The sequence below is a fragment of the Bubalus bubalis genome, chromosome 2 (assembly GCF_019923935.1).
Source record: "Bubalus bubalis isolate 160015118507 breed Murrah chromosome 2, NDDB_SH_1, whole genome shotgun sequence".
Classification (NCBI taxonomy): Eukaryota; Metazoa; Chordata; class Mammalia; order Artiodactyla; family Bovidae; genus Bubalus; species Bubalus bubalis.
In genome coordinates this window covers 171,681,202-171,824,553 of record NC_059158.1, presented here as the reverse complement: position 1 = coordinate 171,824,553, position 143,352 = coordinate 171,681,202, and the positions used below count along the sequence as shown (strand labels likewise).

Below are 143,352 nucleotides of genomic sequence, written 5' to 3'. Positions count from 1 at the left end.
GAGTGCCCAACACAGCACCTGGCCCAGAGCAGGAGCCCAGCACACATACCACACAGAGGTCAACCAGGACCAGCTCCAGAGTATCCACTGGGAGGAACATGCAATGATCTTACTGAGATAAGCAAGAGCCTTATTGACCTAGGGAAGGGCAGGTGCATTTGTCAGGAGAAAATGGCACCCCACTCCAGTACTCTTGCCTGGAAAATCCCATGGACGGAGGAGCCTGGTAGACTGCAGTCCATGGGGTTGCTAAAAGTCGGACACAACTGAGCGACTTCACTTTCACTTTTCTCTTTCCTGCATTGGAGAAGGAAATGGCAACCCACTCCAGTATTCTTGCCTGGAGAATCCCAGGGACAGCGGAGCCTGGTGGGCTGCCGTCTATGGGGTCGCACAGAGTCGGACGCGACTGAAGCGACTTAGCATAGCATAGCATAGCATAGCAAAGCATCTTCCCCAGGTGCTAGATGCCTCAAAGGGACCACTGTGCCTCCTGAAAGACCAACGTGCTCTGGATTTTGCACGGCCCGTTTCTCCAGACCCCGTGGCGGTTACCTGGTGTCTCGCTGTTGCTCACTGTGCGCATGGTTCCTGAACCCGGGGTAGGCAAGGCGCAGGCGGGGAAGCTGGAAGAAAGTGCCGCAGGAACTGCGGTCACGTTTATTCTCTGCAGGCCGGCACAGCAGCTGTAGCGTGAGACACGCTGTATTCTCACCTCTCATGGTTGATACAGCCGAAACACAGCCACAAGGGCTTCTCAGGTGGTGTTTATATAGATCAAAAGTGGCCGGTGGTCAAGCAGGTCCATCATGATATGCATGCACAGTAGTATAAGTGACCTCAGCTGTTACATGACCTTGTATTTACAAAATGCAGGGCAAGAGAGCCTGACCACTGCCATCTTGGTTAATTTGCTCTTACCCCTTCAGGGTCTCTCGCCTCACAACCTACGCACAGTCCGTCTTTTGCAATATTCTCTTGGTGAAACACCGACCTTTGAACCCACCTTCTGCAACAGCGGTAGATGCTACAACAACAGCCACACCCCCAACACATAGCAAAACCCAAGGCCAGGTATCACCTGGCACTCCCGTGGCAGTCCTTGCCCTCATGGGGCTAGAACAGCCCCAGCAGGACTGGAGTGCCTTTATCTTCCATGGGCAAGGCCAGTCCACCATGTGTCCTTGTGAGATTGCAGGAAAGCCCCCACAAGGGCAACTCCACCTTTCATTTTTTCCCCCCCAAGGACTGAAAAACCCCCCACAGGCATGAGGCCCACCCCTTCAAGGAGGGGATTTTTGTGGCGTTCACAGCCTACCACGTGATTCCAAATGCTTTCACACTGTCCTAAATCTGCAAGAGAAACAGATGTTAGTAACACACTATACACAACCTTTACAGCACATTGTCTACTAAATCTACATCATCTGGCCACGACAGCCAGCAATGTAGGCTCTAGGGCCAGGAAACTGCTGCGGCTTGCCGAAAGCACGGCCACGTTCAGCACCGGCGTCAACCAGGGCTGTTACTCTCTGTACATTAGCCGGTGACCAGTGAATTGCAAGTTCTACGTGGGGCCTCCAGTCCCTGGCCTGGGCTCTTTGGGTGGGCACCATGGTCTGAGCCCTATTCAAAGCGGAAAAGGACATCTAAAGGAACATCCTTGGGAGCCACGTGATCTTCTAACTGAACTGCCTGTATCTCTTGCTGTGGGTGCTTCCCAAACTTGGTAAACTGCTGCTCCGGTCTCAGTTGCTTCCATAGCTCCAGGAGCAGAGCATTGGGCTGTCTATCAATTTTATTCCTGTCAACTCCCGCTGCCAGAAAATCGGTCCACATTTGCGATACCTGGATTGGGCCTTTACTACCTCAGCCCCCTTCGGGGTGTATCTCACTCCTTATCCCCTTTGCCTGCTGCGGTCCCTCAACCTCTCCCCAAGCTTGCCACTATTGAGGTAGCAGTTAGGGAACCAAAAAGAGGTGGACGGGGCATCGTTCAAAATGACATCTCGTGTGATGTCTGTAAAACGCCTGCCATCTGCTGGAGGCTCCTCCGCCTGCCCAGCCAGTGTAGAAACTGAGAGGGTGGACCTCCAGCCAGCTCCAAGCATTGCAATAGTTTCCCCCATTGTCGTCCACCACCCTGAAGTCCAGGTCCTCATTGTATTTTCTGAACTTCATTTGCCTTCCTGAGTGATGTTTCTGTCTGCAGACCCAGTGGACTCCTCTGGGCTCTGCAGGGATGGGCTTGGTAGGCCCTGATCCAGCTCTAAACTCTCCCCTGTGGTTTCCCTTCCCTTTTTCCTTTCTTCTCTCTCTCCAGTGGGATTAGTCCTTGCTCCTTGTTGGCCTTCCTGGACTTCCTCGTGGCTGCAGAGTTGATGCTAATCCCCTCTGGCCTCCTCAGTGCCCAAGGCCTCCCGGGGCTTCCATGCCTTCTTGGCCCCATCCTGCTGCAGAACAGGCCTCGCTAACCAGTGGGGACCCACAGTCTCAAAACGTTCCATAATGTTTATCATCACTGTCCTTTACCGCCTCACTCTCAGAGACGCTGGGTTCTTCAGGGCCACAGGGTTCTTGCTCTAATGTCAGCGTACGTTTCTCTAGTTCTTCAAGCATCTCTGCACATCACACGCCTGCTTGGTTTCACATAGGGCACTGTCCATATTCACTTTCAGAGAAGTCTGGAAAATCTGCCCCACAGTGCCAGCAGCAGTCCATGCCACTTTGTCCGGCAAATGGGAACTCACTGCCCGTAACACCTTTTCAATGTTCTCCAGTGACCCGTCCACTACCTCCCAGTCTTCCACTGGGCCCATGCCGAGAGGGCCACAGCCACTGGTACCACATGCCATGTGGTGGCCCCTGGCTTCCTCCATCCATTGGCGCCTCAGGCTTCTCTACCTGCTGGGAATCCTGCCGACCTATGCCAACTGTCTTGCTGTTCCTCACTGTGTCCACCATTCACTGAACCGAGGGTAGACAGGGGATGAGCAGGGAAGTTGGAAGAAAACTCGAGGAGCCATAGGAACTGCAGACATGTTTATTCTCTCCTGGCTGGTGTGGCAGCCTTAGCAGCAGACATGCTGTATTCTCTCCTCTTGTGCATAACCCAGTGGACACAGCTGTAACGCAGCCACAAGGGCTTCTCAGGTGATGCTTATACAGAACACAGTGGCCCATGGTCAAGCAGGTCCACCATGATGCATGCACAGTAATATAAGTGATCTCAGCTGTTACATCATCTTGTATTTACAAAACGTGGGGCAAGAGAACCTGACCACCATCATCTTAGCTAATTTACTCTTTCCCTATATCTGTATTCTGGGGGAATAACCCCCATCTACTCCCAAGAATGCTCCCCTTTGCAAAGTTCCCTGCAGGCATGCTCTAGGAACCCCTGGAGGTTACATAGGAGCTCCTGGGGTGTGTGACAGCCACCCCATCTGTTCTAGGCAGGCACAGATGTCTCCCTTCAGCACAGCCTGCAATACTCTGGATGCCTCAAAGGGCCAGAGCTGCATCAGTGTCCCCTGGGCAGATGGCACTCAAAGGGCTATGAGGCATGCCCAGAACAACGGTTCAGATGTAACTCTTAAAGAATGTGTCATTCTAGGGACTTCCCTAATAGTCCAGAGGTAAAGACTTTTTCTCCAATGCAGGGGGTGTGGGTTCAATCCCTTGTCAGGGAACAAAGATCCCACAAGCCACATGGTGAGGTCAAAACAAAAAGAAGAATGTCATTCTGCTCCTTGACCCAAGCTGTCAGAACCACCAACTGAAAAGGTACTCAAGCCAGCTTCAACACCACAAGCGAGTTGCCTCCAGGGTCTCGGTCATCAGCTGGTTCCTCTACAGAGCAATGGCTCACTTATTCATCCAACATACCTGTTCCAAGGGCTCCGCCAGATTTACACTGAACCTGGCATTTCCAGTCCAGATTCTGTGAGGGGTGCTCTGGATGTCTTGTGATAATCAGTGTGCCATCTGGGGCACAAACTGTGATCTGTTCACCAAACAGCGTTCCCTTCCTCCTAGGCATCTCTCGTTGTCTCTGCCCAGTCTCCTCGTGGTGAGGTGTAGCCCTGCAGCTGAGTTCCAGTCTGTAGGTTGTGGGCAGAAATGACATGTCTTGCTCCCAGGCCTGGCCTGTGGAAAGCTCCCATGTGTGGGTCTCCATACTCCTCACCCTCGGGACAAGCATGATGACCCCAGAAGCGACATGCTGCAGAGATCAGAATCCTGGGTGCAGGCATCAGTGCTTGGAAGAGAGCCAGCGAGCCAAGCACAATACCCACGTGGACTTCCTAGATGTTTCAGCCCTAGGTATTTTGATGTCTGTTTGTTATAGCCACTAGCATTATTTTAAAGTAAAAGCTGGAAGGAAAGCCAGCTGGAAGATATATTTGACCATTAGAGAAAATGTGGTTCTATTCTAAACTTTGAAACTTAAATGTGTTTGTGGTAAACATCTGCTTCCTTCCTAAAAGCTGCTCAAACTAATTCGATTTTGCAAAATACTTAAAATTAGTCTATGGTGCTAAGTGTATGGGCTTCCCTCATGGCTCAGACAGTAAAGAATCCACCTGCAAGGTGGGAGACCTGGGTTTGATCCCTGGGTTGGGAAGATCCCCTGGAGGAGGGCATGGCAACCCACTCTAGTATTCTTGCCTGGAGAATCCCCATGGACAGAGGAGCCTGGAGGGCTACAATGGCATGGGGTCACACAGAGTCAGACACGACTGAAGCAACTAAGTGTACCGAGAGGAACAGTGGGACTTCACTCCACCAGCTTAGCATACAAAAAGGAGTCACATCTCTCTGAATTTCCAATCTCACGTCTACAGGCTTCTATTAGCAGGAAACTCAGTGCTTCCACCTGAGGCCTCTCTAACACGCACCAGATGAGGGCAGCCAGATGCTGTCTCTGCCACCGATGCTATCACCCAGCGTCACTGCTGAAAACTGGTCCCAAAGTCTGCAGGATGCTGAGGGCCACTGTAGTGATGCCGCTGCAGGTTCTGACCCAACAGTACCCCTCTTTGGGGCTCCAAAGCCTCAGTTTCCTTAGGCCATCTTCACAAACCTCAACACCAGCAGGGTGGCTGGACTTCCCGGCTCAGCCCACATTGTGCCAGGAACTGCATAGCCCTGTCAGTCAAGCAACTTTGGCCAGAGTCCGTTAGATGACTCTACAGGCCTCCTTAACTTCAAAATCTCAGGGAGAAGGGGCTGAGGTCTCAGGACGCCCTTGGTTTGCTTGTGCCAGATCTCTGCACACAGGGGAAGCCAGCACCTGCTAAGCCTGTTCTTCACTGACCCCCACCTGGAAAATGAGAGATCACTCTCCTTCCATCATAAAACAAAGGGGCCACCCAGTGACTCTCCACAGACCCAGCTCCAACATGTCCTTCTGTCTTGGCTTCTTCAAAAAAAAAAAAAAAAAAGCTAGCAGCTTTTTCTTCTCTATTAAAAAAAAAATTCTGCATATTACACTGAGCCGAGGGAATGGATGATGAGCCCCTGGGAAGAGATTAATTTCCATTTTGCTACAAAAACATGCAAGCAGGCTGCTGAGAATCTGATCCCCTCATTTTGTTTGTAAAACATGTTTTATATTAGTTCCTTCCTTTTTCCAGAGTATATTAATTTGCATTTGCTCCTATTTAGAGTTTGGCTAATGACTTATTAATTTTTTTAAGGCTGACTGTAAGGGGAATGGCCCCTTCAGATAAACATAACGTTAAATCCTCAAAAGAACCAGTCCCCAAAGAACCTGTGAGCCCAGCATAACCACTCTCCCCTCTCTGAGCCCACACTGGCTGACCTGTGCCCCAACTACACCCAGCACAGAGTATCTGACCCCCACCTGCTCTGGTTGGGGAGCAGGCAAAACCTTTTCTTCATCAGGGTGAAATTTTTTAAACTGTTACTAAAACCAAGTGAGACAGAGGGAAAGGAAGACACAACAAGCAGCGTGAGGCTAGAGGGGGTTACACAGGGCACACACCCTGCTCACCGCAAGCTCTGCACCTCGCTCTCCCTGGATACTGGGTCCACCGGGTGCTGTCCTAACTGTGAGCATTCTCTACCCCGCCCCACGAACTTCCAGGCTGGCTGGGGCAAGAACTCCAGTCAAGAGTTCATGGCCAGTGGGTGGCCACAAGGTCAACAGAACCCCCTGGCTCAAGCCCACCTGCCTCCCCACCACTCCCCCCCAACCCCCGGCATCTGAGTAGAAGGAAGAGCCAGGCTGCCTGGTGGGACCCAAGTCTCTTCCTCCATCCTATCCCTCTTTGCCCCACTCGGCTGAAGGGCCATTTCTTCCCATGTGCTATTGATTAAATTTATCAATTCTCTCTCTTCTTCCCCCATTTTGCCTAAATTTATTACTTCCTTTTTCTCCTTTCTCTTGGTTTCTAACTTAAAGGGAACAAAGTTCATCAGGTATCGACTTGATTTATTGTTTCGCTCTTTTTTTTCCCCTCCCTAATATAAGCCCTGGGAACAATAAATCTCCCCTAAGTACTGCATTGGCAGTTTCCCAGAAATCGAGATATGTCACTTGCATGCTTTTATTCTTTAAATATTCTGTGGAGTCCTAAATGTCTTCCCTAATGAAAGGTTTATTTAAGAAAGGATCTGCTTTGCCAAACGCAATAAAAAACAGCTGAAAAAGAGGTTCAACTAGAGGAAGGGAAGGAAGGAGATAAAATTGTCATTTGTTGATAATGTGATTTTATTCCTAAGATAATCAAATGAAAAATTCTTAGGATTGATAAAACTTTAGTTAAAGTGAATGGATACAAAGTAAACATTCACAAATCAATTCCTTTCCTCCATACGAACAATTAGAAAATAAGAGTCGGATGGAAGGGGGGCAGATACCTCCATGATAGCAACTGTGAGAGTAAAGTACCCTGAAAATGACTTTAACAGTAAATATGCAGGAACTATATGAAAACTGAGAGTCATAAAAGAAGACAAGGAAATACAGAGACTTGTGGTAAGACTCAACATTGTAACGATGTCATTTTTTTTTTTTAATTGATGTATATATTTAAACAATGTCCATCACAATCTCAGTGGAAGCTTTTGGGAACCATACCCAAATGATTCTGAAGCTCATCTGGAAAAATAAAGAGACAAGAGACTTACCTTTACCTACCTCTCCTCCTGGGCTGCGTGAGGGGGCCTAATGGTAGGAGTGGGAGGGGCAAATGGGGACAGAGGACTAGCTGTCACTTGAGGTCTCGCTGTGCCTGAGCTTTCAAAGGAGACTTTGGGTTTTTCCCACTGAGGAGGGTGTGAGTTTATTTTAGTTGTTCAGCAAATATTCACTGAGCTTCAGGTATGACTGTAGGAACCAGGGATGGAGTGCTGAACAAGACAAAACCCTGCCCTGAGGAGTTGATGTTAGCTGGGGAGGCCGACCACAGACCAGGAACTTGTGTTAGCACATCAAGGTGCTGTAAGGACCTGAGTCAGAGCCAGTGGGCAGGAAGGCACCCTTGGGGGGTGGGATCATTGCTGCACAGTCATGCAGGGTGAGGGCGTCGCCAGAACTGGACCCGTGAGAGCAAGGGGCAGGAGCCGGGCAGGGGAGGGCTGGGTTGGCCATCCCCTCCCTCCTGCTTCACTCCCTTTTCACAGAAGCCTCGCTGCCTTGGAAGGTGTGGCCATGCCCAGTTAGAGAGACACCGGACCTGAGACAGCCAGGCAGTCTCTCTCAGGGAATTTTAAATCAGACACATTGACTGAACAGAATCCTTGAGTAAAGGGGTGCTGCGCAGTGCGGGGTGGGGAGTGAGGGGCCGTGGACAGGCTGGACCACCTGCCAGCTGAGGAGTGGAAGCTGAAGGCAGCTGAAGCTGTTTAAAGGAAAGCAGGGACTTGGCTGTCCCCAGAAGAAAGAGACAGAGAAAAACACAGAGGGACAGAGAGAGAGGGGGGGACAGAGAAAGAAAGAAAGATGCAGATGGAGACAGAGGGACAAAAGAGAGACAGAAACAAGGAAACAGGAAAACCACCCATGACCTTCCAGGGCCCCCTGACTCTCAGTTTTGTGGGTCTCACAATTCTTTTTTATCACTTGGTCCCCAAGTGATCACTTCACCAAACTTAGCTTGTACATTGATTTTCAAAGCACTGTTTTAGGGAATATGCTTTTTAAATGTTTAATATTCTTTTTTTAATATTTTACCATCATTTTAAGAAATGTTCAAATTGTTGAAAACTCCCAATTTAGCCTTTTGACTTCACTCTTATATATTAAGATACTCCAAATTTAAAACAATTCATATAGAAATTTTCAGTTTACACCGATTTCTCTTGAATTCTTTTGCGTTATCTTCTGTTTTGTCAATATTTAGCACCGTTAGAATTCTCATACCAATTTCTCTGAGTGACCAATCTGATAAGTTTAGCTGATGTACGGATGTACAGACTCGTGGCTTCTCACTGTGTATAAAGCTGACAATTTGTATTTCATGGAACATTTTACAAGATGCAAAAGCAGTTTTTATTTTGTCTTCTATGGTATGCTAAGGAATGTTCAGTGTGCCTCCACCTCAGAGCAACAGAGAGGAGAGAAAATAGAAAGGAGATCTGGGAGGCTGGGGCAGAGGGAGGGAGGAGAATTCGTAAGCACGGGGGAAAGGGGTGATGGATCTTAGGTGCACGTGAAGGCTGTCAAAAGCAGCTGGGGGGTTAGGGCAGACACACAAGGAAAGTGGAGCAGGCCGCAGGAAGCCCCGGAGGAAGGATGAGAGCCTGTCCCGGGCCCCTGGCCGCCTTGCAACAAACCCCATATGAGTCTCTTCCTTGCAGCTGGAAAAACCAAAGTAAAGTACAAGTAGATGAAATATTTACCTAACCCCATGCATATGTATAATGAGGCTGTTTCTGCTTTTTTCTATTATAATAATGTTATACTAGATATAGTTGGACATTGAGCTTTCACCGTGTATAGAATTATTGTCTTAGGATTGAATGCCTGGAAATTAGTGGGTCAGAAAGTTAAAACACCAACGTTCATGCCAAAGGACTTCCCCACTGGAGGGAAGAAGGTTTTGCCAGTTGATACCAGCAGTGTCTAACAGAGCCTATTGGCCTGCACCCTCTATGCCCAGTATGTGCTCCTTAAAATAGCCTATGGTTTCTTGATCTACAGCTGCAAGGGGCTTCCCAGGTGGCGTTAATGGTAAAGAACTCACCTGCAATCCCTGGGTTGGGAAGATCCCCTGGAGAAGGAAATGGCCACCCGCTCCAGTATTCTTACCTGGAAAATCCCATGGACAGAGGAGCCTGGGGGGGTAAGTCCATGGGGTCCCAAAGGGACAAACACAACTGAGCGACTAACACACACAGCTGTGAACCATGAAAGGGTAACTTCGGTTTTGCTTCTGAAACATAAATCAAGCCCGACTGCCAGCTCCTCGTCTCTCCTGTCATGCAAATCAGATTCTGAAGGAGTGAAGCAGTGGTGTCTTCTGGCTGTGTTACTGCATTCGAGGTGCCTCTCCTTCATGTTGAGTCCTGCCCCAAGGCCGCAGGTGCGAGGCCTTGCACCAAGGCCACAGAGGCAGAGCCCAGAACCAAGGACACCTCCGAAGCTGACTGAGCCCCTTTGCCAAAACCTCCTGATCATCACTAACAAGCTTCCTGACTCCCCATTTGGCAAAGATGCCCACTCCAGTAAACACCCTATAGCACCCCAACCAATCACCTAACGCCAACCTCCAGCAGAAATTTTCTTTGTTTTGAGGCTATAAAAATTGACTACTAACCCACAAAAACTGTCAACTCTCCCTGGTTTGTCAGGAGGTTGGCCCACTGCGCTCACAATGCCCACATTATCTCTGTTCTTTGTTCTTAATAAACTCCCTCCATTCTGAAATGCTCTGTGTCTGGAAATTCTTTTCCAATCCGTGCTTGGGCTGCCTCAACACTTCACATCCAATCTGCAAATGCTGAACCTGGAGCTCTGCATTCCCCAAACAAAGGCAGTGACTTTCATCACTGCACACTGTTAACATTCTCGAGAAGCTGAATGACCTGCAGAGGGAGTCCTGTCATGGAGGGAAAAGAAGTGGTGGAAAAAGTCCTTGGTAGAGCTCCAAAAGCAGAAAGTCTGGCAGGAACAACAACAAAATCTCATGCTCGCTTATTCTGAGAGTGAACAGAGTGGAGAGAGGAACTTCAAGTCAGCTGCCCGCACTGTTCTCTCTCCTGCAGGTAAAAGGGCTGATGACGGCAGAATGGTCAAGAGAGGGGCAAGGAGGGGGCCTCCATGTGGACCCTGATGTCTCAGTACAAGTGATTGTCCTCAGCAAACAATGGACAAGTTCAGAAATCATGCTACATCTCAATTTAAAACCTTACATTTGTTTCTGCTTTGAAATGCTCTTCATTTAGTGATCAGATGTGTGTGTGCTAAGTCACTTCAGTCATGTCCAACTCTGCAACCCCATGGACTGTAGCCCACCCCGCTCCTCTGTCCATGGGGATTCTCCAGGCAAGAATACTGGAGTGGGTCACCATGCCCTTCTCCCAACTCAGGGGATCTTCCCAACCCAGGGGTTGAAGCTGCATGTCCTGCAGCTCCTGCATTGCAGGTGGATTCTTTACTGCTGAGCTACTGGGGAAGCCCTAGTGATCTCATATGAAGAGGCAGATTCTTGCAGAAAAAAAATTTTTGTCTGGGTGTGTGTTAAGTCATTTCAGTCGTGTCCGACTCTTTGCAGCCCTGTGGACTGTAGCCCACCAGGTTCCTCTGTCCACAGGATTCTCCAGGAAGAACACTCGAGTAGGTTGCCATGCCCTCCTCCAGGGGATCTTCCCAACCCAGGGATCAAACCCTTGTCTCTTATGTCTTCTGCATCGGCAGGCAGAGTTTTTACCACTAGCACCACCTGGGAAGCCCTTTGTGTGGGAAAAGTATTAAAATGGTAGGTTTTTAATGGTTTCTAGGAGAACTGCTGCCTCAAAATCCTGGATTTCACACCCACTGCCCCCTCTCAACAGATGAAGAAAATGCCCAGGGAACAGCTATGGACTTTGTACTGGTCCAAAGGGAGAAACCAGTGTCAGTGCCTGTGTGGAGACCCCCAGCACCCTCCAGTTCCAAGCTAGTCCCTGTTGGAATCCTCGGGCTGGGGGCCATGGACTTTGTTCCTGGATCTGACCGGGCTGCCCACACACTGACAGCTACCTATTTGGATTCCCTTAGGCACCCATCCAGGAGACTCCAAGTGACTAGCAGGAGGACTCTCAGAAGCCAAGGACCTCAAAGAGGGGGTGACAGATTCTCTCGACTGGGCCCAGACCTAAGCTCCCAGATTTCACCAGGGTTCCCAGACCACTGCAGAGGCTTCATCACCCAACCCAGACTCCCCACCCCAACGGTTCTGTCTCTCCTGGTCTCACCTGCTTTCTGAGTCCTGGGGGAAAAGTCAGGAACAGTAGGTGGGGAGACAAGAGCTCTGGAGGCCAGGGGATTATCACCTTCCCCTGGAGAAGGATAACACCCAGAGCCAGAGCCAGAGCCAGGACTTCATTCCTGGAACCTGGAAAGCTCGGGACAAGTCTCACTCTCCAAAAGGAAACAGTAGATCGTGTATTTATGCATTCATTGAGCACCTACTGTGTGCCATGTACTCTGCTGAGTGCTTCTGTAAGGGTAGATACAAATCTAATTTAAAATTAATTTTGATTTCCCTTGGTGCCAGTTGTGTCTGACTCTTTTTCAGACCCCATGGACTGCAGCCCACCAGGCTCTTCTGTCCATGGGATTCTCCAGGCCAGAATACTGGAGTGGGTAGCCATCCCCTTCTCCAGGGGATCTTCCCAACCCAGGGATCAAACTCAGGTTTCCTGCATTGCAGGCAGATTCTTTACCATCTGAGCCACCAGGAAAGGGAATGTCCCTCCTCTTTAGCATCCCCTTTAGAAATGTGAAATTGGAATGCTTTCTATGTCTCTGAGATGTATGTAAATCTTTTTAAAAGCCAAATGAGTCTTGTTTTGCAGCCGCTGGAATGCCTTTCTTGGAGGTCTTGAAGCCGTCTCTGAAATGTGACCATCAATAAAGGAGACCCCCTTCTGTTTGTCTCTATGGGAGTTTTAGCCTAGGTGCTTGACTCCAGATGCAACTTCCTGCTGATTGAGAAGATCTGAGCTGTTTTACATAGAGAACAAACATATAGATACTAAGGGGAGAAGTGGGGGTGGGGTGGATTGGGATTGTCAATTATACACTACTATGTATAAAATAAATAACTAATAAGAACCAACTGTACCAGTTCAGTTCAGTTCAGTTCAGTTGCTCAGTCGTGTCCAACTCTTTGCGACCCCATGAATTACAGCACGCCAGGCCTCCCTGTCCATCACCAACTCCCGGAGTTCACTCAAACTCACGTCCATCGAGTCGGTGATGGCATCCAGCCACCTCATCCTCTGTCGTCCCCTTCTCCTCCTGCCCCCAGTCCTTCCCAGCATCAGAGTCTTTTCCAATGAGTCAACTCTTCGCATGAGGTGGCCAAAGTACTGGTGTTTCAGCTTTAGCATCATTCCTTCCAAAGAAATCCCAGGGCTGATCTCCTTCAGAATGGACTGGTTGGATCTCCTTGCAGTCCAAGGGACTCTCAAGAGTCTTCTCCAACACCACAGTTCAAAAGCATCAATTCTTCGGTGCTCAGCTTTCTTTGCCAACTGTATAGCACAGGGAATTCTAATTAGCGCTTTGTGTTGACCTAAATGGGAAGGAAATCCACAGAAGAGGGGATATATGTGTATGTATAGCAGATTCACTTTGCTGTACAGCAGAAACTAACACAACACTGGAAAGAAACTATACTCCCATTAAAAAAAAAAAAATAAGAAGAAAGAAAGTAAAGGATCTGAGCTGTTTTACCTTTCCTTCAGATAAAGACCGTTAACATGTATGGGCTGGCTCTGCCTGGCTATATGAAAGGCTGAGATTTCTTTCTGTCTTTCCAATCTCTTTGGTGGATACCTGTAATGTTCATGCAGTCTTGTTCAATGTTTAATCAATAGTAAAACTGTTTTCTTTCTCTTCCACCTTTGTGGAGAGTTTTTCTGGGTTGGCAGGTATCTTAGTCCATTTGGGCTATGATAACAAAATAACATAAATTTATAACATTTCTCACAATTCTGGAGGAAAAATAGTTCAGAGTTCAGCGTGGTCAGGTTCTAGTGAGAACCATTTTGCAGGTGGCAGACTGACGATTTCTGTGTCCCCACTGGTGGAAGGGATTAGCTAGCTCTGTGGGGTCTCACAAGGGCACTTACTCCAATCCTGAGGGCTCCACCTTCATGACCTAATCACTTCCCAAAGGCCTCATGTCCTATTACTATTACCTGGGGGGGTTAGGTTTCAATGTAGACCTGAGTTTGAGCAAACTCCAGGAGACTGTGAAGGATAGAGAAGCCTGGTGTGCCATAGTCCATGGGGTCACAAAGAGTCGGACACAACTTAGCAACTGAACAACAATAGGTTTCAACATATGAATTTTTTTTTTTTGGAAGGGACACAGACATTAAAACCATATAGCAGCAGGAGCATTTATTTTTAGTTACTTTCCTAACAATTGGGATATAGCAGTGAACAAGGCAAAAATGGTCCTTGCTTTTAGGAGTCTCCAATCTATTGGTTTGAGGCAAGATACAGATGGCACCCCACTCCAGTACTCTTGCCTGGAAAATCCCATGGATGAAGGAGCCTGGTAGGCTGCAGTCCATGGGGTCGCTAAGAGTCGGACACGACTAAGCGACTTCACTTTTACTTTTCACTTTCCTGCATTGGAGGAGGAAATGGCAACCCACTCCAGTGTTCTTGCCTGGAGAATCCCAGGGACGGAGGAGCCTGGTGGGCTGCCATCTATGGGGTCACACAGAGTCGGACACGACTGAAGTGACTTAGCAGCAGTAGCACAGAAACCTTTAAACACTGAGGAAGTAAAGACAAAGGGTTAGGAACAACCCTGAACAATAGGAGAGTCCCTCTTCTCAGGACCATCCAGGCCCCTTTTCCTGGGGGAGGACAGGGAGGCCTGTTACCCCCAGTTTCTCCTGGGTTATTAGCACATCAGCACTGGAAGTGTTACCCAGAATACAACTAGAACGAAGACCAAAAGAACCTGATCAACTGTCAAATTAAACTCTGCTGGCAGAAGGAATATACTGTACTCAGATGCAAAGGAAGAAATCACAAAGGAAAACATGAACAGATGTGATTATATAGGAATTTATAACTTCTGTATTTTTCCTCTTTTACCTTACCATAATCATAAGGCTTATCCAAGTACAGAAAATATTTACAGCAAAATTATATAAAGAGTTCATAAAGGCTGATAAAAACACTAAGCCCTTAAAAACAGATGGGCAAGGGGTGAAAACTGGTCCTTCTCAAAAAAGAAAACACAGCATAGGAAATACATTCCAGCTGGAAATAAAAACATCCACAACTTAAACCAGCAACAAGAGACCATTTCTCACGTCTTGTAAATAGAGCACCTGGTGGCTCAGTAGTGAAGAATCTGCCTGCCGATGCAGGAGATACGGATTCAGTCCCTGATCTGGGAAGATCCCACGTGCCACGGAACAACTAAGCCTGCGCAACACAACTCCTGAGCCCGGGCTCTGCCATGAGACGCCCACGCAGCACAGCTAGAGAGAAGCCCCCGCTCGCCGCAACTAGAGTAAAGCCCTGCAGCAGCGAAGACCCAGCACAGCCAAAACATTTAAAAATTAACTAATTCAGTTTTTAAAAAAAGAATTAAAAACGGAGCACCCACTAAGGGCAGGGCTAGAGGTAACACAAAGAGGAACAGAGTCCAGTGAGCCTTGGGGAGCCTCGCACCCACAGGTGGGTGAAGAAGGGATGAGGTAAGTGCTTTAAGAGAGGCCCTGTGATGAGGTACAGAAGGAGAGAGGTGCTGGGTGGAGGCTATGTTTGGGGAGAAGTTTTCAGGGAGGACTTAGCCTTGAAGGAAGGTGATTCGTGGACAGGGACGACTAGCAGCAGGAGGGAGAACTAGATGACAGAAGAATATTCATGTGGGCTAAAGTGTTGTGAGAGAGAAAGCAGGAGAGAGAGGGGTGGCCATCCTGCAGCACATACATTCACACAGCGGGTGGGGCAGAGCATATGGGAGGGGGCGTCAAACTCACAACCAGGCCCCAATTCCCTAAGAAACAATCCTGCCCTGTCCTGCAAAGGCACTTATGGGCCTCATACCAGCCACATGCCCGCTGCCCCAAAGTAAGTCCCACTCCACCAAGGCCTCCACCTGGGGGGTCTGAGCACCAGGCCTCGGGGGACAGCTGATAAGAATCATGGTTTTGGAAGTGTATCATTTACAAAGGAATTTCGCTACGATGGGAGCTCATTCTTGGTGAAAGTTCGGCTGGTTTGTTTAACTCTCCTGTGTGTGTCGAAGGACCATACATCTTCAAAGAGCTATAAAAAGAAAGCTTCCAAGCCAGATAATAAACTTCCATTGTGCCATTTACTGACAAAGATAAGGAAGTTTTCAATGACAGTGTTAAAGTATAAGTGGGGTGTTAAATGCCCATATAAATTATGGCTGAGGCCAGGTTAATTTTTTTCTAGGGTTACATATGGATGAGAAAAAGAGTGTTCGCGTTTTATGAGGTCACAGAATGTCAGAGCTGACTAATGTCTCTGGTGAACTATATCATGGATAGAATTTAATCTCCCAGATGCCTCTGAGGGGAAAGCCCAGATAGGGGGACAGCCACCTAGCGTCTGCCATTCTTGTGTTAGAGTACTTACTTTCCAATGTGGAGGCCCATGGACTCACTCTTCGTGGCAGAAAAGCACCGATGACCACCCTCCTGTGCCTTTGGGTCGCTGGACCAAACAATAAGACGTGCATGTGCCTGTCACCATACCCACTGTCTTCACGGTTTGGAAGTCACATTTCAGGCCCCATACCCAGAGGCCCTGCGATAGTGCCTGATTAGTTATGGATGAGTGCTTGACAGCACTCCTCGGGGCTTACAATAAGGCTTTTCCCACCTCCCCAGTAATGTAGAAGACAGAGGGGAAAGACTGTCCTCTAAGTGGTATCAAAAACAGCCTGGAAAGAACACTCAACCAGGAGTCCACCTGATCCATCTTTGATCACCACCTTTCAACTGAAAGAAGGGCTAACATTCGTGTACAGATTTCTGTGCAGACGTGTATTTTCAGTTTTCTTGGGTATATACCTAAGAGTGGAATTGCCATATCAAATGAGAGCTCTGGGTTAAACTTTTTGAGTGTTGCCATATTGTCCAGAGTGGTTGCACCATTTCACATCACCACCAGCAGTGTATGAAGCCTCCCATATCGCCACATTCTCACCAACACTTGCTATTAACTGCCTTTTTGATGATAGCTTATTCTAGTAAGTGTGGCATGCATGCTAAGTCGCTTCAGTTGTGTCCAACTCTTCACGATGCCATGGACTGTAGCCCACAAGGCTCTTCTGTTCATGGGATTTTCTGGACAAGAATACTGGGGTGGGTTGCCATGCCCTCCTCCAAGTAAGTGTAGCTGCTGCTAAGTCACTTCAGTCGTGTCCGACTCTATGCGACCCCATAGACGGCAGCCTACCAGGCTCCCCCGTCCCTGGGATTCTCCAGGCAAGAACACTGGAGTGGGTTGCCATTTCCTTCTCCAATGAGTGAAAGTGAAGTCGTTCAGTTGTGTCTGACTCTCAGCGATCCCATGGACTGCAGCCTTCCAGGCTCCTCCATCCATGGGATTTTCCAGACAAGAGTACTGGAGTGGGGTGCCATTGCCTTCTCCTAAGTAAGTGTAGAGTGGTATCTATTTGTGGTTGGTATCTATTTGTGGTTTTCATTTGCATTTCCCCAATAAAATATGTTGGGCACATTTTCCAGAGAAGGCGATGACACCCCACTCCAGTACTCTTGCCTGGAAAATCCCATGGGCGGGGGAGCCTGGTAGACTGCAGTCCATGGGGTCGCTAAGAGTTGGACACGACTGAGCGACTTCCCTTTCACTTTTCACTTTCATGCATTGGAAAAGGCAATGGCAACCCACTCCAATATTCTTGCCCGGAGAATCCCAGGGACGGGGAAGCCTGGTGGGCTGCTGTCTATGGGGTCGCACAGAGTCGGACACGACTGACGCGACTTAGCAGCAGCAGCAGCAGGGCACCTTTTCATGTGCTTATTGGCCATTCGTAGATCTTCTCTGAAGAAATGTCTATTCAGATCCTTTGCCCATTTTTCAATTGGTGAGTGGTTTTTTTTTTCCTGACACAAACACACGGTATCTTTTCCAATCTCACTTTTCCAACTTTCCAACACCAACTGAAGGGGGTCCTACAATTTAATCCTACACTGACACTACCTGGAGTGAGCATCAGATTCCACAGGTTTAAGAACTCAGTCCTCTAAGACTGGCCCATTTCAGACACCAGCCACAAGGATCAAGTCCCCAGGTTACCTGTAATTCTGTCCAACTTGGCTACAGTCAGAGGCTCCCACCTGCCCCAGGTTCAACAGTTTGCTAGAACAACTCACAGAACTCGGGAGAATGCCAGCGAATCCTGAGCACAGGGGCCGCTGTCCCTGTAGAGTCCCTGTGTGCACCCTTCTGGCATATGGATATGTTCACCTACAAATCCGCTCTCCAAACAGCATCATTTAGGGATTCTTATGAAAACTTAATGTGCCCATTGGTGGCTCTTTTTTTTTTAATACTTTCATTTTTTATTTTTGGGTCTTTTTTGCTGCTTGCAGGGTACTCTCTAGTTGCGGTGTGTGAGCTTGTCACTGCATCAGCTTCTCTTGTTGAGAAGCAGGGGCTCTAGACACTTAGGCTTCAGTAGTTGTAGCTCTCGGGCTCAGTAGTTGTGGCACACTGGCTTAGTTGCTCCATGGCATGTGGGATCTTCCTGGACTAGGGATTGAACCCATGTCTCCTGCATTGGCAGGCAGATTCTTAACCACCTGGCCACTACGGAAGTCTCGACCATTGGTGATTAACTCTATCTCCAGCTCTTCTCTCCTCCCTGAAGGTTGGGGTGTGGACCTGAAAGTTCCAAGCTTACAATTAAGGCTTGGTCTGTCTGGGAACCAGTTCCCATCCTGAGCTACCTAGGGGTACACCCAAAATCACCTCAGTAGTAACAAAAAATGTTCCTATTACCCTTATCACTTGGGAAATTTCAAAGGTTTTAGGAGCTCTGTGCCAGGAACTAGGACCAAACATCTTTCTTACTATACCGCAGTTGCACTGTCTTTTAATTATTGAGCTATAAGAGTTCTTTATATAGTCCCCTAGCAGACATATAGAGAAAGCAATGGCACCCAGTACTCTTGCCTGGAAAATCCCATGGACAGAGGAGCCTGGTAGGCTACAGTCTATGGGGTCACTAAGAGTTGGACACGACTGAGCGACTTCACTTTCACTTTTTACTTTCATGCATTGGAGAAGGAAATGGCAACCCACTCCAGTGTTCTTGCCTGGAGAATCCCAGGGATGGGGGAGCCTAGAGGGCTGCCGTCTATGGGGTCGCACAGAGTCGGACATGACTGAAGCGACTTAGCAGCAGCAGCAGCAGATATGTAATTTGTAAACCTTTTCTCTCATTCAGTGGATTGTCTTTTAATTTTCTTGTTGGTATCTTTTGAAGCACAAAAGCTTTTGCAGAAGTCCAATTTACCTTTTTTTTTTCTTGGTTTCTTATGCTTTTGGTGTCATATCTAAGAAGCCATTACCAATAAAGGTGATGAAATTTTATTCCTATGGATTTTTTCCTAAGAATTTTATAGTTTTAGCTCATATTTAAGCCCATGATTCATTTGGGGCTAGTTTTGTATCTGGTGTGCTGAGGGTTTACAACTTTAACTTTTTTGTACTTCAATTTCCAGTTGTCCCAGCACCACTGGTTAAAGACACTGACTTGTCTTGGCAACCTTGTAAAAAATCAATTGACTGAAAATATGAGGTTTATCTGTGGACTTTAAATTCTCTTCCATTGATCTACATGTCTATTCCTAAGCTACTACCACACCATCTTAATCATTGTTCTTTTTATTAAATTTTGAAATTGATAAACCCCCCAACTTTCTTCTTTTTGAAGATTGTTTTGATGTTCTTGAGTTTTCATATGAATTTTAAGATAAGTTTGTCAGTTCCTGCAAAGAAGCCAGCTGGGATTATGACAGTATTGCATTGACTCTTTCATTGACTAGAGGGCTACTCCATTTCTTCAAAGGAATTCTTGCCCACAGTAGTAGATGTAATGGTCATCTGAATGAAATTCACCCATTCAGGTCCATTTTAGTTCACTGATTTCTAAAATGTCGATGTTCACTCTTGCCATCTCCTGTTTGACCACTTCCAATTTACCATGATTCATGGACCTAACATGAATCTTGACAGCATCGGACTTTACTTCCATCACCAGTCACGTCCACAACTGGGCGTTGTTTTCACTTTGACTCAGCCCCTTTGTTCCTTCTGGAGCTATTTCTCTGCTTCTCCAGTAGCATATTGGGCTCCTCCTGACCTAGGGAGTTCATCTTTCACTGTCATATCTTAGTAAATTTACTGTATATTAAAGGGGAAAACTCCTTTAGACAACTATGGAGAAAGGAATAAGTGACTTATGAGAAAATGAAAATTAGATTATCATCAGACTTTTCAACAACTCTGCTTTGCACCAGAAGAAAAGGGTGTGACCTATCTAAGGGGGTGAAAGAGTAAGCCAAGGAAAACTGACTTTACATCCAGGAAAACTATCAAGTATAAAAGGTACAAACTGTTATCAGCATACAAGAACTCAGGGAACATTGTTCCTAAGACCCCTTCCTGAAGAATTTACTGGAAAACAAGCCTCAGGCTGCCAAAATTACTAGACACATCAGCATAAGAAAGCATAAAAACTAGTAGAGAGCATTAAATACATTACTTGGAGTACCAAAACAATATGAGAAGTAAAAGGAAGAGAATATAAATGTGGACTCTAAAAAACAAAACAAGAAAAAACAAAAACAGACTCTTGGACACAGAGAACAGGTGGTTGCCAGAAGGGAGAGGTGGGGTGAAAATAGACAACAGGGATTAAGAGACACAAACCTCCAATTAAACAATAAGTCAGTCAGTAAGTCACGGGGACGCAGTACACAGCATAAGGAATATGGTCAGTAATACTGTAAGGACTGTATGGGGACAGATGGTTACCAGATTTACTGTGGTGATCATTTCAAAATGTATGCAAATGTCAAATCGTTATGTAGCACACCTGACCTAACGCAATATTGTACGTCAGCTATGCGTGCATGTCTGCTAAGTTGCTTCAGTCATGTCTAACTCTTTGTGACCTCATGGACTATAGCTCTGGAGAAGGCCCTGGCACCCCACTCCAGTACTCTTGCCTGGAAAATCCCATGGATGGAGGAGCCTGGTGGGCTACAGTCCATGGGCTTGCTAAGAGTCGGACACAACCGAGCAACTTCACTTTCACTTTTCACTTTCATGCATTGGAGAAGGAAATGGCAACCCACTCCAGTGTTCTTGCCTGAAGAATCCCAGGGATGGCGGAGCCTAGTGGGCTGCCGTCTATGGGGTCGCACAGAGTCGGACACAACTGAAGTGACTTAGCAGTAGCAGCAGCAGGACTATAGCCCACTAGGATCCTCTGTCCATGGGATTCTCCGAGCATGAATACTGGAGTGGGTCGCCATGCCCTCCTCCAGGGGATCTTCCCGACCCAGGGATCGAACCCTTGTCTCTTATGTCTCCTGCATTGGCAGGTGGGTTCTTTACCTACCTGTGTCACCTGGGAACCCCATACACCAACTATGTTTCAATAAAAGACATAAGCTAAAAATAAGAGAATATGGTATAAGAGGCTATAGGCTCAATTGATGTAGATATTTAATAGCTATAATGGGAGTGAGAACTTTTCACTTATCATTCTGGTGGTGGTAGCATTAGTATTCCCTGTTGTGTGTGTAATGTTGCCTGAAACAAATGAGTAATTATGGGATATTTTAAGTGTTATCCCCTGTGTCCTAAAACTCAGGATTCTCAGTATGGAAGAAAAGAGATACAGCAGTAATTTTTTTTAAAGATTAAATATAAAATCTGTAGTCCTGAAATTTAATTGAAAATAACAGCATGACCTTAAAAGGTATTTGATCTATCATTCTATCTGTATCTATTAGCTCTAACCACTGAAACGACCTAGGAACCATGACCTGCTGAGTAGCACTGAGAATACCCAGAGTCCACACTGTGGTCAGGAAACACCATTTCCCACTAAAAGTCAGGGCTGTGTGGAGAAGTGACTGATTGCTGGTCTGAGGAAAAAATGTACAAAAGCAGCCTGGAGTATATTGACATAAATGACAGCACACAAGCCACCACAGATAAGCCACATGCAAACTGGAGCAGTGCCAAAAGAACACAGGAGGGCCTTTCTCTGTCTGTCCAGTGATTACAACTTCACCTTCCAATGCAGGGGGTGTGGGCTTGACCCCTGGTTGGGGAGCTAAGATCCCACATGCCTCGTGGCCAAAAATCCAAAACATAAAACAGAAGCAATATTATAACAAATTCAATAAAGACTTTTAAAATGGTCCACATTAAAAAAAAAAAAAAAAAAAAAACACAAGCACCCACCAAGAATCTGCCTGACAAACAAGAGACGTGGTTCAATCCCTGAGTTGAGAATATCCCTTGGAGGAGGGCATGGCAACCCATTCCAGTATTCATGCATGGAGAATCCCAGGGACAGAGGAGCTTGGCATGTGACAATCCACAGGGTCGCAAAGAATCGAACATGACTGATTTGACAACAACAAAAAAAACTCACCAAATTTATTTAAATCCATGAGTTCATGACGATATTGAAAAAATGAAATGGTCTCCACCAGAGGATAATAAGGAACCAGTTTATTATTTTGCAAACTGGCAAATACAGGAAAAGAAGGGAGCATTTATCTTGCCTCTCTTTTGTGAGCTATACCACTGGGTAACCTCATGATAGACGAAAGAAAGCATCTGTTTATGAAGAATTCCAGCAAATAAATGAAAAAGAAATGATGGAATTAGAATAGCATCATCATTTTGCAGGGGTGGCAGCTGTAGTGCTTTTCATTACCTTACGTAAAACAGGGGACGGTCTCATCAACATTGCCATCATCTGTTGAACTCAAGTATATTTTTCTCAAAGCCTATTTACTTACAAATTGTGTGCAATGACAAAATTAATAAGCAATAAAATGTGAACCACAGCACAGTGAAAAGAATGTATGTCACCATGTTGGCCCCCCAGTGAAGTAATGGATCCAGGGCCTGAGCCTCCACGGCTAAGAACATCCAGCAGAGAGGCAGCTGGTGCAGGAACCCATAGAGCCTTGTCAAAAGGACAGAAGCTGGCTCTGGTGGAGCCTCTAGATCCAGCTGACCATGGGCAGCGAACACAGAGGGCAGAGGAACGCACTGAACTGTCCCAAGAGTGGGCAGCCAGCAAAATCCAGACTGTGGGAAAAACTGCAGTCAGATGGCCTGGTTTCCTCAAGCAGTAAAATGAAAGGAAAAGAAAGCAATGAAGGAAGAACTTGTGCATTATGAGAGGTAAAATGTTGGCTTTTTTTAAAGGGGGCAAGACTGAACCATAGTTGAAAGATGCACACTTGGATGATGAAACTGTCAAGAAACATGAGGAAGTGACTACAATAAAAGTCAAATGGGGATGGTGGAGGAGTAGGTGGACGTGGAGTACGTCTCTCTCCATGGATACGTCAGGAATACACCTTCAGACACAGAAGAGCTTGCAGAACACCAGGGGAGAGCAGACAGGAGTACCTGACCACGGGGAAAAAGCCAGGTGGCGGTTCCTCCGGCTGTGGCAGAGAGGGTCTACCACTGGAACAGGTAACATGGAGGAGCTGCTGGGGTGGCTGCAATGTTCCATCTCTTGGGTTACAAGAGCACTGCAGGTATTTGCCTTATTAAACTTTATTAAACTCTATGTTTATCTCATAGCTTTTTCTGTATTTTATTTCACAAAAAGATGTTCAAAATAAGGACTGTTTACAAATTAATGTGTATCTATTAAAAATAAGTCACAAACTAGAATGGTATGAACAGCATGCCTGGAGAAATGCTGACCTTTTCCATACACCTGAGTGACTCGGACCCTAGAAGACACCTTGCCCACCTTCCCATGGCCTTGGGAATGGATGGACTTCATGGTGGGGAGTAGGGAGGAGCAGAGCAGAAAACTGATGTCTACACTGGACAGCAGGAAAGTACAAAGGGCAGCCAGTGGGCATGGTGCGCTGTTGGGGAGTCCTACCTAAATACATCCCAAGCCCAACATATACAGTTGAAACCCAGGATCCTGCTTCAAACACAGCATCTCCTCTGCTGTGCCCCCGAAGACCTACAGCAGGCCAGCGGGAGTGGCTAGAAATGCCATGACCAAGTTAACATCCTGAGGCGAGGGGAGATGGGCAGCAACACTGTTTTAGACACATAAACCCTGACTGTGGTAGAGACCTCCTGGGGCACCTGTCCAACAATCACTCCCCGGAAGCAAGAACTGACCCCTATCCCAGGAGACATGTCTGTACCACATGGTCCGGTCCTCCCGGTCACAGCTGATTTGATCAGGGAGGGACAGACTCCATGCCAAAGATAGGGGACACCTATGGTTTACTGCCAGCATCTATTCCCACTCTCTAGTAACATCACCCAAATTTCTTTTCAGACACTTCCCCTGTCCCATGTGGTCAGGGTGGAATAAACCAACCTTCCGTCTGAGATTAGAGTAAACCAATAAATTATCCCAATCACCAGGTGTTCATGGAGGGGTAAGGAGTCCAGGCAAGAGCCAACTAATGTAGCTCATTCTCCTGGCCCTGTGATTGGTTGAGGTGTGGGCACTGGATCCAAGCTAGTCCAATCAGAATGAATCCTACAACTTCTATAGGAATGATGAGACTCACCACCCCCCACCCCGCCCCACCAACCCCGCTTCCTCTGTGGTATGGGATGACGATGAAAGGTCTAGAATCATCACAGCCACAGCCACTATTGGGACCTTGAGGGAGGATGTCTGAGAATAAAACCAGAACTTAGACGTGTACAGAGAGGGGTCACTGCAGAAAAAAGGAGTGAGCTCTTGCATGACCTCCTGAACCACTGGCACCAGTTAGGTCATTCCTCTGGATTTCATTACATGAACCAATATTCCTCCCCCTTTCTTTTTTTTCTTTTTAAATTGAGCCAGTTTACATGAGGTTTTCTGTACCTTATAATTAGATGTTATGGTTAGGAATGTTAAGGCTTCAAGTACAGAAAGCTCTACTAACGATAAGTTAAACAAATACGGGTACCCTTTTACACAAAGCCCAAAAGATGGAGATCCAGAGCTTCTCACACAGCCCAGCAATATCACGTGTGCGCACACGCGCACACACACACACACACACACACACATGTGCATGAATCGGAATAAGGCCTGAATTGAACCAAAGTCAATTTCCTGGTTAAAGTTACATGAGATGTTATCATTGTGGATAAGTGGGTGAAAGGTACACAGAGCCTCTCTACTGTTTTTGCAACTGTGTCTGAATCTAAAATTATTTTAAAATTAAATGTTTTTTACCAGGGCTTCCCTGGTGGTTCAGACAGTAAAGAACCCACCTGTGGTGCAACAGACTCGGGTTCCATCCCTGGGTCAGGAATATCCCCTGGAGAGGGAATGGCTACCCTCTCCAATATTCTTGGCTGGAGAATTCCATGGACAGAGGAGCCTGATAGGCTACAGTCCATGGGGTCACAGAGAGTCCGACACGATTAAGCAACAAGCACACAAATATAAGTACATAGACAATTCTGCATATGATTTCAGGGGTTTTGCATCTCCCTGAGGCTCATCCAGCTTCCTCCAGGGAGAAGCAAAGAAGCACCCACTGGCTGGCCCCCTTCTAGGACCCACCCCCCCACGCCTACATGACCACCCAGGCCCTGCCTATCAAGCTGCTTCAATTTCTCAATGAGACAGAGGAGGAGCCAGCTCAGAGAGAGGATGGTATATGTGAAGCTTATTCAGCTATCTTTCTGGAGGGTGGGTGTACATTTTTATTCACACACATATCCCATTATTCTGGCGACAACCTGAGTCTCCCATCAGACACTCTGGGACCTACCGGTTTATCCTCTTCTTGTTCCTAGCCCACCTATAGACTTTCAGACAAATAATTCAGCTTGGAGAGGAAATTAACCACATTATTTGTTCTAAGTTTCCCTAGTCCACTGATGCCAAGGCCCCAGGGGCTAGGCTGTGTTTTTGTCCAAAATATACTGTTAAGCTTCAGGTTCCAGCACCATCCCCTTGGTATCCTGATGCACTGCTGCCCTCTGCTGGTGACTTCTAGGTATTACTTAGAAATTCTTGGTCTTCCTGGTGGTTCAGAGGGTAAAGAAATCTGCCTGCAATGCAGAAAACCTGGATTCGATCCCTGGGTCAGGAAGATTCCCTGGAGAAAGGGATGGCAACCTGCTCCAGTATTCTTGCCTGGAGAATTCCATGGACAGATGAGCCTGGTGGGCTACAGTCTGTGGGGTTGCAGAGCTGGACACAACTGAGACTAACACTTTCCTTTTCTTTTCATGATCCTGACCCCATGGGAATGCAAACATCTACAATCAAAATATGAAAGTCAGTTAACCAGCACTAACACCTGTGCTCATAGCAATCTGGCTTTGCTTTCTGTAATTCTCACGACTCTTTACAGAGGAAGGAAGAAGCCAGAGGGGCCAGCCACACTGCCTGCTGCAGAGTTTCTTCCCCAACCAGCAGGCCATATTGCCTCTCCATGGCCCTGTCCCACTCAAGACCTCAGGTGTTCGAGAAACTTGTGAGGTGAGTGAAGGTGCTCTTCCCGCCAGAACCATCAGCACCCGCCAGAGCACTCCGATTCACAACTCATTCTCAATGGCCAGCAGCACAGAAAGACCAGTGGTTTAGTGGGAACATCCTGGCATATTTACTGAAATGACAATGTGGCCCCTGGACTTAATATATATGGTTCCTTAACATGTTAAGGAAGCATCCTTCTCTTAGATTCCTAAAAGGTTGTTTAGGATTATATATCTAATTTTATAAAATTCTTTTCATCTACATTCATAAATGAAATGAGACCAAGAAAAAAAAAAAGCTATCTTTGTTAGATTTTGGTTAATAGGACTAACCTAGAAACTTTTGTTTTCAGTTCCTTTTTTTTAAACAAAAACCTGTTCAGCCTATAATGATGAAGGGAATCACTGAATCATTTAATAACAAGAATTCACCCAGTAAATAATATGAACCCAGAGCCTTGTGAAGCCTTGTTAGGGGCTTCCCTGATAGCTCAGTTGGTAAAGAATCCACCTGCAATGCAGGAGACCTCAGTTCAATTCCTGGGTCAGGAAGATCCACTGGAGAAAGGATAAGCTACCCACTCCAGTATTCTTGGGCTTCCCTGGTGGCTCAGCTGGTAAAGAATCCACCTGCAATGTGGGAGACCTGGGTCTGATCCCTGGGTTGGGGGATCCTCTGGAGAAGGGAAAGGCTACCCACTCCACTATTCTGGCCTGGAGAATTCCTAAATCCATGGGGTCACAAAGAGTCAGATACAACTGAGAAACTTTCACTTTCAGAGCCTTGTTAAAGATACATCTTCAGTAGCATTTAAGTTTCATTTCTTGGTTTTTAGCCAGTTCTAGCATTTTATTTCTTGAGTGAATTATGGTCAATTTTCCAGAAAATTCTCTTTATCACTGAGTTTCAAATAGATTGATGTAACATCTTAGTTTTAAAATACTGTTCTCTTTATTCATTTATTGCCTTTTATTAATAAGATTTGCCAGGTATATATCTTTTTCATTATTTAAAACGCCCTTTTAAACTAACTTTTGATCTGGCCAATTAATTTATTTTTGCATTTATCTTTATAGTTTCCTTTCATATACTTTTCTTAATTTCATATTTTTTAACTTTTCTTTGGCTGCCTTCCTACTATTAACATATAGTGGATATCCACAGAGTACACTGAATGAATGAATTTTCCAAGAGGCAGAAAAATGGGAAAAAGATGGGTTCAAAAAACAATAAAAATAGAATAGTGAGGATGTGGTATATCAGATGTGAGGTAGGGAGGAATTAAGGATGAACCCCCAAGTTCTGGCTCAGGTAACTGTGTTATCGGACTGAATTACGTTCTCCCCAAATTTATATATATTAAAGGTTTAACCCCAATATGACTGTACTAGGCCTTTAAAATAATTAAGGTTAAATGAAGTCATAAAGGTGGAGCCCTAATCTAATATGACCGATGTCTTTATGAGAAGAGGAAGAGACACCGGGGATGCACAGGCTCAGAAGAAAGGCCGTGTGAGGACACAGGGCAGGGTGGCTGTCTGCACGTCAAGGAGAGAAGCCTCAGGAGACACCAAACCTGCCAACACCTTGATTCCCTCCAGAACTGTGAGGGAATAAATTTCTGTTGTTTAAGCCAGCTAGTCTGTGCGCTTCATTATGACAGCCCTGTAAAACAATACATTTGATGAACTGTGGGCATCATTTACTGTCTATGAGAGTAGACCTGGGAAGAAAACCACCAGCAGATGGATGGCAATAGGAGCCACGTGGCCAAGGATTTAGGTGTGGATGAGGGAGGAAGTAGAAACAAGATGTACACACAACTCTCAAGAAACTTACTTGTTAAAGAGAAAGAGCAGTGGTGGTCAGAAAGAGACATCAGGCTCAGAGAGGGTCTCCATCACATACAGCCACTAGGAGAGGCCAAAGACACAAGTGAAAACTCTTGGGAGAAGAGGTGAGGCGGATCCCTACCACACAGGTGGACAAAGTACACTCCTGTGGAAGGAGGCTGCGTGTAAAGGGTGGATGTAGGCGATTCTGTAGATGAAAGACAAGAAACTGGGCATTTCCCCATCTGGTGAGATTTTTACTCTGAAGTAGAATACAGTCTTCTGCTCAAAGTGAGGGGTAAGATGGAGTAAATGACTTTAAAAGAACAGTGAATCAACACAATACTGTAAAGCAATTATCCTTCAATTAAAAAAAAAATGAAACTTAGCTCTAGGCAATGAGTGAGAGCTGACAAGAGGCGTGTGATGGGACGGCCCCACAGCTCTGAGGAGCCCGTTTAGAGACAAGAGGCACCACCCCGCAGCTGTGTGCCTTCTCCAGTGCCTGTATGAGATACTGTATGAGGCCCCATTCTCCTTAGATTCCATGGGCTCTCTGTTGTAACATTTCTTCAGGGATAGCACTTCCTTTAGAACCCACCAAAGCATCTTCTATGGTTCCACTGTGACTTCTTTTACTTGTATACATTCTCCACAGCTTATATGATCCACGCCCATGGTGACACCCCATTTCTTGTGACTCAAAAATTTGGAAAGGTAACCAACTGGATGAGACCTTAATAAGGTTTTGCTAGGAAAAAACAATGTAAGACAGGAACAAGTGACCCCAAAATTTGGGCTGCCTCTGATCTTTGCTCTCCCAGTTAACTTCATTATGGGTTTCATCCTTAACCAAAGGATAAAGTTCTCAACCCTAACAGACCAACCAGTCTGTTGTTCCATGTCGTTCTAACTGTTGCTTCCTGACCTGCATACAGATTTCTCAAGAGGCAGGTCAAGTGATCTGGTATTCCCATCTTTAACAATTTTCCAGTTTGCTGTGATCCACACAGACTGGCTCCAAATATGGAGAGGAGTCCATCAAGGCTGTATATTGTCACCCTGCTTATTTAACTTATATGCAGAGTACATGATGAGAAACGCTGGGCTGGATGAAGCACAAGCTGGAATCAAGATCGCCAAGAGAAATATCAATAACCTCAGATATGCAGATGACACCATCCTTATGGCAGAAAGTGAAGAACTAAAGAGCCTCTTGATGAAAGTGAAAGAGAGTGAAAAAGCTGGCTTGAAACTCAACATTCAGAAAACTAAGATCATGGCATCCAGTCCCATCACTTCATGGCAAATAGATGGGGAAACAGTGGCTGACTTTACTTTTGGGGGCTCCAAAATCACTGCAGATGGTAACTGAGACCATGAAATTAAAAGACACTTGCTCCTTGGAAGAAAAGTTATGACCAACCTAGACAGCATATTAAAAAGCAGAGACATTACTTTGCCAACAAAGGTCTGTCTAGTCAAGGCTATGGTTTTTCCAGTAGTCATGTATGGATGTGAGAGTTGGACTATAAGAAAGCTGAATGCTGAAGAAATCAATGTTTTTGAACTGTGGTGTTGGAGAAGACTCTTGAGAGTCCCTTGGACAGCAAGGAATCCAACCAGTCCATCCTAAAGGAAATCAGTCCTGAATACTCATTGGAAGGACTGATGCTGAAGCTGAAACTCCAATACTTTGGCCACCTGATGTGAACACGCACTGGAAGACCCTGATGTTAGGGAAGATTGAAGGTGGGAAGAGAAGGGGACGACAGAGAATGAGATGGTTGGATGGCATTACAGAATCGATGGACATGAGTTTGAACAAGCACTGGGAGTTGGTGATGGACAGGGAGGCCTGGCGTGCTGTAGTCCATAGGGTCGCAGAGTCGGACACAACTGAGCAACTGAACGGAACTGAATAGATCAACACTCCCTTCTTGTAATGACCATGTATTGTACCCACTTTTACAGTCCTAAGGTCATTCTAAATAATCTAAGTTCATTTTTTGGCTGCACGGGTGTTCCCGGCTATGCACAGGCTTTCTCTAGTTGCAGTGAGCAGGGGCTACTCTTTTCAGTGCGCGGGCTTCTTGCTGCAGTGGCTTCTCCTGTTGTGGAGCACAGGCTCCAGGTACACGTGCTTCAGTAGTCTCAGCAAGAGGGCTCAGCAGCTGAGGCTCGCAGGCCCTAGAACACGGGCTCAGTTGTAGCACATGGACTTAATTGCCTTGCAGCTTATGGAATCTTCCTGGAGCATGGATTAAACCAGTGTCCCCTGCACTGGCAGGCAGATTTTCAACCACTGGACCACCAGGGAAGTTCCAGACATAAGTTTAAAGGATCTACTTAATTCCCTCTAGGTAATGTAAAGGAGATGTAAAATGAAATTTATAATAAAAAATTTACCTTAATCTGTAAATCTCAAGTGTAACTATAAGAATAAAGACTTAATGAAGCAGTCAGATGCTCATGGCTGTATACAGATCCCCAGGAAGACAGGATCACAGAATGAAAAGGGTATAATACACTTGGAAGCCAAACACATGAGTACTGAGACACTCCATCAGGTCCAGTAAAAATGAACCAACTGCTGCACTTAAAACAAATGTTTGGAGACTCAATCTGTTAATGACTTTAAGTACAAAAACTTAAATGTGGTTTGGTTTCAGGCACCCCAGCACATGAGATACAGAAAACCGCCTTTATGTGAAACATCACAGGTTGTCATATCAGCTTCTTTGATGACCACCCTTTCCCATTACTCTCAAGTTTGGGGACGGAAATACTATCAGTGGTGGCCATCTGGATCTGGGGGACTTTGACCGCCTCCCTCATGTTATCCAAGAACATAATGCCTCTCATCCAGACAGAAAGTAAAGACGACCAATGAGGCCTCGAGGAAGTGGATGGCTTAGGGGTCAAAGACGGGCGCTACTACCAAGCTAACTGCTTCATACTGCAGTGTCTCCTTCCCGAACTCAGAGGGTTCCCTGCTGCTGAGGACACCTCTTCTAAACATTCATTGTTTTGATATGGAAAATACTCAAGCAGATTTCAGACCCAAGCCTGGCTGACATAGCAGGCCAGGTGGGAAACTGCAGAGCTCGGAGGGCAGGCCTCCTAGAGTCCAGCAGAGCCAAGAACTTCCAGCTGTTCCCACGATGCCTGCTGCCCCACCCCACCTTCTGCTTCCTTACGAAGTGGCTGCATGGGTCTGGGAAACAGGCTGTGATGCGTTGGGTGTCAGTTAAGAGCAAGAGGGGCCCTCAGAGGAATAAGCAAGCAGAGGGGTACTGAGGGTGAGTTTGGGGACCACCTAGAGAAGACAGCTGGGCACTCAAGTCCAGAGATCCAGGAGTCTTCGTTTCACCCCTGAACACCAGCGGACTCTGAATTTCTGAGCTTCCATTTTCTCACATGTAAAGTGAGGATGGCTCTAGCAATACTTACCTTACCAATCTCAGGAGACTGTTTAGTGGGAGGGATTCGATGACTTATTGTAGATGAAGCCATTCTGTAGAGCACCTTGTGAGTGTTGTCCTTATGACTGTCACTACTATTTGTAAGAACAGCAGACCCATGGAGAAGGTGAACCTCGAGCCCCTGAGGGCCTGGGACAGTCAAACAACAAGCGGGTGCACACTTCTTACAGATGAGTCACGTTTCCTAACCTGCTCCCTGGCAGGAAACATAAGGATCGATGACCACTTGCAAGAGCAAGTGACTGTTTTGGATCTAGAAGGAATAGGTGGAAAAACCTGTAAGGCTGGGAGGTGTTTTTGAGAAATACTATATTTCCAAAAATATCCCCAAAATGTGTTCCACTAAAAATTACCAAAAAGGACTGGATGCTGAGATGAGTGTGGGAACCGACTTCCTCCCCCAGGCCTTCTCTTAACAATGAACTTCCAGTGAGGATATGGGATGCAGGATGTGCCAGATTTATTTAACAACAGAACCTCCTTTCCACAGAGCATCTACCAAAGGGTTTCATGAAACATACTTTGGGAATTAAACCCTCCAGCTGAGCATGTAATATGGGGACATGGATTATAAGAAAGGAAACAAGAACACTTTGTTAACATTCAGTCAATGGTAGGCAGCTGCTGGACATTTTGGAAAAAGGAGAAATCTGTTTTTTACCATGGCACTGACACAGTATCACCTGTTCCCTGAACCCCCTAATTCCAGCCCCTCGAGATCCACCAGCTATGCAACCCCACATTTTACAGTCACATACATTAAATCTACGTTTATTTTTTGTTCTAAAATGTGCTTTTTCTCTCTTTAATATTAGCCCAGGACCTCCACCTCCCCTTAAAAAAAAAGCCAACAAACACCACCACACGCACACATACACACACACCACCCTCCAACCAGGTGAAAATCCCCGGCGATTAGTCTATAACAAATATTGACACGAGGGGGAAAAAAGGCATGTTGAAATGTATTAGAATCAGAACCTGTACAAAAAAAAAAAAAAATTAAAATATAACCTGAAACTGTTCAAGTTCAGAAAGGCTACTAGTCAAGTCCTTTTCTCTTGCCAGGAGAATGCCATCATCAGAGGGCTCTGGGTCACCAGCCAGGGAGGGCGGGAAGAAAGAAACAGAAGCAGCAACAAATCCTTCACCAGAGGGGCCACGACACACCATCCCCACCACGGATGCAGCCGGGAGGAATTAAAGACCTCGGGAGAGCGAATGTTGGCAGACAGCCTCCGTGGGCAGCCGGGGCCTTCACACCAAAGGCCAGTCTGAGTAGTCAAAAGGCAGCAGGGAGCGAAGCCAGCAGAGAACACCAAGCCAGAAGAGACTTCTGCCACCCAGCAGACCCATGGTAACCCAGCACTGGTGCTCAGATACCAGGGGTAAAGACAGCCCAGTGCTCCCAGCTAATTAGAGATTGGAGCTGGGCATTAAGAGGCTGAAAACCCGCAGGTTTAGTAAACACAGCCCAGCGTCGGCATCCCTCCATGGCCTGAATGGAGCTGCCAACAAGGGGTAAGGCAGGAGAGGGAAAAAGAAGCATTTTGATACCTGGCTACTAGAGAGCGCCCACACCTCTGTGGGTACTGTGTACAAGGGGCTGGAGAAGGCAGGCACCCCCCTCACTCAGAGAGCACCCATCCCTGTGGGCCGGTTAAAGCTGCTTCCGGCTTATGAACAGCCTGACAAAATGACACGAAGCAAAAGGAAAACTGGGAGACAAGCCCTTAGACAGAGAAGAGAACCTCCTGGAGGGAAGCTGGGCAGTGTCGGCCCTGTTGGGATGGCATCCGTGGAGCCCCTGAGTCTGAAGGGAGCAACTGGGGACAGGGGCGGTGGGTTGGTGGGGAGGGACTTAACGGTTCTTCTGGAACAGTACCAACGAGGGGGGAGGCGCTGGTGAGGGGACGGGCAGGTCTGGAACTCACAGAAGGTGGAGAGGGGAGGAAGCAGGCCCTCGGTGTCCCCTCCCCACCTGACCCAGGCCTGGTGAGTGCCAGCTGCCCCAGCCTGCCCTAGTGGCGGCTGGAGACCAGACCTTTCACTTTGGACATCTTCTTAGTGGGCTGCCTCTGCTCGGCGTGAGGGGGACACTCTCGTTCCGCCAACTGCTGTTCCATCTCCTGAGCCGAGGAGGACGCAGTAGCTTTGAGGGTCTTCTTAATGTTGGTAACCTGGAGGGAGACAGAGAATTGGCGTGCTCAGCCCGTACGTGCCAGAAACTCACAAGTTGCTCCTGCAACAACGGGGGCCACTCAGCGAAGAAACCAGAGCCCTCTGCAAGACCTGAGATTATCTTCAGAAACCCACGCAAGGGGAGAATGAGCAGGGGCTACTCAGAGAAGATATGTGGAAGTGAGTCGAGCAGAAAAGCGGAATGAATGATGCTTTCTTGGTTGAAAACGGGAAACAAGCCAAGTGGTAGTGGACCATTTGGCAAAAAGGTACAACAGAGCAGGTGAAAGAAAGCACTAACTAAAATGGCCACAGAAAAAGAAAGGGTGACACGAGATGCTTTACTCAGCTGACTGCTGTTCAGGTATGAAACCGCAGACTACTTTCACAAGAACTTTGGAATACAATTGCATGAGCCTTTATTTCGGCTTTCCTGGTGGCTCTGATGGTAAAGAATCAGCCTGCAATGCAGGAGACCTGGGTTCAATTCCTGGGTTGGGAAGATCCCCTGGAGAAGGGAATGGCAACCCACTCCAGTATTCTTGCCTGGAGAATTCCATGGACACAGCAGCCTGGTGTGCTGCATTCCGTGGGGTCACAAAGAACACGACTGAGCAACTAATATTTTCTTTCTTGAATAAGCAACTAGAAGGTAAACTTCAGCCAACTAAATGACCAATGACAAAAAATGTAGTCAAAGAAAAATGAAATCACAGTACTGTTTTCAGACCTTTCTTAACGGATATTTAAGCACCTCCTCCTGAACATATCCTATACAGTAACATGGATGTACTGTTCTATGAATGTTCTGCTAAGTTGCTTCGGTCGTGTCCAACTCTGTGCGACCCCGTAGACAGCAGCCCACCAGGCTCCCCTGTCCCTGGGATTCTCCAGGCAAGAACACTGGAGTGGGTTGCCATTTCCTTCTCCAATGAATGTTCTACCATTTCTTAATTAGTTCCTAGCTTGCTTTCCACTTACATATGGTGCTTCAATGAACAGCCTTTGCATACCTTTGTGAACACCTGTGGAGCTTTCCAGATCAAAGGGTTTACACATTTTACTTTAGTAACTACTGCTATACTGCCTTCTGAAACATGACTGTACCAACTTGTCCTACAAACTATGTGCTCCTATGCCCATATCATACACATTTCCCAACGCCAGTTCTAAAGGATCATTCACACCTTTGCCCTTCAGCTAGCTGAGAATAATAATAAAGGGAAGAAAAACAGAAGAGGAAATATCAACTTTTCCCCCCAATCATTAGAAGGAAGAAAGAGAAGAAGGCTGGTGCAGAGAAAGGTGTATGCTTGTTGGTAAGAGAGTAAGCAGCTTCCCCTGTTTGGTGGCTTCTGTGTTCTCTGGGAAGAAGCCCTGGTTTCTTATAGAACAAGAAGGGAGCTATTACTGTCAACACTTCTCAACAGGCAGAGTATCAGGAGCTTGAGTAAGAGACAGTCCAAATGCAGAAAGGAAAGCAACATAAAAATTAGCTTCCTGGAGGAGAGCTGTCATGTGCAGAATGGGCCTGGACTAGACTGCAGGTCATTTTGTTTTTTGTTGTTCTGAGATGTAGGAACAGCCACGCCTCAACACTGCTGTCCCCTCAGTCATCTCAATGGCATTGCTAAGAGGAGCATCAACAGAGGACTGTGGACGGGGACAGTGGACACGGAGGGCCACCGAATCCAAGGCTGGGTGCATCCGGTGTCGGCCAGGCCCAGACATGCCATCTCAGGACCCCAGGCATCCCACCTTCCCGGGCTCACTGCTGCTCTGTTATCTCCTGTTCAGGAGAGTTACCTGGTGAGGTAGTGAGCGAAGAATGTGAAGCAAGTGGACAGCCTGCCACTCTTTCTCTCACTTCAAGGAGTATTTGATGGCCATGGAGGAGAGATTAAGAAATGTGACTTCTCAGTTATCACTGCTTTATAAAACAACACTCCAAGTGCCTATTTAATACCACTTCAGTTTCTTATAGAAACTATCTCCCAATAAGCTGATATTTTGGGTGCTCAGTGACACTGGCATGCCACATGAAGAAATGAGACCTACCTCAAGGACAAATCTGGCTTGTTCTCCATTTCTGACATGCCACTCAAGACCTTGTACCATCCTTCCCTTCGCAACACATGCCCCCCATTCGAGCCACAGCAAGTCCCCAGCCGCACACACGGGAGCAGTCATTTCCCTCTACCTGGCTACCTGTCCTGCACACCCTGTCATTCCAGCCTGGGCAAGCCCCCTCCTTCACTAGCCCCCTCCAACCCCACCTCTTCCACAAACCCACCCTGACCACTCGCCCAGGCTGTCTCCCCTCAATCACACTGCCTGGCAGCGCCGCTCACTGTCAGATGGCGGCCTCCTACGTGCTATGTCTCCTCTGTTTCAGGGGTTCACATCTAGCTTCCTACAGTGAGACTACACGCTGACAAAGCTGAGCCCTCCACAGTCGGGTAAACAAACCTAGGTGAAAAGAGGACTTCCTGAAGAAACGAGGCCCTTTATCCTCACAAGGCCTCAGTTGGATGGGGTGGGGGTGGGGGTGGGGTCATGACATGGTTCACAGTGGGTCGTTATGCATATACCATGCTCAATCAGTTTGACTGTTGGCATTTAAAACACACGGAACTTACAAAGGAGACTGCTGAGCCAGTTACAGACTCTCAGAGTTGAAGGGGAGAGTCAACCAGCTTTCTGTAATAACTCCCCAGGTCTAACCATAGACACCTCCTTTTAGAACCCAAGACTGGCCACTCAGGCAGGTCCGTCAATTAAGCCTGTCTCAGCTCCATGGAATAATCCTGAGAAGTCTAACTCTGCCTTCACAGAGCCACTCTTGAAACAATGATTGATATCCTGCAGGCTGGTCCTCTTTGGCCTCAATGTCGTGCTGCCTTCTAATTTTCTTCCTTGAGCAGTCTGGCTTGCAGGCCAGAACCATCCCATTACCCCAGATGACCTAGAGTTTGTCAGGTCCCTCAGATTATGAGCGCCAGGAATTCTCACATGGGACTGCACCTGCTGACACAATCACAGCCTAATTCTACTAGAGACTTTAGATACTCAGGTGAAAGGGGAATCGAGACAGCTCCAGGGCAGGAAAACACCTTTGAGCTGTGGGGCCGAGCAAAGGCAGACAATATGAGTAGAGCTCATAGTGGGGAAAGGGCCACACAGAAAAAGGAGACCAGGGAGACAGCAAGAAGCCTCTCAGGAGGCACGGGAAGCACACACTAACAGCCAACGTGCTCAAGGTCTGTCACTAACTCAGCTTCTGGAGGATTTTCCATATTGAAAGAAAAGAGTGTACTTTGTCCAGTTATGCTGTATTACCTACCTGACTGGAAAATGGCTTATCTTGTAAACGCAGCAGGAGCTATATATTGACGTTCCACAGAACATCAGACTTATAAGCACATTCAAATATGAAGAATACATTCCAAAATCAAGTATAAGTGATGAGGTACTTTGTGGAGGTGACCAATACCTCCCTCCAGAGCATTTGCTCGGAGATGACAAACAGTTCGTGACATCACTGCTTTATCTCCTGCAGGTATGCTGGCATTGTGACTAATTAGTTTGTGTTATTTCTGTGAAAGACTAAAACGAGAGAATATTCTTAGGCAGTTTGCATGGGGCTGACTTCACTAAGAGGGAAAGCTCTTAAAGCTAACAGCCACCAGAAGTTTGCTGTTATAAGATTTGAGGGGAAAAAAAACATGGAAGTTTTCCCCTCTGAGAACACCAATCTAACTTAAAAATAAATAAAGATCAACTTAGCTGAGAAGATGACTAAAAAAGTTAAGAGTAACAGAAGCATAAATACAAGCAGAATAGAACAAAATTACAACTTGGTGGTAGATCTGTTTTCAAGTCAACAAATACTTAGTGAGCTACATGTAGCAGCCAGGTCATGCATTTAGAAAAACTGACAAGGCTCTGGGCTTTGATCACGCTCCCACTCTTTTCAGAGTTGTCTGCTCTACATTTCCTAGAAGAGTATCAAATTAGTGAAAAGTGAAAGTGTTAGTTGCTCCGTCATGTCCAACTCTTTGCGACCCCATGGACTGTGGCCCGCCAGGCTCCTCTGTCCATAGGATATTTCCCAAGCAAGAATACTAGAGAGGGCTTCCATGCCCTTTTCCACGGTATCCTCTCGGCCCAGGGATCAAACCCAGGTCTCCTGCATTACAAGCAGATTCTTCACTGTCTGAGCCACCAGGAAAGACCAAATTAGAAGGCTGCCTTAATTGGTAGTGGAGGTGACCTTGGTTATTGTTGTCGCTGTTCAATTGCTAAGTTGTGTCTAATTCTTTGTGACCCCATGGACTGCAGCACACCAGGCTTCCCTGTCCTCTGCTGCTGCTGCTGCTAAGTTGCTAAAATTGTGTCCGACTCTGTGCGACCCCATAGACGGCAGCCCACCAGGCTCTGCTGTCCCTGGGATTCTCCAGGCAAGAACACTGGAATGGATTGCCTTTTCCTTCTCCAAAGCGTGAAAGGTGAAAGGGAAGTCGCTCAGTCGTGTCCAACTCTTAGCGACCCCATGGACTGCAGCCCACCAGGCTCCTCCGTCCATGGGATTTTCCAGGCAAGAGTCCTCTGCTGCTACTGTTAAGTCACTTCAGTCGTGTCCGACTCTGTGCGACCCCATAGACGGCAGCCCACTAGGCTCCTCTGTCCCTGGAATTCTCCAGGCAAGAATCCAGGCAAGTGGGTTGCCATTTCCTTCTCCCAAGAGTCCTCTAGTTGGCTCAAATTTCTTTCTCTTGCACTTAAGCAAGCCCTTACTGCCACCTGGTGGCAGCATCAGGCCCTGCCAGCTGGAGCAGCTGTGTTTCCAGTAGCGGACTGCTGACAGCCAAGTCCACACGTGCTGGCTCTCTCGTTTAATAACCGTACTTTAAGGAGTCCACACTGTTGTCTAAGAACTGGTCGGGCTTCCACATTAGGCAATCAGTGCCTTCTTTCATGAGATGCCATTTATTATGGAAATAAACTGGAGCCATTCAAAGTTCTACAACTAGTTATCATTCATTTTGGCAAACCACCACAATCAAGCCCACCACCTGACACACAATTAGCAGCAGTCCAATCACCCTGGTTCGATTCTTGAGTTGGGAAGATCTGCTGGAGAAGGGATAGGCTACCCACTCCAGTATTCTTGGGCTTCCCTTGTGGCTCAGCTGGTAAAGAATCGCCTGCAAGGAGGGAGGGGAGTTCAGGATGGGAAACACGTGTATACCTGTGGCGGATTCATGTTGATGTATGGCAAAACCAATACAATATTGTAAAGTAATTGACCTCCAATTAGAATAAATAAATTTATATTTAAAAAAAACCAACAAAGAATCGCCTGCAATGCAGGAGACCTGGATTCAATCCCTGGGTTGGGAAGATCCCCTGGAGAAGGGAAAGGCTATCCACTCCAGTATTCTGGCCTGGAGAATTCCATGGCCTGTATCACAGGGTCACAAAGAGTCGGACACGATTCAGTGACTTTCACTTCACTTCACTCCAACCACACTGGGGCAGCCGGCAGCTATCAGGCTCCTCCTGGGCGACCAACCAGGTTAAAGAGTGTTTCAGGTGATCCCAAGTCAAGTGAGCGTTCTGCCTCTAAATCTCCTACTTCCGGGGTCTGATTTACAGGGAAGAGTCAGTGAAGAGGAGAGAGAGGTCAGTGAAAAGGAGAGAGGCTAGCCTTTCCTACTTCGCTCAGACATCAATCCCAGGTCAAAGAAGAAACTACAATCTTCAACAGGGGATCAGAGAGCTCACTAGAGAAGCAGCAGGCTTACTTTCCTAATTGTATCTGTCTTTGATTAATGCTAAATTAAATATAGATCACACTTCTCCTGCAAGAAGTAGGGTTAAAAATTTACAACAGGTGGAACATTCCCAAAGTAGGTGTGCCTGTGTAGTATACATGGGTGTTTGTGCACATAAAATAAATTCTCTCTGGTTTGTGAAAAGCAGACTTCAGCAGTTCACTGAAACAGGGTGTGCCTGAAATATACAACAATCATTTGAGCACTTATTATGCGTAAGGCACGGGGCAAAGAGCTGATCTTACAAAGATCAGGTTTTAATTTAAATAAGACACAGGTTTTATTTTTAAGAAATACATACAACAGAGTAGGGGAAGTCTTCAAATTTCACAAATCCCCCTATGAAAGGCATGACTACCTATTTCTTATGTTCCTTACCTCTAACTCTGGGTTCTAGTCTGCCATACTCAAGGACACCTGACTTTTAAAATTCATTAAATATCATTAATGCCTCAAGCTCCATCATACCAGAACAGAACTTTCAGTGCTAAAATTCTGATCTTCAGGGCTCCAAACAAATTGGGAGATGACTCCCACGGGTGTCCAGGCTACAGTCTCACAAACGCCCATTCACTCCAGGGCTGGAGCCTGCATCTCCCCAGAGGCTAAAGGTGTTCTGAATAACCAGGTGTCTAATACCACAATCACACACTTTTACCTTCACTTGTGTTTCATCCATCGAATTTTTTCCCTTTCTTCCTTGTTCAGGATAAAACATATGATGCATTTTCAAAGGTTATGACAAACACGCACAGATTAGAGAAGAATAAAACGAACACGGTGTACCCACCACACAGCCGAGGAGCAGAGCAGCATTAGGCCTGGATGCCAGGTGCCTCCGCCCAGCCTCACCCCCCCATCCACCCAGCCTAGTAACCATCAACCTTCCATCCACCCTGAAGGCCATCCCCAGACTCGTTTCTTGTGCTCTGCAGCTGCAAAGTGTGTGTGAGCTGAGCAATTACAACATGCTGGTCTCCAAGCCCACTCACCCTCTGGCGACCGGGAATCAGAAAGGAGACGGAGAGCACCAAGCCCAGGGATGGGTCACACTGTCCTCTACCTGAGCACCTTGCCCAGGGCCCGCTCGTGAGCACTTCATCTACGCCAAGATTCACGAGACAAGGAACAGGGATACCTGGGAGTGGGGACAGACACCCCCTGCCTTACCTCGGCCTCTACTTGCTGCTGAGTTCGGCTGTGGTTCTCCTTGTACTGGTTGGCTCTCAGAACTTGCTGCTCGATGCCCAGCAGGACTGCCTCGCAGCCATCACACCTACACAGGAGAGAACCAACCCTGAGCTGCAGAGAAGCCTGGGAGTCCACCAGTCTCCCAAATCTCCCTCCCCAACTCCATAGATGCTTGCTGGAACATTCCGTCTGCAGGGGCTCATACCCCTTCAATCCTGCCATAGGACAGGTTGTTACTAAATACATAAGACAAGGCATATAAAAACAAACACAGAGGATATGGAGCGGTTTCCTAAGAGTTTATTTTTGACCACGGCATGCAGAATACAAGATCTCAGTTCCCCAACCAGGGATCAAACCCGCGCCCCCAGCAGTGGGAACACGGAGTCTTAACCACAGGACCACCAAGGAAGTCCCTGGCGTGGTTTCTTAGAATACAGCTTCAATTTCCAACCTCTGTGTCCCACGGGAAAGTGGCACAGACCATGCAATTAAAGGAATTAGGAGAGACTGCACAGGTGGCAATGATTGATCAGTTTTCTCATCAGAAAAAATTATTTTCTAAAAGCATTCTATTTTGAAGATTGCCCTTTTTCTTAGAAGTGTGTTACTTCCTGGTTGCCACCCACCTCCTCATTATTTCATTTTCCACACTTTTTATTTTGAAAATTTTAAAATGTAAAAAAAAGCAGTTGGGAGAAGGAAATGGCAACCCACTCGAGTATTCTTGCCTGGAGAATCCCATAGACAGAGGAGCCTGGCAGGCTACAGTCCATGGGGTCGCAAGAGCCGGACACGACTTAGTACACTATCTCACCCCAGAGATCCTGCCACATATACCACAAAAACCAAACATCCCCCAGTGACCTTGGCCCCACTGTTCCAATCACTCCCAGGTGGGAATTCAGGCACATGTCCACAGAGGTCACAGACAACATACATACGGTTCTGTTATGTCCCATATATTACCCTTTCATGTCCCAAGGAAGACATTTTCTCTTAGAGATTTTCATTTAGTGTATCTTTAAAAAATCTTGTGTTAAACTTGCCTCCATCTTTTTCTTGGATAAGGACAACCCAGAAATGACCCTTTTGTGTCTGTGATGTTGCCATTCACAGCTTTTCTTGATAGGCCTAGTACAATCTTGAGAACAGGGCTGCTGTATGCTGAATGTCAGACGGTAGCTCTTAGCTTTGCCTATCTTAGGGAGTTATGCTGTGCATTTTTTATTGGTGTACCATGTTTGATTTGTCCCTAATACCTTTGAAGTTTTTCTTAGAAATGAAATAATGCAACCTGAACTTATTAAAATACATTTTAAGCCTTAAAAATAAAGAACAGTTGAAGCTGTAGTACAGTAAATACCCACCTCCCCTCCATTTCAGAGTCAGCAGTTGTGAACATTCTGCCATACCTGTGGAACCACTCTACATACCAGCTTTGTTTCAAATCTGATTCCAATGCCTAAAAACAAGAGGTAAGAATTCGTAGACACCCTGGGATGGGAGCTAGGAGAGCCCTGAGTGCAAATACGTGGACGCCAGATGTTGGAGGTGAAAACTGTGTCAGTCATCTCAAAGACAGAAACAGACAGCCAACTTCAGCAGGACTAGATACCGAAAGCTTCTCTTCCAGACCATGTTCATGTTAGGGGTATTTTATAAGTTTCTTTCCCATCTATTCTGACTTAACAGTTTTACAATCTTTTGAAAGCTCCTGTATGTGTCACATGTTGTAAAGGGAAAATGTATGGAGTCACACCTAGGACAGAACCTGGGGTGAAGTATGGGCAGCAACAGCCTGGGGGTCTGACAGGAGCTGCAGCGAGGGAAGCCTCTACAAGGTCAAAGCTGGGCTGTACCTCCCCGATATACACCTCTTGCGGCTAAGCCGGAGAGTCAGTCTGTTTAAAGACAGTTTTCACCCCCACCCCCACCCCTTGCCCAAAGCCTACCTGCCCTGTTTCATGATCTCAAACATGACATGAGCCCACCTGCAACTGTACTCTTCTCACCTCCAACTATACTCTCATCCTGGCCCTCCTTCACAACTCGGTTTTTAATAACTATAACAAATTCTTGTAGAATGTGCAACAGCTTTCACAAGCATCCAATTCCATTAAAATAGCGTATGTGCAAATGTCCCACTCCTTTTTATATACCAGAATACAGTTATCAAATATTCTATACCTGAGTCTATGTCCCAATTTAGAATAACCCATTCCTTGTCTTCAATATCCCTCATGGGGTTTTACAACAATGGCACCCCACTCCAGCACTCTTGCCTGGAAAATCCCATGGACGGAGGAGCCTGGTAGGCTGCAATCCATGGGGTGGCTGAGTCGGACACGACTGAGCGACTTCATTTCACTTTTCACTTTCATGAATTGGAGAAGGCAATGGCAACCCACTCCAGTGTTCTTGCCTAGAAAATCCCAGGGACAGGGGAGCCTGGTGGGCTGCCGTCTATGGGGTTGCACAGAGTCGGACACAATTTTAGCAACTTAGCAGCAGCAGCAGCCCAATGTTACTGATACTGAATATGGTTCTCTTAGCCACAAAATCTTACTGACACAAATTCCCCAGCTTGGTTGAAGGCTGAGGGTGAGTCTGTGAAGCAATAGGATCAGTGTCAGGCTTAAAAGACTCTACCTACCAACCCTGGGCATTTCACAGCCTACTGCTAAATAGCCCCCAGTTGCACAGGACAAGAACAATTTTACAACTATGACATTAGGCAGCCTGAAGTGATTCTTGCTGTCACACAGATATGGTCACAAATGCAGCTCACACCCTGCTTGCTATCCCAAGGTCCCAGCACCCAGGCAGCCCCCGCTGATACCTGAAGACCACATTTCCCCAAACAGAAGCCCAAAGGCCAGGCTACATATCCCCTTCCTAAAGGCGGGCGGCAGTGGGCAGTTGGCTTCCCTGGTGGCTCAGTGGTCAAGAATCCGCCTGCAGTGCAGGAGATGTGGGTTTGAGCCCTGGGTCGGGAAAATCCCCCGGAGAAGGAAATGGCAACCCACTCTAGGATTCTCACCTGGGAAATCCCATGGACAGAGGAGCCTGGCAGGCTACAGCCCTTGGGGTCACGAAAGAGTCAGACACAACCTAGCGACTAAACAACAACAAAGGTGGGGGCGCCCCCTTCTTGGAGCCTCACCATTCATGCAAGGTCTTGACAATATTATTGATATCTTTCTTTCGGATGTCACGGCCAATGCAGAAATCCACTTCCAGCAGCTGGTTTCGCTGGTCCAGCTTGCCCTGGATGATGTCAGTGTAGACTGCCTCGATGATGAGGTCCTCCAGTTCCCGGAGGTTCCGCATCTCCAGGTCCTTCAGCAGCACGGAGTAAGGGATACACTGTGGAGAAGGTATGCATCATACTTACAAAACCACTGGTAAACATTCAAGAAAATTCAAGTTATTACCCAGATAGCCAACGTCTGCCTCAGGGCTTTGGGAAGTGCGGTCCAGTGGTAATTATTAACATTTACAGTGCGGTGAGATCTGGGCTTCTCCAGTGGCTCAGCTAGTAAAGAATCTGCCTGCAATGCAGGAGGTCTGGGTTCCAATCCTGGGTTGGGAAGATCCCCTAAAGAGGGGAAAGGCTACCCACTCCAGTAATTCTGGTCTAGAGAATTCCATGGACTGTATAGTCCATGGGGTCACAAAGAATTGGACACGACTGAGTGACTTTCACTCATGGCAACAAGAGATGGATAAAAGAGCTGTGAGACCGGTGGGATCCAAACCAGACCCACAGTATCTAGGAATGCATTCTCCTCCATCCTCTGCCTAGTGGACGTTGCTCACGTTTCAGCTGAGAAGAGAGAAATACTCAGTATCTGGCACTGTGCTGCCTTCTGGAAGCTTGCAGAATTTGTGTAACATGCTAGGTCATCAAAAAACTCCAAACAATCTCAGACACCAGAGAGACAAACTGGCTGCTTGCCCAGCAGGGCACAAATTTTAAAAACTTACAGGCTAACACACCCACCTACAGGTGGCCACTGGGTACTGCCAGCTCAGGGGTCATCCTGAAATTTACATTTGCTTTCTTAGTCTCTTACCCAACAAAGTCAACTCCCCAATAGTAGTCCTGTAATGGGCTGTACCAAAATTCTGCATGACTCCAAGGAAAATGGATATTTAAATACCCAGTTTTCTGCAATTCCTCTGACACATCACTATTTGCTTGAAAATTAACAGAGCAATCAAATCTGCAGAAACAGACAGGAGAAGATGTATGCAGAGAATATGACAAACCTACCTGAGGGGTGTTCTACGACTTAAGGTCTGAAATCCAGAGTTGGTACATGGGCTTACAATGAGAGGTTGCAAAAATGAGGTAAAGAGTCACTACTACTCTTTGCTATACTTGAGAAGTCCATGACCAGGACAAAAGGAAAAAAAAAGTTCAGGTCCTCATTTCCTAACAAATGAGGCCTCCCACCTGTAATGCCCAGCTGAGAATCAGAAATCTGTGATTAGACCAGATAAAATAATATTAATAAGTGAAAACAACAATCCAAGAACAAATATACATCTTTCTGGCTCAATCACAGAGGGAAAATGCAAAAAGCAAACTTTTTCAAAGGCACATCTTCATGAAAACTTAAGACATTTAGGTTAGGATTGAGCAGAGAGCCAAAAACCAACTATAAATTGACTGAACCTGGATCTTCTTTGTTAATGGCTATGAGCAGATGGTTGCATGTCACCTAAACTGAGTGGGGCAAAGAACTCAGAGATACAGTGGAGTGGTATTTTACAGGAGGTTAGGGTCAGAAGTTAGCATATAAGGCAAAAAATTCCAATTAGTATATTCAACCTTGAAAATCCCCAGAGGAAGGCAGCCTATTAAAAAATCGACCTCTCAGTAAGTCCAACATACAGGTTATTCCTCCAGCACAGAACAGTTCACTGTGTATTGAGTAACAGCTGAAGTGGTTAACTTGCCTTGAGATGCCTTGCTGTTTGAAAAATCTGCATCTTGAAACAGGAGTCTCCTTTAAGCATGGCAAATGCTTGAGCACGTGGGGTGCCACGGCATGCCAGAGCTGAGACCTGCTGATTCACATCACTCCTGGGCATACTTTTCCTAAATGGAATCGTGAGTAATTATCTACACTATTTTAACTGCTATCTTATTCTCTTTTGTCCTTTGCCAGGCAAATTTTATGCATTTATGATGCAACTCTACCGTGTGCAGCTGGGAGTTTCCACACTGATGCCAACGAGACACCTGCCTCGAGGTGAGGAAGAAGACAGGAAAGGGCTGGGGCCATACCTTCATCCTTGACGCCAAGCTCACGATGGTAAGGTGTTTCAGCTTGTTCTGCTGAGCTGTGCTCAGTTCTGGCAGGCTCTCCTTGTTGGCTGCTCAGTCCCACCCACCACAAAAATCAAGACACAAAACAAAATCAGGATTTCTTCATGGAATAAGCACACAAACTCCCCACATCAAACCTACTACTGAATCACTGTCATGACTCGGCACTTACTCATGAGGCAAATGTTCCATAAGCGCCTCCTGTCTTCACTCAAAGACCATGTGCTTCCAAAGAAGAAAAAAACTGAATCTCTACACCTAAGAAGCTGGGTCTCCTAAGAAGCCAGGCATGACTGCACAAAATGATATGAAAATTATCTTAATGAAATACTATTTTCAATGTCTTCCCAGAGTACCTGTTATGTGCAATGCACTATCTTAAGTGATTCAAGGGGAATAAGATGGGCCTTATCAGGGCTGCTGCACTCCACAACTCCAGGAGCACCAACCACCACCCAGAGTTGGGCAACTCAATGGCCCTGGACTTGTCCTCAGTTGTCATCTGACATTACAACAGCTACAAATGCAAGAGAACTACCAGGAAAAAGGTACAAGTTACCAGAAAACGACAAGACGGTGAGAAGAAGAAAGGGAAAAAGACAGCGCACAAGTGAGTGCAATCACACTGCGGAGATAGGAGAGAAAAAGAAAAAAAGGTGGAGCTTCAGATGACTGTGGAAGGACGGGCACAATGTGAGCAATGGCAATAATGAAAACAACTGCGATGGCAGCAGCCAAGGCAACAGACGGCAAGTTGTACTTAGTGCAAGTGCACACACAGATCCACACGCACACACACACAACCAGGGAGTCCTCACAACCACCCCACAAATCAGATTCCAAATGTCTTCGGGTCCTTACTCATAATTCTAGATTCCAATTGGTGAATCCAAACTGCCTTTTTTTCCCCTTGAGCACCCTGCTGAAATTCACGTGATGGCAATTCCTGACCTAAACCGAGTTAGGCTTTTTAATCCCATTTGTTGTGAACAGTCATTTGTTTTGCTGCAAAACTTGAATGCGTTTGACTACTGGTTTTGCACACATCTCTCAAGAGTGTTACATAAAAAAGTATATGCATCATACAACTTTTTAAAATCATATAACCTTTTTAGAATCCCTGAAATTCTAAATGATGAAACATCCAGCCCAAGAAGTGCAAATAAAGGATTGTGGACCTTTTTATTACTCCCCTCTGACAGATGAGGGGACTGAGGTACAGAAGATCACTTAATTTGCCAAAGGACACACAACTGGTGGAAGGGGAGACAGAGTATAAAAGCCAAGAATCCTGGTTCCAGAGTCTGTAAAATGCTGCTCTCTAGTGAGGACGGAAACAAAGGATTCACTCACTGGAACAAAGTGAAGGTCAGAAAAGCCTAGCAAGTGGCAAACTGTCCAGTGTGATGGCAGCACAGAGTTAAGTAGAAGTGACCAGGGAGAAAGAAAGTGAGAGAAAGAGCAGTCAGGGCTACCACAGTGAAGACCTTGAGTCATACCACTGAAATAAACTGCCAGGTCTATGTCATACCACTAAAATAAACTAGGAAAGCCAGACAAAAACGGCTTGAGTGGAATATGAGTTAGTGTATGGACATGCATGTACCTCATTCCTGACAGTTACAATGACGATGCTGTACAATAACTTACAATGACTCAAATGATATAGAAAAGAGAACTGGGTAAGTAGATTATGGAGTATTAGATTATAGAATATTAAAAATGACTATAAAGACATATAGTAAAGTAATGCTCAAAATTCTCCAAGCCAGGCTTCAGCAATATGTGAACCGTGAACTTCCTGATGTTCAAGCTGGTTTTAGAAAAGGCAGAGGAACCAGAGATCAAATTGCCAACATCCACTGGATCATGGAAAAAGCAAGAGAGTTCCAGAAAAACATCTATTTCTGCTGTGTGGATCACAATAAACTGTGGAAAATTCTGAAAGAGATGGGAATACCAGACCTCCTGACCTGCCTCTTGAGAAATCTGTATGCAGGCCAGGAAGCAACAGTTAGAACTGGACATGGAACAACAGACTGGTTTCAAATAGGAAAAGGAGTTCGTCAAGGCTGTATATTGTCACCCTGCTTATTTAACTTATATGCAGAGTACATCATGAGAAACGCTGGACTGGAAGAAACAGAAGCTGGAATCAAGATTGCCAGGAGAAATATCAATAACCTCAGATATGCAGGTGACACCACCCTTATGGCAGAAAGTGAAGAGGAACTCAAAAGCCTCTTGATGAAAGTGAAAGTGGAGAGTGAAAAGTTGGCTTAAAGCTCAACATTCAGAAAACGAAGATCATGGCATCCGGTCCCACCACTTCATGGGAAATAGATGGGGAAAGAGTGGAAACAGTGGCAGACTTAATTTTTTGGGCTCCAAAATCACTGCAGATGGTGACTGCAGCCATGAAATTAAAAGACGCTTACTCCTTGGAAGGAAAGTTATGACCAACCTAGATAGCATATTCAAAAGCAGAGACATTACTTTGCCAAGAAAGGTCCATCTAGTCAAGGTTATGGTTTTTCCTGTGGTCATGTATGGATGTGAGAATTGGACTGTGAAGAAGGCTGAGCCCCGAAGAATTGATGCTTTGGAACTGTGGTGCTGGAGAAGGCTCTTGAGAGTCCCTTGGACTGTAAGGAGATCCAACCAGTCCATTCTGAAGGAGATCAGCCCTGGGATTTCTTTGGAAGGAATGATGCTAAAGCTGAAACTCCAGTACTTTGGCCACCTCATGCGAAGAACTGACTCATTGGAAAAGACTCTGATTGATGCTGGGAGGGATTAGGGGCAGGAGGAGAAGGGGACGACAGAGGATGAGATGGCTGGATGGCATCACTGACTCGATGGACGTGAGTCTGAGTGAACTCCGGGAGTTGGTGATGGACAGGGAAGCCTGGCGTGCTGCGATTCATGGGGTCGCAAAGAGTCGGACACGACTGAGTGACTGATCTGATCTGATAAAGGCGTAAAACATGGATAAATGCCTATGAAATAAGTGAATAAAGCCAGATATAAAATTGTATACATAATCTAATTACACCTACAGAAATCATAAGCACAAGAGAGGAAAAAGTCCAGGACCATAAAACGAACAGTGGTTATGGGTGGTACAACTACAAGTGACTTTTTTCCCTATTTTCCAAACCTTCTTCAATATGGTGATGGTATTTAGATAATATTTAACACTTAAAGACTTTCCAAATGGTATTCTGACATTTCACAACACTCTAAGTGCTCTACCAATACCAGTCCTCAAGAACCTCATCTGAAAAAAAACAAGGGCTGTATTTATGGATGAGCATAAACACAGTCCCCTTTAACCCACTGGGAAACAAAAGGAGGGAACCAAGGTCATCATGGGATGTCACCTACAGAGCACAGTGAGATGAGCAACAGCCAGGTAAGTGCCCACCCCATTATACCCCAGACCTCAGTGAGCCTCGGGAAGACAACACATCCAGGCAGAGTAACATAGTGGAGAGAAGTCTGGAGGATGTTACCAACTCACCTACATAATCGGGGTATGTTCCATAGGCAAACAGATTCAGCAACTGCAAGTAAGCAGCATTGGCTCCTTCTGCAAGCTGAGGAGGGAAAAAAGGAAACCGTTCACAGAGTGAGCTGTCTACCCATCACTGCAGCATTCGAGCAGAGGGCAGGTGATCACAGGCCTCAGTTCTGTACTGTGTTATTGCTTGGTCCCTGAGATCCCTTCCAACTCTGATTCTTTGGGAAAAAATAAATAAGGTTATTAAGGGCCCATATTTAAATTCTCTCTCTCAGGAATACACACTTTACACTCTACCCAGCTTGCCCAAGGAACTACTTTTGTCACATAGATGCGCATACATGCACACAAAGCAATTAAGCACTGGGAGCAAGTGGAATTTTCTCAGCGTTCCCCACCATTGAAACAAGGACTGGAGTACCTTTGTCAACATCCCAGCTTGATGGGTACAGGGTAACTCACCCTTAATCCAAACTGAAAGAAGTACAGGGGTGGCTCCAAGTTTCAAGGCCTACAAGTGGACTATGAATGCCAGAGATTAGCAAAGCCTAAGATTCGACAGCACAGCCCAGCTGGGACAGGAAACCAGGCTATCCGTCAGCCCCAAACAAAACTGTTCATTAAAATTACCTGCTCCTCACTAATTGGAGAAGGCAATGGCACCCCACTCCAGTACTCTTGCCTGGAAAATCCCATGGATGGAGGAGCCTGGTAGGCTGCAATCCATGGGGTCGCTAAGAGTCGGACACGACTGAGCGACTTCCCTTTCACTTTTCACTTTCATGCATTGGAGAAGGAAATGGCAACCCACTCCAGTGTTCTTGCCTGGAGAATCCCAGGGACAGGGGAGCCTAGTGGGCTGCCGTCTATGGGGTCGCACAGAGTCAGACATGACTGAAGCGACTTAGCAGCAGCAGCAGCAGCTCCTCGCTAATACTAACTGCGGAAAAAAAAGGCAAGTGGTCCTGCTCTGCTGAGAGCTGCTCTGCTCTGCTCTGCTGCCAGTCACCATAACTGTGTGCTTTCCCTACTCACAAATATGACCTGTTACTCTCCCAATTTACCAAACTCAGGAAAGTCTAAACAGAAACCAAGTGGCATTCTGTGGACACCGATAATAATACCACTCAACTTTAAAAGGTTCCGAAAACTACATCTGTAATTTCTGACCACTGGAAGGCAACTAGCTTATTCCCAGCTCATAAATGGAAAAAAAATCAACTGTGGGAAGATAAAGGTGTTCTGCTGAGCATGCCAATGAGAACTCTGGCATCCTAATACCCTGGGCCTACCTTCTCAGATTATCGAGAATCTCCTGAGGTCCTGAATCAGAAGTGGATGAGACCATCAAATCTAGCCCCTACTTTTCAGACAGACAATTTCAAAACTAGCCATAAAAGACTATTTTCTCTAGGACAGACACTCCAAAATTTCTCCCACTGGCCCAAATCAGTAACATCTTTCTGACTTTAATTTGCATCCATCTCCTCTTACCCAAACTTCCATAAAAAACAACTACTTGTTTATATTCATTCAGGCTTTTCACAAACCTGAAGAAACAAATTACTCCTGGCCATCTCTTCTTTTGAAAGATGATGACCTATCAAGCCACAAAAAGACACGGTGGAAATTTAAATGCAATATTACTAAGTGAAAGAAGCCAATCTGAAAAGGCTACATATATATGTTTCCAACTATATGACATTCTGGGAAAAGTAAAAACATCAATGGTTGTCAGGGATTACAGGGGAGGAAGAGAATCTTGGGGGCAGTGAAACGCTCTCCCTGATACTGTAATGGTGGATACTTGTCATCAAACACTTCTCTAAATCCATGGCTTCCCAGGTGGTGCCATGGTAAAGAATCCACCTGCCAATGGAGGGGACACAAGAGACATGGGTTCAATCCCTAGGTCAGGAAGATCCCCTGGAGGAGGGCATGACAACCCACTCCAGTATTCTTGCCTGGGAAATCCCATGGACAGAGAAGCCTGATGGGCTATAGTCCATGGGGTCTCAAAGAGTCAGACACGACTGAGCACACACACACACACACACACACACACACACACAGAACCCATGGACTGCACAACACCAAGTGTGAACTCTAACAGAAACTCTGGTCTCTGGGTGATGATCATGCATCAGTGACATTCCACACTGGTGGAGGACATTGGTAATGGGGCAGGCCATGCATGCATGAGAGCAAGGGATATGTTAGAACTCTCTGCACCTCCCTCTCAACTTTGCTGTAAATCTAAAACTGATCTAAAACAATTAAGTCTTAAAAAAAAAAAAAGAAGAACTCAAATTTTCTTAAATTTTCCTCACAGGATTCCTTTTCTATCTCTGGTAATTAAATTTTTACTGAAAGTCTATGGTGTGTCAGGGTACATAAGAAGCTCTAAGAAAACAACAGTGGGCAGAACAGACCTTACCCTCAGAGAGCTTACAGTCCAGCAAGCCAGTCTGATGTTAAATAAAAATTTACAATTAAAAAAAAAGTGGGTCTTTCTGTTTTCAACTGTTGCAGGGACAGGAACTGATGCCACACCCATACATCTGCACGGGATGATCCAGCGGAACTGCTTGAGCTTCTTAATCAAGAGGAATGAGCACATGTACAATGCAAGTCCAGTAACCTGAAGACCCAACTCCTTTTGCTACAATGGGCTGACTCACAGCAGGGCTATAAGCATGAAGCCAGCAGCCAACGGCAAAGGCATGTGTCCTACTGTCATGAACTGAAGAACTGGCCAGCAAAAGTCAGTCACCCCACTTACGTGGACCACCATCGACAAGAAAGCCCGGGCAACTCTAAGTGGCATCATGCACCTGATCCTCAAGAACAAGGACCACCCAGACCTGCACATGGCAGCCTTCAGCAGAGCAGGAGTGACCCTGGGCAACCAGGAAAGAGCTCTGACAGTGTAGAGGAAGCCAGCCTTCCACTCCAAGAGCTCCGGGTGTAATAAAGTATGTAATACAATAAAGTATGTAATAAAGATGTCACCAGACTTTTAAATCAATCAACATAAAAGCATCAATCAATAAATATGAAAATATCCTAGGTGGAAAGCAGAGGTGGAAAAGTATGGGATCCTTTACAGCTCTGTTGCACCTGGTTATTCACATTTTTAAGATACAACAACCAAAGGTGATACCCAAGGTTTTAATAACCACTACCAAACAAGCAAGCAAACAAAGCAAAAAGGACTACTTCCCAGCTTTTCATGTCATATTGTTTTTACACATCTTTAGCACTCAACTGCCCTTTTCACAGAAATAAAATATTCTTTATCCATGCCCATCTCATGCTCAATAACAAATACTTCCTGCTATGTATGTGCCTGACCAATCTTCAATGTCCATATTTACACCGGAGGCTTTTTGTCCCTAAGAATGACTGGAACTATCAGTAACATCATTCATGCTGATACTATACTTTTCTAATTTATCAGGTTCAACTGGATTTTTCCCCTATCTTTCAAATTACTACCACTTCCCTGGTGACTCAGACAGTAAAGAATCTGCCTGCAGTGCAGGAGACCTGGGTTCGATCCCTGGGTCAGGAAGATCCCTTGGCAAAGGGAATGGCAACCCACTCTAGTATTCTTGCCTGGAGAATTCCATGGACAGAGGAGCCTAGCAGGCTACAGTCCACGGGGTCACAAAAAGTCGGACACAACTGAGCAACTAACACTACTTACTAATCTCAATTTACTCCAAATTCAGATGAAAATCCTGACCAGAAGGAGCCCAGAATTTCATCCCCACTCACTTCCCCTACCTTACCAATTTCCATCCCTTGCTCAAAAATAGCACCTTACAGGTCCACAATGCTTCAGCACCAATAATCCCTGGAAGCCTGGAGAATCTTGGGAAGGTTTAAAACAAAGAAGATATTGTCTGAAAACTGCCCTTACCTCCTGCACGTTGGCCAGCTCCAGCAGTTCTCCAAAGACATATACTCCAGGAGCCTCCAAAACTTGGCTTATGAGAGCAGTGAGGGCTGAACCACTGGTACCTTTGGCTAGTAAGATAAACTGTTCCAGGAGGTTACTTGAGGGCTTCTGTTCACCTGCCATTCTCTGGCCTTGAGATCTGTCCAAAAGAAAAGCGTTTCAGTCATTCTTCCTCCTCCTTTGCAAAATCTATGCTTATTTCATGCTGGATCAGACATCAGAATAGTTTTGCAGTATTCAAAAAGAAAAAACAGGTCCTGAGTCCAGATCTCACTTTGTGACATGGTAGGGTCTAACCTGGAGTTACAGGGATTTGGTCCTTATTCTGAGGTTTGAAACATTTAATAATAGCCATTTTATTCCATCTGACCCTTCCCCAAAGGCAGCACCTTCGAAGCCCTTAAACCTAACCAGGACCTGAAGAAACACACAGGAGTATCTCAGTAGCTGTCTTATATTCACTTCATTTTTAGACTCTGGTTAAGAAGCAGAGAATCTTGTCAAAACACAGAGACATCAGATGTAAGCAAAAGCCAATCAGTTATAGCTTCCATTGTGTCATTAGAATCCCACCTATAACCAGATACAGATAAGGAAAAATAAAAGGCAGACAAGAAAGACGATGCATTTAATTAACAAAATCACTGACTGAATAGAAAAGGGGAGAGGAGGATCATCTTGAAAGATAAAGAGCAACATATTCAAACTAAGAAAATACATGCACACATGCTCTTTAAGTCCATGTGGAAAATCCCTTTATTTGGCCTCCTACTGGTATGTGACATTTCACAAAATACGACTTCAGAATTTGTAGAAAACCTCCAGAAAACAATAAAAAGATTTGAGGAAACAATGAAGATACAGTATAGCCATCCTGAAGACATTAGGACAGGAGGGTTCCTCGATTGTAAAATCTACTGACTACAAGCTGAGTGTATGTGAACATACACACACTGTATATCTACTCTACAGGAATCCTACATAAGAAAAGATTACTTCTCTAAGAATGATATATCCTGGGCAGTGTGACAAAATGAAGGAGTAGTAGAGGGAAGAAGAGAACAAACCGAAAAAGGATAGCTTGGTGCAAGAGAAACTAAGTTTTCCTTTGGAGGCAGGCACCAAGAGCTGCAGTCCTTTCATAGTATTACAGGAACAAGTATGTCGTTTCACCAGGGTTACTTAAGAAGGTCTTGTTGGAAACAGAAAAAAATGAAGTGCTAAATAAAAGGAATAAAGGTTGCTAAGGGAAGGGGAAACTGGAGGGAGAAGAGGAGAGGGTATGAGGGAGATGTCGGGGGAAGGTGATGTGTTCGGAGAGGAAAAAACAAAAACCTCCCTTCCAAGTGGAGATGTGTGAGGACACTAAAAGATAGGGGATGGAGAAGGTGTAAAAACATGGACACAACTTCGGTCCCTCAAAAAAAAATCTCGGCCTAAAAAGCAAACCCCGTGGGGGCAAAGAGATAATAAGGAGGCGCTGATAACCGCTTTCCTCTGGAGTGGGAGGGCCCAAGGAGGCGGCTAGGAACTCAAGGGAGAATTCCCGTCCTGCGGGGGGCGCTATTTTCATGGACCGCAGAGGGGCAAAGTCGCAGCCTTTGCGGGTGGGGAAGCGAGAGCAAGCACGGTGCGGACGCTGAGGGTTGCGGGCTGAGGTGGGCTTTCGGGCGGTCGGCGTGTAGCGCGCAGGGCCGCGGGTGCAGGGTAAGGAGCGGAGGGGCGCGCTCCGGGGCGGGGGCGGGGCGGTGTAGCCGCGAGCTTTTCCCACGGCTGGCGCTAGGCCTGACTGCCCAGCCGCGACTGGCGCGCCGGGCCCCACCCTGTCGCCGGCCCCTACCTGTCCTCGGCCGCCTCTCTGTCCTCTCGGTCGCTGGCTTGGCCTCCCGGCGCCTGCCCGCAGGTTGTCAAGCGTCCATGATCGGCCCGGCGTCCGACGCTTTTCTGCCTCCGCCGACCCGTTGCCCTTGCGGCTCCCCCGGAAGCCTCCCGCCGCTGCACTCGAGTTCCGCCCACACTCGGTTCCTCTGTCGCGTTCGCAGCCTCGGAGCTCCAGTGAGGCCTCCACCAGAGAAAGGGGGTCCGAGCAGGCTGGGGTGGGGGTCCTGAGGAGAGGAATGCAGCCTAGGCAGGACTGGGGGCCCAAACCATTGCCATCAGCAGCTTTGAGCCCTAAATCCATTCTCCCTGCAGAACTGTGGCTACCCATGGGGTACAGAGCATCTTTGCGCCGAATGCTGTACACCGTCTGGTCGAATTCTTAAAACAACTTCAGGCCTGTAACATTATTCCCATTTTTTCAGATCCAAAGGCCAGTGTGTCGAAGTCTGCTTTGAAACCCAGGCTCTCTGAAGCCAAAGACCATGTTCTTCGCCTCTATTAAGAAAATGTTTAAAAATAAGTAAAAGATGGGTTGAACCAACCATGATTCTGTGACCAAAATGATATTTGTGGTGTTGCATCTGGTATTTACCAACGCCCCTAGAAGATGGCTAGGAATGCCATGCAACTGAACACCTAGGCTGGCTCCTTTAACGTGTACACCAGAGTAAGGTCTTGAAAATGAGAAGGGGGAAAAAAAAACCCTATTTCCCTTTCGTGAATTCAAGTGCAGAAATCAGACAGCGGCAAAGGCGTGGAGCACCAACACATTCATTTTGAAAATTTCTTTAGTGCCTATTAGATCAGCCCTGGGATTTCTTTGGAAGGAATGATGCTAAAGCTGAAACTCCAGTACTTTGGCCACCTCATGCGAAGAGTTAACTCATTGGAAAAGACTCTGATGCTGGGAGGGATTGGGGGCAAGAGGAGAAGGGGACGACAGAGGATGAGATGGCTGGATGGCATCACTGACTCGATGGACATGAGTCTGAGTGAATTCCGGGAGTTGGTGATGGACAGGGAGGCCTGGCGTGCTGTGATTCATGGGGTCGCGAAGAGTCGGACACGACTGAGTGACTGATCTGATCTGATGTTCTAGAAGGTTCTATAAAGATAAAGTTCTTGCCCTCAAAAAGCTTCAATCTGTTAAGTGCTATGAGAGAGAGAGATGACACCACTTTGGAAGCACAGAAGAGAATGCACTGGGGAAGAGAAAGTGGGCATCTTATGGGCAAGAGCTGAGAAGAAAAGAGGTCTGCACTATGTAGCATATACTGATGCAAAAAAGAAACCCAGAGTGACTGGAGCCCAGGGTGAGAGATGGGGGCTGCAGAGCTGGCATCAGGTCATCTTGTGTTCTTGGAAACCACATGCAAGACACTATACCCATCAAAACCTAAATACAGCAAAGTTCCTACCTGGGAGAGTTCATGGTTCTGGGGGAGACAGGCCTGTCTGGCCAGGACAGATGGTGCCACAGGTATCCCAGAAGTACAGCCAAGGCCCTCCTGACAAGGCAGCCTTCTAGAGGAAATGAGGCTTGAGTTGAGCCTGGAAGAATGAGCAAGCAAATCAGAAAGAGGACAAGCCATGTAAAAGAGTTTCTTTTATCTTAGAGGCACTGGGGAGCTACTGAAGGTTTTTAAGCTGTGGAGAGGTCTGAATAATTGCCATTTTGGACACTAGCTGCTATAGGAATGGACTGGATATGGAGAAAACTAGAGGCTGGGAAACCCTTGAGGTGACTGATGGATTCCAGTTAAGAGATTGTGAGATCTTGAACAAAGGTGGCAGCAGTTGAGCTTGAAATAGAAAGGTCCTTGTTGGAGACGTTTAGACCATAGAATCTATCCTGGCAACCAGCTGAATGTAGGGATAGAGACGAAAGATATCACCCAGGATTCTGGCTGGGGAGGCCAGAGCTGTCTGGAGGTGGTGGTAAGTGAACAGGGCTGAGGAGGAAAAGGGACAAATTTGTGTTGGAAAGAGGACTAATAAGTCTTGTTTAAGTTCATAAATATTCTGGGTGTGTCTCTGCTTCCTCCAGAATAATGTTTATATTTGAAGGCTCAGGATACCTCCCCTACCCCATCCAGCTTTGTCTCACTGCCCTCCCCCCATCAGAGCTCAAACTCCATGCCGTCCCAACACAACAGGACTCAGATCTTGCCTCTGACATCAGGGTCTAGGCTCAGACTTGCTCTCTCTTCCTTTGTGCAGTGCTCTTCCCTCATATTTGTCTGCTAAAATTCCACCAACTATGTAGGCAAAGAGTTAAACAATTAAAAAAGTACTAATCGTGAAAAGGAAACACTGAACTATGACCCTTCATTAAAATTAAGAATTGCCCTTTCTCAAAAGACACCAGTACAAGACTAAAGGGACAAGACACAGACTTGGAAAAGATATATGTAAAGTGTGTATCAGACAAGGAACTCTGTATCTAGACCATATAAAGAACTACAAATCAACAAGAAGATAATCAGCCCAATTAAAAAAGTGGGCAAAAGACTTGAACAAACACTTCACAAAAGAGGATAGCAAACAGTCAACAAGCATATGACAAGGATTCAACACCAAAGACAGTGTAAACAAAAATATAATGGGATACCACTTTTAGTCAAAATGGCTAGGATTTTTAAAAACTGACACCACTCTCTATTGCCAAGAATAAGAGTCAGCCAGAACTCTCTTATGTTGCTGTTTAAGGTGAAAATTGGTAAAAATATTTTGGAAAACTGGCAATATCTACTATTGCTGATCACACACCCTCCAGACAAGCCAGAAACTTCTCTCCTAGAAATAAGTGCACGAGTCCACAAAAAGAACCGTTTAAGAATGTTCACTGCAGCTTTGTTAATAAAAGCCAAAAATTGGTAAATGAAAACCTAAATGTCCATGAACAGTAGAGAAGATAAACAGTGCTACATACCTACAATGGAATACTACTTAGCAACTAAAAAGTAAAAATAAAAAACTTAGCTACTGCTACATATAGCATAGATGAATCTCACAAAAATACTGAACAAAAAAAGCCAGACTTATACTGTACATAGTGTATGATTACATAGGAATTCAAGGGACTTCCCTGGTAGTCCAGTGGTTAAGAATCCACCCTCCAATGCAGAAGACATAAGTTCAGTCCTTGGTCTGGGAACTAAGATCCCACAAGCCGTGGAGAAATAGGGCCCGTGCACCACAACTACTGAGCCTGCCAGCCCTAGAACCCATGCTCTGCAACAAGAGAAACCACCACGATAAGAAGCCAGGGCTCTGCAACCAGCCAGTAGCCCCCACTCGCCTAAACTAGAGAAAGCCAGCGTGCAGCAACACAGAGCCAGATCAGCCAAAAATAAGGAAATAAATAAATGAAATTCAAGGACAGGCAAAACTGATCTATGGTAATAGAAGTCAGAAGAGTGATTATCAGGACGGAAGGATGACTGGGAAGGGGCAAAGGGGTGCTGCAAACATTCTCTATCTGGATTTAGGGGTTCATGACACAAGTGTATACATAGGCAAAAATTGTGCCCTTGCTGTATGTGTTATATTTCATTAACAAAAACAATTTACAGATAAAGATTTTAACGTAGAAAAAAATCCTACCCCTGCCACCTCCTCCATCAAGTTTTGCCAACTGAATGTATCTTTCCATGGGGGCCTCTGTAGCATTCTAATGTCCTTTCTTTTGTACCATGCCTACCATTTCATCTTCAATTTCAGTGGAATCTCTTTATTTCCCTAACTACATGGTTATCTTCCTGGTGGTAGTGACCATGTCTTTCACCTTCTACCAACAAAGTCTGGCAAATAACAGAAACTGAAAAAGGTGTTTGTTGAATCACATGGAAGGAAAAATCGGGTGGGTGCCCAGAGGGGCAAAAGCAGTAAAGGAAGAGGAAAGAAGGCCTAGAAAAAGAGTAGAAGATCACTAAAGAAACTTTAGCTTAAATTACAGTATTTATCTAGTTTCTGAAATCATATTAAAGCTTTACTGTCTGAGCTACCAGGGAAGCCCTTGAACACAGAACAAATCAAAACACCAAGTCTTACCTAGACTGAGAATAAACAAACACTGCACTCCTTCACTTGCAGGAAAGTCACCAAATAAATGTTCACCTAATATCCACTGAAGAAAAACGCACAACCTAAAACTTGCAAGTTATGTTTTATACAGGGACCTTACTGAGGACTATAGCCCAGGAGACAGCCTCATATAGCCCTGAGGAACTGCTCCAAAAATGTAAGGGAGGAGCCAGGATATATAGCAGTTTTTGCTGAAAGAGAGCTTGTAGTTGAACATCAAAAGATTACTGCCATTTAACAAGAAACAGACAACTCAAATGGATGATTTCTGTGGTTTTCTATGCATGGGAAGATGCAACTGTCTGGGCTCATTGACATCATTCCTTAGATATGCATCTTAATTATCTAGGGCAAGTTCCTATTTTTCTCCATCCTGAATCCTCCTCTGGGCCCATCTTCAGCGGTGGCTTCAGTGGCTGATGGCTTGACAGTGGGCAACATTTGTTGTTGTTTACTGAAATGTCAGGCAACTTTTTTTGTCCACAGTATCCTCTGGGTGTTTCAACCTTGATAGGAAAACTTCACCAAGGAGAGGAAGATCGCATAGCCATGTTGCTAAAAATAATCACTACTCTAGTGTAGTGCAAAAAGCCCAGACTGCAGGAGTCTTAGAGCTGAATTATAACTCTGCCCCAACTTTCTGTGACCCCGACAATCTCTCTGCCTCTCTGGGCCTCAGTTTCTTCATACGTAAAATAATAGAGGTTGGATTAGCAAATCCTCTGAATTCTGACTGTATTGACCGTCTGAGTACACAACCTTTACATCTCTTGGTCCACCGCAGGAGCACACCAGAAATCCCTGCGAAATACCTAACCGGCTCCCCAGGCCAACAAACAAGTACGACTTGAAGGAGTCATTCTGTTACATTCTCTTTCATGATTTAATCAGTGTTTGTGTTTGTTGTTTCAGCCTTACCATGATGTGCAGGAGATTTCTGGGTTCCGTGTAAATAGAAGTTACCTGTCTGTGGGCTGTCATCTTTTGAGGCTGAAGAGGATCTTCCCGCCTGGTTTCAACCCCTGGGATTCAGAAACCACCAAGCCTACAAGCAGATTTATGGATTTGCGCACACTTTGCGGCACACTGGAATCGAAGTTAGAGGAACTGAGTGCGGAGAATGTTGGGATTTGTAGTCCCTGGGCTTTCTGTTGCGTGCTGGGATCTGTGGTCTCCCCGGGCGCCCCCTGGAATGCTGGGAAGTGTAGTCTCCACCACATCGCACAGGGCAACCTGCTGTCATCTCAAAGCCCTGCTGTACTCAGCCGCAGGAGAGCCTCTGCAAATCTGAAGCAAACTCTCCTCTGGGACAAACTCTAGGCAACCACGCCGAATGAAAATTTTGTCCTACGGGACTTCCCCGTGAGGGCCTTCCCATTGACGCTCTTCGTCCCTCTGCGAAGCCGCTGGGTGTTTCTATTGGCCGATCAAGGTGCCAATCGCCGAGGCGGGCTTTCTATTGGCTTCAGGGCGGGCGCTCAGAGGCTAGAGGGAAGGAGAAGGGATAAGGAGCGGGAGCTGAGAGGAGGGAGAGGCCGGTTTGGGTCTTGCCGCTGCCGCTGTTCGCCCGAGGTCTTCAGGCCGGGCTGCGGCTCCGTCCTCAGTTCCTGGGCACCGTCTGCGAGGCTCCGCCAGGCCAGTGTGAGAGAGCCGCAGGCGGCGGCCGCCGCATCATGTCAGCCAAGGACGAGCGTGCCATGGAGATCCTGAGGGGCTTCAAACTGTATCCGCCCGGGAGCGAGGCGGGGCCGGGAGGACTCGGGAGGCGGCCGCTCGCTGAGGAGACGGACCGGGGGCGGGGGCCGCGCCAGGTGGGCACCCGGGGAGAGGGTGGCGGGAAAGGAGGACAGGAACGGCGTCCGGGGGCCCCCGGCGGGACCCGGCGCGGGAGGCGGGGAAAGGGGCGTCCGGAGGAAAGGAGGGGACGTTGATGGGAGCCCTGTGGGTAGAGGCAGAGGAGCCGCCGAATGGGGCTGGGAGAGACTCCGGGCGTCGGAAACCGGAGTCGGGGAGGCGCGCTTGAGTCCGAGAAGGGAGGCAGGGAAGGGGCTGCGGCCCGTAGGGAAGGGTCGACGGGGCTCGGTGGGCTGGCCTCGAAGCCCAGCAGCCTCTGGCGGGAAGCCCACCGGGCAGCAGGGGTAAAGTGACTTGGAGCCAGTGACCTTGTGTGGGACAAATACAGATGCTGGTTTTGAACTCTCAATGCGAGTGGGGTTCTCTCATCCCACTCCACACCCCCCAACCCCACCCCACCCTCCACTCCCCTTCTTGTTTCCACAACTTCTCTTTCTCACTTGTGGCTCCTTCCAGGGCTGGAGCGGAGGAAGGTTAGGAGTGAGAAGTCCGAGATGGACCTCACCTTAACTCTTGTCTTGACCCTTGGAGGCGTTGGACGGTCGCTGCTTCTCCCTCAGCTCCTCAGTTGTCTTTCCAGCGAAATGAGGACCCTAGATGTGTGCGTGAGATGCCTTGAGGCGTTTTGGTTTTGCACTGGGACTCCTGGCGAAGGTGTGTCTGCTCGCACGAGTTTGTGTGGTTAAGGCGTAGACACGCTGGAACTGTCCAGCAATTATTTGATTACGTTGGGGACACGGTAGGGTTTAGTAGGGTGTAGAAATCATTGTCTCGGGCCTGTTGTGATGCTGCGGGTACTACCTTCTCTCCTTACCCTAGTGAAACTGTGTTTGAATGCAGTGTTCATCTGTGACCATTTGATGCAGATGGAAAAAGTGCAATCTTGTCCGTTCCAATCTCACATTTTCCTGCTGACCTTAATCTCTTCTTACATCCTATGTTTACAATATGGAACATTCTTCAGTTCGTCTCTTAATGAACTTTAAGAACAGTTCGTCTCTTAAGTCATCCCTGTAGGGCTCCTCCCCCGGAGATTTACTCAAGCACTGTTCTCTGAGCTGACTGTGTATTTCCACAGTGTCCATTTCACCCCTGCAAATTTTCATTGCCTTGTCATAATCAGAAACCAAGTTGGGAGTTTTAGAACCCAACAGCAAAAAAGTTTAACAGGAAGTTTTGAAGGTACAAATTAAGTTTTTCAAAGGGGAACTGACCTGCTATGCTTTTTTTTTTTAAGGGAAGACAGTATCACCTAAGCTTACTGCCATTTATGATAAACTTTCAGTACTTTTATGCAGTGAAGTTTCCTAACAGCCTCTTTTATATATTAATAGCTTCATGTACCTTCCCCTGTTTCTCTTCCTAATAGTGCCTATAGATAGGAATGGCTGAAGTGTTACAAAAGCTATGACATGGATTTTATTTTTCCCTTAAGTAATTTATATTGTTACTTTACATTTATGCTGTAAATGGTAAACTGAAGACTATGAAGAATTGAGAGATTTCAGAAGCCATGTTTTTATCTGATTGGAGTTAACATGTTGCTGAAAATAAGAAAGGGTCTTTTTAATGGCTTTGAACAAGCCAAAAAGGGAAAGTTTGAGCTTCTCACCTTCAGTCTTGGTTCTTGAATGTTGTTCAAGAGAAACTTTGGCTCTTGAGAAAGAGGCAAAGGACAAATATGGAAAAGAATATAAAGTAGAACGAAACAGGCTTTCAGGGAAAATTTGACCAGGGCTGATTAAATCACATGGGGAGCAGCCACTGAGAAAATTTAGCATGGAGACAACAGAATATCATCCTCTGGTAGCTTTTATTCATATCCGAGAATTAAGAGAGAAAAGGAAAGAGTTCTAGGATTTGTTACTACCTTCAGGGAAAAATAAAATTAATGTTTTAATAAGAAACTACCTTATCCACCTTTTATTGGATAAATTGTTCTGAGTATCTTTTTTTGTAAGAAGAGTCATTTCTACAAAAAGAAATCACCATTTTATTCTCCTGCCAACAATGTTGATAGTACTCATTTTCCACATTGACTGTGTTGGTCTTTTTCTTTTTGTCAGTTTGAACAGTAGATGACATCTTGTGTTAACTTTTGTTTCCCTGATACTGCTATCGCTGGAGAGGTAACAGCATAGTGGTTAAGAGATATACTGGCTTGAGAGCTTTACTGTCTGCAATGGAATTCCAGCTCAGGTTGTGTGTCCCTGAGGAGCTTCTTTTAACTGCTGCTACAATTTCCTCAGCAGTTAAAAAAGGATAAAAATAGTATCTTATCTCCTAGAGTTATTGTGAGCATTAAATGAGTTGATATCTAAAGCATTTAGCCAAGCACTTGATGCCTGTAAGCACATTGTATTAGCTATTATCGTTGTCATTGTTATTATTAGAAGAAGTCACAAAATCTTCTGTTTGGCCATTTCTTTTTCTTCTATGGATTGTTTGTTGATTTTGTTTTTGCCCATTTTACTATTGAATTGCGTATTTTTCTTATTGCTTTGTAGATGTTCTTTATTGTAATATCAATCCTTTGTGTACATTACATATTGCCAATGTTTTCTCTCGACATTTTACTTTTTTTTTGTTGAACAGAAGTTTAATACTATAACTTTAAATTGATCAATATTTTTCATGTGACTTTTGAATTTTGTGTCTTGTTTAAGAAGACCTTCCTTATCTTACTGTTAATAAATATCCTCCTATGTTTTTTCTCTTTTCAATGTTTAGCTCTTTAATCCACCTGAAATGTATTTATACATATGGTATGGAGTAGAAATCTAACCTCCTCTGCTATTTGGATAGACTGTTGTCCACTACCATTTACTAAGTAGTTAGGCCATCCTTTCCCCACTGTTTTGAAAGCTATCTTTGTCGTGTACTGCTGCTGCTGTCGTGTTCTAAGTCTCCATAAGACCTGGGTGTATTTTTTGAATATTTCTGTTTCACTGATCCATTTAGTTCTTCCGATTCCTTTCCTGTATGCATTGGTTTAATATAGTTTTATAGCGTGATTTAGTATAGTTTACAATAGGATTGATATGTCACAGAGGTATGTGTTTGTTTTAAGTCATATAAGTTCCTTATAAATATTCATGTACTGTTTATACAAACAGAACTTTGCCCATGTGCTCATAATAGGTATTCAATAAGTATGAATAACATACTTCATAAATCAGGCATAGTCTTTGTGTCTGAGAGAATCCAATATGAACTTTATATTTGTCATAAGTTTTTTCAAAAATGAAATATTAAAAAAATTTTTTTGGCTGCTCAGGCTTGCGGAATCTCAGTTCCCGAGCCAGGGATCAAACCCATATACCCTGCAGTAGAAGCTCAGAGCCCTTAACCAGTGGACCACCAGGGAATTCCAAGATTTCTTTTTCACATCACTTCCACACCACCTGCTTTTAGCTCATACACATTAGAAACTAAAGTTGTGAATGAAATATGACTTGGGGAACAAATGTGATTCTCCTGCAAGGTTTTGAATGTGAGTATTTAAGTAGCTAATATGGAGATTTTGTTTGTGAATTTTATTTTATTCATTCAATAAATGTCTGTTGGGCAATTTCTGAACAGGGCACTGTGCACTTAAAGGACATAAAAATGAATGAGTCACAGACCCTTCAGAAGTCTAACCATTTTTGTGTCTGTTTAGAAGGGATATCTTAAAAAGCAATGCATTTTTTAAAATAGTATTTAATTTTTCTTTTACAGACTCCAGCTACCTAGATATGACCTTTGTTAATATTTTAATATAGTCTTTAGTGTAGCTAATGTTTATTGTATTTCCTCTTATTAAATGGAATCATAAGTATTATTTTGAAACTTTTTAAACTGAATAAATTTATCGTGTTCATAATTTTTGAAGATAGGTATTAATACTTTGAATTGCAGCCAGTGACATAGATTTGTCACAGAAAGCCTTATACTAGTTTTGTAGTGTAGGCTGTAATGCACTGTTCTGCCTATCAGATTATTTTTTCCTCAACATAAATCTATACTTTTATTAAGTTAATATCAAGAAACTGACACACTGCCAGAAGAAAGAATTATGCTTTTATGATCTCATTATTTTTAATCTGTCTGGAATTTGTTTTGGTATAAGGTATGAAGCAGTGATTTAATTTTTTATAAAGATTGCTGCTGCTGCTAAGTCACTTCATTCATGTCCGACTCTGTGCGACCCCATAGACGGCAGCCCACCAGGCTCCCCCGTCCCTGGGATTCTCCAGGCAAGAACACTGGAGTGGGTTGCCATTTCCTTCCCCAATGCATGAAAGTGAAAAGTGAAAGTGAAGTCTCTCAGTCGTGTCCAACTCCTAGCGACCCCATGGACTGTAGCCCACCAGGCTCCTCCATCCATGGGATTTTCCAGGCAAGAGTACTGGAATGGGGTGCCATTGCCTTCTCCGTATAAAAATTGCTAATTGTCTTTATTTCTTCATTTCCTTATACTCCAAATATTAATATAATATCCAGAATATAAGTGACTGCCTACAAATCAATAAGATAAATACTTAATTCAAAGTGGGCAAAAACAACAAGAGACTTGCCTGGTGTTCCAGTGGCTGAGACTTCTGTTTCCAGTATAGGGAGTGTTCCTCGATCTCTGGTTGAGGAACTAAGATCCCACATGCCTCGTGGTGTGACCAAAAAAAAAAAAAAATTTTCCCAATTAGTTTACAAAAACTTAAAAGATTGATAATAGTCAGTGTTGGCAACTACTGGGGGAAAAGGGGTGCTTTGTTTGCTCTGTGTGCGTGTGTGTCTGTGTAAGACCTTATGGAAAGTGATTGGTATCTATCAAAAGTGTATATGTAGCTGCAGCAAAGCACAGAGCAGTCTTTGGAGCATGGACTATAGATTTTATTGGATGGATTCAGATTTTATTGCCTCTACCAGTGTGACCGTAGGCAGAGTCCTCAACTCTGAACTTCAGTATCCATTTCATTTCTTTAGAGGGTTGTTAAGAGGATTAGATGAGACTGCATATAAAGTGATTAGTACAGTGCCTGGCTCATAGTAAGTAATAAATGTTAAGTGCTATATTATTTGCTTTATTAATACTTATTATTATTAACAGTAATAGTAATGTTAATATTACTGTAAGTGAAAAAAGTGAAAGTGTTAGTCGCTCAATCATGTTCAACTCTTTGTGACCCCAGGAACCGTAGATCCTCTGTCCGTGGAATTCTCCAGGCAAGAATACTGGAGTGGATAGGCATTCCCTTCTCCAGGGGATCTTTCCAACCCAGGAATCAAACCCAGGTCTCCTCCATTGCAGGCGGATTCTTTGCCGTCTGAGCCACCAGGGAAAGCCACTTATTTTTCTGAGGTATAACCAATGACTTCATGCTATCATTCTTTCTCACTGAACAGCTATAATATCTGTTTTGCTTCTTTGAAGAAATGGTTCAGTTAAGTAGCATCGATGTATACCTAGTATTTATCTTGTTTTCTAGCAACTAATCACATTCCAATTTATGGCAGTAAGCAAAAAAAAGAACTAGTTTGACTCAGAGGTTTCTGAAAGCAACTTTCACTTATGTTGTTGCATTTCCTTTCTATACTTTGCTCCTGGGTCCCCCACCTTCTCTTTCTCAGAGCACTTTGATCTTTGACTTTACTTCCAGTCAAAAATAATTGGTTTTGCATCATCTATTCACTTAGATTTCCTTGTTAAGAGTAGTAGACTGTTGAACTTTTCTTGAATGTCCATATTGCCTAAGAGATACCTTGACCAAGTGTTAAAAGTGAGTCCGGAGTTTATAATTCCTAAAATATACCAAGGGAACATTTCATGCAAAGGTGGGCTCGATAAAGGACAGAAATGGTATGGACCTAACAGAAGCAGAAGATATTAAGAAGAGGTGGCAAGAATACACAGAAGAACTGTACAAAAAAGATCTTCACGACCCAGATAATCACGATGGTGTGGTCACTCATCTAGAGCCAGATATCCTGGAATGTGAAGTCAAGTGGGCCTTAGAAAGCATCACTACGAACAAAGCTAGTGGAGGTGATGGAATTCCAGTGGCGCTATTTCAAATCCTGAAAGATGATGCTGTGAAAGTGCTGCACTCAATATGCCAACATTTGGAAAACTCAGCAGTGGCCACAGGACTGGAAAAGGTCAGTTTTTATTCCAATCCAAAGAAAGGCAATGCCAAAGAATGCCCAAACTACTGCACAATTGCACTCATCTCACATGCTAGTAAAGTAATGCTCAAAATTCTCCAAGCCAGGCTTCAGCAATATGTGAACCGTGAACTTCCTGATGTTCAAGCTGGTTTTAGAAAAGGCAGAGGAACCAGAGATCAAATTGCCAACATCCGCTGGATCATGGAAAAAGCAAGAGAGTTCCAGAAAAACATCTATTTCTGCTTTATTGACTATGCCAAAGCCTTTGACTGTGTGGATCACAATAAACTGTGGAAAATTCTGAAAGAGATGGGAATACCAGACCTCCTGACCTGCCTCTTGAGAAATCTGTATGCAGGCCAGGAAGCAACAGTTAGAACTGGACATGGAACAACAGACTGGTTCCAAATAGGAAAAGGAGTTCGTCAAGGCTGTATATTGTCACCCTGCTTATTTAACTTATACGCAGAGTACATCATGAGAAATGCTGGGCTGGAAGAAACAGAAGCTGGAATCAAGATTGCCAGGAGAAATATCAATAACCTCAGATATGCAGGTGACACCACCCTTATGGCAGAAAGTGAAGAGGAACTCAAAAGCCTCTTGATGAAAGTGAAAGTGGAGAGTGAAAAAGTTGGCTTAAAGCTCAACATTCAGAAAACGAAGATCACGGCATCCAGTCCCATCACTTCATGGGAAATAGATGGGGAAACAGTGGAAACAGTGGCAGACTTTATTTTTTTGGGCTCCAAAATCACTGCAGATGGTGACTGCAGCCATGAAATTAAAAGACGCTTACTCCTTGGAAGGAAAGTTATGACCAACCTAGATAGCATATTCAAAAGCAGAGACATTACTTTGCCAAGAAAGGTTCATCTAGTCAAGGTTATGGTTTTTCCTGTGGTCATGTATGGATGTGAGAGTTGTACTGTGAAGAAGGCTGAGCCCCGAAGAGTTGATGCTTTGGAACTGTGGTGTTGGAGAAGACTCTTGAGAGTCCCCTGGACTACAAGGAGATCCAACCAGTCCATTCTGAAGGAGATCAGCCCTGGGATTTCTTTGGAAGGAATGATGCTAAAGCTGAAACTCCAGTACTTTGGCCACCTCATGCGAAGAGTTGACTCATTGGAAAATACTCTGATGCTGGGAGGGATTGGGGGCAGGAGGAGGAGGGGACGACAGAGGATGAGATGGCTGGATGGCATCACTGACGCAATGGACGTGAGTCTGAGTGAACTCCGGGAGTTGGTGATGGACAGGGAAGCCTGGCGTGCTGCGATTCATGGGGTCGCAAAGAGTCCGACACGACTGAGCGACTGAACTGAACTGAACTGAAAATATAGTTTTAATCTTATAAACCCCAAATTTGGGGAAAGTAAAACACAGCACCCATACAGCCTGTGAACACACAGACTTTTTAAAAATATTGATTGATTTTATGTATCTGGCTGCTCAAAGTCACAGTTGCAGCTTGCAGAATCTTTTTTATTTGGCATGTGGAATCTATTTTCCTGACCAGGGATCGAACCTGGGCCCTGTCTTGGGAGCACAGAGTCTTAGCCACTGGACCACCAGGGAAGTCCCTAAACAGATTGTTTTGATCATAGATCATAGACTTCATGGAGATTGTGATTGGTAGTTTGTTCTCCAGAACCTTCTTGCATGGGCTTGGAGAAATTATTGCTATCCTGAATTGATTAAATGACGATAACATCCTATTGTTTTTGTTATTTAGGATTTTTAAACAGGAATTGCTGCTTTTGCATTTGGGGGAGGAATTTAGAACTTAAATTCTTCAGACCTTCTAAATTTCTTTCCAGGATTATATTTATAGTGAAATATAGTATTGACTCAGAGAAGGCAATGGCACCCCACTCCAGTACTCTTGCCTGGAAAATCCCATGGATGGAGGAGCCTGGAAGGCTGCAGTCCATGGGGTCGCTGAGGGTCGGACACGACTGAGCAACTTCACTTTCACTTTTCACTTTCATGCATTGGAGAAGGAAATGGCAACCCACTCCAGTGTTATTGCCTGGAGAATCCCAGAGAAGGGGGAGCCTGGTGGGCTGCCTTCTATGGGGTGGCACAGAGTCGGACACGACTGAAGTGATTTAGCAGCAGCAGCATAGTATTGACTTCTGGAAAAATGGAACAGAATATGGTAAAACTATCATGGAAAATTCCAGTTGTATCATCATTGTATTTGATAGAAGACTAGCAGTGGTGCTGAGGTTTGCCAGCTCTAGGTTCTTATTAGGCTTGACCTCACTTTTGCCTCACAGGCATCACTTGTCAGGACTCTACGTCCACAAATCACCATGTTAGAGGAGGACTTGACTTCTAAAAGTATGGACCTGTCCCTATTCCTGAGCTTTGGCATCAGAGGGAGATGCTATAAAAGGCAAGGCCATCTTGTCTAATAAAATCTGACTGTTCCAACCATTGCTTGTATGCATAAAACTCAAATTATCAAGATTTTAGGAGCAACATTCTTCTTTTGCTTTTCACCTGCTGATAATTTTGAAGTTGAGAGGAAAAGCAAATATATTTTCTTAAGTCCAATATCCATAAAGATCTCAATGGATTGAACTAAAGAAGCACACTGTTTATAGAGGAATTTGCTTATACTGCAGTGAGGATGTGGGGACACAGCGAAGTGGAGCTGGTCCAGAGGAGAGGCACTTGAAAAATGTCAGCACAATAATTGGAGAACTGAGGAGGATTAACCTGAAGATTAATTGGGCAAAGGATATGAGTGTTGTAAAGTTTTAAAAAACTGTTCTAAAGAGTTAAAATTGAATGTATTCTTTGTGGCTCTCAGAGGACACAAGGTTAGCAGTTATAAGGGACAGAGGTTAGCCCAGTTGTTTTTTGTCTTGGAGGGTTTTGCGGGGTGGGCCTCTGTGCAGCAGGCAGGATCTAGTTCCTTGACCAGGGATCAAACCTGTACCCCCTGCAGTAGAACCAAAGTCTTAACCACAGGACCACCAGGGAAGTTCCAGCTCAGTTTTAATAATTAGAGTTACCTGAAGAGAAAAATTTTTTCCAGAAAATATTTTAAGCAGCAGATGGATGCCTATCCATCAAGAGTATTGCAGAAGGGAATTATATATGCATCAGACAAGATATTAGATGGTTTCCAAAAGGTCTCAAATCCTTTCAACACTGCAGTTCTTTGATTTGGTGACAAACTTTCTTAGTTAACAAGGACTCTTCAGCAGCTTATTTCTATTGAGATATGTACTATACCTAAAATAAGCAAAACACTTTTTTGTGATTTGACATAATGAAAGCATGATGTCGTTTCCTTTTTGTTTTTCAGACAACTCTTTAGGAACTCAGAATTGTTAATGTGTTTTGTTTAGTGTATTGTGGATCCACTGATTCAAAGTTATGGAGAGCAATTTTTGCCTCTGAATTTGGACTAAACATAAGTAGCTCTAATATAAAAAACACTTTATATATAGCCACAAGAAGAAACAGGATAGTCTAATAATATCTCACATTCTTGTAGTCTTTTTCAGTTTTTCAAAGCCCTTTGATGTATTATTACATTATTATTATATACAACTCTATACAATATTAACCTCACTTTATTGACAAGAAAAGTAGGGATTGACAAGGTTGTCACTAAGATAAAAGCAGAATCTTAACTTAAACCTTGGCTTGTCTTTCTACAAACTACTATTTTCTATAGCATATCATGATGCCTCTCTGGAGAATTTATTTTTGTTGCTATATTATCAGATGGCATCACTGACTCGATGGACGTGAGTCGGAGTGAACTCCGGGAGTTGGTGAGGGACAGGGAGCCTGGCGTGCTGCGATTCATGGGGTTGCAAAGAGTCGGACACGACTGAGCGACTGATCTGATCTGATCGGTTTTGAGTTTGAAATTTTTCCTCAAAAAAAAAAAAAAGAAAATTTTCCTCAGTGGTCAAGTCACAGATTTATTTTTCAGTTGGAAATTATTCTCTTCTGTTGTGATCCTACCCCCTATATTCTTTGTTTTTCCTCAATTCTCAGATACAGAGGGCAGGATTTAGCTTGGGAAAAGGGAGAATTTCCTAACAGTTAGAGTTAGCTGGGGGGAAGAAAAGATGTTTTCCAGAAAATGACATTTCCCCCACAGACTGGGGGCCTTAAACAACAGAAGTTTATTTCTCACAGTTCTAGAGGCTTGGAAGTCCAAGATCAAGATACTGACTGATTTGTTCCCTGGCTTCCAGCTGGCCACCTTCTCCCTGAGTCCTCACGTGGTGGAGAGAGAGGAGATGGGCAAATCGTAGGAGAGTCATGACTCTACCATGTGTGGCACCGCTGCCTGGCTGACAGTTCTACTTGGAAAGGATGATTCGTAGACAGGTCACTGCCAAATAAACTTTTTTAAGTGACTAAATCTGAGACTCTAGCCTGATCACTTAACTTCACAGAATAGAAATTAAGAGATTTAAATTAAATGTCTTTTGCTTTTGAGCCACTTTCTGTGAGAAGGATAAAGGCAGAGGAACTCTGGCCTTAGGGCTGCTGCTTACTGGTGGTTCATTTAGACATTTGTTGGCAGGGTCTGTAAGTGCCAGGTAATTTACTAAACCCAAAAGATGTAGAATAATAAGCCAGTTTGTGTATTCAAAGAGCTTTTATGAGGGAGGGAGAGACCGAGACGGAGATGATAACAAGCAGAATACAATGCAATAAGTGCCTAGTAGTGTGAAGTACTGAGGAACCTCAGAATACTGTGGAACCTGAGGCTGGAGGCATTCTAGAAGACTTCAGAATTGTCATTTGAATCAGGTCTTGGATGATGAGTAGGTGTTGAGCAGTTTAATTTTAAAGATACAAGACAGTAACATAGAGGAAGGAAAGTGATGGCATGGAAAATGAGGAAAGAGAGGATTTCAGAGGGGAGTTGGGGTCAAAAATGAGAAAGAGGGCTTCCCTGGTGGCGCAGTGATCCCCGGTCTGAGAAGATTCCACATGCCACGGACCAACTGAACCAGTGCAACACAACTACTGAGTCCATGCTCTAGAGTCCATGCTCTAGAGCCCACAAGCCACAAGTACTGAAGCCCATGAGCTCTAGAGCCCACATGCCACAGCTACTGAGCCCAAGTGCTGCAGCTACTGAGCCCTCCTGCCTAGAGCCCAAACCCCCACAGTGCCCTGAACAGATTAAACAGGGTGGCATAACTACTTCTTTAAACCTCATTCTCTTGTGGAACCTGCAAAATTTGCAAGCTGCAGTAAAATCCTTTATTAAAATGCTGAATTAAAAAAGAAAGAGAAGCCACCACAATAAGCTTTCACACTGCTACGAAAAGTAGCTCCTGCTCGCTGCAACTATAGAAAGCCCACTCACAACAACAAAGACCCTGCACAGCCATAAATAAATAAATTTAAAAAGAATGAGAAAGGATGAGGATCAAAAACAAGTCCTTTATTTTGATATTTGGCAAATCTAATACAGTTATGTAAAGTTTAAAAATAAAATAAAATTTAAAAAAAAAAAAAAAAAAAAAAAAAAAAAAAAAAACAAGTCCTTGAGATTGCTGGAAATTTCATTCACTCATTGAATATTTGAGACTCTACTGAAAGTTCCATGATCCTTTCTTGGTGATCTTTTTGAGAATAGTAGCTATTTGGGGAAACAAATTAACTACCAAGATTTAAAAAGTGGATAATAGGTGAGGAAATAAATTCAGCAAGAATAGATTACTTTTCCAAGAAATCTGGTGACCTGAGAAAGCAAAGATTAGGCAAGTAGCTTGAGTAGGCAGAGAGATTTTATTCAAGAGTGGAAGTCACTTATTAAAGCTTATCCAACTTTATGCAAGTTGCTTAACACTTATAAGACAAGGATAATGCTTGTTCCATCTGCCTCATAGAGATACTATGAAATTTGAGTGGAATAATATTTGTCACCTCACTTTAAAAACGGTAGCTCTATAGATGCATTGTGCTTACTATTACACTGTTAAATTATTTATCTTCACTTTGAATTTCAGGATTGCTTTCTATTTTTCAAATTTTAGGTTCCATGTTTCAGGGTGTTGATAAAACCAGAGCCTTAGTGATCCTTTTTTTTACTCCAGATTAGACATCTGAAGCCTTTTTCACAATTCTGGAGGATAATTATGGCTGCTGGAGTGATGAAATAAGCCCCCTCCTTGGCACATATGTCCCATTTGAAAGCCAAAATCAGCTTTGGTTTTCTTTTTTTTTTTTAAGGGTTATAACTTGAGGAAGTTGATTTTTCAATATGGTAGCATTTTTAAAGCTAGGTAAAATTTGGGATCTCTAAATGTGGATTTCAGTAGGGTTTAAGGTAATATTCCTGTTCCTCTGAATAATGTATAAGAAACAGCTGCTGATCCTTTTGGGAAAGTACCCTGTGTTGTCTCTTCCTCCATCAGGAGGTTTTGGGAAGCAAGTAAAAATGTGAAGTGAGTCTCTATGAATCTCTTTGGTTGTGTCTCTTCTAGCTTGTTTCTGAGTAGTTTCAGGCACATAACCACACATATATCAGTAGAAGAATACACCTACTAGAAAAAGAAAGGTTTGTTTCATTGTTGTCTTTGCTAGTGAGAAGGCTGTGTTATGTTTCAAATACATAATGAGATCTTTTTCTCATTATAAATTACTTGCCTCCACTCTTTTCCCAGGCCAGTTTGAATTTTGATTACGCACTTTCCAAGCATAGTACCTCTGCCAGGCCAGAGTATTATTTCACTGGGATATCACCACTGATCACAGTGTGCATATTATGTTTCAAGGATACTGATAGCAAGTTTCTCAGGGATCCATTTATATTTTCTCACCTTGTCCCCATGCATAAGAGAAATACAACACGGAAAAATCACTGGGAACTTATTGGGCAAAGAAAAATGTTGTTGTTCAGTCGCCAAGTCATGTCCAACTCTTTGCAACTCCATGGACTGCAGGAAACCAGGCTTCCCTGTCCCTCACCATCTCTTGGAGTTTAAATGTCCATCAATTAGAACTGGTTCTTTAAACATACTAAAAAATAGGATGCTCTCTATAACCAATGCTAGGGTAGAAGGAGCCTAGAAGTAGGGTTTTGGTATTTAAAATTAATGAAAGGCAGGGGGAGTTCTCTGGTGGTTCAGTGGCTAAGACTCCATGCTCCCAAAGCAGGGGGCCCGGTTTCCATTCCTGGTCAGGGAATTAGATCCCATATGCTACAACTAAAAGAGCCCACATGCCACAACTAAGACCCAGTGCAGCCAAATAAATAATTTTTTAAAGGATTGCTGAATGAATACCTTATTTAAAAAAAAAAAAAAGAATGATAATGGGAATAAGAGAAGGAAGTGAATTCATAAAGTGAACTAGGAAGAGAGGGTTCTAGAGGGGAGAGATCATAAAGGCAGAGTGTTAAAGTACAGAGAACGAGAACAAAAAGAAAAAGCTACAACCAAAAACGAGGAAAGCAGAGCAAAGAAAGGCACTCCTATGATGAAAATGCTCAGAATACCACTAAATAGAAACTCCCTTTGTTTACTGCTGGTCATTGCAGCTGCTTCCACCCCAGAGGAATGAGAAGGGGGAGGTTTTTCCTCATGCCTGTGACCTTGGTGTTGAAGCTTTGCCTCCTATTGCTCAGGTCAGCCATAGTAGACTTTAGCATATGTCATTTGTGCTTAGTCAGCCGTTTTGCCTGACAATTCTACTTACCTTGAAATTCCTCCAGACTATGGGTAATGAGCCGCATTCCCATGTATAATTTACTCTGTCAAGTGATGAATTCAACTTAACACAGAATGGGCTTTTCATCCTCATGTGTTTTCATGTACAGTTTGGCTTAGTGAAGAAACTGTTCTCCCTAAGGAGAATGGGGTTTTGGGGTCTGTCTGTTGCCTTTTGTTTTTTGCTGAGCTCCATCTCTAAGCTGGCCTTTCCATAGCCTATTGAACCCTGAATGAGCAGCTCTACTTGTTTGGCTTCTAGGCACTTTTCAGTGAGCCTTGCTTTCTGGTTGCTCAGCCTGAACAAGAATCTAATCAACCCCTCTAACTTGCTCTCTGATGCTGAGTGTGGTTCAACACGTATTTGAAAGGCAATTATGTGCTGAGCACAGAGAAGAGAAGGGTAAATAATACAGTGCCAATGGAATTTGACTCACAGACTTATATTCATGGTACATTCTGATAAGTAATGTGATCCAAGTTTAAACAAGTGTCCAAGTGCGCTGAAGAGGGATAAAAGCTTTCCCTCAGGGTGTGTCAGGGACCATGGTCAGAGAGGTTGACAGCAACACTTGAGTCCTTAGGAAGAGTACTGGATGGGGGATACATATTCTAGGTGGAGTGGAGCAGTAGTCTGCTAAACACTCAAGCAGAAGAAAATAATGTCTTTGGGAAGTATAGCAATTAGGGGTAGCTGGAGGGTAGGCTGTGCCTAGGAACTAAGGTAGGAGGTGACTGGAGAGTGGAAAGGATGGCTGAGACTAGACTCAGTGTCTCCCTCCCTCCAATAAGCCTTGACTGACCCTCTTAGCTTCACTCCAGGCTTTCAGCAGTTCATCATACCTGCTACCCTCCTGGCTGCCTGTTGGTTTCCTGTTCTGTGTTAAATTGTCCTTTCTACTTGACCTGCCTTCTTATCTCACCCTTCTCCATTGTTCTTTTAACCTATTATTAACTTATAACCTTTTAAAAAAGGGTCAGTATTCCCCAAACCTATTTACAAAGGTTGAACTTTATATAAAGTTCCTTAGAAATGTGTGTGTCTGAGGATGGAAAGATTTTTTTTTTTAACACTCACATGGGATTAATTGTGCCCATGTCAAGCAAGAGCCAAGGTCTTATCTTTCTATCCTCTCGAATAGGGGTCCCCAACCTCTGGATCTAACGCCCGATGATCTGGGGTGGAGATGATGTAATAATAATAGAAATCAAATGCACAGTAAATGTAATGCGCTGAAATCATCCTGAAATCATCCCTTACCCCAGTCCAGGGAAAAATTATCTTCCACAAATCCAGTCCCTGGTGCCAGAAAGGTTAGGGACTGCAGCTTTAGATCAATGCTACTTAAACTATTACTGGTAACAAGCCAGATTTTTATTTCTAATCCTTTATAGACTAGTGTTTTCATAAAATAAATAAAAATGAGTTATTAGAAAGATGATATACAAAATGTCAAAAATTTTATTATTAGAATCAACATTCAAATTACCCTGCTAAATTCCTGTTAAACTTTTTAGACCCTTGTCGTAGACAGGTAACCAATGCATTCACAAACCAGCACCAGTCTGTGGACCACTTTTTGAGTAACTTGGCTGTAGAATCCCCAGTACAATTTGTGCCTGATACACAGTCGAACTTCAGTGCATGTTTAAAGAGTAAGTATGTGAATGAGATGGTTAGCATGATTATAGTAGTAGAAAAGGGAAAATGAACAATGGCAGCTCTCTTTGGAGAGTTGAAGGGAAATAATTCAGTGAGAAAGAGTACCGTAGCAGTGTTACCCTCCATGTAAAACAAGTTTTCTGTCATCACTTTCTGAACATTGTTCCTTTGGCTCTCTAGGCAAATACTAGTAAATCACCTGTGTGAATTTATGAGAAATACTAGTTTTGATCTTGACAAAAATATAAAAGTTACTGTGAATGTCTATAGAAAACTGTCAACCTGCTTATCTGAACTAATTTTCAGGAGCAAAGCTACAGTTGGCAAGGATTGATTCAGATAGTAACCCTGCTCTTTCAGTCACAGTATCCTCCATGTCATAATATGGACCATACTGCCAAATGCTTTCCCTGCCTGAGATTTTCTTGTTTCCTTTTGCATCTTTTCAAAGATTAGCTGAGTAAGGTAAGAAGTCTTTATATTAAAAACTTTATAATAAACAAGCTTTCTGTGTCAGGTAAGATAACTTCAGATCGCTTATTACACTACAGATTTTCAGTTCCTTAAAGCAAGTTGTAAGGTCTTGAATTCCTTTCAATAAGAAATTCATGCTATTGTTCAGAGGATAAAAAAGCAGGAGGTGTACTCTGATATTTGAACGCACGGCTGCATTTCAAGGAGATCATTAATCTAAGATATTTAATTAACTGAATGCAGCTTATAACAGGGGACTTCTGCTGTCATAAGTAGATTCTTGTTTCCATTGTGGATCAGTAAAACCAGCCCTCCGTATTCATGGTTCCACATCCAGGGATTCAACCAACTGCATTATCAGAAATATTTAGGGGACTTCCCTGGTGGCGCAGTGGTTAGGACTCCACCCTTCCAGTGAGGGGGCATGGGTATGATCCCTGGTTGGGGAACTAGAATCCTACATGCCCAGTGGTGTAGTTAAATTTTTAAAAATATATATATTCAAGAAAAAAAATTCCAGAAAGTTTCCAAAAAGCAAAACTTGAATTTGCCGTGCCAGCAACTATTTACATAGCATTTACATTGTATTATATATTATAAATATTCTAGAGATTATTTAAAGTATAGGGAGAATGTACCTAAGTTGTATGCAAATCCTATACCATTTTATAAAGAAAGGACTTGGGCATCCACAGATTATGATGTGAGGGGGTCCTACAACCAGTCCCCCACAGATACCTGAGGGTACAGCTGTACAGCATCAATAGCTCAATCCATAGTCCTTATTCTCTACTAACCATATCCCAAGAGAACATTGTTAGGTGGAGCAAAAGGACCATTTTTGTGAAATGTTTGAGGTCTGCCTACCTTTATCATCCTCTCATCAGTTTCCTCAGCTCTTCTAGCGCTAGAAGACTATCCTCATAAAGATACCCAGGATCTTGCAGCTGCCTGAAGTCACTTTTTTTCAAGAACACGTAGTACGGACAGGCCTCACCTGAATGCGAGCTGTGTTGACTACCTGAGTACCTTTCTCATGAGTTCCTAAGAAAGGTGTTTAACTTCTGAGATCAGTACTGTTTCCTGTGAGTGTCATTATCAAGTGAGATAAGACTGAAAAATAGAAAAGAGAGGGGCTCTTAGGACAGTGCTTAACTGGTATATTGAATGTAGGTACTCAGATAGTAGTTCTTTCCCCTGCCTCTTTCTTTGAAAGACCAGCTTTAAGCGATTAATGTAGCCAAACGTCAAATAAGGCTGGAAATACTATTTGCCTTTTCCCTGGTAAGTTTGCAGTTATCAAGTTGAATAAGACTGCTAGGAAACTGGCTTCTCAGGTGGCTTAGTGGTAAAGAATTCACCTGCTAAGACAGGAGACATGGGTTCCATCCCTGGGTGGGGAAGATCCTCTGGGGAAGGAAATGGCAACCCACTCCAGTATTCTTGCCTGGGAAATTTCCACGGACAGAGGAGCCAGGCAGGCTACAGCCCACAGGTCCCAAAGAGTTGAACGTGACTGAACACGAATGCATGCTAGGAAGCTAGCTCTGAGAAATGCAAAAAAGTTAGGACTTCTTTATCTGTCTGCTAATGAATCATTGATTAAGAATTATTGATCTTCATCACCACTGTTCGGCTAATACCTTCAGTGGGGTTTCCCTTAGCCTTTGGAGATTTTTACAGAAACTCAGTAGAAAGTCAAGAACCTCAATCTGAGACAGATTTCTTTTTTCCTAGTCCTAACTGGACTAGATTATCCAGCAACCCCCCTTACCATTTGAATGTGGAGGAGACCAACCCCTCAACTACTACTAGATCTCTTATCTGGACATTGTTGTGGCTTTCTTGATTTTATAGAGTTAGAGTGGTTCAGTAATTTCTGGAAAGCTTGCCTAAGCTAAAAGAAATTATGTCTATAGTCACATAGTATGTCCTCTTTGTAAATATGTGTTTTGCTCATCAAGAATATATAAAAGATCAAGAATCAGGGATCCCAAAGGTAAATGAGTTCTGACACATGGAATACACCAGCAGCGTAATCTGAGCTGACATGCCACAACACCATACGGCATCCTGTATTCTACAGTGTTTAAAGTATCTTTCCAGCCTCGTGTCCCAGGAGAACTGCTTATCCTGTACCACAAGCTTAGACATCATAACTTACCTTCTGTCCCCCAGCCTTGAGTATAGTTTCTCCCTGGTACAGACTTAGCACACAGGAGGGCTGTTTATGTCATATAAATGTTAAGAGAATAGGTATTGAAATCAGGCACTCAAAAACCAGCGTTATGACATACTGGCTTCATGACCTTTGAGCATGGTACTTGCCATCCCTAAACCAGATTTCTTATCCATACAAGGACTGTAATAATCATGCCTATTTCATAGGGTTGTGCAGATTAACTTAGATGTGGATAAAGCACTTAGCCAACATCTGGCACTCAACACATGTTAACCATCACCATTACATAGTAAGTAAGTGCTGAATATACAGATCAGTGGAACCGTTATGGTTGGGTATGATTCTGCCAAAGATTCTTACATCCAAGAGATGTGTAACATGAATCATATGACATCAGAATTCTTTTCATTACTTGGTAAAGTCTTCCCCTTTAGTTTCTTCCTCTTTAGTTTATTTGAACAGAACTTTACTCAGACATGGCCGAGCTGATAAGCAATATCTGATAAAGTGTACCAGCTGATTCAAATAATTTTCCAGATAATTTTATGCAAAAGTTTTCCTATTTTATAGTTTTTAGAAGTTATTTTGAAGGACAGTCTGGTGATTTATGAAAACTTATGTTTTCTATTTATGAATACTTACATTGTTTGTCATTCTACAAAATAGGCTAAACTTTTCTAATTTTCAGGAGGAAAAAAAACCTTTTTTGTTCCATCTCCATTGAAATTTAGAAATCTGAAGTAGAGTGTTGCTAAGAAGCTTCATGCATGCTGAGTCACTTCATTCGTGTCCAACTCTTTGCAACCCCATGGACTGTAGCCCACCAGGCTCCTCTGTCCATGGGATTCACCAGGCAAGAATACTGGGGTGGGTTGCCATTTCCTACTCCAGAGGATCTTCCCAACCTAAGGATCAAACCCCCTTCTCTTATATCTCCTGCATTGGCAGGCAGATTCTTTACCACTAGGGCCACCTGGGAAGCCCCAAGAAGCTTCATAAGACCCCATGTTCGAGCATCTCAGTGTTCTTTCTGCACACAGTGAGAAGCATTTGGGCAAATAGTCCACTGTTTGTTGTTGGTTCCTTAAGTGCTGCCAGGAGAGACTTATACTCCTGGGGTCTCTTCTTAGGTCCCAGAAGTGGGTTGATGGAGGATGGTTAGTAATCTGCACCAACTTCAGTTTATTAGCTGTACTGCTTCCCAAACATGTTTTTGGCAGTGAAATATTCTACAGATCTCCTTGTAGTGTTTCTCCATCCATTTCCAGCACAGCAGCCAAAGATTTTATTTTTCCCATAACAATTCTTTAGACAGTTGATTTTTTTTTTTCTTCCACTGCCCACCTTTCTTTGTCTTCATTATCTCTTGTCCTTCTTTGTGCACACGAACTATATAAGCTCTAGTGACTGTTTCCCCCTGAAAGATGTAGTTATTCCAAACTTTCACTTCCCTAAAATCTTATTTTTTAGAAACATCTTTTAACTCCCCGTATCAGTTCTTTGTCCATCGTGGTAGACTGCCCTCTCTGCCTGGTGGCATAGAGCATGAGCTTCAGTGGCTGTAAGTGTTTCTTTCCATTTAAGAATTTTCCTTCCCAGAACCCTGTAGCTACTCAGACCACAGCCTTTGAGCCAATGCTGAATCTCAAGTCCTACCCCAGACCTACTGAGCCAGAATTTAGATTTTGACAAGATTTCCACATGATCTATATATATGCACATGAAAGTTTAAGAAAGCACTGCTGTAAGTCATGTTTTGCTCAAAGCAGGAAAAGCTGTCAAGTGGTGGTTCTCAACCCTGGTGTTCAGTGGAATCACCTGGGGAACTCTGAAAAATACTAATGCCTAGGTCCCATCTCCTGAGATTCTGATTTAATTGGTCTGTGGGAGTGGTCCAGACATTGGGAATTTTCAGTATTCCCCTAGGCGATTCTAATATGCAACCAAGGTTGAAAACCACTCATGTGCATGAATCTTATAATTTACCCTGCTGCTACTGCTGCTAAGTCGCATCAGTCGTGTCCGACTCTGTGCGACCCCAGAGATGGCAGCCCACCAGGCTCTCCCGTCCCTGGGATTCTCCAGGCAAGAACACTGGAGTGGGTTGCCATTTCCTTCTCCAATGCATGAAAGTGAAAAGTGAAAGTGAAGTCGCTCAGTCGTGTCCGACTCTTAACGACCCCATGGACTGCAGCCTACCAGGCTCCTACATTCATAGGAGTTTCCAGGCGAGACTACTGGAGTGGAGTGCCATTGCCTTCTCCGAATTTACCCTAGTTTCCTAGAATATCATTATATGTTAATCTGTGCAAGACTAATGACTAAGAAAAAGATTAAGTTTTTCACAATTACATTTATTGGGAGGACATATATATATAGACAGAAAAAATTGGAAATACTGACACAAATATTAAATGGTAATCTTTGGTTTATAGGAATACAACTATTGTTTTTTGTCCTCTATTTTCCAAATTTTCTATAATAGCCATGAATCCTTTTGGTAAAAAATCCTCACATATATATATACTTTTTAATAAATGTGATCACATTATATGTGTTTTATAAACTTCTTCATTTTAAAATTTTATCTTTTTTCACACACCAATAAATAACAAACATTTCCTCATACCATTAAATATCATTTAAATAGGCATAATTGTTTAAAGTGAATCTTGACCCAGGATGACTGTATTTTTACTTAAAAGATATGTTTATATACTGACTAGAATCTTTGAGAGACTAACTCCTGGAGAAACCTATAGTGTTTGGAAGCTTTCCTTGTCCACAGAAGGAACTGTGTTTAAATGGAGACGTCAGAACTGCAGTGAGGTCAGGTCAGACCTTCCCAGAGGCTTTTGCAGCTGTCATCAGTTGAGTGCCAGCATTTTTTGAGCACTTAAACTTAACACAGAAAACTTGACTTTACCATCCCAGAAGATGCTGCCCCCTAGGGAATCCTTAATGCTATTTGGATTGCAGCCTACATGTCCTGTTGAAGGACATTATATTTCTGAATTTTCTCTGCAAATCCTTTTTGGTTTAGTTGGAATTGTGCTTCAATACAACAAATGCCTCTCACAGTTTGAGTCTCCTCTGCATTACTGTGTACATTATGGTATGTAAAGCTAGAATATCCTTTGAGCAAAACCTTGAAAACATCAACGGTGTATTATAGTGGGCCAGGCTGTGTTGTAATTAAAGAAATACAAGTACCTCCTTTTTCCCAAACTTGGGAATAAATACCAGTCCTCCCCCAACTTCAAAAGAAAAAATAAGTGATTTGCCTATTCTTCTTGACTGTTCTATTCTTGACCCAGTCCAGTTGCACTATATGGGAAAGGAATAATTTTGCTGATAGTGTCTTGACAGTTGGAAGAAAGGAGATACATTCTATAGTTGGGGAACCTTTTAAAAGATGTACAGTAGCTTACTTTGTGGGAGAAAAATTCTTATTTTTTTACTCCATTTAACCTTTTCTCTACCAGAATCTATATATAAAAGTTTCAAAAATGTACAGTCTTTAATTTCAGAGAAATAGGCTTAATGTTTTATTTGCATATTTGTGGTTCTAACTGAGCTTTTAAACTTAGCTTTTCTTCTGAAGAGAAAAATTTCACAACAGTTCACAAGCTAAAGACTTCAGGAGTTACACCTACTAAGATCATGGGGGAATTTATGTTCCTTTGAGTAGTATTTGATCTGAGTTTGTGCCTTAACCTGAGACAGTAGTGCTATCAACCTGGGCTATCTTGCCTAGTTATGCAAATCAGGAAGAGAGGAGACACCTGGGTATGGCACAGTATCGAAAGATGATACAGGTTAGTGAGTGGCTATTCAGCTTTAGAGGCATGTTTTAGTCACTGATACTTATCTTATCTCACAAGACCTGATCATAAGCAAGCCAAAGATGGTACTTTGTACAGGTCTTCATTATAGATAGTCATTCTCACATTGCATTGTAATTATTCTTTTACCTAATAGTTTACCCTACCTGGAGGAGCACTCCAGAGAACATGCACACAGTCATGTCTTTTAGTCACGGTGTGTGCTAGCCTAACACTCATAAATGTTCAGTAAAGTTAGACAAATGAAATGTCCAATTCAGCCATGTTGTAATACAGAACCCTTTGGCCATATTCAAATGTAGATTCAATTTATTTCTTTCTTTTTTCCCAACAATTATAGGTTGATCATTACTTAACACCAGTGTTTAACAACTGTACAGTAGGTGATCGTTCTGGAGTTCTGGACATTCTGGAAGGAAAATAAAGGGAAAATGATTTAGGAAAACTTCTATCTAAAATTATATCAAAATTTGGGGATTAGCTTTTCAGACCATATTTATGTTCAGACTGGTATTGTGTTTTGGAGGACATGCATGTACTATACTATCTGTCATTGCTGCTGCCGCTGCTAAATCGCTTCAGTCGTGTCCGACTCTGTGCAACCCCATAGACAGCAGCCCACCAGGCTCCCACGTCCCTGAGATTCTCCAGGCAAGAACAGTGCAGTGGGTTGCCATTTCCTCCTCCAATGCATGAAAGTGAAAAGTGAAAGTGAAGTTGCTCAGTCGTGTCCGACTCATAGCGACCCTATGGACTGCAGCCTTCCAGGCTCCTCCATCCATGGGATTTTCCAGGCAAGAGTACTGGAGTAGGGTGCCATTGCCTTCTCCGTATCTGTCATTATAGTGCCTTAATTCTTAAATAAGATATGAAAATACAAGGAAAGATTATTTCCTGATATTAGTATATTAAGTAAATTAAATGGTTGAGACACACATTTGACTTTTGGATGCATCGCAAAGTTATTGCCCAAAAGCATTACTTTGACTTCTTAACCATTAGTCAAAAGCATTATTTTGACTTCTTAAGCCATTAGTCAAACTCTGTAGTAGTCAGCTTGGAATTTGTACATTTCTGAGTAATTGTTTTTGAGGGGTTTTTTTGGCTGCACTACACAGCCTATGGGATCTTAGCTTCCCAACCAGGGATTGAACCTAGGGCCACAACAGTAAAAGTGCCGAGTCCTGACCACTGGACCACGAGGGAACTCCCCGTGTAATTGTTTTTTTGATTTTTAAAAAATGAAATATAGGATTTAAATTAGTATAGAATATATATTATACTGTATATTAAACTATGTTTCAATATGGACCAAACTGCTATTTAAAATTAGTTCCGAACACTTTTCGTAAGAGAAAATTCAACAAGAAAAAATTGTATTTACTAAAAGAATATTGTATACAAAAGAGCAGTTTCTTTATAAACTTAGAAAGTGGCCTGGGTTCTAATCTGTCTATACCTTTCACTAGGTATGAGGCTTTAAATGTCTGTTACTGTTTCTGAGGCTATTTCTTCATCTTTAAAATGGGGGTGATACTTGCTTTGAGAGGATCAGCTGAGATAAAATGTGTAAAAGTGATTTATAAATTTTAAGGTTCTATGCAAATGAATGATGGATTTCATTGATTGCCTTAGTAAATCTGATAGCCTAATTCTGTATCTTTTTTTTATTAGAACAATGATTTAGAAAATATTAGGGTGGAAGGTGTGTTTGGCATGAGAAATAACTACTACTAAGCTCTTCCTATATCTAAAGAGTCCATGTGCAGACCAGACCTTTTTTGTCATTTATTAATATCAAATAAAACTGCAACCAAAAAAAGGAAGGGGAACAGTTTGTGTTAGACTCTCCCTCTTGTGTTTTCTAAATTTTTTCTAGTTTTATTGAGATAGAATTGACATATGTTTTTTAAATTGAATATAGTTGATTTGCAAAGTTGTGTTAATTTCAGGTGTATAGCAAAGTTGTTCAGAGATCAGTTCAGTTCAGTCGCTCAGTCGTGTCCGACTCTTTGCGAGAGATATTCAGAGATAGATATTCTTTTTCAGATTCTTCTTCATTATAGGTTATTACCAGATATTGAATATAGTTCCCTGTACTATACAGTAGGTCTTTGTTTATCTTTTTTATATATGAAATAAAGTGTTAGTCGCTCAGTTGTGTCCGACTCTTTTCGACTCCATGGACTTTAGGCTGCCAGGCTCCTCTGTCCATATGATTTCCCAAGCAAGAATACTGGAGTGGGTTGCCGTACCTTCCTCCAGGGTATCTTCCCGCCAGGGATCAAACCGGAGTCTCCTGCATTGCAGGCAGATTCTTTACCATCTGAGCCACCAGGGAAGCCCAGGGATTAACATATACACACTACTATATAATGTGGCTCAGACAGCTGCAGTCCCTGGGGTCTCAAAAGAGTCAGACTCAACTGAGCCGCTAACACTTTCACTTTTCATATGTTATCCCAAACTTCCAGTTTATCCCTCCCCACCACAGTGTGTTTTTTAAAAATTTGTTTTTCAGAATAGATCCAGACCAAGGATGTTTTTACTTTCCAGTCCTACAGCTTTCCTTTTCACATACTTACCAAGTGTTTTTCTGATTCTTTTGTGGATTTTTGTTTTTGAAACATTTCCTGACCTTTTCATTAATGTTGAAGCCTTTTTCTTGATATCCCTGTAATTCTTTTTATTTATTTTTTTTAGTGTGGTGATTTTTTTAAATATAAATTTATTTACCTGTAATTCTTTTTAAAATACACATTTAACAGCTTCATTGAGATACAGTTCACCCTTTTATAATGTACAGTTCAGTGGGTTTTATTCTATTCACAATGTTATGCAGCCATCAACAGTCACTTTGGGAACATTTCATCACCTTTTTAAAAGAAACCCTGTTTCCTCTAGCAGTCATTCTTCATTTCCTCTACCCTCCCATCCCAGCTGTAGGAAACCACTAATCTACTTTCTGCCTCTATAGATTTCACTATTCTGGATATTTCATATAAATGGAATCAAGGAATTTGGGGGCTTTTGTGACTGATTTCTTTCACTTAATGTTTTCAAGGTTCATCCATGCTATAGCGTATATTAGTGTCTAATTCCGTTTCAATTCCAGATAATAGTTCATAGTGTGGATGTACCACATTTTATTTATCCATTCATCGGTTGATGAACATTTGGGTTGTCTTCACTTTTTTTTTTTTTTTAGTTATTAAGACTAATATTGCTATCAACATTCATGTACAAGTTTTTGTGTGAACATGTGTTTTCATTTCTCTTGGACATATACCTAGGAGCAGAATAGCTGGGCTATAAGGTAACTCTGTTTAACCTTCTGAGGAACTGCCAGACTCTTTGAAAAGTTGCTCCATTTTACATTTCCACCAGCAGTGTATGAGGGTTCTAGTTTCTCTACATGGTTTTGAACACATGTCTTCTACTAATACTCATCCTAGAGGGTGTAAAGTAATATCTCAGCGTGGTTTTAATCTGCATTTCCCTGGTGACTAATGATGTTGAGTATCTCTTCGTATGCTTTTGACCATTTCTGTATCTTCTTTGGAGAAATATCTATTCAGATTCTTGACCATTTTTTAATTGGGTTATTTGTCTTATTGAGTTGTAAGAGTTCTTTATATATTCTGGATACAGTTTGCTCCTCAGATCCGTGATCTGCAAATATTTTCTCCCACTATGTGGGTTGTTTTTCCATTTTCTTAATGGTGTCCTTTGGAGCATAAGAGTTTTTAACTTTGATGAAATCCAGTTTATTTCTTTTTTTTCTTTTTTCATCGTGTTTTTCTAGTCTATCATATCTAAGAAGGGTTTTAACTAACCCAAGGTCACAAAGAGTTATTCCTGTATTGCTCCTAAGAGTTTTGTAATTTTAGCTCTTACATGTGGAGCTGTGATCCACTTTAAGTTAATTTTTATGTATGATGTGAATGTTGGGGGTCCAGCTTTATCTTTTTGCATGTAGATAGCTCATTGTCCCTGTACCATCTGTTGAAAAAACTATTCTTTCTCCCATTGAATTGTCTTGGCAGCCTTGTCAGACATCAAGTGACCATAAATGTGAGGGTTATTTATGGACTCTCAGTTCTTCCATTGATCTATATGTCTGTCCTTATGCCAGTACCACACTATCTGATTACTGTAGCTTTATAGCAAGTTTTGAAATCAGGAAGTATAATTTGGCCAACTTTGTTTCTCTCTCAAGGTTGTTTGAATTCTCTGAGTCTCTTGATTTCCATATGAATTTTAGGATCATTTTGTCAATTTCAGCCCAAAAAAAGCCAGCTGGGATTTTATTAAGTTGAATTTGTAAAGCAGTTTGGGAAATATCACCATCTTAATCCCTCCGGTCCTCATAATTCTCTTCTGACATGTAGGAGAGAAGCATTATAAAGAAAAAAGTTCTTTGCCCTCTTTCCACAAGTAAAGACCCTCTGAGCAGAATTTGATAGGTGGGTGAATGAAGGGAGAAACTTTAAAACTCCTGTTGGTCATCCACCAATCTCAATCTCCCAACTCAGGAAGTTACCCACACTGAGCCTTAGAGAATCCATGCCCAGGGTGTCTGTCCAGAGGCTGGCAGTGGGCAGCTCCCCTACTGATAGGAATGTATATCTATTCCTTCTGACCTCTAAAGTACCCTTGGTAGTTAAGAGACAGTAGAGCGGGGGAGACATGTTTATTTCTTAAGTAGATGAACTTGTTTTGTTTTATGGCTGTTGGTTTCTTTTTTTTGCTTGTTTTAAAGAAGTTCTTTCACCTTTATCAGGCAAAACAGTTTGAGAGTTAGCAAGATAAAATTTGCAGGTTTCACTCAGAGGCAGTGCTTTCTCATGGTCTGGAAACTGTAGGCTCCTGAAGAGGCCTAATGTGTGATGATTCTACTGGCAATCAGTTTGTAAACATAATTACCATGTCAGTTAATACAGTGGTTCATTTTTATGTTTGTTCAGTTCTTACCAAACAAATCTAGCTGTATGTACTGGCACTCTCATGTAATAGATCAGAATAAATAATACACAGTTGTGGGGTCTGTCCTTCTTTTGTCCTTTAGGGTTTTGTCTTTCTGACTCTTTAAGACTTACTTACACTCTTTTATGTTGCCTTTGGGAATGGTTGGCCTCTTCTGTACTCAGAAGGCTTGGTTCTTTGTATTAAGAGCCTCTCTTTCTCCTCAGAAAGACAGGGAAGACAGGGTGCTTCTCGTTGATGGAAACCTGGTTTTTGTTCTGATGACTTATGGCATGATTTCTCATGCCAGAAATGATCTTCCTCTCTTCTTATAACAAAACATGGGGCTTCTCGTGTGCTTTCTTTCTTAAAGGGTCAGAGCAGTCGCTGGAGGAAAGCGCAGGCTCTGGCTGTTTGGGGAGCGAAGCTGAAGCCAGATCTGGTGACGGTGCTCAGTTCTCCCTGGGAGGAATCTCCCGGTGAGGGAAGATCAGACCTGACTCATTAGGACTGTCCAGCGATCATTCATGGAAATCGTAGACAGTTTTCAGCCTTAAAAATAGATCAATCAAAAGAAAATCACCTGCTTCTTCCTTCCAGCTGTTTAATATTAGGTTCGGTTTTTAATATCTCCAAACTTTTTCCCATCCAGAAAGTGAAGTGATGGAAGTAACAGTACCTAACATGTCATTTTGTGTACATAAAGCATCTAACACAGGGCTTTATGTCCAGTGTTAATGAGTATAAAAATCTAAATGTAAGAGAGAAAATAGCAGTGCACATAAGCACCAAATCGTAAGAAAAACTTTATACTCAGAGAAAAGAAATGTATTTTGGACAGTAATAATGAGTACTATCTAGTGAGCTTCCGGGCATTGCTACTGATCTACTGTGCTCCAGGCACTGTGTTAGTTTTACATACATAGTTCTCATTGAATCTTCACAAAAATCGTACAAATATTTATTACATTTTGGAGTTGAGGCAAACTAAGCCTTAAGGAAACCGCTTCCCTGGTGGCTCTGACGGTAAAGAATCTGTCTGCAATAAGGGAGACCTGGGTTCAATCCCTGGGTCAGGAAGATCCCCTGGAGAAGGAAATGGCAGCCCACTCCAGTATTCTTGCCTGGAAAATCACATGGACAGAAAACACTGGTGGGCTACAGTCCATGGGGCCACAAAGAGTTGGACATGACTGAAGCAACTTAGCATGCAAACCTAAAGAAAGTGACCCCAAGGTCACAAAACTATTAAATAATAGTGCCATGATTATCACCGGGGCTGTGAGACTCCACTCGTGTGCTTTAAGCACATTGTATACTCGTGGGAGAAGAGGGGATGAAACTGAATGTGAAAGAATGCTAGACCATGGAGAAGTAAAAAGGAAAGGGTCTTTCGAGTGTGAAATCAGACTTAGGAAAAACATAAAAAAGGCTTTGGGGGGATGGTGGCACATACGAGGACAGGTCTATGATGGAACCAGTTTGGCTGGAGCAGGTGTTTTTGAAGGGAACCAGAGACTGCTCGTCGTGTGTCTATGCTTGACCCAGTGACAGCAGAAGGCACTGAGAGGTTTATGAACAGGGTGGAGACAAGATCCAAGTGATATTTTAGAAACAATAGTCTGGCAGTAGTGTGCAGATTGGATAGAGGGGAAAAAAGGTGAAACTGCATTTTAATGGAAGAAAATAACAGAACTTGGTGACTGACTGGAAAGGAAGGTCAAGAGAGGTCAGGAAGGTCAATGCCCCAAAAAACAAAGCCCTTTGGGCAAGTTTATTACCAAAATAATTTTGTCAAAAGTTGGAAACCTTAAGAACAGGCTATAAGCGACTCCATAAACTTCCTGTACCCTCCCAAAGCGTAGGCTCCTCCAGGCACCAGTCCATTCTGGTGGTCTCACCCTCTTGCCTTTTACTCCACCCAATTCTCCCCAACACCACCCCATCAGAAAACCCTTTTCTGCTCTAAACACGGTCTCCTCCCTCCAGGAGCACTTCCTGGAGCCCTCCCCTTCCCTGAAACCTGGTCCTCCCTGGAGGAGGCACCTCTCCCTCGGGGTCCCAGGGAGGCAGCTCTTTCTCTCTCTCCTCCTGTGAGGGCCAGGCTGGGCTGGGGGAGTGTGACAGGTGAAAACTTGCATTTCCTGCATGTTTTTGCCTACTGTTCTTTTGAGCCATTTTGTCTTTTTCTCATATAAGTGCTCCTTCTGTAGTAAAGACATTGTCCCTTTGCCTGTCATATTTTTCTAGTTTTTCATTTGACTTAACTTTGTTTATGATGATTTTGAGGTATAAAGTGTTCTATGGTTTGACTTTTGAGATACTTCTTAAATTAAGTAATAGAGATACATTCTTCTTGTAAAAACTTAAAACAGTTTGAAAAACCTAGTCTGTTTCAATCTCTGTCCCCAGAACACTCTGTCTAGTGCTCTCCCCCTCCTGCTGAAACCACTTGGGTTTTAAACTGTTTTTCTGGAATTTGTACACACTTTATTCTTTCATGTTTTTTTTTCTTTTGCATTTCTTTTTAGAGAGGCATTCTTTATCCTTAGGTTACATATTCATCTATATTTTCTTTATATGTAATTATTGAGGTCAATTGCAGTGTATTATTGTAAACAATATGAGATAATTAACCATTTTTCTTCAATAATTTGCAATTTAGCATATGGTATAGAATGAAGCAGGGCTTCCCTGGTGGCTCAGACAGTAAATTTGCCTGCAATACAGGAGACCCGGATTCAATCCTTGGGTTGAGAAGGTCTGCTGGAGAAGGAAATGGCAACCCACTCCAGTATTCTTGCCTGGGAAATCCCATGGACAGAGGAACCTGGTGGACTACAGTCCATGGGGTTGCAAAGAGTCAGACACAACTGAGCATGCTCATAGAGTCTTAAATGTCTTAGAAACTAATACTAGTGTAATATACATATGGGTGTCTATTTTTTTATTTTCAAATTCCATTTTGGAATAATTTTAGGCCACAAGAAGTTGTGAAAATAGAAAGTGAATCCTCATGTACCTTTCATCCAATGTCCCTCAATGATAACATCTTACATAGCTATACTACATTATCAAAACCGGGAAAGGGACATTGGTACAGTACCATTAACCACTGTTTTTCCTGGGTCACATACCTTCTAGGATTACCCTGAGAGTCCACTTGGTGAATAACCATGCAAAACAGTCATGGAAGTAGCTGCTTTTCAGCTATCTTATTTACAGTCAGACTCCACAGTGTGTATTAAAAGAAATAAGAAGTGGAGTAAAGAAACCGAGGATATCAAGGAAGCTAGCGGACATTCTGGTCAAAGCCAGCTCTACACAAGTTCCTTTTTTTCCTTCCTCTGACAGACTTTTCCATGTTCCCCAAGTAGCCAACCAAACATTTCATAGAATAGCAGATTTCTTGTCCTGTTTGGTAACAATACATCTTCCTCCAGCTTTACCCTGTTTCCAGGCGAGGAGCTAGGAGTCAGGTTTGTCAGGGCAGCAGAGGGAATCCATAACCTCTGCTGTTGTTACAAGTTAGAAGCAAACCCTGTTGCCCTCCCCTGTGGCTGAGATAAAGGAAAATAATGTGACAAGGGCGAATTGACAGCGGCCACCTCTGCCAGCAAACGCTAATACAGCCGAGAATTTCAGGTTACCTTGGTTGAGTAAACTTAGGGCTGCCCCGGACATTGTTTCTCATGTAGATAATTTGGTCTTGGCACTTGCTTGAGGTCATATTGAAAGAAAATGAAAGTATTAGTCACTTAGTCATGCAACCCCATGAACTGTAGCCCACCAGGCTCCTCTGTCCCTGGGATTCTCCAAGCCAGAATACTGGAGTGGGTTGCCATTCCCTTCTCCAGGAGATCTTCCCAACCCAGGGACAGAACCCAGGTCTCCCACACTGCAGGCAGAGTCTTTACCATCTGAGCCACCAGGGAAGCCAAGCATAAGCTTATTATAAGGTGCCATTGATGTGATAATGATGCACTTCAGGTTCTTAGGCTTAGGGGAAAAAAAGGAAAAAAAAAATGTCACTTTATGAAGACATCAAAGATATCTTTTTCTAAGAGAGAGGCCTTGTGTGGTAGGGAAAGATATATTACAGTGATGTGACAAATTAAGTTCTGGCTTTTTAGGGGGTTCAGATCTGAAATATGATTGTATCTAACTGGGGTATAATCTTCAGAAGCTGTTAACTAACATGACTGGCATTTTTTCCTATCACAGTAAAGACTTACCATAGATGTGCCCTGCCTGAAGAAATCACAGTAAACAGAAATTCGCTTTTAGAGATTTGCTAGTTAATCTCAAATTAGGGCTTTAAACATTAATTTACAGAAAATTTTCTCCATTTATGAGATAACTTATTTGGTACTTTTAAAACAATAAATTCCTGCAGAGCAATTTAAACCATGTAATTTACCAAAAAAACAAAACCAAAACCCAAACAAAAATCACACTTCATGTTTACACAACTGTTCTAAACTGCTAACATTAAATTCACCTGCATAAAAAAGCAGGGGCACTCTCCCCCTCTCACTCCCTCTCTCCCATTTTTCTCTCCTCCTTCTCCCCACTCCTTCCCTCCCTCCCCCTCTTCATATCTATCTATATCTCTGTCTCTCTTCTCTCCCTCTTTTCTCTCTCAATCTCTCTCTCCTGTTATATGAAGGAATATCACAGGATCTTAAATATGGTACCTCATTCTAGTTAAATGTGTGCATTCAAATGACCAACAGGCAGACATTTATTTTTACAAACTAGCAAATCTCTAAAAATAGTATGAAAATAGAAAGAATACTCTTCTATTTATAATAATAATAGTCCATTTAAAAATGATCCCTTTGTCTTCCATCAAATTTCAAGCTAATAAAGCTAGTGATTTTTGTTTTCTCTGGCATAGTTTAGGAATGTGCCCCTGTTTTAATTTTGGTAGCATCTGTAAGAGACTACATTTTCGAAAGTTTATAATTCTAAACTATAATTAAAATGGAAGAAAAGGATTATGTCTAGAAATTGATTACTTTTAAGAAGACTGGAAATGAGAACCAAGTCCGAAGTAAACAAGAACTGTACAATAACTTTAAGATACCTGTTAATAGTGAAGTGAAAGTCACTCAGATGGAATTCTCCAGGCCAGAATACTGGAGTGGGTAGCCTTTCCCTTCTCCAGGGTATGTTCCCAACCTAGGGATCGAACCCAGGTCTCCTGCATTGCAGGTGGATTCTTCACCAGCTGAGCCACCAGAGAAGAATATGTGTCATGAAAAAAAGTACAAAGTAGAATAAGAATAAAATACTAATTAAGAAATTAGTCCCTTTTTTGCCTTAATTCAGGCATTATCCTAAAAGAAAAATCCTTTCTAAGAAAACATACTCTATGAAAACTAATGTTGACTGTCCTTATACAGAGTACCCTAGACTTAATAATTTGGAAGCAAATTCTTGTTCATTCTACTTAGCCCTATTACCCCACCCCACCCCCCAATTTTTTTTTTTGCTAATTACTTTTGGCACACTGGAAAGTTACTGATTGATGTGATGCAAAAGCCACGATAGCCAAAGATTTCCCTATTTTTTGCTATCAACTCAATGAGTGGGAATACCTGTGCCCTCAGTAAGTCCATAAACCAAATTAGGGAAAACTTGTAACTAGTACACAAAACAGCTGCTAAAAGCCTGTTGAGTGTTCAGAATAAAAGGAATAATGAGGAGCAAGTACTAGAAAATCAGACAGAGGAAGACAAAAATAGGCATTCAGGAGAGCCATTTGGCAAGCAGAGGCTCATTTTTAAATCTTGATTCGTTCAGAGATGTTGGATTATAGTGTCTGTCTTAGCCAGGAGATACACACATGTAACACGATTATTCTGCCCCTCTTTTTAAAGAAGCCTGCACACCACTGCCATTATGAAGCCAGTGACTCCAGAACTGACCGGGGCAGAAGCTGCTGCAAAGGTTAATCTGATCAAATTCAATAGATCCTCCTGGAATCCTCTCCATCCGAAGAAGTTACCATATATTAGAGCAGTGAGGGAGCCGGGGCCAAGTCTTCACTACTGAGAAAAGCTTCCAGAGAAAGAAATTCAGGTGACCTAGGGTATGAAAAATTAGGCCTCTTCTTTGGTGAAGAATTAGGAAGTGATTCTTATTGAAGTTATTTGTGTTTTTTAAGTAATATACAGTTTTTTAAGTAATATACAGATTAAAATGTTTTCAAATAGTATAAAAGGTTATACAGTGAAAACTAAAACTTTTGCAGTTTAAAAGCTGAACTATGTTTTCTTTAAAAAAATCAGATGGAGGAATACATTATGTATTAAAAGAAATAGCCTCTAGAAGATCTAAATGGGAGGAATAAGACAATGACAGAAGAAATGAGGATTTCTGGCAGTTTGCAGTTTTGGTCAGAGAAGGAAGAGACTTCTGTAAAGGCTTCTGGATTTTTCATCATATCACACCTTTCCCAATCCTACATTATAAAAAAGATCCCCATATTTCCCTTTGTATTTTTCTCCTTCCTTCCTTTCTTTCTTTTTTAACTTTGATCTGTCTGAAGTACATTTTAATAGAAGGAGTGAAGTAGAGATTTAATTTTTCTATATGACCACCCTTTTGTCCTAACACTATTTATTCAATATTTTGCCACTGATTTTAAATGTTTCTATTAATATGTTCAGTTCAGTTCAGTCGCTCAGTCATGTCCGACTCTTTGTGACCCCATGGACTGCAGCACTCCAGGCTTCCCTGTCCATCACCAACTCTTGGAGTTTGCACAAACTCATGTCCATCAAGTCAGTGATGCCATCCAACCATCTCATCCTTTGTTGTCCCCTTCTCCTCCTGCCTTCAGTCTTTCCCAGCATCAGGGTCTTTTCAAATGAGTCAGCTCTTCGTATCAGGTGGCCAAAGTATTGGAGTTTCAGCTTCAACATCAGTCCTTCCAATGAATATTCTGAACTGATTTCCTTTAGGATGGCCTGGTTGGATCTCCTTGCAGTCCAAGGGACTCTCAAGAGTCTTCTCCAACACCACAGTTTAAAAGCATCAATTCTTTGGCGCTCAGCTGTCTTTATAGTCCAACTCTCACATCCATACATGACTAGTGGAAAAACCATAGCTTTGACTAAACGAACCTTTGTTGGCAAAGTAACGTCTCTGCTTTTTAATATGCTGTCTAGGTTTGTCATAGCTTTTCTTCCAAGGAGCAAGAATCTTTTAATATCATGGCTGCAGTCACCATCTGCAGTGATTTTGGAGCCCCCCAAAATAAAGTCTGTCACTGTTTCCATTGTTTCCCCATCTATTTGCCATGAAGTGATGGGACCAGATGCCATGATCTTCGTTTTCTGAATGTTGAGTTTTAAGCCAACTTTTTCACTCTCTTTCACTTTTATCAAGAGGTTCTTTAGTTCTTCTTCACTTTCTGCCCTAAGTGTGGTGTCATCTGCATATCTGGGGTTATTGATATTTCTCCTGGCAATCTTGATTCCAGCTTGTGCTTCATCCAGCCCAGCATTTCTCATGATGTACTCAGCATACAAGTTAAATAAACAGGGTGACAATATATAGCCTTGACATACTCCTTTCCCAATTTGGAACCAGTCTGTTCCATGTCCAGTTCTAACTGTTGCTTCTTGACCTGCATACAGATTTCTCAGGAGGCAGGTCAAGTGGTCTGGTATTCCCATCTCTTTAAAAATTCTCTTTAAGAATTTTAATATGTACTGAATTCCATGTGATTTTTTTCTCTTCCATTGATCTGTCTAGTCATATTCAACACTATTTTAGTTGTTATAACTTTATAAGTTTTAATATCTGTAAGGATATATTTCTTATTACTTTTTTCTTGTTATTCTTCTGGATTTTCCTGATGATTCTCGTACTTTCCATATGAATTTTAAGATCAGTTTTCAGGTTTTTAAAAAATCCTATAGTTTACATTTATTTGAATTGCATTAAATTTATGGATGAATCTATGGGATTAATTTTTTCCATCCAAAATTAGGGTATGCTTTTCCATTTATTTAATATTTCTTTTGTGTCCCTCAGTAGCATTTAGAGTTTTTTTCTGATAGAGCTTGAGCCAAGCAGCCTTATTTTTATTGTTTGTTATTTACAGTAACTTTTCTTTTGATTCTTTTCAGTTTTCCATATAAATAACCATATCACTGGCACATAATGATTATTTTATTTTCTCTTTTCCAATTTTTATATTTCCTATTTCTTTCTCTTATAATTGTGTTGTCTAGTACCTCCAGAATACAGTAAATAATAGTGGTGCTAGAAGATGTCTCTGCCCTACTTATGACTTTAAAGGGAATGTTTCTAGTGTTTACCCAGTAAGTGTGAATCATGGCTTGTTTTACATAAACATCTTTATTTCTCCTTACTCAACTTTTTTTTGGGGAATGAGGTAAAGTAGAAAAGGGTAGCTTTATTGCTTTGCCAAGCAAGGGGAGCCACAGTGGGCTGATAGCCTCAAAATAAATGTCCCTTACTTAACGTTTCTTTCTTTTTTTTTTTTAAAGGGGAAATAATCTTTAATTTGTAAATCTCTTACGTGAGTCGAGAATAAAAAAGAACCAACGGTTTCTAAAAGTGAAATAGATAATATTGGAATATTTAAAGTTTACTGAGTGGAACTTTTTTTTTTTAATTGGAGTATAGTTGATTTGCTTACTGAGTGGAACTTCTTTTTTTTTTTTTTTTAAGTGGAGTATAGTTGATTTGCAATGTTGTATTCGTTTCTGCTGTACAGCAAAGTGAATCAGTTACACATAGTCATATATCCACTCCTTTTTATTTTTTTATTTTAGTTGTGTTTTTTTTTTTTTGCCACATCTCACAGCTTTTGGGATCTCGGTTCCCCAATCAGGAATTGAACCTGGGCCACAGCTGTGCAAGCCTGGAATCCTAACCACTAGGCAATGAGGGAACTCCCTCTCCACTCTTTTTTAGATTCTCTTCTCATGTAGGCCATTACAGAGTACTGAGTATAGAGTTCCCTGTGCTATACAATAGGTCCTTACTAGTTGTGTATTTTATATATAGCAGTGTGTGTGTGTCAATCTGGGTCTCCCGATTTATCCCTCCACCCCACCTCTTTTCCCCCTTGTTAACCATAAGTTTGTTTTCTGCCCTTGTGACTCTCTGTTTTGTAAATAAGTACATTTATACTCCACATTTCTTGACTCATTCTCTCCCCTAAATACAAAATATTTCTTTTCATCCATTGTTAAAAACTTGTATTTGTTCTTCCATTGCCTAATAGTCATCCTTAATTGCATCATCCAAAGACAGTAAAACTCAGGATGTGGATGAATAAGCTAAAAATAAGGGAGACCTGAATTAATGGTTGAAAGAATTAAAAGCTCTGTTCTACCTGTGAATCAGTTTCTTGAGCAATCAGCTTCACCTAGAGTAGAAGCCAGTGACTGAAACTGGAATTGCCATTGGCTTGAGCAGTTTGGTGTGTCTAGAAGTGCTGAAGACTTAAGAGTTTTTCTGGGTCTTTTTAAAAATAAGTTTTTTGGAACTCCCATTAAGAAAAAAAACATGGTAGTTTTAAAAATTGTAATAGAAGAGTGGATTTTAATCTTTGAAGGAAAGGAAAAGAAATTTACTCCCTATCATGGAGAGGCAGTGAGAATAGTGGAAGAATTTTAAGCTTCAGAGTCTGACCATCATTCCAAATCCTGGGCTGCTGCCTCTTGGCTGTGCAACTTTGGTTAGGATACTGAGCAGCTCTGCTTTATGGCCTTTTTCTTAGTCTCATCACATGATGAGAAACTGCCATTCTTTGGTACAAGTTTTGCTCTATAGCATTTATGGCATTATATGAAAATGGCATAAATGAGTGTTTAAGCCACAAAGAGTGTTTCCTTCTCTCAGTAATGGAAATAAAGACTTGATATATTTTAGGGAGTCACACTTGATATATTTTAGGGAGATTTTCTTGGGATGATTGGGGGCCTTTGCTCTGCATTTGGTACATCTGGGACAATTATAGCCAGCCTCTGCCAATGATAATTACTGTGTCTTTGTTACTCTGCTTCTCTGTCATGATTGCCTCCACAAGGGTCCTCTGAGCTAAAGACTGGTTTCTTCCCATCTCCTTTTGTCAGCTTGTCTGGTGTGGCCTTGTGGTGATCATAATGCTTGATTGTTCCCAAAAAGCAGCTCAACTCTCTTTATCTTTCTGGCTCCTCTCATGAGAGACTTCAGACAAGTACCCAAGCTGACCAGAGAGCACAGAGGTGCATGTGCATGCAGGCTAGATTGCTTCATTTGTGTCTGACTCTTTGCAACCCTATGGACCATAGCCTGGCAGGCTTCTTTGTCCATAGGGTTCTCTAGGTAAGAATACTGAAGTGGGTTGCCATGCCCTCCTCCAGAGGATCTTCCAGACCCAGGGATCGAACCTGCATCTCTTATGTCCCTTGTATTGGCAAGCAGGTTCTTTACCACTAGTGCCATCTGGGAAGCCCCTGGAGGTGTATGGGCCATAGTATATTCACTGTGCCTAGATAAGAATGGGGTACAGGAAGGGATCAGAAGGGATATGAAGCAGAAAGGAGACTGAGCAGAAAGAGAGATGCTGCGGCACAATGTAAAGAACTTTAAATACCAAGCTAAAAAATTAGGACCAGTGAAAATCTTTTGAAAATTTTTTGAAGAAGAAGTAATGATATGATCCACCTTGTACTTTAGAAGTATAACTCTAGTCATAGATTGTAAAGGCTACACAAATGGTACTTCAACTTTATTGCACATAAGAATTGCTTTTTAAAATGAGCATCGCTAGGCCTCACCTGAAGAGATTCTGATTAAGACTGAGATGAGGCCTTGGCAACAGTTTTTTAACAAGATCATCAAACCACACGTTAAGAACACAATGGACGGCAGATTGAAGGAGAGAAATTAGTTGGCAGACTATTGTATCAATAATATACAGGAGAAAAAATACCTCAAGAGAACTAGCTTTAACAAGTACAGTAGAAGAAAAAAGTCATTTTCTAGTGACTTTTCTCAAAAAAATCACCTAATTTTTAATTTTAGTTAATACATATCAGTGTAAAGTGAAAAATGAAAGTGTTAGTTGCTCAGGTGTGTTCGACTCTTTGAGATCCGATAGACTGTAGCCTACCAGGCTCCTCTGTCCATGAAATTTTCCAGGCAAGAACACTGCAGTGGGTTGCCATTCCCTTCTCCAGGGGATCTTCCCGACCCAGGAATCAAACCCAGGTCTCCTGCATTGCAGGCAGATTTTTTACTGTCTGAGCCACTAGGGAAGCCCTCTCAGTGTAAAATGTGAGTCAAACAGAAAACCAGAAGGAGTTATTAATAGAAGTTAGGTTTCATTTCAAATGGAAAAACTAAGAGAGCCATCCCTGCCTTTATTTTATTTTTTTTCAGGTTAAAGTATTAAAACCCCTAAATACAATTTCTACTTTCTATCTACCTAATATTTAGGATTTATGTATTTACAAGTGTAAAGTAGGTTTGCTGCTGCTGCTAAAAGTCACTTTAGTCGTGTCAGACTCTGTGCGACCCTATGGACAGCAGCTAACCAGGCTTCTCTGTCCCTGGGATTCTCCAGGCAAGAATACTGGAGTGGGTTGCCATTTCCTTCTCCAACGCATGCATGCATGCTAAGTCGCATCAGTCGTGTCCAACTCTATGCAACCCTATGGACAGTAGCCCACCAGGCTCCTCTGGCCACGGGATTCTCTAGACAAGAATACTGGAGTGGGTTGCCATTTCCTTTTTCAATAAAGTAGGTTTAGGTCTCACCTATACTCTTAAACGAGGAGATACCCCTCGTCTAAGGTAAGGAGCAGCGGCTGTGCGTTGCTGGAGCAGCCGTGAAGAGATACCCCACGTCCAAGGTAAAAGAAACCCAAGAAAGACGGTAGGTGTTGCAAGAGGGCATCAGAGGGCAGACACACTGAAACCATACTCACAGAAAACTAGTCAATCTAATCACACCAGGACCACAGCCTTGTCTAACTCAATGAAACTAAGCCATGCCCGTGGGGCAACCCAAGACGGGCAGGTCATGGTGGAGAAGTCTGACAGATTGTGGTCCACTGGAGAAGGGAATGGCAAACCACTTCAGTATTCTTGCCTTAAGAACCCCATGAACAGTATAAAAAGGCAAAATGATAGTATACTGAAAGAGGAACTCCCCAGGTCAGTAGGTGCCCAATATGCTACTGGAGATCAGTGAAGAAATAACTCCAGAAAGAATGAAGGGATGGAGCCAAAGCAAAAACAATACCCAGCTGTGGATGTGACTGGTGATAGAAGCAAGGTCCGATGCTGTAAAGAGCAATATTGCATAGGAACCTGGAATGTCAGGTCCATGAATCAAGGCAAATTGGAAGTGGTCAAACAAGAGATGGCAAGAGTGAATGTCGACGTTCTAGGAATCAGCGAACTAAAATGGACTGGAATGGGTGAATTTAACTCAGATGACCATTATATCTACTACTGTGGGCAGGAATCCCTCAGAAGAAATGGAGTAGCCATCATGGTCAACAAAGAGTTTAAAATGCAGTACTTGGATGCAATCTAAAAAACAACAGAATGATCTCTGTTCATTTCCAAGGCAAACCATTCAGTATCACAGTAATCCAAGTCTATGCCCCAACCAGTAATGCTGAAGAAGCTGAAGTTGAACGGTTCTATGAAGACCTACAAGACCTTTAAGAACTAACACCCAAAAAAGATGTCCTTTTCATTATAGGGGACTGGAACACAAAAGTAGGAAGTCAAGAAACACCTGGAGTAACAGGCAAATTTGTACTTGGAGTACAGAATGAAGCAGGGCAAGTAGAGTTTTGCCAAGAAAATGCACTGGTCATAGCAAACACCCTCTTCCAACAACACAAGAGAAGACTCTACACATGGGCATCACCAGATGGTCAACACCGAAATCAGATTGATTATATTCTTTGCAGCCAAAGATGGAGAAGCTCTGTACAGTCAACAAAAACAAGACCAGGAGCTGACTGTGGCTCAATTCATGAACTCCTTATTGCCAAATTCAGACTGAAATTGAAGAAAGTAGGGAAAACCACTAGACCATTCAGGTATGACCTAAATCAAATCCCTTAATGATTATACAGTGGAAGTGAGAAATAGATTTAAGGAACTAGATCTGATAGAGTGCCTGATGAACTATGGACGGAGGTTCATGACATTGTACAGGAGACAGGGATCAAGACCATCCCCATAGAAAAGAAATGCAAAAAAGCAAAATGGCTGTCTGGGGAGGCCTTACAAATAGCTGTGAAAAGAAGAGAAGCGAAAAGCAAAGAAGAAAAGGAAAGATATAAGCATCTGAATGCAGAGTTCCAAAGAATAGCAAGAAGAGATAAGAAAGCCTTCTTCAGCGATCAATGCAAAGAAATAGAGGAAAACAACAGAATGGGAAAGACTAGAGATCTCTTCAAGAAAATTAGAGATACCAAGGGAACGTTTCATGCAAAAATGGGCTTGATAAAGGACAGAAATGGTATGGACCTAACAGAAGCAGAAGATGTTAAGAAGAGGTGGCAAGAATACACAGAAGAACTGTACAAAAAAGATCTTCATGACCCAGATAATCATGATGGTGTGATCACTGATCTAGAGCCAGACATCCTGGAATGTGAAGTCAAGTAGGCCTTAGAAAGCATCACTATGAACAAAGCTAGTGGAGGTGATGGAATTCCAGTGGAGCTATTTCAAATCCTGAAAGATGATGCTGTGAAGTGCTGCACTCAATGTGCCAGCACATTTGGAAAACTCAGCAGTGGCCACAGGACTGGAAAAGGTCAGTTTTCATTCCAATCCCAAAGAAAGGCAATGCCAAAGAATGCTCAAACTACCGCACAATTGCACTCATCTCACACGCTAGTAAAGTAATGCTCAAAATTCTCCAAGCCAGGCTTCAGCAATATGTGAACCGTGAACCTCCAGTTGTTCAAGCTGGTTTTAGAAAAGGCAGAGGAACCAGAGACCAAATTGCCAACATCTGCTGGATCATGGAAAAAGCAAGAGAGTTCCAGAAAAACATCTATTTCTGCTAATAAATAGTCAATAAGACTATACCAGAGCCTTTGACTGTGTGGATCACAATAAACTGTGGAAAATTCTGAAAGAGATGGGAATACCAGACCTCCTGACCTGCCTCTTGAGAAATTTGTATGCAGGTTAGGAAGCAACAGTTGGAACTGGACATGGAACAACAGACTGGTTCCAAATAGGAAAAGGAGTACGTCAAGGCTGTATATTGTCACCCTGCTTATTTAACTTATATGCAGAGTACATCATGAGAAACGCTGGGCTGGAAGAAGCACAAGCTGGAATCAAGATTGCCAGGAGAAATATCAATAACCTCAGATATGCAGATGACACCACCCTTATGGCAGAAAGTGAAGAGGAACTAAAAAGCCTCTTGATGAAGGTGAAAGAGGAGAGTGAAAAAGTTGGCTTAAAACTCAACATTCAGAAAATGAAGATCATGGCATCCGGTCCCATCACTTCATGGGAAATAGATGGGGAAACAGTGGAAACAGTGGCAGACTTTATTTTTTTGGGCTCCAAAATCACTGCAGATGGTGACTGCAGCCATGAAATTAAAAGACGCTTATTCCTTGGAAGGAAAGTTATGACCAACCTAGATAGCATATTCAAAAGCAGAGATATTACTTTGCCAAGAAAGGTCCATCTAGTCAAGGCTATGGTTTTTCCAGTAGTCAAGTATGGATGTGAGAGTTGGACTGTGAAGAAAGCAGAGCACCAAAGAATAGATGCTTTTGAACTGTGGTGTTGGAGGAGACTCTTGAGAGTCCCTTGGACTGCAAGGCGATCCAACCAGTCCATTCTGAAGGAGATCAGCCCTGGGATTTCTTTGGAAGGAATGATGCTAAAGCTGAAACTCCAGTACTTTGGCCACCTCATGCGAAGAGTTGACTCATTGGAAAATACTCTGATGCTGGGAGGGATTGGGGGCAGGAGGAGGAGGGGACGACAGAGGATGAGGTGGCTGGATGGCATCACTGACTCGATGGACGTGAGTCTGAGTGAACTCCAGGAGTTGGTGATGGACAGGGAGGCCTGGCGTGCTGCGATTCATGGGGTCGCAAAGAGTCGGACATGACTGAGCGACTGAACTGAACTGAACTGATACTCTTAAACAGGCTTCCCAGGTAGCACAGTGGTAAAGAATCCGCCTGCCAATGCTGGAGACCCAAGAGATGGTCCCTGGGATCGATCCCTGGGTCAGGAGGATACCCTGGAGTAGGAAATGGCAACCTGCTCCAGTATTCTTGCCTGGAAAATTCCATGGACAGAGGAGTCTGGTGGGCTATAGTCCTTGGGGTCACAAAGAGACACAACTGAGCAACTTAGCACACATATGTATATTTAAACAGATGAAGGTGGGAAAAGAAATGCTGATTAATATATGAGCAACAAAAAAGACAGCAAGAGATTTTCTAGGAATTATAAGGTTTTGAGTAGATAAACCAAAATCAAACATTAATTCATATAACTAACTTGTAATTTTTCCCTTGTTGAAGATTATACAGCATTTTAAGATAATGTGCTTTTATTAGAGAATGTGAAATAGCTCAGAAGCAGTTTCTTCCTTTTTTTTTCTTTTTCCAATCCTGAATAATTATGATTTAATAATGTTATACTTTTGTATCAAGTTTGTGTGTGTGCTCAGTCTTGTCTGACTCTTTGTGACCCCCATGGACTGTGGCCCCCCAGGCTCCTCTGTCCATGCAGTTTTCCAGGCAAGAATACTGGAGCAGGTTATCATTTCCTACTCCAGGGGTTCTTCCCGACCCAGAGACTGAACCCACATCTCTTGTGTCTCCTGCATTGGCACGTGGATTCTTTATCATGGTGCCTTCTGGGAAGCCCTGTATCAAGTTTATCAGTTTATAAACCATTTTTATAGGTATTTCATATAATCCTGCAGTAACCTTAAGGCTTAAAGTATTATCAGTAGCTGACAAACTAAAACTTGGGCATTATAAATGACTTAATCTAAGATCACACAAATATTATATGGTAGAAATTGGACTCTCATCCAGGTGTTCTGCTCCAAACCAATTTTGTTTTCCTCTGTCTCAGCTTTTCCTTGTTACTGTATACTAATACACCCTGTGGTGTCTGTCTTCCCCTCTACAATCTAAATGAATCCCTGAGACTTAACAGGTGAACATCTTAAATATTTTTTAAAAATATTTACTTACTTTTATTATTTATTTGGCTCAACCAAGTCTTAGTTGAGGCATGCAAACTCTTAGTTGCAGCATGTGGGATCTAGTCCTTGACCAGGGACGGAACACAGGCCCTCTTCATTGAGACAGCTGAGTCTTAGCCACTGGACCACCAAGGAAATCCCATCTTAAATATTTTTAAACAAATTGCTTAGTGTTGAAATATTTTCATGTAGATAGATAATTTAGGTATCAGAGCACAGTTATTTGATAATAAAACCAACTGAACTGATATAAATAAATAATTTTATTTTAAAATAAATAGGGAAAAAGACAAATCTCCATTGTAGAGTTCCAGATAATTCATCTAGTTATTCTTCCCACTGGGACATGGAGTATAACTCCCCACCCCTTAATTCATGCTGCATACAGTGACTTCCTTCTAAGAGTACAATATGGAAAGAAGGAAATGATTGTGTACAATGGAGAAGGCTGACAAATACTACCTCAGCCAGGCAATTGAGGTCAGCATCAACAGTGATAAGTCATGTTGACATTATGTACCCTTGACATGATATGATGGAAATGGCCCTTTACTTCAGTGGTCTTCCTCCTCAAAACCCACAACTCCAGTCTAATCATAAGAAAAAACATCACACAAACCCCAGTTGATGGACATCCAGGAAATACCTGACCAGTTCTCAACACTGTCAAGGTCACCAAAGACAAGGAAGGTCTGAGAAATTCTCAAAGCCGAGAAGAGCTTCAGGGGACTTCCCTGGTGGTCCAGTGGTTAAGACTCGGTGTTCCCAATGCAGGGGACACCAGTTCAATCCCTGGATGGGGAACTAAGATCCTGCATGCTACATAGTGGCACAACCAAAATAAATAAATAAAAATTATTGTTTAAAAAAAAAGAACTTAAGGAGACACGACAACTAAATGTAATGTGTATTCCTGAATGGGATCCTGGGACAGAAAAAGGACATTGCATAAAAACTAAGGAAATCTGAAGAAACTATGAAGTGAAGTGAAAGTCGCTCAGTCGTGTCTGACTCTGCGACCCCATGGACTATACGGTCTGTGGAATTCTCCAGGCCAGAATACTGGAGTGGGTAGCCTTTCCCTTCTCCAGTGAATCTTCCCAACCCAGGGATTGAACCCAGGACTTTAATTAATGTTAATGTATCAGTGTTGGTTCATAAGTTGCAGCAAACATAAGATGTTTATATAAAGGGAAACTGGTGTTGGGTATATGAGAACTCTACTATCTTACAGCTTTTCTGTAAATCTAAAACTAAAATTTAAAGTTTATTTTTTTAAAAAAAAAGGCTAGAATAGAATAACACTTGATAAGCCAATTCCCTTCTTGGTGAATTGCTGTGAATTGAAATCTTATGTATCTTCCATCCTTAGATTGATAATCAGGGTTGCAGTTAATATCATTAGAGAATTATCTCAGTATCATTGCAGATTATCCAGCTTGAGTATGAATTATCTTTAAGGAAGTGAGTAAATTTTTTGGTTTTAAGTAAAGAAAACCCACAAAATTATCAGAATAATGCCTAAATATATGATGACCCTGAGTATAAGGCAATTTCTTATCTTTCCAATGAAAAAATATTTTAAAAAGGGATGTGGATGAAATATTTTTGCATACATATTTAAGATCATAATTTTAATAAAATAATATGAATTTAGAACTATTATTTCCCTCCACCTGTCACTTTTTTTTTTTAGTTCTACCAGTTTATTGCTGCCAACACATCTCCCTCCACCCTGATGCACGCATGGTCAATCATGTAACCCCATGGACTGCAGCCCACCAGGCTCCTCTGTCCATGGACTTTTCCAGGCAAGAATACTGGAGTGGGTCACCTGTCACTTTTTATGAAACAACATTGCCTAGATTTTTTCACATGTGACTTTGATGTCAGTCTTCGGCACACAGTAGGTTGTCAGTAAGCGTTTATTGAATGAATGATAGTTTGAAATCAGATATATGGGGAGCCCTGCATCAGTCTGGGAGGATCCATTGAAGGTTTTTGACCAAGAGAGCAACACACAAAGGTGGAGGGGTATTTAGCCTTTTTTTTCAGGGGAGATGAAGGTACCACAAATCCTCTGCTTCTGGGAAGCCAGCTGTGGCCAGGTGTTGACCTTGGGGCAAGAAGAAACCCTGACCCAGGAGTCAGGCAGATCTGATTTTAGAAACTGCTGGAAACTGAGTGGTCCCAGGTGTCTTTGAGGAGGTGGCTCTGAAGCCAGGACCTGAGGGTGTGAAGAGTCAGGACAAAAGCAGGGAGAAGAGACTGTGTCAGAGACATAGAAGGAGCCCACTGTGAGCAGAACGTAGCAACTGGGGGACCCTGGAAACTACACAAAGGACTTTTTTTTTTTGCTAAGTGCAAAGGAAAAAAATGGGGATTGACATCTGATTTACAGTTCTAAAAAATCACTTCCATCTGTGAGAATGAGTTTGGGGAGGAGGCAAGAATGGAAACAGAACTTCCCTGGTGGTCCAGTGGTTAAGAATCTGCCTGCCAGTGCAGGGGACACGGGTTCAATCCCTGATCTGGGAAGATTCCACATGTTCTGGGGCAACTAAGCCCATGTGCCACAGCTGCTGAAGCCCTTGCACTTAGAGCCTGTGCTGTGCAACAAGAGAAACCACTACAATGAAAAGCCTGAGCACCACAATGAAGAGTAGTTCCCATTCACCACAAGTAAAGAAAGCCCGCACAAAGCAATGAAGACTCTGTATGGCAAAAAATAAATAAATTTATAAAAAGGAGACTGGAAGCAAGGAGGCCAAGTTGGAAATGATAAGCAATAATAGTGATAATAATAATAGCTAACACATGGCTAACTAAATGCCCAGGCACTCTTTAAGCACTTGTATGAACCAACTCACTTAAGTGTACCTCCCAGTAAGCAACTCTTTCATTCTTGAAAATACCACAGTTTTTTGTTTTTTTTTTAATATAGTTGCTGGACAATATTAGATAAGTTGCAGATGTATAATATATTGTAATTCACAATTTTTAAAGGTTATACTCCATTTATGAAAGTGTTAGTTGCTGACTCGTGTCCAGCTCTTTGCAACCAACCCCATGGATGGTAGCCCACCAGGCTCCTCTGTCCATGGGATTCTCCAGGCAAGAATACTGGAGTGGTAGCCATTCCCATCTCCAGGGGACCTTCTTGACCCAGGTCTCCTGCATTGCAGGCAGATTCTTTACCATCTGAGCCACCAGGGAAGCTATACTCCATTTATAGTTACTATAATATATGGCTGTATTCCCCATGTTGTTCAATATATCCTTGTAGCTTATTTTATAGCAAATAGTTTGTACTTCCTCTTCATGTACTCCTTCCTATATTGCCCCTCAACATACCCTCTCGCCACTGGTAACCACAGTTTGGATAATAAATTCCAGAAAACTATGAATCAGCCAATTAACACTGTCAGAGGGGCTTAATGGTTAGATTGCTGTTTCCTTCTCCACCCATCAGTTTCAAACCATTCTGTGGAAGTCATTAACCAAAACGCTCTATGGTGCAATATTAAAGTAGAAAAAACTAGAATCTGACCTCTCAACTTGACAAACCTCTTCCTCTCTGTTCCCTTCTGTCCTCACCCTGTCTCTTCATTCTGAGTTTATATGGGTTTTTTTTTTCCTTCTTTAGCTCTCTCCCTCGAGTCCCTTTTCCTGTTCTTGTGTGTTCTGTGTTTCTTTCCTCTTTCCCTCTTTGCCTTCCTCATTCCCTGTCTATTACCTTGCCTTGCCTTAATGTCCCTCATTTTTCCCTCCCTTAACTGGCCAGTGAGATACTAGCATGTCCAGTGAGTCTGTTCTGTTCAGCATATTAATGTTGTTAATACAGTGTATATTATATATACAGTATAATAATGAATGTTCATCTTATTCAGTAATTAATCAAAAATTAATGTTTACTCTTTCCATTTAAAATGAATTAAGACCCACAAGACTCAATGTACTCTTCCAAAATGCTTCTATAGATGATTGTTATGAAGTATTTTAAGTCTTTGTATCCCAGTTCCTGAACTGACATCTCTAGGAGAAATTTACCTAGTACCCTGTTCATCTCCAGTATTCTTGCCTGGAGAATCCCATGGACAGAGGAGCCTGGCAGGCTACAGTCCACGGGATCGCAGGAGTTGGACACGACTTAGCAACTAAACCACCACCACAACCACTCATCTAACTGGTTTCTTCCAACCCCCACACGCTCCCTTCCCACTCCACTACCACTTCTGCACCTCCACTGCCTTCTGTACCTCAGGACTGTCCCCAGCTCCTACTTTGGACTGCATCTAATTCATACCAGACCACGTCTGTTCTTTAAAACATCAGAGGACTTATGCAACTGTCCACGTTGAACCAAACGTCTCATTCTTCCATAGTTTCTCTTAGTTTATTTCCTCTGTTAACTTTCGTAAAGCCTGATACATTACAAACTATTGCTTTTGTTCTGAAGCTTCTTTTTAAGATGCTTTTATTTTACATGTGAGAGTGCATCTCCTTTTGGGTGCCTGGTTCCAAATATAGAGGTACCAGGGACAACCCCTCTTCCCCAGCAGAGGCTTCCCTTAGTAAAGGAGCGTTCCTCTGTGCTCATCTCATATATAAATCACCAGGGAGCTTTTAAATGAGAAAAGACCTGGCTGACCCAGAAGGTGGTATTTATAAATAGTCCTCCAGCCCCCGCTCCTTAAAGCTTGTCCACCTAATCCTCTTCTCTCAAGATAGGAAGTGACTTGAACTTTGAGCCTTAAAACTCACGTTCTTTTTTCTTTTAAAAATCTGGTTGGCAAAAAGCTGTTAAAAAATGTTTTCAGCAGATGATGATCAGTCATAAGAGTTTGTCTTTCATTTCCAACATTTTTAGGCAAATATGCTGCTGCTTTTGTGGACCAGCTTTTCTCATTGTTATTATTTTAAGACACTTTCCTCAATCATTTTTATTTCTTTTTACTGATAGGGTATCATGGATTTGTATTTTTATGATTTAGAAAGCTGTTCCCAAATGACTCCACAGGAGATGTGGGTTCGATCCCTGGGTCAGGACAGTCTCCTGGAGGAGGAAATGGCAACCCACTCCAGTATTCTTGCCTGGGGAATCCCATGGACAGAGGAGCCTGGTGGACTACAGTCAGTGGGGTCGCAAAGAGTCAGACATGACTTAGTGTCTGACTAACAACAACAAAAAAAATGACTGCATCTCTATCCTGAGCTAAGAGCCTTTCTTTTCACCCCTAAAATCACAGAACTTGGAGGGTCTCTAAGTAACCTTCACCCCAGTATCTTTGAATGGAGCTCTGTTTGTATTTCTCTGATTTTGTGTTGTATGTGTGGGTGTGTGTGTATGTATGTGCTCAATTGCTTAGTCTTGTTCGACTCTTTGCAACCCCTTGGACTGTGGCCCACCAGGCTCCTCTGTCCATGGGATTCCCCAGGCAAGAATACTGGAGCGGGTTGCCATTTCCTCCTCCAGAGGATCTTCTCAACCCTGGGATCAAACCCATGTCTCCTGCATTGGCAGATGAATTCTTTACCTCTCTGCTACCTGGGAAGCTTTTTGTATTATTTATTGGGGCTAAAATGTCACAGGTTTAGGATTATGAAATGAACATATGATATAGACACTAGTAAATAATATTCCAGATTAGAGTACATACAGGAAATGCCTAATTGTTGAAGTGGCCGAAGATACTTTTTTTTTTTACTATATTTTCCCCAATATTAATTAAATCCTTAATCTGATTATTTATAAAGAGATGTTTATATTAAGGAATTAAGCTATATGTTTTTAGCAGCCTCTCTGCCTTATAAAATGGAGGAAACAAATTCACTATCTACTAACTATCAGACAGAATAACTTAAGGCTATTTTCTTTTTATCCCCTGACAGATTGAAGAGTATGTCCTGGTCCCAGGCTTTTGTTTGCTGACCTGGGTCAGAGACAGTAATGCTTTTTCTAGAAGCTACTAGGTCTGATCCATCTGTTGCTTTATGAGAACTCCTTCCCCAAGGCTTTTCTTATAGTAGTTTTGCTAGAATGTCCTACTTGCATTGTGAGCCTGGAAATTTAGAAGTAATTTTAGTTCTCTTATTTAAGAAAGGCTGGTGTCCATTGTGGCTATATTAGTACATAAGAGACTATCTTCAGGAAAAGAATGAAAAGCATGTACACTGCAGGTTGAATGAGTACTGTGTCTTCTGAAAACCTTGGGCTTAAATGTCTAAGGCAGTTCTGTTTAGATCTGAGTTCAGCATGAACTTGCTAGAGCAGTGGTGCCTGTTTTATTTCTCCAGTTGGGGAAGCTTTCTCTTAATATACGGAGACTCTAGAATGGGTAAGTATATGTATGTTGTTGTTCAGTCGCAGATTTGTGTCCAACTCTTTGCGACCCCCGTGAACACCAGGCTTCCCTGTCCATCACTGTCTCATGGAGTTTGCTCAAACTCATGTCCATTGAGTCGGTGATGCCATCCAACCATCTCATCCTCTGTCACCCCCTTCTCCTCCTGCCCTTATTCTTTACCAGCATCAGGGTCTTTTCCAATGAGTTGGCTCTTCGTTTCAGCATCAGTCCTTCCAGTGAGTACTCAGGACTGATTTCCTTTAGGATGGACAGGTTGGATCTCCTTGCTGTCCAAGGGACTCGCAAGAGTCTTCTCCAGCACCATAATTTGAAAGCATCATTTCTTTGATACTCAGCCTTCTTTATGGTCCAACTCTTACATGTGTACATGAATACTGGAAAAACCATAGCTTTGACTCTATGGACCTTTGTTGGCAAAGTGATGTCTCTGCTTTTTAATACGCTATCTACGTTTGTCATAGCTTTCCTTCCAAGGAGCAAACATCTTCTAATTCCGTGGCTGCAGTCACCATCCACAGTGATTTTGGAGCCCAAGAAAAGAAAATCTGTCACTGTTTACACTTTTTAAGATATGGCCTAAGCAAGTGTGGATACTTTTAACTTGCTTTTAGATTCAGTTGCTAAAATTAAAAAGTGGAATGTAGAAATATGAAAGAGGTGAGAAAACCACGTAGGTGCAACAGAGCAACTATATCAAGAGATATAATGAGGTTGCAGGAGAATTTGTTAGAATTTTGCACACTGAGAAGAGAGCAGCACAACCAACACAACTTCAAAGCAGTGGTGGGTGCATGTCCGAGGACAGTGCCCAAGCAGGTCAAGGGCATGGGAGGTTTAGGTACCAATCACATTTGGGGCACACTACTGGATAACCCTTGGTTTTCTTTTGTGACCTTTTTTATATAGCAGCAAAACTTAGAGTCTTTCCAGAGGGTTAAATGTAGAACTATTCCATACATAATGATGCTCATCAACTGTGTTGTTCAGAGTTCTGCACTGCAAGCTACCCAACCCATGGAAAAGACTCTCAGAGGCTTTCTGCTGCTTCAGAACTGACTGGCAGTCAGAGGGACAAGGGACACACTGCAGGAAGCGTCAGGTTGGCACAACCTGCTGCCCTACCCTGAGGAACTGGCTTTTCCTCAAATCTTTGTGTGACGACAGCTTCAGGGCCCCGGGTGTCCCAGCCTAGGTCATATGCTTGCCCCCAGCTGCACCGTGACTAGGAGAGAAGAAGCTGAATCTTCTAGTTGCTATAGTGCAGAGCACTCACTGCCTCCCACAGGGGAAAGGAGGCTGCAGGGTGCTGGTTGGGAAGAAGGTTTGGTTGCTAGACAGCCGGGGGTGGGGGGGGAAGACATATAAACTATCAACTGTATTTGTCTGGAGCTCAGTCTCTTTACAGATATTAACCGTCTTTTTCAGGCTCAGCCATGCATGAAGAATATTAATTTTCTTTTCCTTTAATGCTTTGTTCATTGTTTTTAAAAACAAAAACAAAAAAAACTTGGGACTATCTTTTTTAAACTTAGTCTTTATTTTTATCAGAGTTGTATGTATACTTCACATAGAGTCATAGTTCTCCCTGGTTTCTAAAGACGAAGAGCATTTCATTGCTCACACTGTGATTTTCTACTCCCTGCTGCTGCTGCTAAGTCACTTCAGTCGTGTCCGACTCTGTGCGACCCTATAGACGGGAACCCACCAGGCTTCCCTGTCCCTGGGATTGATTCTCCAGGCAAGAACACTGGAGTGGGATGGCATTTCCTTCTCCAGAAAACTATTTTCACTTCTTTCTAACTGATTTATTTGGTGTTTATCTTGATATTTCCAAATAGTGCACTGTGGTTATATCTTAATGTTTCCCTTTTAAACATTATTTATTGACTTTCCATGATGAAAATGAGTTTTGTTCTGTCTCAATACTTTACGCTTAGTCACACACACATTCTCTTCTCCTTTTCCCATCCTCCCAGGATAATTGTGTTGAACCTATGATCTGTGTTTTTATCACTTTGTCAGCACTGTGATGAAGCTGTGTAGTATGCTGTGACTACTCCTTTCTCCAGTACCACATTTAATTTTTCCCTGATGCTAATAATTGGTTTTTTTTTAATTTGCTTAAATTTTCTATACTTCTCACTAATTTGACCCCAAACCTCCCCTAATTGAATCAACCCTCTTTTCATATAAACACATCAGATATATGAATTTCATCTTTTTGTTTTTGTTGTTTTTAATTTCATCTTCTTAAACGTCTCCATGAGTGTTATGGCTTGCTGTTGTCTGGACCCTGGACCAGTCGCCCTCCAGGCCTGTTAAGGAGCTCTTGTCTTGGGGTCTCCTTCACCATCACTCTGAGGACCCCTTTGCTGTTTCTTGTTTTAGATCTCTTGCTTCCTGGATTCCATGTTATTCTCTTCCTTGGTCTTTCCTGTCATTTTGAAGGAGTGTGTTACTATTAGTTTCTTGAGAAAGTAAAGGTTTATTAGTTTTAGGAATCATTTCTTTAAGAATTTTAAAGGCACTGCTCCATTTTTTTCTGTCCTCCAGAGTCCCTGTTGAAAAGTCTTATGCATTCTGATTTTGACCTTTTGGGTAACAACTCATTTTCCTTCTGGAAGCTTGTCTTTTAACCTTATGTTCTGCAAGTTCACAGTGATGCAATTCAGGCCCTTGCTGGACCTTTTCAATCTGGGACATTTTCTTGAATTCATTTTTTTGATGACTTCCTCTCCTTGTTTTTTTCTCTTCTTTCTCAAAGTTATATTAGCTAGATGTTGGGCCTCTTGTACCGGCGTCCAGTTTTTGTATCTTTACTCTCAGTGTCTATCCTTTTGTCTTTTTTTCTTTCTAAAAGTATCTCTCAACTTTGTCTTTCATCCCAGGGGACTGGGGCAGTCCCAGGGGCAGGGTCCCAGTTCTCACAGCTTATTGTCTCTGACCTGACAATAGGAGGGAACAGCAGAGGTCATTTTGGTCTTGGAAGCTAACTTCTTTGGAATGCAGCCTTCAGTTAAGCTCTTCATGTGTTCAGCTCAATGGCTAACTTCCATCTCTGTCTATGTAGTACTCCTTCATGTTGACTCAAGGAGGTGCCACCTGAGACAGTCATCTATAAATGCTGGAGATGTGGGGTCACTGTTTCTGTGTCTCTGTCTTGGGAATGGGCTGTTTACTGTTAAAGTGATGTCTGTGAAGCCATTGCCTTGAGGCCCAGAATAACCAGGCATGTTAAAGTAGACCAGGGATGAGATGCTTGAAGTTCAGGTTAGGGATGTTTCAGACTGAGGCACCTGTGAACATTCAGTCATTTTATGTGTTCCAAATGTATTTTTATAATCATACGTGTCACATGTATGTACATATATGCATGTATCTCTCAGGAAGTAGGGAACTGGAAATGAGGGTATTATATAACCTCAAAATGGTGGTAAAGAACCTACCTGCCAATGCAGGAGATGCGGGAGATGCGCTTTTGATCCCTGGGTTGGGAGGAAGGCACGGGGAACCCACTCCAGTATTCTTGCCTGGAGAATTCCATGGACAAAGGAGGCTGTCAGGCTAAGATCCATAGGGTGGCAAAGAGTTGAACGTGACTGAAGTGACTTAGCATGCACGCAGGCTAAAAATTAGGTAAGAGACATTCGTCTACTTGCAATGAATTGTAATAGAAATGTGATCTTCCCACGTCATTGGGAAACTTGTTTTCTGCTCAGGCCCTCAGAGAATCGTAGATCGTTGGGGTGAGGACTAAGTGAGTCCCCACTGGGTTTTTCTACATAGCAAAGATGGACGGAGGAGCCTGGTGGGCTGCAGCCCATGGGGTCTCTAAGAGTCGGACATGACTGAGCAACTTCACTTTCACTTTTCACTTTCATGCATTGGAGGAAGAAATGGCAACCCACTCCAGTGTTCTTGCCTGGAGAATCCCAGGGACAGAGGAGCCTGGTAGGAGGCCATCTATGGGGTCGCACAGAGTTGGACACGACTGAAGCGACTTAGCAGCAGCAGCAGCAGGCTAGGGAAACAGCCTAACCCAGACAGCCCATTGGCTTCCTTTGCAGCAGCTACTTAACTCGGACAGAGCCGAGGGGACCCCCTTTTGCCTGTGGCTATGATGTCCTTCACGGGCTGGGCTCCAGCAAGGAGGACAGACAAATTCCAATCTCAGACCCTGGCTTTCCTGAGATTGAGGCCCGGGGCTTACTATTTGGAATATAAAGTGAAAGGTTTTTTGTTCCATTTTTTAAAAATATAAACTTGATAATTTTATTGCCAATTTAAAAATAAATGACTTTATATTGATTGTGAAGGGGTAAGAAGGCTACTTGAGGAAACTCTTTGGCAGTAGTTAGGAGTCTATGCTTTCACTGCTGGGCCCAAGTTCAATCCCTAGTCAGGGAACTAAAATCCCAGAAGCTAAGTGGCATAGCCAAAAAAAAGCATTGCTTGAAAGGTCTGGATTTGTGAGTAACGCTTGTGGACAGTGATTTTCACTGTAGGGCTATCTCCGTGAGTCATGTCCTGGGATTTTTCTCATACCTGTTTCTTCAAGTCTTTTTATCTCAGCTGGTCAGTTTCTGTTGGAAAATTTAAAATTTTGCACTGTTCATTTTCTACCTCTTTCTTGCAATTGCTAGACGTGTACCATCTGTGAGCTCTCATGTTGCAAATAAAAATATCTCCCCTGGGTCTCTGCATCTTCCTTTAGATGTCTTCTGCACTCTCTTCCACATTTATATTTGCTTTCTTGGCACTTAGCAGTCAGGCCAGCTTGCTGAGAAGTAAACAGGAGTCAATAGGAGCACATTTGAGACACCTGGAGGACAAAGTAGGTGGCTTTAGGGTCTTCTTTTTCCTTAATATACTTGATCAGAAATTGGATGAACCTTCGGGATGCTGAGACAGGGAAGATACTTTGGCAAGGAACAGAAGACCTGTCAGTCCCTGGCGTGGAGCACGAAGGTACTTTCCACCCTTTTCTGCACAGGGCTGACGACGCAGAGCAGGCCCGGGGAGTCAGGGAGCTGAGTTGACACAGCACCACCAGTGGACAGGCCTCTACAGGCACAGCACGTCCATCCACGTGATGCTGAGATTTCTAGTGCCTTCCTTATGTTTCTTTCTCCTACTTCCCAAAACCAACTCTGTGCTGAAATTTTAGCATTAAAACATACCCAAAGATATAAAGATCTTGACTTTTTATCTCCCTGAAATAAAAGAAAAACCAAGGGGTTAAAACCGACAGGACAGACTAGAAAGAAGGCTGCCATTCAGCCTCCTTCCTGATAAGAGGGGCTGGGTAAGGCCTTTCGGTGCACTAAATCTGGTGTTCCTTGAAGATCTTTCAGTCAGATGCATTGGACCAGTTTGGGACCTCTGCCTTTAATCCAAAAGTATAACTCTGTTACCGAGGCATTCTCTGAGATTTAGCATAGATAAGATAAGCTCTAAATCATCTCTAAGAAGCTCCCAGAAATGGTTTCAGTATTTCTTTTTCTTTACCAGCCCGTGTTCCCAAGAAAATCCTCAAATGCAAGGCAGTGTCTCGAGAACTGAACTTCTCTTCAGCAGAGCAAATGGAAAAATTCCGCCTGGAACAAAAAGTCTACTTCAAAGGGCAATGTCTGGAAGGTATTCTGCTGCCTACATGCCTCGTATCTGGGCTTAGGGTGACAGGGGTGGAAGTCAAGACTCAGGGAACTAAAGCCCTGCTTTGATAACATCCATTTTGCAACTCAGCTTGGATAGGGTTCCTACACCCTGGGAGATTGGGAGCTTGGGCAAAAAGCAGAAACAAAGCTGGCAACTGTGAGGGGCTCTGAGCCCAGTGAGAGGATTACTGACCCTAGAGGGCCTAGGGGTGGTGCTGGCTTTTCACTGATGTGGTCACGAGGAAGCTGCTGGTTAGGCCCTGGTACAGTGCTCTCCATACTATCACATACAGATTCCACTGGCAAGGGCACCCTGCAGTGAGTTTTCTTCACCATTGAGTGTAAGAGTGCACTCTGTGTCTTAGATCTGAAGTGACAAGTGAAAAGGCCTGTTCTGTGCCTCTGTGTATAATTTACATCTAGCCTACTTAGAAGAAAATGCTGCTGGTCCTAGTCCTTTAGATCTCAGAGCATAGGAGCAGACCTCTGGTGTGGTTCAGGGGGCTTCCATGTCCTTTCTTGTGGCCTCTGGCCTGGGAGGTTTCTGATGGCTTCATTGGTGGTTCCTGGGGTAGGAAATGGCACCCCACTTCAGTACTCTTGCCTGGAAAATCCCATGGATGGAGGAGCCTGGTAGGCTGCAGTCCATGGGGTCGCTAAGAGTCGGGCACGACTGAGCGACTTCACTTTCACTTTCATGCATTGGAGAAGGAAATAGCAACCTGCTCCAGTGTTCTTGCCTGGAGAATCCCAGGGACGGTGGAGCCTGATGGGCTGCCATCTATGGGGTCACAAAGAGTCAGATACGACTGAAGCAACTTAGCAGCAGGGGTAGGAAAAGGCCTGCTCAAAAGGATGGGGACACAGAGCCCCGAGACTCTGCCCAGGGCTCCAGCTCACCCACTTTTCCTTCTTCCTTCAGAATGGTTCTTCGAGTTTGGCTTTGTGATCCCTAACTCAACAAACACCTGGCAGTCCCTGATAGAGGCCGCGCCCGAGTCCCAGATGATGCCAGCCAGCGTGCTAACGTGAGTGAACGGGCCGCAGGGACGGTGGAGGTATCTTGAAGCAGCAAGTCCAGGCATATGGGACACATGGTTCCATTCAGCAGGCAGGCAACCTAGGTTGAGAACAGGGGTAAGAGTATCCAGGGTATCCAAGGTTACAGCTTACTGACTTCAGTCACGTGAAAAGACAGTATGATAGAGTGGAAAGAATTAAAAACTTCAGACTAGACCTTTAGACTAAATTCCTGATTAACCCTGACTAGTGAGGGCAATGGCACCCCACTCCAGTACTCTTGCCTGGAGAATCCCATGGACGGAGGGACCTGGTAGGCTGCAGTCCATGGGGTTGCTGAGGGTCGGACGCAACTGAGCGACTTCACTTTCACTTTTTACTTTCATGCATTGGAGAAGGAAATGGCAGCCCACTCCAGTGTTCTTACCTGGAGAATCCCAGGCACGGCGGGGCCTGGTACGCTGCCGTCTATGGGGTCGCACAGAGTCGGACACGACTGAAGCGACTTAGCAGGAGAAGCAGCAGCAGTAGTGTAACCTTGGCTATATACTTTCTTTCTCTGGGCCTTACTCTTCTCTCTAAACGAAGAATTAATAATCCTGTCTCACAGAGATAGAGTGAGGATAAAATGAGATCGTATGGAAGAAAACTAGCACATAACATAAATTAAATCTATGCTAATTAGCTCCCTTTCCTGACTATCAAACTCCTGATACTGTGTACTTCGTTTGACCCTCAGCAGAATCTGACAAAGTCCTAATTCTGTTTTAGAGGATAATGTTTGATTGTAGTTTTTCAGAGACTCACTTACCATTTTTATAAATTTGCTTCCTGCTCAAAGAATAGTTTGTCCTTTGTGCCCCACATCAGTCAGTCACTGCCCACCTACCATTTTCTCTTGGGAAAAGATTTTAGTCTTTTAAAGGTTTTAGAAGTATTGCCTGGTAGCAGATCATGTACACAGATAGATAATTGTGTGATATTGGATCACCTCTTTAAACAGGTCCTTTATGAAAACCACATTGAATTTGTAAATAGAGGTTTTTTTATTTTATATCTTGGATAGATTTTTATGTACATAATAGTATAAACTATAAAATACTATAACTATATAATAGTATAAACTAAAATAATATACATTTATATTTAATCAGTCAGATTTTGAGTTCCTTATTTACCCATTTTTTTATAATTAATTACCAGCAAAAATGCATCTGGTAGATATTAACTACCCTGGGAAAGTACAGTGTCATAAGTAGATGGGCATTTTTTAGATTTTGTTAACCCTTACTTGACTTCTTGGCCAGGCCTGATTTCTTTCAGGTGCTAACACCAGGAAGTCTATGATAATATATTCAGGTTATTTAAGTTGTCTTACTTTTTAGAACCCCAGAATAGCACCACTCTTGCTTTTAACTCAGTTCAAGAGGAGTTTGATTTGGAAACACTGACATACCCACCAAGAAGAATGAAATTGCACACTGCGTACAATACAGGTGTATCATTTGGGGTTATTGAGCCGTAAGCCACAGAAACTGACTCTGGCTTATAGGACAGAGTTGAAAGAGTAGGGCTGAGACCTGAGCAGCCAGAGGATGCAGGTGGCAGGAATCATGGATTCCTCAAGGAGCAGCCATGGGAAGGATTTTGCTCAGGGGAGAGATTCTGATTGGCTCAAATTATATCCTGTGCCTGCCTTTTTGTCAGTTAAGGGAGGGGCCACTTGGCTGACCATGGACTGGAGATAGGGTTCCCCCAGGAGAAGAACAGAGTGTTGTTACCCAAAGTGAGGAGAAAGATGCAGGACAGGCCAACCCACAGCTTCCACCAGAGTGAGTTTTATAAGAAAAGATACCACCCCTGCGGTCTCAGGTTTTCACATGAATCAGAAAGTCGTATTTATAGGCACCTCTGCATGCAGAGCACTCAGAGGGCCTTGGGTGTACTGTGGGTTAAGACATGCTCCCTCTTATAATTTCTAAACTTGAAGAAGATGAACCTCATCACATAAGTTAAAAGGTCATGTGAGATGTCTAATCCCATGTGATCTTAATATCCCCAAGCCAAGGTTATATAGGTGAGTGCATGTCCACGGGCCCAGTAGACCTAGATTGAAACTACTTTGTGGAAATGAAATCTGTTGCTAACACGCTCACTCTTCTGCCCTCTCTTCTGACTTACAGTGGAAATGTTATCATAGAGACAAAGTTTTTTGATGATGATCTTCTCGTAAGCACATCCAGAGTGAGGCTTTTCTACGTTTGAGAGAAGAATGTGTGTGCATTTCAAGAATTCATTTTTTTAGGGGGATGGAGGAAACTGTTTACTTTTTTCCTCTACACCTTTGATTTTTGGCACTTTCACCCCTGATTCCTTCTACGGCAAAACCCACCTGCGGCCACCAGGGGACCAGCTCTGTGTAGGTAACCAGATGGCTTTTTTCTCTCAAGCCACCATCTTCCGTTGACCAGAGTATAAATTCCCAGTCCCAGACCAGGGCAGAGGGCATGCCTCGACTCCTTCCTGGAGTAGCCCCAGGGACAGACACACACCACGACCTGTTCCCATCACCCTTCCTGCCTCCTCCTTGGGCCCTGCAGGCAACACATCTTCTTTTGGCCCCTGGTTTTGGAAAACTTCATGTTCCTGACCTGCATTTAGTTTTTTCCTACCGTTTCTATTTCATACATTCTCATACATTTAACTTGTAAAATAGACGATATTATTATTATTACATAATTAATTAAAACATGTTAATTAAAATATTCCTACGTCTTTAGCATGACACTTCTTTCATTTCTCCTTTTTTTGGAATGTGAACCCGGCTCCATGATGGGAAGAAAGACATTTATCAGACTGTAGGATCACAGCTCTGTTTTGCTCCAGAGAGAACTGATAGATCTTGCAGTTCCTGAGTGCTTCAATCACTGCTTTCCAAGAACATACAACACACTTGAGCAAGACCCATGACCTTGACATTTGTCTTTTAGATGTGGTATTTTAGTGGCTCTCTTCAACATACATGTGCCCTCCATTTGTCTATTGTTTTTAACTTTTCCCCTTCTTTTATAATGTGCATTTGTTCAAGAGGTTTCCAGAGAGGTTGGAGGTTCTAAGTTGGTCGAGTAAGGACTCTTACCTTCCTAAACAAGACACTAGAAGTTACAAAATGAAGAAAAGGTCTCCCTAAACTCACCTGGAGAACAGTGATGGGGAAGTACCTGGATGAGGAGGGATGCCGGGAGACGTTGAAAACCGCGGTCAGAGGGAGCCCGTGTAGGGGAGCAGAAGTTATATTTGCAGTGCTTTTAAGTATGACAATAGAAAGAAAACTAAAATGGGTTCTTCTGGAGACTTCCTTGGTGAAGTCTAAGCATCTGCCTTGCAATGGACTCAGGTTTGATCCCTGATTGGGAGCTAAGATCCCACATGCTGAGCAGGGTGGCCAAAAGAGTTTAAAAAAAAAAAAAACAAAAAACACAGAGAACAACAAGAAAGGGTTCTTTTTTAGGAACTTACCTGTGAACTATCAGTAGCCTTCACTGTCCTTTATAAAATACCAGCAATGAAAAGTCTTCTGGTTCTGGGACTACCCTGGAGGCCCAGGGGTTAAGACCTCATCTTCCAATGTACATGCCTTCTCACATGCCTCACTACCAAGAAAACAAACTTAAAAGAGAAAGCAATATTGTAACAAATTCAATAAAGGACTTCAAAAAATGGTCCACATCCAAAAAAAAAATTTTTTTAAGCAAATTTTTCTGGTTCCTAAAGTAGTAAGGTCTGAGGCCAGAGGAGGGAAAATACACTGAGTTGGGCCCTCTTGGTGGAGCCCCTGCTCCTAGATCCCTGCTCTCCTTCCATCTGTTACCGCAAAGGGCCTGTTTGCATCTGTGGGTGGGAGAAGCAGAACATTTTTAGTACTGTATCTCCATCTTTCAGTGATGACTCCATTCTTAGATCTGTTATCTTCAAAACCTAATTTTTAAATACCAAAGGTTGAATTAAAAAAAAAAAAGATAAAAGTGAGTCAAGGTTTTCTTTTTCTTTCCAAAAATGCCTTGTCTTTTCTCAGTATCAGCCTGTCTCTTTCCTTTTTCCTGGACTGTGTCTTCTCCCCAGAATCCCCCCGGGGAAGGCTCTTGGGCCTGGACACATCCTGATGGAGAAAAGACTTCCCAAGGGGCTTCTCTACCTGCTTAGACTTCCTTCACTGCCCTGCCCCACTCACCCACCCAGCTAGCACTGCTTTGCTAGCTGCTCTGAGAAAAACAAAAAGAACTATTGCCCAGTCCTTCTTAGAAGCTTGCCATCTCTCCAAGGTACATGTGCTCAGGAAATATTGAACATTTGCAAAGAACTGATGCTTTTTTACTGTGGTGCTCGAGAAGACTCTTGAGAGTTCCTTGGAGAGCAAGGAGATCAAATGAGTCAATCCTGAAGGAAATCAAGCCTGAATACTCAATGGAAGGACTGATGCTGAAGCTGAAGCTCCAATACTTTGGCCACCTGATGAGAAGAGCGAACTTACTGGAAAAAACACTGATGCTGGGAAATATTGAAGGCAAGAGGAGAAGGGGACAACAGAGGATGAGATGGTTGGATGGCATTACCGACTCAATGGACATGGGTTTGAGCAAACTCCAGGAGATAGTAGAAGACAGGGAAGCCTGCCCTGCTGCAGTCCATGGGGTCGCAAAGAGTTAGACATGACTGAGTGACTGAACAACAGCAGCAAATCATGAAACAAACAAGGAAGAAAAGCGTGTGCTTTGGGAACAATGCCGATCAAGGAGTTCCAAGCACGGGTGGGACTTGAACTGATGGGGAGGATGGCTGAATGCTATGGTGGGAGGAGAAGGGAGGTGGTACAGGCCAGGCAGAAAGAGAGGACACGGGACCTGCAGGGACCAGGATCCTTGGTGGGTTCAGGTCAGCCCCTGTAGGGTGAGTGCTGGTCCAAATGCCTGAAAATCTGTGTGGGGTTGGGGGTGGATATATTAAAGATCACAAAATGTTATTGGAAGGAGATGCATTCAGATCAGACCTGGCACAGTGTACAGCCACTGTTTCTCTAACATTTATGGACATCTGCCCATCCCCAGAAATGATGACTTAGCAGGTATCAGGCCCAGATACCTGCCTATGGAAGCACCCCGGCTGATTCTGCTACAGGTGGTCTGTGGAACAATCTTTGAAATACAGCACTGTCCCTGTATTTCAACAGGGATACAAATACAACACAGTATTTCCCTGATAGTGCTGGCTGGGTGGGTGAGTGGAGCAGGGCAGTGAAGGAAGTCTAAGCAGGTGGAGAAGCCTCCCCTGGGAAGTCCTTTCTCCATCAGGATGTGTCCAGGCCTGAGAGCTTTCCCTGGGTGGATGCTGGGGAGAAGACAGTCCAGGAAAAAGGAAGGAAACAGGTTGATGCTGAGAAAAGGCATTTTTGGAAAGCAAAATAAAAGCTTGACCCACTTTTACATTTTTTTTAAATCCAAAATACTGGCATTCAGTGAGTATTAGAGACATAATATGTCCACTGGTGACCATAAGATAAACTGAGATCTCCAAGCAGCATGCTTAAGGAACAAAGGCAGTCCCAGTTCTGACTTGTGCAAGTGGCCTGTTCTGACCTGTGCAAGTTCTGACCTGTCCAGTTGCTTGGGGCCATCCAGAGGAACTTTGTCATCTTTAGAGGAGGACAGAAGAGCCCCAGGCAGCATGGCCTTTGAGAAAGACTTGGGAGAACGTAAGAGACTCTTTTAAAACACAGACTTCTATTTAGAGAGTTTTGGTTAAGGTTTCCTGTGTGATGTGAGTCAGCTGTCTCGTCCACCTTCCCATCTGTGTTACTGGCCAGAGTGCTGGGTGGTTTCTGTGATGGGGCATGTGGTGAAGCCCTGAGTCTGGCCCCAGGCGGGCGTGGGAGTTGGAGGATGCGCAGTCTGGCAGAGGGGATCTGGCCCATTCAGGCCACACTGTGTACCAGTTAGAGAGCACAGGTCTGCATTTCCGAGTGTCGTCTCCAGTTGAGCAGTTATAAATGCCTGCCATGAGAAAAGGACAAGGTGGGCATTCAAAGTAAGAGATGACATGCAGTGCAGAAAAAATCAGGAAAGCCCTCTCTTCTCTGGATCCTTCAACTCTCAGCCAACAAAACATGTTCAAGTTACCCTAAAAAAAAGATGAATTAAAAAAAAAGGCTTTCCTTCAATCCTGCATAGAGTTCAGCTCCTGTTTCATCCTTTTCTTTCTCCACAGAGTCAAGTTCCCCAGAATTATCTCCTCGCACTCTTTGCACTCTGCCTCTCATTTACTGCTTGACCCTCTGCTGTCTCACCTGGCCTGTGGCCGCCTCTCCTCTGAGGCATCAGAGAACTCCACTGAGCCCTTGCCCCTGTCCAGCCCTTCTTGCTTTTTACCTGCTGGGGTCCTGGGAGCCCCTTTCCTGAGCGTTTGCTTCTTGTTACTTTGCAGGCTCTTCATTTTCTTCCAGCTGCCCTGTCCCTAAAATGTTGGTAAATTTGGGATTTTTTTTTTTGTTAGTATATATTGAAAACATGTTGTCACATTCTTTAAGCATTATACATTCACTCCACACATACTTATTGAGCACTTTTTATGTGCCAGACACTGTTTTAAGTGATGGAGACACTTGCTGGACAAGATGAGCAAAGTCCCTACCATGAGAGCCTAATGAGAAGAGACAGAAAGCAGATAATTTCAGATGGTAATCAATTTGCTCTGAAGAAAACAGAGCAGTGCAGTGGCAGCATGTCTGAAATGAGGAGGTGAAAAAACGGAAAGAAGTCAGCATTCAGCCCTTGACCCTGAAACAAGGATTGACAAGCTCCCGCAGCAAGCCAGCAGTCTGGAAAGCCAGGTTTGACTCAAACAAAGATTTTTTACACTCTTTTAACCTGTCATCAACAAAGTAAGAACCAAATGTGCCAGGCTTGATACTACAAAGACCTCTGGGTGTGATGGGGAAAGCACTGCCCTGTGGGAGGAGTGACTGCCTGCCCCTTCCACCTGGTGAAGGATGGAGAAGAGGGTGAGGAGGAAGCAGGGCACAGACACCCATGCTGACATCCTTGCGCTCCACCCCTCAGGCCTGGAGGGGATGGCCGTATAGAAACATCTGCCTGGGACTTTCCTGGTGGCTCAGCCGTTGAATCTGCCTGCCAATGCAACTCCTGCAGGTTCGACCCCTGATCCGGGAAGATCCCACACGTCACAGAGTAACTAAGCCTGTGCACCAGGGCTACTAAATCTGTGCTCCTGAGCCCAAGTGCTGCAACTAGTTGAAGCCGGCGCGCTCAAGAGAGGCCGTGCTCGGCAACAAGAGGAGTCACTCAGTGAGAAGCCCATGCACACCGCAACTAGAGAGGAGCCCTGGCTCGCGGAGACTTGAGAAACACCTGCGCAGCAACAAAAGACCCAGCACAGCCAAATAAATAAATATTTTTTTTAAATCTGCCCAGGTGTGGGGGATGATGGGGCCTTCTGGAAGTTAGTAGGGAGGGTGGGCTGCCCGCCATCCAGTAGATGGGAGCCTGTTGACTCAGCTTCCATAAGCATCTCCCCCATCGTGTCCTCCATCCCCACCACCCCTGCTAAAGTTCCTATAACCATCTGGGGCCTGTCCAGCCAGCGGCATGCCTGCCCCCAACCCCCATTTATCCTTCACACCACAACCAGAGAGCACCCCAGGGCGTGCATATGCTCACCAATCCCTGTGTACTGGCGAGTTTATTTTTAGAATTTCTGGCTAGTGACCTGGTACTCGTTTTGCCGCCTTCCATAAACGCACCGTTAAAATGGCCCTCAAAGTGAAAACATAAAGCCGCTTAGCAGCTCCTTCAGGTGCTTTTATTTGGTATGAAACTGAGCAGCTTTGACTATGGCTTTGAAGAACCTGAGAAATGCAATCCAGTGGAGTCAGAAGCAGAAATTTAGTAAATATCAGGTAGGCCAAAAAGTCTGTTTGGGCTTTTCCATGGCAGCATACCAAAAACCCAAACGAACTTTCTGGCCAACCCAATACATTTGTTTCCCAATCTGTACACTGAGGCACCCCAGGGCACTGCAGTGAATCCACAGGGGTGGCACAGGATCTTTTAGTTTTTAAAAGCAATGTAATGGTCCAGGACATGTGTTACACACTGCTGAAAATCATTGTAAAGAGGAAATGAGGGGTGTGGTCCAATCTAACTCCAGGTTGGAAAAGCTGTGCCGGGTCCCACAGGCACACACACTCCATTTGTAAGTCCTTGTGATTATAAATGAAATAAAAATATTTTTGCTCTCTATGTGGCTTTTCTTTTTCCAAAATAATATGGCTAGTAAGTAGGACATTAATACTGAATAAGTTGTTTGGACCTAACTACTTAATAAAGAGAATTGTTAGTTATTTGTTTCAGTCTAGTTGCACTGTGAAGAACATTTCTGAGACACAAAGATTTCTGTGAACAGAGAGCATTTGCAGCTCTTTGATAAAACTTTTAGTTTAAAATTATGTCTTTCAGAGGATTAGAAACATACTTAAACACACAAATATCACCATCACTGGCAGCAGTACCAACAAATGCGTATTGAGCACCCAGCTCCGAGCTCTGAAACAGCTGTGTGTTTCCATGCAATGCTTTTAAAGTCTTGCAGTTATTTGGAGGAAATGTATTCAAAGTTAAAAAAAATAGCATTTACTCAATTTTTTTAGAATGATTTCTTAGGTGACTTGATTTATTCAAATCAACCCCCAACAGCTCTTCTCAATTATAAGGGAATAAGGAAAACTGTCACCTTGAATGTTTCAGGTATATTATAATTATTGCTTTTGTGTTGGGGTAAAATGTGTATTTTGAGCTATCAATATGCCATCTGCATGGTACACAGGACACCCCTGTATAATCAAGGTGTACGTGATTGGTCTACCTGTTTAGAGAGAAAGAATTTCATTCCACTGCTTTGTGCTATTATTACAGATGTTGATCATAGTCATTTCTTTTCTTTCCTGGTACCTTGTCCGTCATACATATTGGTTACTTGGGACCATAACCCTTGGCTACAACTGGAATCCACCTCATCTCTTCCAGCAGATTGTCTACGAAGTGTTACTCTCTTTTAATTGACTTGTATTCAGCAACCATCTATAATGTATTTGGTAGAATTAGACTAAGGTTTTTCTTGGAGGGTTTATGCGTGCGTGCATGCATGCTCAGTCCCTCAGTCACATCAGACTCTTGGCAACCCTATAGACTGTAGATCACTAGGCTCCTCTGTCCAAGGAACTTTCCAGGCAAAAATACTGGACTGGGTTGCCACTTCCTACTCCAGGGGATCTTCCTGACCAAGGTATCAAACGTGCATCTCTTGTGTCTCCTGCAATGGCAGGCCAATTCTTTACCACTGCACCACCTGGGAAGCTCTTGGAGGGTTCACATTTACTTAAAAGTAGATGTTTCATGATACTGAAATGGTTTTATGACCAATAGTGATCCTCAGTGTTTCCAGGCTCTCAAATAGTATCATTATGACCCAGAATTCTGGTAGCTCCATTGTGGATTTGGTGGTGTTCTGGAGGACACACAATTATTTGCAGAGGAAAACCTTGCCTCTGCTCACAAACACCTCCTTGACCTACCTGGGAGGCCAGTAGCCACTGGGAGTACCCATCTGAAAAATGTCATTGCATAACAAGAGACTACCATTTAAAAGTCAAGTCTGTTATTTTGGCAGGATTCCCACCCCCTCCCCAAGCAGAACAGGAAAATAATAGGCAGCCCACCCACCTAATAATGGGACCCCTAGAGTGCCAAGGTCAGTAAAATGTTTTTTCTTTAAAATGGATTCAGGGACCTCCCTGGTGGTCCAGTGGTTAAGACAGCACTTCCAATGCAAGGGGCACAGGTTTGATCTCTAGTTGAGGAACTAAGATCCCACATGCCAAAAATGAATAAATAAATATAAAATTTTAAATGGGTCAGACCACACTGGTCTTCAAGGAAAGGAAGGAGCTTCTCCTGGGGAGATACACTCACTAGTAGGTTGATGAGTAGAGTGGCTCACCAGGGACAATGTTGACAAAGGGTAGAAGCCACTGTCACTCCCCCCTGGGACTGGGAACACCCTCCCCCCGCACACACCCACCATTCTTCAGCCTCTTTGAGGATGGGTGACTGCCCAGCAGGCCAAGCCCCAGGGTCCAGTAGAAACCACGAAAGTCAGATCTGGGACATTGTGGGGAGACTGGCGAGAAGGATGAGAAGGGGTAGAGATTTTTCTAGGATGCAAAATGGCATTGCAGGTGAATTTCTATCACAAAAAAGTATGTACCTATTTTGTGAATCTTGATATTTAGGGTCAAATGCTTTCTAGAGCATTTCTAGAAGGGTCTGTACCAGTTCCCCTTTTGTTATCCCCCTAACCTACTGATAGGTCACCTCCCAGGCTGTGTTAGCAAGGGCCACTGCTGTGGGCACAGGGCCCCAGGCCGCCTGTGGAACCAGTTCCTAAGGGAATCCTTTCCCATCATCTGCTTAGTTCAGCAAATATTCCCTGAGCCCTAGAGATGGTCCTTGTGCAAGGGCAGCTTTTTCAGGACATGAATGTCCTTCAACATGTTAAAAGACTTACTATGAAAAAAATACAGGTCAAATAAACTTGGGAAGAGCTGCATGTTAAACCTTATTTCTGGAGACTCCTTGGTATATTAAAGACCCCACGAGTTCTGTGGAAAGAAGACACCTGGACACTGGTTAGACTAGAAGTTCTCCACACGGGATCTCACCTCTCAGGCCCAACTTGAGGCAGAGAGACAGTTGGGAGGCACCAGGCTGCATAAAGACAGAGAGTCTCACCTTTCACCTCCGGCCTTCGAGAGCAATCAAGTTAGTTCAGTGAGACTTAGACTGTAAAGCACAGGTGGGAATGATGGAAGTTCAGTGAGTCGCTGGGAAATCAGAGGACCAGAGAGTCCTGGGACTAGAGATGAGGGAAAGGGGGTCTCCAGGCGGGTGATACATGAGGGGCAGCTCAGATGACCTGGGCCCTCTCTCCCCAGTGCCCACCCCCATTTGAGAATGAATCCAGCAGTATTCTGCCATCCTGCTGAGAGCCTGGCCATGAGCATCACAGCCTCTTCTGAGGCTGATTCACCTCCCTCTGTTTCCTCTCAACCTGGAAACCTCACCAGAGAAGCAATCCCCCACACCTCCATGCTCCTCCTCCTTCAGGCTGTCTTTGTTCATGGAAGCCTGGTTGGCCTTGGAGACCAGAGCCTGGAGCCCTGTATACACCTGTTGACTGGTATGACTCAGAGACCACAGAAAACCCAACGTGAACCAGCCTAAACTGGAAGAAATTTACTGACATGTATAATTAACGAGTCAAAAGATTGTTCTAGCTTCAGGCATGGCTAGACTCAGGCTCGAGCAATGTCATCAGAAAACTCAGGGTTCCTCTGCCTTTTGGCTCAACTCTGCTGCTATCCATGTGGGCTGCAGCCTCAGCTTCTTACTCAGCGGCCCAAGTTCAATGCCCAAGGCTCAGAATCAAATTTGTTCTCTTCCCAGCAACTCAGGCAAAAATCTCAGGTCTCACTCTGATTGGATCAACTTGAGCCAATCTGTTTAGCCAGTGGGGGCTTCCAGGCACTGACTGACCAGGACCAAACCACATCCTTCTTGTGAGGCTTGATTAAGATTGGAAGAGGGGAAATTATCCAGGAGGCAGACTGGACAGTTTCAGGAGATTATTGCCAAGAGAACAGTAAAGATTGCTGGTCGCAAAAACAACAGATGTCCCCAGTACCTTCTGGAATCCTCACTAGCATCTGCTTCCTTCAAGGGATTTGCTTGCTGCCAAGAGCCTCACAGCTGGGCCCCAGCATGGGTGCATGTGAAATGAGCTTGTCTCAAACGACCACCTGGCACTTCATGTTGCTATGGGCAGCAGCCTTGATGGAAAGCTCCCGAGGGCACATACACCCTTCTAACTGGGTTCTTGGCTCTGCCCAGAACTTCGTGGAATCCCACAACAGTCACTGGCTGCGAGGCCGTCTCCATAAATAATGCACATATCATTCACCCAGTATATAAGGTCAATGTCCCAGGCGGTTTTAGAATGTTTCACCACTATTTCCTTGTTTGAGCCTTCATCACCTCTCTGAGCTCAGACCAAACCCTGTGGGCATAGACTGAGGTCTCCATAGGCTGAGTATAGCTCCTTGCCTACAAAGTGTTGAAGTTGGGAGGGACAAGCAGCCACACAGCAGAACTGGACCAGCTCAAGTAAAGCTGTTACTGGGGTTTTCATCCTCACAAAACAACTTCCACTAGGAGGGACCAGAGTAGCCAGGGACCTGAGGCAAGCAGGGCTGGCCTGCATCCAAGACACGGGAGGAAACAGGGGAGACTGGGCATCAGGGTCCTGGAAGGACTGGGACCTGGGAGGCCTTTGGGCCCTTGGGCCAGCAACGGAGCTGTGGAGAGGTGACCCCAGATCCGGGCCCTTGGGCCTGTGGCAGCCTGGAAGGGAGGCAGAGTTCCAGGGAGTACAGCTGGGAACTCCCTCCCCCCACCCCCAAATCCAATCAGTTGAGGCCCTAGAGCCTCATCAGAGCAGCAGCCACTGTGTGGAGTCCTACAATAGGGCCCAGAGATGGCCAAAAGCTGTGCCTGCCCTAGGAGGACACTCTGTACACCATGCCTTTCAACAGAACTGAACAAGAGAGAGGGCTTCCCTGGTATTCAGCCGGTAAATAATCTGCCTGCAGTGCAGGAGACCCCGGGTTCGATTCCTGGGTCGGGAAGATTCCCTGGAGAAGGGAAGGGCAATAGACAGAGGAGCCTTGGTGAGCTACAGTTTACAGGGTCGCAAAGAGTCGGACATGACTGAGCGACTAACACTTTGAAACAAGAGGGAGTTTGAAACAGGAAGGTCCAGAATCCAGGGGACTCCCATGACTCCAGAGGAGCCAACCCTGGCCTCAGCTCTGGCTCTGGGAGGCCTGCGGTCTCCATTCCAGGAAAACAAGGATCAGAACCCTGAGATAGGCCATCAGCTGTCCAGAGGGAAGGCTTGGGAAATGACCACCGACTTTCATGTCTGACTGGAGTTCCAGCAACAGTGAGGGAGGAAGATCTTGTTTTTGGCCAAGGCTGCGTTCGCTAGGGGCTAGGGCCAGAATGGCTCTTTCCTGGAAGGTGCTGAACGCAGGAGAGCCACATGCAGTTTCTCTATGTCCACCAGGGGGCGCCCATTCCCCACAAATCTTCCAACTTGGGGTCCCTTAGAATCCTGTCCTTTCCCTTGGAGAGAACTTGAATAGGATCCAGGTGACCCTGTATCCCGAGGACACGTCCCAGGCACTGATAAATTGTGTACTAAACTCAGGACTACAGAGAAGTGGGTTCTGCCGAAGGTAGCAAGGTCTGTTTCAGACCAAACCTTTGGAGGGGTGAGCAGTACGGATGGGAAAATGAGTGTGGAGAGCTCACAGTGCAGACTTAAGACCCTAGGAAAGGCAGCTCTGGGCCATGGCACACGCCTCTTGCTAGTGTTGCCTTCAGGCAGAGTAGGAGATGGAGGCCCAGCAGGGCTCAGTTATTTGCCCCACACTAACCACCCTTATAGCAGAAAGTGAAGAACTAAAGGGCCTCTTGATGAAAGTGAAAAAGGAGAGTGAAAAAGTTGGCTTAAAGCTCAACATTCAGAAAACTAATATGATGGCCTCTGGTCCCATCACTTCATGGCAAATAGATGGGGAAACAGTGGAAACAGTGGCAGACTTTATTTTTTGGGGGCTCCAAAATCACTGCAGATGGTGATTGCAGCCATGAAATTAAAAGACGCTTTACTCCTTGGAAGGAAAGTTATGACCAACCTAGATAGCGTTTTCAAAAGCAGAGACATTACTTTGCCAACAAAGGTCCGTCTAGTCAAGGCTATGGTTTTTCCTGTGGTCATGCATGGATGTGAGAGTTGGACTGTGAAGAAAGCTGAGTGCCAAAGAATAGATGCTTTTGAACTGTGGTGCTGGAGAAGACTCTTGAGAGTCCTCACACCAAACACGAGGCTCTGCTGTGGACCCCTCACACCCCACACACGGCGCTCTGCTGTGGACACCCCCAAACCACACACACACACGAGGCTCCGCTGTGGACCCCTCACACCACACACACCAGGCTCCTCTCTGGACCCCTCACACCACACACGAGGCTCCGCTGTGGAGCCCTCACAACACACACGAAGCTCCTCTCTGGACCCCTCACACCACACACACGAGGCTCCGCTGTGGACCCCTCACACCACACACGAGGCTCCGCTGTGGAGCCCTCACAACACACACGAGGCTCCTCTCTGGACCCCTCACACCACACACACCAGTCTCCTCTCTGGACCCCTCACACCACACACGAGGCTCCTCTGTGGACCCCTCACACCACACACACGAGGCTCCGCTGTGGACCCCTCACACCACACATGAGGCTCTGCTATGGACCCCTCACACCACACACACCAGTCTCCTCTCTGAACCCCTCACACCACACATGAGGCTCCTCTGTGGACCCCTCACACCACACACGAGGCTCCGCTGTGGACCCTTCACAACACACATGAGGCTCCTCTCTGGACCCCTCACACCACACACGAGGCTCCGCTGTGGACCCTTCACAACACACATGAGGCTCCTCTCTGGACCCCTCACACCACACACGAGGCTCCGCTGTGGAGCCCCCCACACCACACACACACAAGGCTCCGCTGTGGACCCCTCACACCACACACGAGGCTCCGCTGTGGACCCCTCACACCACACATGAGGCTCTGCTATGGACCCCTCACACCACACACGAGGCTCTGCTATGGACCCCTCACACCACACACACCAGTCTCCTCTCTGAACCCCTCACACCACACATGAGGCTCCTCTGTGGACCCCTCACAACACACACGAGGCTCCGCTGTGGACCCCTCACAACACACACGAGGCTCCTCTCTGGACCCCTCACACCACACACGAGGCTCCGCTGTGGACCCTTCATACCACACACGAGGCTCCGCTGTGGACCCTTCACACCACACACGAGGCTTCTCTCTGGACCCCTCACACCACACACACGAGTCTCCTCTGTGGACCCCTCACACCACACAGGAGGCTCCGCTGTGGACCCCTCACACCACACACACGAGGCTCAGCTGTGGACACCCCACACCACACACGAGGCTCCTCTGTGGACTCCTCACACCACACACAAGGCTCCGCTGTGGACACCCCACACCACACACACAAGGCTCAGCTGTGGACACCCCACACCACACACACGAGGCTCCTCTCTGGACCCCTCACACCACACACAGGAGTATCCTCTGTAGACCCCTCACACCACACACGAGGCTCCGCCTTGGACTCGTCACAGCACACAGGAGGCTCCGCTGTGGACCCCTCACACCACATAGGAGGCTCTGCTGTGGACCCCTCACACCACACACACAGCTCCTGTGTGGACCCCCACAAAGACACACATGAATCACCTCTCTGGACCCCCCCACTACCACACACAAGGCTCCTCTGTAGACCCCTCCCACCACACATGAGGCTCATCTGTAGACCCTAGAAGGTTCTTAAGAGGGCTCCTCACCTGTCTGAAAATTCCAAGTAGCTCACCTATCACCCCTTACTGTGCTGAAGGGGCAGGGTGTCTCTCCCCCAACCAAGGTATTTGTTTATTTTGGAGATCAGAATTTTGAGTTAAGTGCAAGTTTGGTAAGGAATCTGCCTGCAATGCAGGCAACCCAGGTTCAATCCCTGGGTCCAGAAGGTCCCCTAGACAAGAAAATGGCAACCTACTCCAGTATTCTTACCTGGGAAATCCCATGGACAGAGGAGCCTGGCAGGCTACAATCTACAGGGTCCCAATGGTCAGACATGACTTAGCTCTTAGTGACTAAACCTAGGCTGCATTAGTATCCTGGAATGTATGTCCTAAGGGACCAGAAGGTGCCACATGCCACCACCAGGGGGAGCCATTCAGTGGCCAGGATAATCCAGTGAGGCCTTTGAGGTGAAGGGCACAGCTAGCAGCTGTCCCATAGGGAGGTAGCATCTCTGGGATCTTTGGCCCTGAGTGCATACTTGGGCCTTGACCACCCCCTACCCCACCTCCTGGATCCAGAGGGCAGCCCTGCATGTAGCCTGTTTCCCCAGCGTATAGAGGTGTCGGCACCTTTCCAATGAAACTGGGTTAAACAACTTCAGTAAAGATGCTCTCACTACAATCCTAGGAAGGGATGAAGCTGGTTAAGTGGCTCCCCCTTCAACCCATAGCTCTATAGTGCTCCATCACGTCCCCATTAGCCAGTTGCAGCTCAGTCCTTGACTACAGGAATGGCCACCCACCAGACCCTGGTGCCAAGGGGCACACCCCCCCAACTGAGGTCTCCAACCCACTGTCCCCAGGAAGGACAGCAGGGTCAGAGTTCAAGATCCTCCCCTCTTCTTGCCCCTGCACCTCTGGAGAAAGCCTAAAGAAACCAAAACAGAAAAACCAGGCCTGAGACAGCTTTGTTAGAACAACTCAGCAAAATAAAATTCCGGTTTATTGTTGGACAACATTGTTTCACACATACATCAAACAGGCCAAAAAAATAAACAGCAACTTCATAGACAAAAAAAGGAAAAAAAGAAACCTTTTATCTTTGGCCTTTTTAACCATCTCATACAAACCAACTACTTATAGTACAGCTAAGTACATACACAAAAAAAGTTACTGGAATGCTCGGAATAAGATTGTTTTTTGTTGTTGTTGTTTTTGCTTTTTTTACAAGGTTTTTTTTCTCCTTTGAGATTATAATGAACATGGTCACACCACAAGTAAAGTCAGAGTAGGACAGAGAACGCTCCGAAGGCTGGTTTGGTCATCCGAGATCATTAAAAATGGCTGACCCCTAACAATATGTACAAAAATATAAAATGTAAATAAAAAATACAAACAAATTTTCCTTTTTAAAGTACTTTAAGAAAAAAAGCAGGGCCTTAGAAGTTTTGGTTCTTTTTTCCTCCCCTGTTGCAAATTCACGTTGTGGTTTTGGTTGGGTGGTGGAGAGCGCTGTCATCTGTGGGTGGCGCTGCCCGCCAGGGGCGGGCGGGCGGGACTCTCTACTCGAAGGTGACCACGTTTATAGATTCTGAGACGGGAAGTGGAGGGTGAATAGGTCACGGCGGCCTTTTTTTTTTTTTTTTTTAGTTTAACTTTTCCTTTTTTGCTGTCTAGTCATCCTCATCAGTCTTCTGCTTCTTGGTATCCACATCGTCATCCTGGGAAGGGAAGGATTGTCAAGGCCTCTTCCAATCCCCTGGGCCCGCCCACCCACTGGCTGAGCTCCTGCTGGCAGAACTAAAACCAGGCATGCGCTGTTCCAGAGGGCCCCTGTTCCCACTCCAGCTCAAGAGAAGGACCATATACTGCATCTTATAACCACTTAAGTTCCACCAGCCCCTCCAGTGTTAGTGTCTCAGATCCTAGCCCTCTCGCCCAACTCAAGCCAGACCAGACCCACCTCATCATCTTCAGCTGCCCGTTTGCCCGTAGCTGCCTCAGCCTCCTCATCTTCATCTCCGTCCTCTTCCTCACCTGGTGAGAACAAAGCCCAGGTAAACCACTCTGCCTTCCTCAACTAACCAGGCACAGTGGGTCCTGGGACTCTTCCGCTCAGTGGCAGCCAGCAACAGGGGGGGTGGTGGACACGATGACAGGAAAACTGCAGCTCCTTGGGCAATCTCCAGTAACCGAGTAACCAGGGTTGAGTGCCGCTGAGCCATCTCTGCTGCCTGACAAACTGGGCAGTCGCTGCACCCACACTGCCCATCATAGGCAGCTTGTCATCAGAGGTAAGACAACCCAAGTGAAACCAGAGAAGCCCCACCAACCAACTGATCGGGGCATGGAGGGCACTCTCCAGTGGGCGTGAGCGTGGTGCTGGGGACACAGCCCCACAGTCACTGGCCAAAGTGAGAAAGATATCCGCTCTGTGGCTACAAGCCCAGTTGGAGGTGGTCCCTTGGACCCCCACCCCCACCCCCACCCCACCCCCGCCAGGGAGACCCCAGTCCCTCCCCATCTGCTAGGAAAGACCAGAAAGAACAAAGCTACTCACCGTCACCTTCCTCCTCCTCCTCCTCTTCCTCCCCACCTTCCTCCTCTTCTTCGTCTACCTCGTTGTCTGCCTCCTGCTCCCCATTTTCCTCATTCTCCTCGACAGAAAGCAGAGCAGCTTGTTGATGAGGACAGAACATCACTCTGCCCCCAACGTCCCTTCTTCCAGACCCTGCCCTGGGCTTCTACAGACCAGACCCCCGGAGAGATGTCCCCTGAAGTTCTAGCCAGAGATCCCAGTACAGAACTGGCCAAGGCCTCGGCCCCCCGCCCCACCCTTGATTAAGCCCAAAGTCTTAAGTAAGAAGTCCAGGCCAGGAGCTGCTGGGGGTCATGACCACAGCAGACACTCACAGCATTCCCATTTGCAGGTGCCTCTCTCCCATTCTCCGCCTCCTCCACAACTTCCTTCTTCTCCTTTAAGTCCTTCAAAAAGGAAAAGGGAACCAGTAAGTCTTCTGAGTAGCCTAGGGCTGGCAAAGGGGCCCAGACCTACAGGTAGGAGGGATTCAGTGCCAATCCTGATGTCCCAAATAACAAGCTCAAAGTTACAGGTGGGAGAGAGCAAAGAATACTGAGTGTCTGTGGCCGGGATCTCATCCTACTTCTCTACCCTTAAAAACACACACATTTTTTAAAATGGATCCAGAACAGCGGTTCCCACCGCACCTTTACTCATGCTTCTTAGGAAAGAAGCCATGTAGCACCACAGACCGAAACCTGTCTGGCCGGGCAGACGAGCCCGGGAACACTTCACTCACACTCTCTCATCACAGACTTGTTTCCAACTAGAGAGCTCCGCCTCTCACAAATCCTTCTTGGAAGACAGCAGGTATGTGCCATAAATAAATAAGGCAATGGGGGAGGGCCCTGACACTGCGGGAGGATTCCCGTGGGTGGACTAGCCTGGGAAGGGAATGGGAGGGAACTAACTGGCAAAACTGGGGAAGCCGCTTCTCCAGCCAGAGGGCCCGCAGCCGAGCTCAAGCTCGGAGCCCACGATCTGGCAAGCGCAAGGCTTTCTTTGAAGGTACCAGAATCCCACCGATCCCTCCGTAAGCCACAGCCATCCCAGAAGGAGGCAGACCACAGCCCTGGACATGGGCGCGGGCTCAGGCGACAACACTCCTGGGCCTGAGTGAGGCCTTGCTGCACTCAGGCGCGCAGTCCCTGAAATTTGGCAGTTGGGAGCGCCAAAATGTCCCTCCGTGGCTCTCTCGCCCGTCCGAGGGCCAGTTCGGTGTCCGTCAGGCCGCGCCTCGCCCGAGCCCCAAGGGGCAGCGCCGCCGCGGGCACCCCGCAGCCCCGTAATTTTTTCCACCCAGTGCGGCACACTCTGCCGCCAACACAAACAGGCTTCGAGCAGCCCGGGAACCGGAGGCTGCTCGGGCGCCTTCCGGTGAAGGGCCCCGGGGCACCTGCCGGCCCCATCCTCCTGGTCCTGCTCCCTGTCCGACACAGCGCGGACCCTGGCACCGCCCGCTCCCGCCCCCTGGCGGCCGGAGCCCCGGGGAGTTGTGGGGGCGGGGAGGTCGTGGCGCGCAGGCGCGAACCCCCGCCCGGCGGGCTTTGCGCGCGGGCCTCTGCACGCACCGCGCGCGCGGAGCACGTGGCCCCGGGGCCTCCGAGTGCGCCCCTGACCCTGGAGACCTGGCGCCCGCTGGCTTCACTGGCACCGCCGGGCGCGCGCCAGTTGGTCTCCAGTCTTTCCGGGCCTCTGGGCGCCCCCGCCGCCTCTCCTCGCAGACCTAGATGCGCGCGCCTACATCTCTGTATTTGGCGGGCAAAGTCCCGCGGGAGGCCGCCCCGAAGTCCGCGGGGCTTTAGCAGTCCCGCAGCCGGAGGCCGTCGGAGACGCATTCAACAGGGGCATTTAGGGCTCCTAGCGGGAAATCACCTTGGGGGAAAAGCGAACGCCCGCGCTGGGAAGGGCTGACCCTCTCCTTCAAACTAGTTCCCTGGCTGGGCCCAGAGAGAACCGGAGGGAGCCCCGGCGGATATCCGTGTCCCAAGCCCCGCTCCTCTCGTGGAGTCGCCCCTGGGAAAGAACCAGGGGTGACGGCAGGGGCACAGGAGTTAAGGAGACGCCAAGGTGACTCGCGCCTGTCTCCGTAGGGGCACGAATAAGGACCAAAGGATTTTAAAAAAGCGGTTCCTCCTCAAAGTGCTGTGCTCCCGCCGAGGGCGGAGACACTCCCCAGGGCAGGGAGCGGGACCGACGCGGCGCGCAGGAGCGGAGCTGCGCCAAAGGCGCAGGATCTCAAAACCGAGGGCAGTGAAGCCGCATCACCGGGCCTCAACAGCCCCCGGCGCGCGGCTCGGCCCGCAAGAAGGTAGTCTTGGCCGCAGCTTTTGTTCGCCCGCGTAGTGCCCGAAGCAGCCGCACACTCGGTGCCCCCGGGCAGCCGCGGGGGGCGCCCATCATCGCCCCGGCGCGCCGATCCTTCACTTTCCGTTTCCTCCCCTCCAGCGCGTGGGCTCGCCTCCTCCTCAGCGATGCCTGGTACCGCTGGTGAATTACTGAGGCTGGGCGGCTGCTCCCGGCACACTCCTCTACACCCCGGGAAACCCACCTCCCCTCCCCGAGGGCAGCCAGGGCGGAGGAGACCTTCACACCTCCGCGGGAAGACAACCGACACCGCGGACCCGCCGCCCCGCTCCGCCTTATCGGAGCCTAGTCCAGATAAACCTCTTCGGATCCAGTACAAGGCGCGAAAAGTCGGCCGCCCGGCGCCTAACAAAGAGTAGTGCCGCGGATGGGCGCTCGCTACGGAGCCGCCACTTCCCGCAGCCGGCCCGCGCCCGCACACGCGGGCCCCCCCAACCCCGGCACTTCCGATTCCAAAAGCGCTCCAGTTTCAAAGTTATCTCAGCGCGCCCCGTGGGCCGACGACCCCCCAGCCAGGTCCCTATCCTCCGGCCGCCACTCCGAAGAGTCACAAACAAGTTTCGGGAGCCCGTGCGGCAGCCTCCCCTCGAGCCTGTCGGCCTCCGCACTCGCATCTCCGGGTCCCTGAGGGCCCTCAGGTCACTCCCGGATGGGCATCACGTTTGCCCACGGCGCTTCCCGCCCCCTCCCCCGCACGCGCACAAAGAGTGGGCTACCTAGTACCCTAGGCCGGGAGCGGGCGGGCTCCGCAGCGAATTGGGAGTAACAGCGGGCTCGGGGCAGAGCCGGGTGCGGCGCGCCAAACACCGCTCCGGCAGTGGCGGCGCGCGGACCCCAAAAGGGAGGGCGGGCGGGCGGCGTCTAACCTCACCTTGGTGGTGATCTCGGAGCTGGTGTCCACGGCCGCGTCTGACATGATGGGGCACTCCGGTGATCCGATGCAACGGACTGAGAAGAAAAGCGGGAGTTCGAGGACTCTGGCGGTAAAGCTGCCGGAGTCCGCGGCGGCGGAGATGGCGCGCGGCGGAGGTGGCTGCGGCGATCAGGGAAGCCGGAGACGGGAACAATGCAAAGATGGCTTTTCAGAGCAGCCAGTGGGGAACTCACGCGGCGCCAGAACCTTTAATATAGATTAGTGGGCGGCGCTCGGCCTCTTTTGCCCGAACGCCATTGGCTGCGGGCAGGGAGCGGGCGCTCGCTCATTGGCTAGATTCCGAACAATGGGCAAGCATGCTTAAAGCGGCAGTGCCTTGGTGCGTCTGTGCTGCGCAGTCGCCGGCCGCCCTGTCATTCGGGGTCTGAGTTTGCCGGGTCTCGGCGGCATCGACGCCGCTGGGGGAGGGGCGCGCGCTCGCATTTAGGGCGCGCGCTCCCGCCGCTGTTTTGCTCGGTGCTGCTGACGCAGAAAGCCAAAGCGCGGCAAAGCTGCCCGCCCAGCCCCCATCTTCCCCCTACTCCGTCCTCACCCCTCCCCGCGCTTGCTCGGAAGGACGGGGGAAGGGAACAGAAGGAGGCGGCTGGCCCACACGACGGCTGCCAGCCAGGGGGAGGGACACGCCGGGTGCTGGGCTGTGCTCGCCCCGGGCGGTACCCTGCGTAGTGCCCGGGGATGCTCACCCCTCCACCCCCGCGCCTTGGCACATTCCACCACGAATTTTCCCAGCGCAAGTCGGTGGAAAGCCCCACGACGAGCGATGAGGGCGTGAGGCCGAGGCCCGCGTACCTGGGCCACCCCCTACGTCCTCTATCCGCGTCCAGTTCTGGGTGCCCCGAGTCTTTGGGGAAGTGACCCCTTCGCCCACTACCCAGCCTAGGCACCCGCCGCCAAAGCCAGCCGACGAGTGGGCTTCGTGCCAAGCATTCACATTGAGGGTATTCGTGCATCGAGGGGACTCGAGGGCCGGCATGGGCTCCGTCGTCGAGCTGAACAGCCCACGGGCGTCGCAACACACAGCGGGTGCCCGCACTTCGGGGTTCTGGTTTGCGCCTGCCCCGAGCGGTCACTGCCGTCGCGACAGCTACTGGGATGCTTCCAGGACCCGGCCTTCGAGTCTGTCGCTCTCCCGCCCCACTTAAAGCTCTGTGAAGGGCACTTGAACATTTCCTTGCTAGGTTATTCGAGGGGAAGTAATGGTCCCTCAGATCGGGTGGGCTAGTCCTTGGGGGCTCCTTGAAGTTTTGGACGCCATTTAGGGAACACGCGGAGTCCGAAGAAGGGAACCATCCGGACGCCACACTCAAGATGGCGCTGGGCTCGGCGAGCGTGGCGTGACGTGGCGACCCAACCCACTCGGACGATCCAAAAACCGTAGGCCACTGTCTTCTTATCGCCATTGCACTTTGCTGTCGAACTGTGACACCGGTTTTGTGGCAGGAAAGATCGAACTGAGTGTAAAGACGTTCGAGAGAAAACTACCTGTGCCACACACAAGATGGCGACAGATAGTGTTCATCCTCGTGTTGCCAAAAGGGGGCGCCCGACACGGAAGGCGGGACTCGGGAGAAACCAGCGCACACTGGCTGAGAGTGGCGGGCGAACACAAAGTTGACGCTTTGCGTCCTGCCATTGGCAGGTTCCTCTGTCTGTCTCTTGGGGGCCGCCGATTTGGGAATGGAGAAAACCCGGAGTCTGGGATCGCGGAGGAGGGACGATTGTCAAGTCCAGTAGGGCTTGAAGTCGGGGGGTGAGAAGAGAGACTGAGTGGGTCGCCCTTCTCTTTTATTTAAATCAAGGACCCGTGGTCCTGTTCCCACCGCGAGACCCCCGTTAACTAAGCTCAGCGCGCACTCGCCTGGCTGCCCCCGCCTCGGGCCACAGACTCCGCTGCCCAGCCGGGAGCAGGCGCGGAGTGCGGGGGCGCCACTCGGGTCGGGGTCCCCTCCCATTGCCCCTGCCGCTCGCTTGTCAGGCTCGCATCCCCGTTTACATCTGCCTTTCTGACCGCTGGCCTGTGGGGGCTTTCCCGAGCGAGTTTGTCCTTTGGAGAAAAGAGAAGACCGGACTCCCTGTCTTCTGGCAGAAGGGAACGTGGGGCAGGTGCTGGACAGGACAGGGCACCGCGCCACCTCCCGCTGCCTGGCGGTCGCCATCCTGTCCTGGGTACGCAACCGCGGAGGTGGGGCGCCTGCCGGGTCCCCGCCCTGCCCCAGGGCGCCCCGATGGCTGGAGGTGCGATTCTCCCCCAGGGCGGGCGCCTGCCAAACCAAAGGACTGGCAAGCGGTGTCCCCCGGGGCCACGCGTCCCAACCTTTTTGTTCACTCCGCTCCCGCCAGCCGTCAGTTGCCTTTGCTGAGACGGAGACCGGGGCCGCCCTTCGCCCCAGAGTAGGAAGGGTCTCCTTGGCAGCTGCGGCCGCGACCCTTCCTTTGTATCACGTTATCCCGAGAGGTGGAGGGATTGTGCGGCTCCTACTTGGGGTACAAGAGAGCCTCCTGCGGCGCGACCCTTAAACTCTCGTTACCCTGGAAGGGATTGTTTTGTCCACGAAACGCGGATGCATTGAGAGTTTGCTCTGTGCCGCATTTGAGCGACTGTGTCTTCTTCCCTATCTGGATAGTGGCCTTGGGCAGTCGTCTCTTGTGTCCACGGCTGAAAACTGGTCACGATTGTTCTGGATTCTGACCTTAGTGAACGGGGGAGGGGAGTCAAGGGGAGGGGGCAGATCCTGAGAGGAACTGAGTGAATGTGAATTTCCCTCGAAGAACTGCTTTGCCTGACGCTGTCCCTGTGCAGCTGGCTTGGCTAGGTGGGTAAGTTAGGCTCATGCCCACCTGGTTCTGGAACCAGCGTTCCCTTCACTGAGCACACACTGGGTGCCTGCTGTGTAGGTGGCAGTGAGCCTCTGGCTCATGCTTCAAGCATTTTTAGGTATTCTCTGCACTTTCCAAAGTAGGTAGGACAATTATAGGGTTGGATTTTATGAAACTGATTTTTTTTGAATGTCAAAATCAACTGAAAATCGGCAGATTTATAGGTTCAATCTCTAATATGCTATCACTCTCCTTTTTAACAGGTCAGGAAAGCGGACCAAGGGATTATAGCAAGGAACTTGGGATAACCAAGTGAATCAGTGACCAAGTTGAGGCTAAAACCTTACAGTGGAGGAATCTTTGTTGTTAAATGAGCCCTGAATCAGCTATGGCCTTGAACCTCCATCCTGCCATAGGCATGTGGTATTTGAAGGCATGTGGTATTTGACACCTCGTAAGTGAAGGCGTTATTTAGGCTAATGGAGAGCCTCATTCCAGGACTTCCCTGATGGTCCAGTGATTAGGAATCCTCCTGCCATGGATTCAATCTCTGGTCTGGGAAGCTCTCACGTGGAGAAACTAAGCCCAGGTGCCACAACTACTGGGCCAGTGCTCTGGAGCCCACCAGCCGCAACAGCTGAAGCGCATGTGCCTAGCACCCATGCTGTGGAGCCCCCACTTGCTGCCGCCAGAGAAAGCCTGAGCGCAGCAGTGAGGACTCGGCACAGCCAAAAAAAGAAAAAGCCCCGCATCTCCAGTGACAGGCAACCCCTCACCTCCTTTGCTCTTTCTGAACAGGTTGTTATACCCTTCCCCTGTCACTTTGACTCACTGGTGCCTCTCTGCCCTTTGCTGCTTCTGTGACCTTTCAACACCCCACCCCCACCCCCAGGACAAACTGGTAATGCCTTGGGAGCCCACATGTCCTGTCCCTGGTCGTTTACAGCCTGAGGCGCACTGGCTTAGGTTAGAGCTACTTTAAGCCAGGGGACCCAATTGGCCTCCAGGCTAGTTTTGGATTTAGGGAATTTGCATGAGGGACACCTCTGTATGGCCTGCACACTCTCAGCTGGACGACAGGCCTTTCTCTGCTGGCCTGGGGCACACATTTTTTTCAGTTGCCTCACCCTGTAGGCACTTAAGTTTGCAATTCTTGCTCCAAAGCCATTTCCAACATATTCCTAATTGGTCATCTCACAATTTTGATACCCAAGAGACCAGAAAGAATATAGATGCTAGTAAAGCTGCCTGGGTTCAAATCCCAGCTCTGCCATATGCTCTCTGTGTGAATTTGGGAGAGTTATCTTCCCACCTTTGAAAAATGGAGATGACAAGAATAGTATCTACCTTCCACGGGTTCTGGTGGGAACTGAACGAGTTCATATGCAGAAAGTGCTTAAAAATAGGGTCTGGCACAACCAGGAAAGCTGTCAGTGTTCTCAGGATTCCACTTTCCAGCTGCCATCTGTACCTAAGTGGGTTGGCTTCACAGTTTTCGCAGGACTCTGGACAAAGGAACAATGTCTTCAGCAAATTCTTCCTGTACTTGGTGGGAAGGGAGGGCACCAGCCGAGTTGAGTTTCTGGAAGCCTGTGACTCGGTGCCTGACATCCTCGGCAGCCCCTCTGGCCTCAGAGGAAGGACA

General features: G+C 45.0%; 3 protein-coding genes and 2 long non-coding RNA genes across 8 annotated transcripts in view; 1 reads left to right on the top strand and 4 right to left on the bottom strand.

Annotated features, from left to right (window-relative positions):
* LOC123328602 overlaps nucleotides 1-246 on the bottom strand; it is a 4,461-nt gene extending 4,215 nt beyond the window's left edge. Inside the window, exon 1 of the long non-coding RNA XR_006543530.2 lies at nucleotides 1-246. This exon is cut by the window's left edge and continues 778 nt beyond it. This is a non-coding gene — a long non-coding RNA (uncharacterized LOC123328602).
* A 31,450-nt stretch (nucleotides 247-31,696) lies between these two features.
* COPS7B (COP9 signalosome subunit 7B) lies at nucleotides 31,697-60,378 on the bottom strand. 3 transcript variants are annotated; one of them, XM_025278458.3, is made up of 9 exons: nucleotides 60,228-60,378; nucleotides 56,597-56,729; nucleotides 55,138-55,673; nucleotides 53,259-53,436; nucleotides 49,334-49,409; nucleotides 45,769-45,857; nucleotides 43,636-43,838; nucleotides 40,449-40,554; nucleotides 31,697-33,440 (listed from the first exon to the last, which is right to left on the bottom strand). In XM_025278458.3, the coding sequence occupies exons 4-9, from the start codon at nucleotides 53,418-53,420 to the stop codon at nucleotides 33,282-33,284; spliced, it is 795 nt and encodes a 264-aa protein (XP_025134243.1). In that variant the 5' UTR covers nucleotides 53,421-53,436; nucleotides 55,138-55,673; nucleotides 56,597-56,729; nucleotides 60,228-60,378; the 3' UTR covers nucleotides 31,697-33,281. The 3 variants fall into 3 exon arrangements, with proteins under 3 accessions (XP_025134243.1, XP_006054758.1, XP_044793890.1); XM_006054696.4 differs by having other exon boundaries at nucleotides 55,138-55,402; XM_044937955.2 differs by lacking the exons at nucleotides 45,769-45,857; nucleotides 49,334-49,409; nucleotides 53,259-53,436; ... (1 more) ...; nucleotides 56,597-56,729; nucleotides 60,228-60,378 and adding an exon at nucleotides 45,438-45,738.
* Nucleotides 60,379-60,741: 363 nt separating this feature from the next.
* Nucleotides 60,742-120,174, top strand: PDE6D (phosphodiesterase 6D). Its single transcript, XM_025278460.3, has 5 exons — nucleotides 60,742-60,987; nucleotides 115,612-115,700; nucleotides 116,244-116,369; nucleotides 117,312-117,417; nucleotides 119,593-120,174. The coding sequence occupies exons 1-5, from the start codon at nucleotides 60,938-60,940 to the stop codon at nucleotides 119,672-119,674; spliced, it is 453 nt and encodes a 150-aa protein (XP_025134245.1). The 5' UTR covers nucleotides 60,742-60,937; the 3' UTR covers nucleotides 119,675-120,174.
* Nucleotides 120,175-123,290: 3,116 nt separating this feature from the next.
* On the bottom strand, nucleotides 123,291-124,334 carry LOC123332202. The gene is made up of 3 exons (XR_006548985.1): nucleotides 124,015-124,334; nucleotides 123,832-123,916; nucleotides 123,291-123,456 (listed from the first exon to the last, which is right to left on the bottom strand). It is a non-coding gene; the product is annotated as an uncharacterized LOC123332202 (long non-coding RNA).
* A 9,641-nt stretch (nucleotides 124,335-133,975) lies between these two features.
* PTMA (prothymosin alpha) lies at nucleotides 133,976-139,062 on the bottom strand. Of its 2 annotated transcripts, none has more exons than XM_006041863.4 (5): nucleotides 138,828-139,062; nucleotides 135,922-135,993; nucleotides 135,569-135,665; nucleotides 134,972-135,045; nucleotides 133,976-134,729 (listed from the first exon to the last, which is right to left on the bottom strand). In XM_006041863.4, the coding sequence occupies exons 1-5, from the start codon at nucleotides 138,870-138,872 to the stop codon at nucleotides 134,682-134,684; spliced, it is 336 nt and encodes a 111-aa protein (XP_006041925.1). In that variant the 5' UTR covers nucleotides 138,873-139,062; the 3' UTR covers nucleotides 133,976-134,681. The 2 variants fall into 2 exon arrangements, with proteins under 2 accessions (XP_006041925.1, XP_006041926.1); XM_006041864.4 differs by having other exon boundaries at nucleotides 135,569-135,662; nucleotides 138,828-139,059.
* Between the last annotated feature and the right edge of the window lie 4,290 nt (nucleotides 139,063-143,352).

Excerpts from the sequence above, each read along its gene's own strand:
- COPS7B (XM_025278458.3), bottom strand. The coding sequence starts at position 53,420 with ATGGCAGGTGAACAGAAGCCCTCAAGTAACCTCCTGGAACAGTTTATC. Across the intron at positions 49,410-53,258 it reads AGCTGGCCAACGTGCAGGAG|CTTGCAGAAGGAGCCAATGC; the intron begins GTAAGGGCAGTT and ends TTCCCTCCTCAG. Across the intron at positions 40,555-43,635 it reads GTCAAGACCTTGCATGAATG|GTGTGATGGCTGCGAGGCAG; the intron begins GTGAGGCTCCAA and ends TCTCCTGTGTAG.
- PDE6D (XM_025278460.3), top strand. The coding sequence starts at position 60,938 with ATGTCAGCCAAGGACGAGCGTGCCATGGAGATCCTGAGGGGCTTCAAA. Across the intron at positions 115,701-116,243 it reads CCCTGGCGTGGAGCACGAAG|CCCGTGTTCCCAAGAAAATC; the intron begins GTACTTTCCACC and ends TTTCTTTACCAG. Across the intron at positions 116,370-117,311 it reads CAAAGGGCAATGTCTGGAAG|AATGGTTCTTCGAGTTTGGC; the intron begins GTATTCTGCTGC and ends TTCTTCCTTCAG.
- PTMA (XM_006041863.4), bottom strand. The coding sequence starts at position 138,872 with ATGTCAGACGCGGCCGTGGACACCAGCTCCGAGATCACCACCAAG. Across the intron at positions 135,994-138,827 it reads GCTCCGAGATCACCACCAAG|GACTTAAAGGAGAAGAAGGA; the intron begins GTGAGGTTAGAC and ends TCCTTTTTGAAG. Across the intron at positions 135,666-135,921 it reads CACCTGCAAATGGGAATGCT|GAGAATGAGGAAAATGGGGA; the intron begins GTGAGTGTCTGC and ends CTTTCTGTCGAG.